At 47.1% G+C, this 144,179-nt stretch overlaps 2 pseudogenes; both read left to right on the forward strand.

Moving 5' to 3' along the window:
- Positions 1-28,258: 28,258 nt before the first annotated feature.
- On the forward strand, positions 28,259-29,251 carry LOC149343413 (uncharacterized; annotated as a pseudogene).
- Positions 29,252-33,711: 4,460 nt separating this feature from the next.
- On the forward strand, positions 33,712-94,922 carry LOC149343414 (uncharacterized; annotated as a pseudogene).
- The last annotated feature ends 49,257 nt before the right edge of the window (positions 94,923-144,179 follow it).

The raw sequence follows: 144,179 nt of genomic DNA on the forward strand, positions 1-144,179 counted from the left end.
ACCAGAGATGACATGAATGGTCCTGAGGACCGCTTCAGGCAATGTTCGACTCGCCGAACGGTTCAAGCCTCACGACTATTCCTCAGCGAGACATCAGAAGGAAAATTCCCCAGAGGCCAGAAGTACACTGCTATAGTGTCTAGAGCCAGTGGAGATAAAGCGGATAAGACAAAGCCTGAAGCTTTGACCTTGATAGACGCTTACAGGGCACTAAACAACACAACTGATGCGATTGAAACTGGTGACTGGCACGACGTAGACAGCAAGCGCGTCGACCTAATGATTGTTCCAGTTGGGACCAATGCCCTGTTGAGGGCTGACGTTTTCCCACATGCGCAGTATTCTCCCGCACCGTACTGCTTTTTCACATTTCTATTAAGATCAGCAAATTTAACCTCCATCGACTCGTGTACTTCGCTCATTTGGTTCACTGTTACCATAATTGCTTTGGGATTTATGCTTGCGCTATGTTTGCACGTCCGCTGGCGCTTTTCGTTCAGACACGTGCAGCGCCAAACTGTGTAGGGTCTGCTCGCGGGCAAGTCAAATCTCGCGCCGCTCACCGCGGGTAGCCTCGGACCCCTTCTTCCCGAGTGGGGGGGCGGGGGGAGCGAGGCTCGGAGAAAGCCTTTATAAGGCGAGACCGGGAAGGCTCGCGCTCTCTCGCTCTTGGACCAGCCCTGCCAAAAGGACCACCTGACCCAGCTGCCACGACGACGACCGGCCCCCCTGATGTGAGAATAAACCGTTTGTACAAAGTCCTGCCTCGAGTGACTGCCTGTGCGTCCCCGCGCAGAGGAATTGCCCACAAATAATGGCGCCCAACGTGGGGCCCGAACCAACGACCCTGAGATTAAGAGTCTCATGCTCTACCGACTGAGCTAGCCGGGCCATTATTTGTGGGCAATTCCTCTGCGCGGGGACGCACAGGCAGTCACTCGAGGCAGGACTTTGTACAAACGGTTTATTCTCACATCAGGGGGGCCGGTCGTCGTCGTGGCAGCTGGGTCAGGTGGTCCTTTTGGCAGGGCTGGTCCAAGAGCGAGAGAGCGCGAGCCTTCCCGGTCTCGCCTTATAAAGGCTTTCTCCCAGCCTCGCTCCCCCCGCCCCCCCACTCGGGAAGAAGGGGTCCGAGGCTACCCGCGGTGAGCGGCGCGAGATTTGACTTGCCCGCGAGCAGACCCTACAACTGTTCACAACTTTTCCTTTTTTTCGTCTCCACTTTTCTTGCGAAAGGCCTGCCCTCTTCACTGGGAAATGCCCCATGTTTTCGTGGTTTGGCCATAGCTGCGTGGATCCTTGGCATGATGGCGTTAGGAAATTACGTTCAGTCCACTATCACCGCCATTCGCAGCACGACTACAACAGTGAAAGGTATCAACTCTTTCACGCAGATGAACCTGGACATTAACAGTGGTCGCGTACGTCCATGCCTCAGCAAGCACTGGCAGATGTTCGCTGTGAACTGGCACAGCTCACTTTATGTTCGAGACCTCGTTATGTTTTTGAGGTGGAAGGAACAATGTGGCAACAGATACCTTATCAAGACCGAGATCTCCCAGTGCTACCAGCGAACTAGGGATAGAACGCACGTAACCCTTTCAATCTGCCCTGACGACGAAGTAGCCGTCGCTTCGCAGTGGGGCCTCGTACTGGGTGAGGTTTCCATGACGATGATGCAAGTTCCTGCAGTGCACGCTCTCAACCCGCTCAGGTAAGCAGATTGTCCATAATAACACCCTCTATTTAGAATTGATACCACTGTTGCCGCTCACTAGAACCATACAGTAAGTCGTTCTTAAGAAGGGAAGCGTGATGCTGAGAGCCACCTCGGTCCAGCTTTGCGCCTCCTGGACATGCACATATATATGTTAATTACCTATAGCCCTTCTATAACGACGTATTCTACCGATAAAGGAAAAATCCTGTGACATTACTTGTTGGGCATTACATTTAATACATCCGTAGTTTAACGTGTAGCTTCGACGCAAATATCTGAAGCGCATTTATTACTCTCGAGCGGTCCCTTTGCATAGCGTACTTAGACATGGCATAAATGACTCATTACAGAGTTGTGCCAAATATATTCCTGTAAGCGTGACCTTAAACGACGTGCTAGCCGTGGAAGAGCACATGCCTAACTTAAAACTTAGCGTCTACGGAAAGCAGCCTTTGCCGCCTGAGGTATCGAAGAACAAGCAGGGCATCAGTTTTAACGCGGCAGCGTTAAAGGCCCCGTTCAACAGAAAATCGCGTCCCGGCATTGTGAGTGAAAGAAGGGGATGTGGCTCAACTCAGCCGACGTAGTGAAAGGTGTGTTAAGCATTGTTAGACCTGGTTTAGCTTTCGTTCATCTTTATTGTAACAAGACTTCAGCGACAACCAATCGTTTTGCGCGAGAGCGAATCGCGTGACGAATCACGTGCGACAAGTGAAAGAGCGAGCGTCCAGAACAGCGGTCGGTGCAGCGTCGCACGTGACTGCCAAGCGCAAGAGCGAATCACGTGACGCATCACATGCCACAACTGGGGAGCAGGAGCGGCCGAGCAGTAACGAGGGCAGCGGCGGACGTGAATGCCACACGAGTAGCCAAAATGAAGATCGAGGCACCTGCCATGCGCAGTTTTGCACATGATGTGTGCCTGTCGTTAGTGGTCATATCTAAAAGGCAGATTGCCTTAAGACACAGCATGGGAAGATTAGAGCTTTTCGCTTTAAAATCGCTCGGATGGCTCCGGCGGGAGGTCCCCAGAGAGCAACGTACGAGGCAGGCGGATCACCTGCGACAGGCGTCTTTGCGGCGTCATCAAAACTTTCGTATCGGATAGTGAGTAGACTATTCCTTGTGGCAGGCGGCGCACTTAAACTGCAATGAAAAGGTATGTTTTGAATCCCGGCGATCTGTTGGTCGGCGCTGACTGACTGGAGTAAATATAACGACGAAAAATGTGCAATTATCATAGAGATAAATTTATACATGCATCAGAGAAGCATAAAATGAAAGTATTTGCGGACTTTTGCCAGTTTCTTTACTGCGAAATGGTTTGTCAGTTAGTTAGTTATATTGATTTTAATGGCGCAAAAGAAACTGAGGCTATGATGCGCCAAACACAAGGTTAGAGGTTTTGTTAAAGGTGAAGCTTTCTATACTTAGAGTTTGTTTAAAATGCTGGCTTCCTTGAGAAACCTAAAAATACATGAGATGTCAACCAGTGCTCGATCACCTAAAAGTAACATGGGGTGTAATGGGATGCTTTCCCTGTAAAATGTTGTAAAATATTTCTTTCTTGGTTCTTCTAGTTTTATACATGGAATTAAAATGTGGTTCACAGTGAGTTCAGCACCACACATTTCACAGAGAGGTTTGTTTTGTTTGGTTAGCAGAAAGTTGTGCGTGAGGTGGGTGTGTCCAATGCGGAGCCGACATAAAATAACTTCAGTAAAACGTTCTTGATGCCTACATGATTGCCATTCCCCTAAAATGGGCTTAACAGAATGTAATTTGTTGTTTGCGTGCTCTTCCCATGCTGCCTGCCACTTATTTCTGAGTTTACTGTAGATAAACTTTAAACAATCCCTGTGCGGTATGTTCACTTGCTTTATTTGGCCATTCCGGGCTTGTGCGGCGCATACATCTGCTTTCTCATTACCTACAATTTCAACAAGGCTAGGAACCCAGCAGAATTTAATGTTATGCTTTTGTTTTGTGATTTTAACTATGTTATGTATGATGTTTCCCATTATGGGTTCAGTAGCATTCCTGGAGTGCAGTGCTTTGAGCATACTGAGGAAATCGTTGTAAATGATGCTATTTTTGATGTTCTCTCTTACTATTTTTTCTACAGCTACGAAGATGGCATAACACTCAGCAGTAAAAACTGATGCGCATTCTGGTAGTCACATTATCTGTTTATTTTTTTCTTGGATTACTGCACTTCCACCATGAATTTCCGTTTTTCAGCCATCGGTATAAAATTCAATGTAGGTGTCATACTTTTCTTGTAGTGCAAAGAATTCTTGTAATATGTACTCGTTTGGCGTTTGCTTTTTGTCTAAATGTGTCCTTGTGAAGTCATATACTGAAGGCAGGCTGTACCATGGTAGCAAATATTCATTCCTCTGTGCAATATTCGGTAGGGCATCTAACACTCTTAGCTCTTCGCATTTATCTTCAAAGCGCAGTAGTAATGGCCTGATAGAATGTGGTTTGTTGATGAATAATCTTTTAGATGCACACTTGGTGACAATTGAATGGCAGGGATGTTTCGCAAGAGAACGGATTTTTAAGACATATGTGCATGTAAGAGCTGTTCTTCGATCCTCAAGAGCGGCTTCATTAGTTTCATCGTAAAGGCTAACTACTGGTGATGTTCTGTATGCTCCAGAAGATAGGCGCAGACAAAGATTATGAATGGGGTATAATCTTTTTAAGTAGGATGCTCTTGCCGAGCCATATACTATGCACCCGTAGTCCAGCTTGGAGCGCACCAGAGAGCGATATATTTGTAAAAGGCTTGCTCTATCGGACCCCCACCGCTTTCGGGAGAGCACTTTTAAGACATTGAGGGCTTGAGAAGCTTTCTTTTTAAGGTTGTTAATGTGTGGTAGAAATGTGAGTTTCTTGTCGAAAGTTAGGCCTAAAAATTTGTGTTTTTGTTTAATTGGGAGCGCAGTGTGATTCAGGTATAGATTGGGATCGACCTGTAGGCCTCGTCACAATGTAAAGAGAACAGCTACTGTTTTTTGAGGAGAAAATTTAAATCTATTTCTGTCTGCCCAAGCACCTAGTTTATTTAGTGCGATTTGTATTTGTCTCTCACAGGTTGATATGCTGGAGGATGTGCATGCTATTTGAAGGTCATCTACATAAACAGAATGCATTATGGACTTGGGTATTGCTTTAGCTAAGGAATTCATTTTTACTATGAAGAGTGTCGTGCTTAGAATACACCCCTGGGGTACGCCGTTCTCTTGGGTGAAAGTCATGGAGAGAGTTGCTCCTAGGCGGACTCGGAATGTGCGGTTAGCCAGGAAGTCATTCAAGCAGTTCAACATTCTGCCGCGGATACCTAGCTCCGCTAGGTCACGGAGGACGCCGAATTTTCACGTGGCATTGTAGGCCTTCTCCAAGTCGAAGAAGACTCCAATACAGTGCTGCTTGTGGATGAACGCTTCCCGGATGGTGTTTTCTAGGCGGACAAGGTGATCTGTGGTCGACCATGCGTTCTTAAACCCACATTGGTGTGTATCTAATAGTTGCCGAGATTCAAGTATGAAGGTCAATCTAATGTTTATTACACTTTCGAAAGATTTAGCAATGCAGCTCGTGAGGGCTATTGGTCTGTAACTGCTAGGACTTGTTGGTGGTTTTCCGGGTTTGAGAAAAGGTATTATGACTGCTTTTTTCCACTCGTCAGGTATATTTCCAGTTATCCAGATTTTATTCAATAATTTTAACAGTGCCTCTACAGCAGCCTCGGAGAGATGTGCAAGCATAGCGTAATGCATGTTGTCTGGTCCTGGTGCTGTCTTTTTTCTAGAAGATAATAGCTTATTTAATTCTTGTAGTGTGAGAGGCTGGTTGTAATTCTCATGTATACCTGCTCCGGATGGGAATTTTTGTTTTTCAGCTATTGCTTTGTGTTTCTGAAATGTGTTTGTGTAGATGGATGAGCTTGAGATCTCAGCAAAATGCTCGCCCAATATGTTGGCCTGTTCTTCTAAAGATGTTTGTGTCCCGGGTGCTGTCAAGAGAGGAAGTGTGAAAGGGGTATGGTGACCAGTAAATTTACGAACTTTTCCCACATTTTCTTTGATGTTGTTGAGCTGTTTATTGAGGAGACATATTTCTGCCAAGAGGTTTTTTCTGCATTTCTTCGCACATACCGCGCTCTGGCTTTTGCCTTCTTAAAGGTAAGTAAGTTCTCTGCAGTGGGATATCGACGCAGAGCGCTCCAGGCTTTGTTTTGTTGTTTTTTTGCTAATGTGCATTCTTTTGTCCACCACACTTTGTGTTTCCTTTGTGCAAGTCCTGTTGTTTGTGGTATAGCGAGTGTTGCGGCCGATATTAGCCATTCAGTAAGCTTCTCATTAATTTCATCTGTGCTAAGGTGGTCACAAAATTCCTTTTCCAGAGTGGCAGTTTTTGTAAAAAGTGACCAGTCGTCGAGCTGAAATTTCCAGCGCCGTGGCCTTGTGGGGATGATTGGAGTGGACGATGAGAGCCTGATGACGGTAGGCAAGGGATCGCTGCCCATGGGGTCATTTAAAACATCCCATTTAAAATCGTAAAAAAGTAATGGTGGTGTGAAAGCTAAATCGAGAGAGCTCATTTTTGCTGAGCTTGGACAGCAATATGCGGCTTTTCCCGTATTTAAAAGACAGACATTATTCGAAAGTATAAAATATTCTTTGTTTGGCCTCTAGAGTCACAGCGTTCGCTTCCCCAAAACGGAGAGTGAGCGTTAAAATCGCCAACTACCAGAAATGGCTCCGGCAGTTCATCGATCAGGCCTTCTAGATCTTTGCATGTTAATGTGATGTGGGGGGGAAGATATACAGAACATATTGTTATGGTTTTGTAGCTGATGACGCTAACCGCAACCGCCTCAAGTTTTGTTTTCAGTTTGATTTCTTGAGCTGGGACGCCGCTTTGGATGATGATTGCGACGCCTCCCGAGAGTCTATTTGCATGTTCGCGATCACGCCTAAAAGTTGTATAATGTTTTAAGATATTTGAATGTTGTGAACCAAGATTGGTCTCCTGGAGACATAGAGCTAGAGGCATCACTGACCCTAGAATATGTGTTATATCACTGTAGTTCCTCAACATTCCTCTACAGTTCCATTGAACCACAAATGTCATGTTTTTTTTTTTTTGTGGGAATGGAACGGAAGAAATTTACTGTTCTGGGCCCGTTCTTCTTCTGGGTTCTATCTTTTCTTCGCTCGAGAGAGCCGGTCCGCCACTGCAAAGCGGGCGGGTTGTATCCATCACCTCACCAGAGGTGCTAGAGGACCGCGAAGCCGCGGATCTGTTGGTGTCGGGCCTCCCCCGACGGGGGGAAGTCCTGCGGGGTGCCGACCCGTGAGCCGGCGCTCCCTGCTTTGGAGATGGCAGAGCAGCGTTCGCTGCCCCTGCCTGGGGCGCGGATGGCCCTGCCATAGGCTCGGTGGAAGTGGCCTGGGCAGATGCCGGAGTGCAGTGTGTGCGCCGCCCCTGCGCACCACATCAGCAAAGTTTGTTTTTGTGGAAAAGTTGAAGCTGTTCTTTGCGTAAAGCAGTCGTCGCGCTTCCTTAAACGTGATATCCTGTTTTGTTTTCATTGTAACGATTTCTTTTTCATTTTTCCACGAGGGACATGACCTCGAATAGGCGGGATGATCGCCTTCACAGTTTGCGCAGCGAGGTGCTGCTCCTTCACAGTTGTCGGAAGCGTGTTCTTTTCATGCACATTTAGCGCAAGTTTCGCGGCCACGGCAGCTTTGAGACCACTGACCGTACCTTTGACATTTGAAGCACCTGCGTGGATTTGGGATGTAATGCCTGACATTTATTTTGAGGTAGCCAGCTTCTATTGATTCGGGGAGTGTGCTTGAGTTGAAAGTCAGTACTAGGTGCTTTGTAGGTATCTCTTTGTTGTCTTTTCATATTTGGTTACGGTAAACACTTATGACATTCTGTTCTCTGAGGCCTTCAAGCATCTCTTCCTCGGTGAGGTGAATGAAATCTGCTTCGGATATCACACCACGGACGGTGTTCAGAGATCGGTGTGCTGTAACTTATACAGGGATTTCCCCGATGGACACTAGGCTGGAAAGTTTTGAGTATTGGGCAGTGTCTCTGAGTTCAAGGAGCAGGTCTCCACTAGGCATTTTAGACAGTTTGTACCCGGGACCCAAGGCCTCAGTTAGACTTTTTGCAACTAAGAATGGGGACATGGTTCTTTCGGTTTTTTCAGTTTGTTCACTATGAAGAACGTTTCGGTTTTTCGAAAAACTCTGCAGTTGCCTCGTTCCGCCCTCTTTTATGAGGGCGATCTGGTTTGCAAAAGGGGGGAGCCATGAAAAATATCTGTTGTTCGGCTGTGGTGCCAGCCACCCACCATGGAGCCCAACGAGGGGACGGGACAGGAACTTACGAGCAAGTCCTGCCCACGCCAGCTGTACACCTCAACCATAACCCAATATGACGCAACTCAGGTTAGTTGGCCACACAAGGTTAACCCTAGCCGCCAGGAAAAAAGGAAGATCTAAGAAGTAAAGAGGAGACAGGATAGCTGTAAGAAAGAGATAGGAAAGTGGAAGATGGAGGGGAGGACAGGAAAAGGCGACTGCCGATTTCCCCCGGTCCGGTCAGGCTGGAGGTGCCGTCTACAGGAAGCTGGGGCCAAAGTGGTGTGTTGCCTCCGCCGAGGGGCCTTAAGGGTCCAAACGCTCGGCATCGGCTCAACCACCAGGATCTCCTTTTCCCCGGACACGGCGATGCCACGCACGGCTAACCGCGGATGCTCGGGTCCGTGGTGACGCATGCTCACCATCATCCCCCTGCGGGGATGTCCGTGCGGATGCTCGGGATACCCCGTGGTGTCGCCACTCACAAACGTCCGCATGCTGCAGACGCCCCCCTGCGGGGGTACTGCGAAATGGTTCAATGCGCCTGGTTGGTACATAGCAGCTGGCAGGTGTTAAACTGCCAAAATTAAAGCAATTGCATTCCCTTTATGTACTGTCAAAGGCACCCTTTAGTGCACACCTTAGGTTTGGTTTATGGGGTTTAACGTCCCAAAGCCACTCAGGCTATGAGAGACACCGTAGTGAAGGGCTCCAGGAATTTCGACCACCTGGGGTTCTTTAATGCGCGCTGACATCGAACAGCGCACGGCCCTCTAAAATTTCTCCTCCCAAGAAATTCCGCTGGCGTGGCCGGGATCGAACCCGCGTCTTCTGGGTCAGCAGCCGAGCACCATAACCACTAAGCCACCGCGGCGGCAGTGCACACCTTAGGCCCACCAACAAGTTCTATTTGTTGACGAGTGACATACTAACAGCTTTCCAGTACATGCGCAGAAAAGTAGTTTGGGTAGGACAGCCAGACCTACTTTTTCTTTTTTCGAACTTGGGCAGTAGAACAGGGCTGTAGATTTAGAAAAAAAGCGAAAGTCATGCTTGAAAAAAAAACCACTTTAAAAATACGTATATAACCATCAGCCCTGACGGCAAACTTTGTATTGGCAATTCTCCCGGTCACGCTACAGCGTCGTGGATATATTATAGTCTGCAGATTTTCCGTAACTTATGTTGTGACTCCACTATATATTGAGGAAAGCTGGATTGAGGCACCCAGGAGGTACGGCTGCTTAGCCCCCCACGCGGCAGCTTGAAGCAGCGGAGAAGCGAGTGCCCGGCAGCCTAATGAGAGTGTTCAGACAAACGGGGAAAGACTACAGGAGACGCTAGTCCAACACTCTAAGCAACACAATTGTGCTTGAGCCAGTGCATCACCACTCATCACGTGAGCTATCAGCGGACCAAGCGCAGGAACTGCCTCGGATGCCACGACATTGTTCCATATAAGAAGCATTAAGGAGGCATTGCAGAACGGTTGCATGCTCCTGGTATCCTCAGAGAGCGGTCACCTCACCGACGCGGACCAAGTTGCTGCTGCTAGCGTTGTAATGCGAGGTGATGAAGTTATGCCAAGTGATGAAAACGGTGCGAGGTCAGGCTTTTCTATTGTTGCGCTCCAAAGAACAGCTTTCACAGCTGCTCTGTTCGAGTGCATTCTGGCTTTCTTGACAGCATTCTTTTGCTGATCTGCGCATGCCCTCTTGGCTCTCGAGCATCGGAGCACCATAGTCTCCAGTCAGCAGGTAAAACTTAGAGTTACTGAAACTGTTGTTCGATTTCTCAGAATTTCACATCTCTTTGGCGCGCTCCGTAGTTACAGTACGTTCAAACAGGATTGTTAAGCGAGGTAATTAATATTGTTGCGTTCTGTTGTTATTCTACTACGAACATTAAGGAAGGGACACATGCGCCTGCAGGTACCCCCACCGTCGTCTCGTCATGGCCGTCGTGGAAGCTGGACTCGCTGTACCCCACCGGAGACGGCCGCCGACAACAATAGGCAGCCTCGAGAGAAATGAAACAGAACCGCTGCATTTGTACATCGCAGTGTACCTGCTGGGCTGTGCTGTGTCTTGTCCGGTTTTTGTTGGCGAGCTCATGACACAGTCACGTCTCAGTCTGAACCTACTGAGACGGCCCCAGATGTTGTTCGACAAGATAAAAAAATTACCCACGCTGATGTTAATTTTCCGCTGATGACAATGAAAGGAAAATAATTTATTGACGACAACACTGCCGAGGTCAGTGAAGAGGTTTTAGCGTCAATGATATTGCCACCGTGGCACCGCTCGAAAAATAGGCGTGGAATGTGGAGATTTGTTCGATTGCATTATGTGAAGTGAGCTTATGCTTAATATATTTTATTTTTAGCTCTGGCTTCACCATTATAAAGTTGCATCTTCTGAATGCAACATTGCAGGCAACTTGCGATCACACAAACCATCTGGAGGCAGTCTTACAGTATTTGTTTCAAAATGTATGCAATAAGCTGTCCTTTCGAGTGATGAATACAACAAAAGAATAATAGCTCCCCATCTAAAGCTCCCGTTTAGTCCTTGTATTCCATATTTGTCATTGGGACGCAAAAGTTCACAACAGCTCGATATATCGAACCTCTAGTGAACACCATTCGTTACTTCGCGCTGAGTTTGTCAAGTTGTAACGGTGCCCAAAAGTACAGTATAGTTTCGATGCTGAAAACTGAAGTTTTCCTGCTTGGCAATCTCCTTACTGCACAGGCTTCACTGCTAGTGCGCTCGGCTTAAAAGGTTCGACCTGTAGTGCATTTTCCGTTTTTAGAACATTCTCGGATTTTTAAAACTCGTTTGCTGTGTGCGTAATATACTTGACGATATCGGGTCGCGTTCGTTTCAGAAGGCGAAACGGCTGAGAAAGTAAACGCAAGTAACTTGCGTCTACCAGAAGGCATATGTACACCGCGGGCCAGGCACCCTCGAATTCACCAGTAGTCAGCTATGTCATTTGAGGAACTGTGGCCCCTGTGTGTTTACTCTGTACGAAGCCAGCCAAAACGGGTACTCACGATTATATCGCCGCTGCGCGCCGTATTTTCCAGCTGTGCGTGCCCCCTCATGCACCTTAAAACGAAACTATATATTCGATAACAGTCTCCTCATGTGATCTGCGCCATTATTCCTGAGATACTAAGTTCATGGGCTCTGAAGCCTTCCGGGCTGCAGAAGACATTGGCATGCGTTGGCAAGGCTGATATGGGCGCTATTTTTAAGCATTTCGTGCTCATGGCGGGCGCTTGGTGGACCTGTTAGTCTCCGGTAACGCTCTGCGGCGGCACACTAAACATCGGCTTTATTTTCGTTATCATAGAAAGTGCATATGAACCCACTGGCATGCGACAGTTACAAGTATAGTTAGCTACCTTTTTAGGAAAGGAACGGCTATAAGAAACAATTCAGAGGATTATTTAACTTCATTTAAATGAGGTTCAAGTGGAAGTTATTTTGCAAAATATAGATACTGAAGAATAGGAGTCGCGCAGGATGGACGCTGAAGGGCAAGGCTTTGTCAAGACGTTTCGGACGCGGTAGGGAATGCGTTCCCTGAAGCGAAGGAGTATTCCGGTCAGCTTCCGGACAGCAGCCGGGCGCCGTAACCACTGAGCCACCGCGGCGGGGTGTTTTTATATTGAGACCTCAACCGCTGTGTGAGGGAAGGCAGGAAGGTGGGAGCATAAGGAAGGAAGGGCGGAAGAAAGAAAGATGCAACAAAGGAAAGAAAGAAAGAAGGAAAGAGAGAAGGACAGAAAGAAAGAAGAAAAAGAACAAAGAAAGAGAGCAAGGAAGAAAAAAAGAAAAAAGGAAGAAAGGAAGACAGAAGGAATTAAAAAAGGAAAGGAAGAAAAAAAGAAAGAAGGGAAGAAAGGAAGAAATGAAGAAAGAAAGAAAGAAAGAAAAAGAGGGAAAAAGAAAGAAAGAAGGAAAGAGAGAAAGAAAGAAAGAAAGAAAGAAAGAAGGAAAGAAAGGAAGAAAGGAAGAAAGGAAGGAAGGAAGCAAGGTGAACTGTAGTAGGAGGCGTCGGAATAATTTCAACCACCTGGTGATCATAAATTGCACTGACACCGGACAGCACAAGGGCGCCTTTAGTCTTTCGCCTGCATTGAAAAACACATACGTGTTCGAGACACCGATCGCTGAATGCGTATACGTAAAGATTAAGAGAAGGTAGGAGCCCGCAGGACGAAAATCACTTTGGAACATTTTTTTACTTTTCCAAATTCACTGCTTTCTGACATTCGCTTCAAATATTGCACTTTTCCTAAGTAGCCAGAATAACCGCTTACATGTGGCGGCCATTGTTTAGAATTCAGAACCGCCCTGTACCAGCTACGTTGCGAGTGGCGTATTTTTTATGGTTATCACACACAGACACGCGCAAAGGCAAACACACCAGTTTGAATTAAACAATGACTGCGGTGTGCCTGCGCCCATTCTGAGGGCCATCTATCCCGTACACACATGACATGACATGAAATGCGCGCTAGAAATTGCAGTAAATAGATTTAATAACAATAACAATGGTTTGTTTTCTCACTCTCATCACAACACAGAGCATTAGTCAATGCAGGAGTACTGCTGTGCTTGTCCTTGGCACCGACACCGTACAGAATGCATGTCCTTGCACCATAAATTGTTCCAACAAACAATTGTTCCGGGTAACTCATTTTATCCTTAGAGAGTTTTATTTCATAAGCCTGCGGGATATGTCGGTGTGGTCCGTGCTGTTGCATTGTACAGCAAGGAGAAATGTAAGTGGCCGAGGTGAAATTTATAGGAGGAAAAGAAATTAATAAATTTGCCTAGTTTGTTCAGTTTTCCAACGCGGGTATATTTTGTGCAACTGATTGCTTTTACTCTCCACGAGAAGACCAGTTCTTAATTTTCTGAATCACTATTAAGGTGCCATATGCCGAGCGCCAAAAATACACTACCGAAATTTCGTTTAGTTGGCGTTTCCGTGTCTCACGATTATAAAAGGCCTCGCTGGCACTTTTAAAGCAGAGAACACCGATGCATATTGTGCATGCTAAGATTTGGAAGAATCTTACATCAATACGGCAACAATACGACGCGCGGCGAAGCTCTCGGATAATTGTGCAAGGCGAGAAAGCATTCTTGACCTGCCTTTAAAAAAACGCAGTTTTGACACTCGATAGTTGAAAGCGCAATGAGGATTGGGAACTATAAAAACCTGGTCCCGTGTTCGATGGTGGCGCACATCACTCCCAAAATATACAATGTTTGTTCAAAAAGTAGTAGGACTCTTTTTTTTACAAAATTTATTCATGAGAATAGTACAAACGATTAGAATTTTTCAAAGAAGCACCCTTCCGCACCTACACGCTGCTGCCATTGAGTTTTCCAGTTTTCGTACGCCTCCAGGAACGCCTGGACCGGAATGCTGCTCAGCTCCCTCGTCACGGAATGTTGAACCGCCTCTACCGATCCGTGATGTTGCCCCTTGAGCGTCGATTTTATTCTCGGGAATAGAAAAAAAGTCTTGCGGGGCCAAGTCAGGGCTTTAGGGTGGGGGGGGGGGGGGGCTGAGGCAGCGTTGCCGCCTTGTTGTGGGCAAAAAATTGGGGTCGTCATTCACATGATGAAGATCCTGGCGGATCGCTTTCCGGTTGGTCTTTTGCTGCCATGACAACACTCCCGTCACCAACTTCGCACACACTTGCCGCATGGCTAAGGTTTCTGCCAAGATCTCGAAAACTTGGGTTTGAGGAATCCTCAAGTCCTCAGCAATCATTCTGATACTCATCCTACGATCACTGTTCAGTAAATGGTTTACTCGCTACATATTTTCGTTGGTATCGCTTGTCGAAGGGCGTCTGAAGCGGTCGTCGTCTTCTACTCTTTCCTTACCTTCTCGGAACAGCTCGTGCCACTCAAAAAACACCTTATCTACCCATGGTAGCGTTACCGTAGGCCTCCTTATTTATGTCGTGAGTCTCTTTGCCCGTTTTACCAAGATTTACACAAAATAACACTGCGTATCGCTGATCCAATAAACGCTCCATGATTCTGCGTGACGAGATGTTTCGACAAGGGTTAACAGTACAAGCGGTCTGCTCTCTTCAACGGCCGCGAGCCGACTGCCGATTTTACCCAGAATTTCCAATATTCCCCTTCAACTATCCTGCACGCGCCGACCGCCTCTCGGCCCCAATTCGCCCAGGAAAAAAACCAGTCGTACTACTTTCAGAACAGACCCTGTAGACATGTGCCCAACAATCAAAAATATAAAAAGTGACTCTTTAATGATCGCTTTATGTTGGCCTTTTAAGTTTGTTTGTTTGTTTATTTTGGCAGAACCAGTTGGTAAGCAAAAAGAGTCAAATATAGTTTTATAATGCACTGCCATGGTCACCGAGGCGAAAGGTGCTTAGCATACGCCTGATGAGGCCTCGTCTCTCTATACATTGCACCACTTCATTTCATAATGTTCGTCCATGCAAAAAGACAACCATAAACCATTAAGAGGCAATCACTTTTACAACGCCCATGCGCTGACAATGCACATTAAGAGTCAATTTTACCAAGCCATTATACAGAATATTCAGGGTGTTTCACCTTAGATTTTACAGAATTTTTAAAAATTTGGTTTCTGAGTAGGAGGAGCGCTTTTCACAGCCTAGCAGTATCAGCGTTGTAGTACGTCAGAATACAACTAAGACTGGTAACTAGCGGACTGGTTAACTAATAATTAATAGTTAGCTTTTAAACAATTATTGTTGGGCTCCTTGAAAATGAAGAGACGTGTAGCCCACCGTAAGTAGTATCCATGTAAGTTTTCGAGTTTTTAAAACACCATAACCTTCTGCACTGTGGCCCAACAAATTTTAGCTATTTCGATGATTTAGTGCACTGGAGAGGTTCATTTGCCTGCATCTTCACGAAAGCACGCTTATTTTGGCGCCATGTGGCCAAATTTGTTGGGCCACAACATCGAGGGTAGCAGCGTTTTCGAAATTCCATCAACTGATATGGACATTACTTACGGTGGGCGTCACACCTCTCGGTAATTAAAGAGACTAACAGTAATAGTTAAAAGTTAGCTACTGAATATTTTTTAACCAGCTTCCCAGCTAGAACGTCCAAGCAGTATCTTGATGTACTCCTCCGCTGACAATGCTGTGCCAGAAAAAGCGCTATTCTAACTCAAAATTTCTATTTTTAAATGTTGTGTAAAGTGTTAGGTGAAACACCCCGCATACAGTCAAAAAGGCAAAGAGGTGAGGGGCTAAGCCCAAGTTTGAGGGCCGGTGGCGTGTTGCAGCCACATCGTTCTCTAGATAGTTTCAAAACATTCGAAATAGAAGGCAACACAGCATAGGTCACGACAAAGTTGATAAGTTTTATACAACAAAAATTACTGACGATTACGTTACTTCCTAATGCGAAATTTGAGCGCAGCAAATAAACTGTTTCACCTTTTTGATAGATTGAGGCAAAGAAATCGAGCAACACATGTATGCGCTATCACAGAATTTTTTTTATTTTTCACACGTATTCCTTTAACAAAGACTCCACTAACAGTTCTTGACAGTCATGAAGGAAGCTTTGTGGTCGGAGAAATAGACTGAATATGTTCGACTTGGTACACCAATGCTTGATTCTCAAAGACGAGATCTATACAAGTGCCTCGCGAGGTTGTCACAGCCGTGGGACGCGTTACGAGCGAGAGGAACGGGATGTTCTCCCGCATAAGTGTTAGGAAATTGCTGTTTGTCTTTATGTCAACATTAAAGTCCCCCACTACTAACACCGGTGTGGATCGATGGACGGTTAATGCGAGTTGCAGGAAGTGCACGACGTCTTTCGTGAGTGCGGTAGGGGCGAAGTAGGCAGCTACTACCAGCAAGCCGTTGGGCAACTTTGCGGCGCACAGTTCGCCAACTTCATGTGACGTGCCAAACATTTCGACTGGTATTGCAGAGAGACCTGTGCGCAAGTAGATAGCGACTCCCGCCGCTCTGTTGTGGTCTCTGCGAGCACCACAGCAGTATAGGAAATCTATGATTTCGAGAGGCTCTTCGGGATCCATCTAGGTTTCAGCAAAGCAAAGTACAGAGGAATGGCGCAGAATGTGATCGTGGTGTACGTCCTTGGCATGTGCGGCAAGGGAGCGTACGTTAAGAATGTGGTTGTGAATGATGAATCAAGTGCTGCCAGCGAATGACGCGTCCATTGGCTGTCTGCGTGTGTTACTGATGTGTGGTTAACATGTTAAGCTTCGCCTGTAAGAGTGGAACGCGACAGCGTCTTGCAACGCTGCCAGGGAGTCCACAGAACGCCATCGCCAATTCGGCTGTACGCCTTGCTGGACGCTAAATTTATTTTTTGAGGAAAGGAAATGTATCTCTCTCGCATATCTGGGTGGACACCTGCACCTCGCCGTAAGGGAAAGGGGGAAGATGGGAGTGAACGAAGACGCCGTATTAGCTAGACGCGCCTTTGTTCATTCCAAACCATTCAGCTCGCATTACGGAGTGGCTAGCGTGCTCGTATCGCACTCCGGAGACCCTGGTTCGATTCCCCAACTCGACCAATTTCGTTCTCGGTTTTATTGATTTATGCGGTCTAACTAGAAAGGTTAATTAGGCTATTTCATATTTATATTATTTATTTCTATCCATCGTGTTCTGTCATTAACCTGTCAATTGTTGGAACTGTCTAGGATGTTCGCCACAACGTATATGAAACGAGCAACGTCTTACTCAGTGGGGAAGTGCGTGGTGGTGGAGGGAACGCGGCTTCGTACTTATGTTTTTTGTTTCTTTAGACGCGCGCACTAGGCCGCGCGACTTTTTTGTGCGCCTCCTTCTTTGTGTGGGCGCCTTTGTTTTGTGGCGCCAGCGTGGCGTCGCTTCGTTGCAGGGTCGGCCACAGCGCGCGATGTTCCCCCTGCTCCAGCGCGTACGAGCGCGCCTGTTCCAACAGGCGTGCTTGGACAGAATCCAACTACCAGAAGAGGAGTTTTTGCGGCGGTGGAGCACCCGCTTCATCGCCGCCGACAGGGGTCGCGTGACGGTGCGGCTCCTGCCCTATTAAGTGTGTGACGTGCGCGTTGGTGGTATGTACCGTAGTGCGTGCTTCCCCCGCGCGTTCTGGACATTTGAGGACAATCCGGACTCTCGTGGAGTTTGTTGGTGTTTGTGTTGGTTGTCGCCTTTTGTATCTTTTTTTTCGCGACTCGTGTTATTGAGCGACGAATGTCGCTGTATTGTTCATTTGCCTGTTCGAGGGACTGTGGTCCCTTTTATGTACTTGTGGGTCCAATAAATTTCTCTTTATCTGTTTTTTTTCAGCAGCGTCTCCTTCCGCGGACGCTGTTGTCGCTGCGGCGCGCGTCTTTCTTTTCTTTTCTTCTGACCTCTTCATTCTCCTCTATATTAATTAGGCTAATTGATTAATTAAGCAATTAAGTAAACTCAGTCCAACTTAGTTGCAGCATCACTATACGATCCCTTTGATTGGTTGCATGGTTACTAGCCAAAGTACAATTGGCCCCATTTGAAATTCGCGCACTGTGACGTCACGAGCATTTCGAGCAATTGAAAAGCGCGTCTTTCTTTTCTTTTCTTCTGACCTCTTCATTCTCCTCTATATTAATTAGGCTAATTGATTAATTAAGCAATTAACTAAACTCAGTCCAACTTAGTTGCAGCATCACTATACGATCCCTTTGATTGGTTGCATGGTTACTAGCCAAAGTACAATTGGCCCCATTTGAAATTCGCGCACTGTGACGTCACGAGCATTTCGACCAATTGAAAAGCGTGACATTGGGGGCGGAGCTGGTTACGAGGCCGACGCCGACGCCGACGCCGACGCGAAACCCAGGAACGGACGCCAAAGAGCTGCGCTCTAAAATACTTTAATTTTTCTTTCATATCGATTTTATGATTTTGCGTTGCAAGCCATTCCAAGTTATTCTGTGAACAAGTTTAACACTGCGGGAACTTGGTAGCTAATTGACTTCATTCCGTAAGATGTTCTGAGCCGCTTCGTGGGTTAATTTACTTTCCTGAGGTTGATCGCATTTTATTTCTCCATATACTCGTCGCGCTAAGTGCTGGCAAAATATGTTTGTAAAGGGAAGCAGTTTGTGGTCCTAGAGAAACCCTCGCGTATGTTCACATAGAAATTTTTTCAATAGCACTAGAAAAATTTTTCATGGCATGAAGCCGTTCCATATATCCACGGAAGTTGTGCCCCATACTTATAATGTTACAGGTTTAGCACGCACCGGGGTTTATTTACAGAGGGGATCGATAGATGCAGGAAGGCGACGAAGCCTGCAAGCGTACTTCATCTCTTTCTCTTCCATTTCCTCGACTGGTCAGTCCGACCGTTAATCTTCTGCTTCTTCCGTCGATGCTCTGTGAAAGCGGGTGACATTTCCCTCCTCGCAGACGAAGCCCGTCGGTCGAGTTAAATAGAACGTTCGGGATGAAATCGTTTGAGGCAGGTTGATTGCAACACCTGAGAATTGCGTGACCGTCGAACACTAGCAGTTTGGCGTGATATAAAGTATTTAAGGTGGCTTATACACTCTAACACAACAAACGGTCCAGTGTAGTGCGAGAATATGCAGTATTGTAGCGGTAAGTAAATCATTACGCAGTAAACCGGCGCTTGATTCAATAAGACAATATGTACCTGAATTTGTTTGCGGCACCGATAGTTTTCTATATGAAGGTGCAAAAGCTGTCAATGCGTTTGCCGAGTTAAATTTTCACAGAAAAGCACGCCTAGAAATATTTCCTTGTTCACTTGTGCTATCGCTTTTCCCTAAAACTCCAACTGTAGACAAGAGTTTACTGACTTGTTTTTGGCTCGAAAAGTTATATAGTTTGTTTTATCTTTGTTAAGGACCGGCTGAGTATGGAGGGACCAATTATACAGTTGCCCAAGCCATGTATACGCATCGTTAATACGCTCGTTATGTCGGAGTCAGGAAAAAAAGTTATCGGCGTCAAGAGCATACAAAATAATATGAAGATTTCATGGTATACATACAATGCCATTAAACTATGATATAAAAAGGGGACCTAGGATTGACCCCTGTGGCGACCCACACTGTATTAACTCAGAAGTTGAAGTAAAGTTGACAATATTTCTAAACTGGCAATGGTTTTGCGAATAAATTGAAATTAAGTTATGCGCGCTTGCGCGAATGCCGTAGTTATGAAATTTATTGTATAACAAGTCATGTTTAATCGAATCAAATATCTTCTAAAGTATAAGAGTCTGCCTGCCGTGTAAACCTGATTTTCCACATTAGTCACGATTTCTTCTTTAATAGCTTCACTGATTTTTCTTTCTGTGAAGCACACACTTTTGTTTCGCTTCTATGTCTTTCTGTGGTACGAAGCGCTAAAGCCTGTTAGTAATTACGAACTCAGGAATATCCGAAAACACGCGCCATTCAGAGATAGGTCTGTAGTTTGCGACAGCACTCTCAGATCCAGCCTCATGCATTGCATAGGCCGGAGCAACTGTCGTCTTGCCTGGGAATATAGCACTCCGTAATACGCTGTTTGCAAATGTTGGAGAGGGACACGGAAAGAATGTCTGATACTGCTTTTACTGCATGGGCAGCACAGCCATCACAGCCAAAAGATGAGGAATATTTCATGCATTTTATCGCTCCTTTTTTTCCATCCGGTGTGTTTGGAGTAAACAAAACGGAGCATATCTCCCTATAACCTAGGTTTAAAAATGAATAAGCCGAGTTTTTCTGAGATGCTCCACATGTAATAAAATGACTGTTAAACTGCTTTGCGAACTATTCGCCTTATAAGTGACGCCATCGACGACCAACTCATGTTATATAGTAACTGACTTCAACAGGGTCCATGTCTTTTGAAGGCAGTTGTACACTGCAGCAAACTTGTTCGTATATTACTCTGTGCAGGCATTCTTCAACTCGCCACTTTACTATTTTTCGAAAATTTTTCTGTTATAAAAGTCTGTTGTAATTTGTGTTGATAAGAAACATATTAAACTATTCATTCCGGGCATTTATTCTTTGCATTAAGAAATCCCTCATCCAAGGATTAGGCATTTATGAGTTTTGCAATACTCTGATAGAAAATGGCTCGGAATACTGTTCACGTACTGTATTTAGGAAGGTACTGCATGCATCGTTCCTATTGTGAGCAGTTAGAATATCTTCCCAAGTGACATTACACAAAACGTCATGGAAACACGGTATGATTGTTGAATTGACAGATCTTCGCGATAAGGCAGGCTGAAGTACTTGTTTTTCTGGAGCGATGGGCATGAAGAAAATTATAGCCATGTGATCACTGACGCCTGTTGACAAAACTGCGGTGGGCGCTATATCGTCATGGGAATATGTCAGGCAAATACCAATTAATATTTCGCTGCCTGTAGATATAGGAGGGCGCATATCAACGACAATAATTAACAGGTCCATTATATTAATCCCGGGTAGTTACAAGAGCAAAGTCAGAGGAAAGTAGAATAAATGTTTAAATCCTCATGATTATAACTGGACATCGAATTGATTGTATTTGTTCATAAAGGTCTTAGAAAAAATAAAAAAATCCGATCGGATCCTGAAGGTGGTCGGTATACAATAACTGTAAAAAAGCCTTGCTATAAAGTAAGACAAATTAGGAACATAGTTCTGGCCGTGCTCTACATTGCATTTAGAGGCCACACCGACGAATATTTGACGGTTTTCAATATACATACCGGGGAAAATTTAAATGACCGGCCGGTATAACGTTGTAAATAATAAAACAGACTTACTTGTCACTACTGATTTATTGAATGCAAGAAGTGAAGATTAAGACACAAGTAACAAATTCTCAAGTGCAGATCTATCCAAAGACTGTCAATAAAACACGGACAGCGCGTCATTGAATAGCCGGGAGCATAAACACATTCTTAAAGCAAGCAGCCTTGATCACTCGTTTAATTTTTTTTTCAATGAGACGTAAGATTCATTTATCTCTTAAACTTATTCCTTGAAATTAACTTCCTCCAAATTCTTTGAAATTCTTTGAAGCGCTCGCTTGCCCAACAGCGAAGCCCCAACATCTTTAGTGGTCTGCCACAGCGAGGAGGTAAACATCATCCACGGAGAAAGTTCTTATAGCACTCAAATGCATCTGTGTCTCTCTTTCAGAAGTTTTTTTCGGGTTAGAGATGCAGGCATCAGGAGGTATACACGCATGTCAAAATCTCTTTAAAGAAACTAGTGCGTCACCACTGTAGAAAATTTAATGATGTGCTTGAATTGTGTGTTCCTTTCGAAAATGTGCCAGCGGTAATTCTTTCTTTACATAACTTGCAAACCAAAAGCAAAAATATTGGTTGCATACTGCACAACATGGTTCAGCGGAGAGTGCAGAGTTTATAAGCAACGACTGAGTCCATCGACCTTGACGCCATATCGGATATTTGTCATCTTTTATTATCATTCCCAAAATTCCCGTCTGTTGGGAATGATAATAAAAGATGACAAATATCTGATATGGCAACAAGGTCGATAGACTCTGTCATTGCTGGTAAACTCTGAACTCTGCGCTTAACCATGTTGTGCAGTATGCTGAGCGTACCCACTTGATACAGTATAATGCTTTTTTCGAGTCTCTAATGGAACAGAGAGAACAAATATTGCAAAAAAGGTTTCCTCAAGCCAAGCGGGGATAAGGAAGGTAGAGCAGGGCAAGGTGTGATTCGCCATGAAAGCCTTACAAGCGAAGCTCGATCGTGCGCTCATTCGTTCACCGGAGACTACTGCCGCATCCAGTACTTATAAGACGTGACTGTTGCGGGATGCTGCTTGTGCCCCATAGTGTGGACACCTCGCAATCTCACAGGAGTTGCCGCAAAATTCTGGTCACACCGGGTCAAATTTCGGCGGGCCTGGCACCCACTTGGTAGTCGTCCGAATGCCACTCTCTCGCACCGTCTGTCTGCATGCTTCTTTGATATGGTGCGTTACATTGTCGCCCCTGGCTGGTCCCTGGAAGTCTCCCAGTACTATTGGACTATTTCTCTATATGTCTGTTGCACGCATTGATTCGTGGCCATAATCCGTAATCATCGGTGCCAGTCGGGGCCTTTTTACACAACCCGAAGCTTTAGTTCAGTAGTCACTCATTCCTGCCCTCGGTATGGCACGTGCGTTTTGTACATCTCGGTAATTTCACAGTAGGCAGCGGTAGCCGCTGTGGAGGCAATGGACCTCCACGAGCCGTCCGCAAACACCCGGAGAGACTCGCTGTCTTCGCTTAAGCTGACTGTGCCGCGTGTGACACTACGGTGCTGATGCCGATGCGGGAGCTGGAGCAATTGCTACCCTGCACTTGGGTTTCAGCTGTCGGAGCCATTACACCACTCTTCTGTTCTCACCAACATGAAAGCTCACAACATGGGCCCAGAGTTCGTGCGGGCGTTTCAGCTGGTTGCTTCCCATGCGGAGCTGGACCCTAAATCCTTCAGCCGCCTTACCCTTTATTCTAAGGTATTGCGTCTTATATACGGATACAAGCATGCCTGTGGTGACGAGCTCTTCCTCAAATCCATCTAGTACCTTGCAGCTGAGCAACAGGATGGCCTAGCGGGTGTTGCGGTGAAATGCGAATGAATTCATGGGCCCAAAATCTTCAATCACACTCGGGCTTTACTAGACAAACTGGTGCCGCAATCTGTAGAAAACGGTTGTTCTTCAGGCAGTGACACGATTATATGAACCAGCGCGTCGCTAGTTGTCGGTCGCCTACAATCACCTACATTGAAAGCGCTGCATTATCTTCAGAAGGAACCTGCTCTTTTTGGGCATGAGCACAGCTTTCCAATTCGCCAGCACACAGCTTGGCCAGTGTCCTCAACTTCAAGCACTGGCGTGGGTGAAGTCCAGGTTTGTGACATAGGTTTTGATGTTCACTGCCCTTTCACACTATCATCCTACTTTTTGTGTTATGTTTTCGTATATATACCCTTCCGTCCTTCAATAAACCCAGTTGATAGTCAGCGCTTGTGTTGTCGTTGTCCAGCCTTTTTTGCGCTGTTCTCCAGAATGAATGCATACCAAGTCGCCCAGATCTCAGCCTTACTGAAGTCCAGAAACGCGGACAACTTTCTGACACGGAGTTTACGCTACACACGAGCATATTCACTAGTCTAGTATTTTTCAGAAATTTGAACACTGGGTATTTCTCGGTTAATCTGAAGCGAATTTGCCGGAATTCAAAAACTGTGAGGTGAACTGATCTTGAGAAAATAGCGCGGTACACCGCAAGTGGTCAATCGATAACGGCGGCCTTGATTTCACTGCCGGACGCGCCGGAAAGCACTTGGTGGTGGTGCTGTCGATAGGGAAAGCGGTCTGTTCAGCATTCGTTATTACGTGTCCTCGGGTACCTGCCACCAACCCTCGAGATCGACCGCTCACTGGTAAACTTCCTTCTGCACCTGCGTTGGAATACCTTTTTGGTCAAGAGCATTTATTCAGCGAGTATTATTCGCGTTCTCAAGCCACACTCTGGGTAATGAATAGACGCTGCAAGTTTCTGGCTTTATTTAGTTTCATGGAGTGTTTTTGTTTTACGGTTTAACCTAACACTTACGATGCATGAATCCTTTCTTCTTGGGGGGTAGGGGAGGGGGGTGGTTGGAGATAAGTTTGGAATCGTCGTGCAGTCAACAGAAACATACAATTGTACAAAATCTTTATATCAGGAGCAGTCGTCGTGCAGTTCTCTATGCATTTGCATATACTCCCTCACACAAGTCCCTCTCGCCTTATATGAAGCTAGGAGCGCGAGGTAGTGCCTTCCTTTTGTTGCTGCTCTTAGGCACTCATCACTCAAGCTGAGAAATCTTAATTTCGTAAGACATTCGTTCATGGTAGCTAAAGTCGTTTGAAAAAATTGTGTTTGGACCTATCACACGCAAGCGGAGTAAATGCGAAGCCTCCTGGCGCTATAGGCGAATGCAGTGCTGCCACTCCTAGGGATTTTTTCCTGGATCTATAGAATTTGGACATTGTTTAGGGAAAAGGGATTTTTTGTATAATCTAGGGAAATTTCATTTGCTCGGAGAGTTCTTTTTTTTCTCTCTCAAATTGAGAAGACGGTGCAAGCTTTTCGCTCTTGAGTAAGGCCTGTATAACGTGCAAGTGAAAACGCTTTGTTGCTGCGGCGCAAAGACTGTTTAGAGCCATTCGCGGAGGCTCCAGCAGTCAGAGCAGCGATATTCCAACAAGTTGCGAGTTTTTCTCCGCGCTGCGCTGCTCAATTTTCAGTCGCTTGCATGCATGTGAACCAGCCTTTACACGGACGTAGTATGGTCCCTCACGTGGCCAGTGACACCCGCTGCTGTTATTTGGCGCGCCACTGCCTTCCCTCAACATGCGCGCCCCTTCCTCACGCTGTATTTGGAGCTCGCTTTACGACGTGCAATTCCTATTTAGTAAGCATATCTCTATATTTATTTTGATAACTAGAACAGAACAAGGGAGCCATTTTTTTTATAAGGAAGCGCCGTGTTGAAAACCTTAGCTATAGTCTAACTAGGGGAATAATTCCCAATTCCCAGGCTGAGTGGTTATGGTGCCCGGCCGCTGACCCGAAAGACGAGGCTTCGATCCCGGCCTCGGTGGTCGAATTTCAATGCAGGCGAAATTCTTGAGGCCCCTATACTGTGCGATGTGAGTGGATGTTAAAGGACCCCAGATGGTGGAAAGTTCCGGAGCTTGGTTCGCTTTGAGACGTTAGACACTCCAAAATGATAGACCATAATTCCCAGTTCCACCACGGCGAACAAATTTAGTTGAGGTCACATGAGGCATTTAAAAGCTGTAAAAGTCACTGATTCATTGTTTTAAATGACTCATACTGTTACGTCAGCCACCCTCTAGAGCAATCGCAGCAAATGAACAAGCAGCTTTCATATCGTAGTTTCCGTGGACTCCTCAATCGACCTCCAGACATTTTGGACGTGGTATCCTTCAGCTGAAGTATAAAACGACGCAACATGAGGGAAAAAAATTCAGTTAATTCCACATGCGGATGCATGTTTACTAATTTTTTGCGTGCAGGGAACAAAACACAGACACGATATAAAGCCTGTAATTTGTAATTTCTAAAGAGCGCTACGACTCATGTTGTAGCTTCATTTAGAAGTTCTTCATTTTAGATCATTCATTTCCAATTTACAGCTCATTTGCTTACAAACGTCTGCTAATAGGGTAGTTGCATGATAAACTTGCTAGTGAACTATGGATAAATATATATTTTTTTCGCAGCTGGGCACTATTTGTCGTATCTAGCGAAATCAAGGGAATTTTTGGTTGCAAATTGGAAGAAGAGCGGGTCTGAAGGTTGGCAGCACTGGGGGTATGGCCACAAGATTGAAAAAATATATTCCCAGGCAGGCAGTTTCCTATCAATTGCGGGAAGGAAGGTTTTTGGAAATGCATTGTACACTCACACGCAGCTCTGCGTTTCCACTTTCCTTAAGTTCAGAATTAACGTTTAATCTCTTCTTTGACATAATTTCCTTGATTCATAGTTGCTCTTATGTCCCTCGAGTTCATGGCTAGCGTGAATGCTGGACAATCTGCGATTCCCAAATCTTGTGCATGCGTATGGTGTTCGCCTTTGTGTGTTTTGGAGATGTCACGGTCTTGTCACCACGGCATGGGGCTTGTTATGATGGCTGTAGCAAACCTCGGTGTCTTTTGTATAGCCCCGCATCAATGTCAAGACTAAGGCATATATATTGTAGTGAATTACAATGAACGCGCCTGAACTATTATGAACGCGCCTCAGGTTGCCTCGATGGCAGACGAAAAAGTTGACGACCAAGTGTGTCGGCGCGCGGCTCCAGCTCTCTGGCTGTCTAGACTGACTGTGATTTTGCTGCCGTCCGCTCAGCTGATTGGTGAAGTGTATCGCTGAGTTCACTAGTACGCGAACCCCCTTTCAATATCTCTGACCAAAGTGATATAAGATCGGAGCCATAGATACGCAATAGGGCTCTAGTCAAGTGATACGTTGCGAATACAGATGAAGTAAACAACTACAAAGTCAAATCCGCATCGTCGCCTTCAGGAGCCCTGAAAAATAAATGAGCATTGCGCTTAAATTTCGTGTTCAAGAAAAAGGACGAGCTAGCCGTTAGGCATTTTAACCTCAAACAATAACATATAATATGGTGCCGACCACTTATCGATGATGATAATGGAACGCATGCCCCGAACCGACGTAGTTAAAAGCTGTACCCTTCTATAATTTTGAATTAACGGCTTGCTCTGCGTCCAGACTCGCATAATTTGATAATTTGGGCAATCAAGGCTTACTGGAGACCTGGAAGAAGCCATATAGAAATTAGACGCGCTTCAGTTCCTCGCCGTGAAGCCAGGAATGACGCTTGAGTGACACGATCTATTAGTAAGAAAATAAAACATAATTAAACACACTTCATTTAAACAGTTGACATTGGCTGATAGTTCGAGGCGCTAATTTCTTTTTTGTGGTCGTCACTTCCGAAAGTTATGTTCTTTTGCGTAAACATTGTGGGAATGCTGGCTTCCCGCCGTTGGCTTTGCGCAGCTGTTGCCGACTTCCCGCGTTGTTTCTTCTCTTGCACTTGCTCCTGCCTCAGGTGGTGGAGATGCAGCTCAGTGACTAATAACTGTCATTTGGCCACAGCTCCGCCCCAGCTCCCCAAGGGCCTTTGTCATTGGCGCCTTTTGGCGGGAATTCGGGACCCGCTTGGGCGGCCGCGCGCCGCGCGACCGTCCGGGCGGGGCCCAGAGAGAGATCCCTCCGAGACAGCGTAAGGTGCGTACGCTACTGTTTGTCCGTGCCGGCCTTTGGCGTTCGGACCAGTGTATACTCGAGCTCGCCTGCAGGGGTCCTCTGACCTGCAGCGACTCGAGCCTGTCCAGCGGGGTCCACCGACCTCCGACAGGCGTACCTTGCGTTGATTGCCCACTCTCTCTCGCAACCGGCCCAAAGGTCGACACGAGAGAGAGATCAGAGCACTGCCGCGGGATCATTCTCCTGCAGCGGCGTGCTAGCGGCGCGCATTGCTCTAGCCGCTTCGTGAGCGCAGCGGAGCCTTGCTCCTCGCGCGCCCCCGGGACGGGGTGATGATTGAGTGTGTGTGTACCTGCTGGAGGACGAAGTGAATAAACGTCTCCTTTGTGAGCTTTTAGGCTTATTTTTTTGCGGCGAATCGCTCTCCTTCCTGCGAGGGTGGAGTGCGCCGCAGCGGTGTCCCAGGGTGTGTGTGGTGACGGCTGATCGGAGCGCTTGGCTCGCGCGAAGCCCGAACCCGCGGTGGTTGGTGGCCTATGTCCCTCACAAACAGACAACTGGTGTACAACGTGCTAAGTCGCTGGCGCTTACGCCTTTGACGGCACATTAGCCGAGCTGGTCGCCTTGACGATCACGCTTGCGCACCATGTCTACCGCCCCCAGCGGGGCACTCGGCAGCTACATGTCGGCTCCCTACGGAGCTGTAGCGTCGTTACATCCGCTGGCTGCTGTTCCTTCGAATAGCCAGACACTGTGGTTGGCCGCGGCCCCCAATGGGGTTTACGGAGACACAACCCAAAATGTCGATCACGCGGCTCTCATTGGAGCTGCATCGGGAGCACCCTGCGGTGCATCCTCTGGTCACATGCCTCAGCTGTGCAAGCTTTCCGCCCAGTGCGAAAGCATTTCGTGTCACGCTGCCTCAACCGGCAGCTTCGAACAGCAGCAGCCGTGCCCCGCGAGCAGTCAATTCTGCTCTGGGAACGGCGAGGCACTGGCTCTGTTCCCTGCGGAAACCGCGCCGCTCATCGAACTATAGGAGCATTGCCTCCCGTGTTCGTGCAGCCCGCCCAAGCCTCCACTGAGGCCGGGCCGCAGTCGCTGCTAGCCAGTGCTGCCCAGATGATCCAGTCGCTGTCAGGGGCTGTTGGGACGCTTTTGGCCGCGCCGAAAGTGTCTCAACCCGCGGTCAAGTTGCCCATGCCAACAAACCGCGGGTATGATGACCTACTCAGTGCCCGGGATTTCCTTGAGTCCCTCAGCCATTACCAGATAACTATGGGTCTCACTGAGCAGGTCGTGCTTGCACACATCATCCCCGCAGCACTGACTGACAGGGCAGCTCGGTGGCATCGGCTTTCTGGCCACCGGGCAGCGACTCTCGAGGAGTTCGGGGCAGCATTGCTGCGCGAATTTCTGCCCGCTGACTACGAGCGTAGGATGCGGCGAGAGCTGGAGCTCCGTACTCAGGTTCCGGATGAGTCGCTGCAAGAGTATGTTCGTGCGATGAAGGACCGGTTCTCAATCGCCGATCCCAAAGCCTCGAACGAGGAGCGGTCGAAAGGACGATCAGGCAGGCACATCCGATCTTTTCGACGTACCTACGCGGCGGCCGATTCCGCGATTTGGAGGAGGTGGCCGCCGCGTAAGTACGCCGAAAAGGTCGGATGTGCCTGCCTGATCGTCCTTTCGACCGCTCCTCGTTCGAGGCTCTGGGATCGGCGATTGAGAACAGGTCCTTCATTGCACGAACTAACTCTTGCAGCGACTTTGGAGGAGCTTGCCGCCGAGGCAAAGCGCATTCAAGGCGACATTCTCGCCGCGCACGCCAATCGTCCGCCACCGCCGGCAAGCGAGGCCCTTGAGCCACGCTGTGCATGGAGAGGGGCCATGCCCCTACCTGACCGGCGACCACCCCCACAACCTACCTTTCCAGCTGTTAGCGAGCAAAACGAAGCATGGGAGTTGAGCGAGCGAACTCTCGATTCCTACTAGTACGGGAGACGGGCAGCCTGCGCTGCACAGTTTTCCGAACCGCGTGCTGAGGGGCACCAAGCGCTCCAACGCACACCAGAGGGGGAAACCCGACTCGGCCGAGCCTTTGGTCGTGCATCGGGCGAACCCAGGCAAGGAGAGGCGCCATTGTCCAGCGACCAAGCTCTCGGTCATGTGCGCTGTTTCCGCTGCCAAGAGAGGGGCTTCTTAGTAAGAGAACGCACCGTAGCCAGGCCTCCTGTGAGGCAGTGAAACGGAGGCGGGGGTGGGTCATAAAGGGACGACCGGCCCAGTCTCTGCTAATTCCCTCTGCGTACAGAGCAAGCTGCCTTCCTAGTGCGCACGCGCCGTTTCTTCCGTTCACCTTTGCTGGCCGCGAATTTTCGGCGTTACTGGATACGGGAGCCAGCGCTTCCTTGTTCAGTGAAGAGGTGTTGTCACACTTGCAAAAGCACTCTGTGCGCTTCCGGGACTGCCATATGGCGTTCAACTTTGCGAAAGGCGTAGCCCGTTCGGATGGCGCCGCGAGGTTGACTGTAAGGGAGGAGAGCGTACGAGACGCATGCATTTCATCCATCTCCCAGGGCTCAGTGTGCCCATGATTCCCGGACGGGACTTTCTCCTGAAAACCGGGATCGTGGTGGACATTGCGAAGGGCGGCTATCGCGACGGACCATTTTCCCGGCTGAAGCCTTTCATCAGCCCACCGGTGTCAGTATCTGCCTGCGCAGTGAAGGCGTTCGGAGAGTGCCACGCTCAGCGGCCAGGGCCACGCCCTTGTGTCAAGCGTTCCGTCGTTCAGCCTCCTCTTACGGCCCGAGCGGCGCGGCACGACCAGGCACCACATCCGCTGGCCGCCTGTGCAGTAACATTGGATGACACACAGAAGGCTCGTTTAACAGCGCTATTGCGTCATTACGATGAGGTCTTCACAGATCAACCTGGCTGTACCACTTTAGTGAGCCACAAGATCCCCACTGGAGACGCGCTTCCTTTGAAGTGCAACCCTAGACCCGTCAACCTTGCGAAAAGGCAGGTGATTAATGGGTTGCTGGATGAGATGCTGTCGGCGGACATTATCCGTCGCTCGTCCAGAGCCTGGGCGTCTCCTGTCGTGTTGGTGCCTAAGAAAGATGGCAGCCACCGTTTGTCTCTGGATTATCGCCGTCTAAATGCGCTGACTCGCAAGTATGCCTATCCGCTCCCGACGATCAGCTCAATCGTAGGAAACCTAGCTGGGCAGTGCGCGGTACTTTTGCACGCTAGATGCCTCCAAAGGTTACCTACAGATCCAGATGGCTGACAGTGACCGTTCTAAGACCACGTTCACGTGCCACAGAGGGCTGGTTGAGTTCACTCGTATGCCCTCTGGTCCCTGCAATGGTCCTGCGACTTTTCAGAGGCTCAAGGACCGCGTCCTGGGGGAAGCGAAACGGTACCACGCCATGTGCTACCTGGACGATATCGTGATTTATTCATGAACCTTTGATGAGCACTTAGTCCACATTGCCGACGTGCTCGAGAGGGTACGGACTGCTGGGATGACCTTGAATTCTGCGAAAGCCCAAATAGCGCGGACCCGGGTTCATTTACTAAGGTTCACGCTGGGCGAGGGCTCCATTGAGCCTGATGCGGAGAAACTTCGAGCCATAATCGAAATTCCCGCGCCCAAAGACGTACGCAGCCGCCGCCATTTTCTGGGAATGGCCAATTTTTATCGGCCGTTCATCCCGTCCTCTGCCCGCGTGCAGGCCCCCTTGACCATGCTTTTGGGAAAGACTGCCGCGTGGTGATGGGGGCCCGAGCAAGAGCGATCTTTTCGCCTCCTGTATAGTGCCATTGCCGAGCAGCGCAGCTCAGGCTACCCGACGTGGACAGATAGTTCGTAGTCCAGACTGACGCGAGCGATCTGGGTTTAGGAGCAGTTCTCCTACAGGAATTCGATGGCGTACTGCAACCGCTGGCCTTTGCCAGCCACTCCTTGCTGCCCTCGGAGAGGAATTATTTTGTGACTGAGAAGGAGTGCCTCGCCATCGTGTTTGTACTGCGCAAATTCGACGTCTACCTTGACGGAACACAATTCGTGGTGCAGACAGACCACAGTCCGCTCAGTTGGCTGATGCGGCTGCCGCGCTGGGCTCTCCTTATACAGCATTACGACTTTTCGGTGCAGTATCGAAAGGGGGGCACGAACGTGGTAGGTGATGCCCTATCGCGCGCCCCACTCGCCAGCGGCGCATGACGCCGGTAAGCGGGGGGGGGGGGGGGGGGGGGCGAAACAACGGACCAGCCGCCGGGCGGCAAGTAGGGGGAGCCCGCAAATGGGTTAACCCATTCCGCTAACCAGGCAAGCAGCTTTTCGCAAAGCGGACGACAGGCAAAGCTACTCGTGAGCGCCTTGGAGGTCCCGACGCGAACGGAAATTTTGGCTGCAAACCTGAGTGGGGACGAGACCAGGCTCCCCTCTGAGATGACTGGAATCGTGTTCAGCCGGAAAGAGCTACTAAAAGCAAAGCAAAATGACCCCTTTTGTTGCGAGGTGAGCGATGGTCTCAGGGAGACGGAGCGCCGTGACGCTACTGCTATTGTAGCGGGCGCAGGGGGGAGAAGCCAGCGTGTGTCGCGGCGAGCTCCGGGAATTCATATTTGCTGGACCATGACGGGCTCGTGCTGAAGTACATAGCCACCGGTGACGAGTCGATTCATCCGTTCAAGGTGGTTATCCCCAAAAGTCTGAGAGGCGCACTGTTGCGATTCTCGCATGACGAACCACTGGGCGGTCATATGAGTGGCTCCAAAGTTTTTGCAAAACTGAGTCAATCGGTGACGTGGCCCTGCATGAAGCGTGACAATTTCCGCCATTGCCGTTCCTGCCATGTCTGTCAAGCGGTGAAGTCACGGGACGGCAAGCCGCCTGGAATCATGAAACAGATTGACACCGTGCGTCCGTGGCAGATAGCCACCTGCGATTTGATGGGACCTGTCCCCACGAGCAAGCAGGGGTTGATTTACCTGATGGTAGTCGCTTACCATTTTTCCAAATGGGGCGAGGTTTACCCCCTTCGGAAAGTGTCAGCACGAGCGGTCCTCGCTAAACTCCAAGAAGTGTTCTGTCAGTTCGGCTTTCCGGAAAGACTGATCACAGAAAATGCGTCCTGTTTCACCGCTCGGGTGTTTAACACGTGCCGTTCCCTCGGAATCGAGCACTACACCACTTCACCCTACAATCCCCAGCCCAACTTGACCGAGCAAATCAACCGAACGCTGGTGGCCCTTGCCTTGTGCTGAAAGGATTGGGCACACCATTTCAGTGAGTTCGCGCCCGCCATTCGAACAGCTCAGAATCGATCAACTAGTTTCTCTACCGCCTTCCTCAATTTAGGGAGGGAGCTGGCGAATCCGATGTCAAACGTCGTGCAGAGCCAGCTCGGGGATGCGCAGACGCGGGCAGACTGCTCTGCTTACGCGTCGACGCTTCGAGACCGACTCCTTCGGGCTCTCAACACAGCAAGGCAGAGTTTGGCGGCAGCCAGAGCCCAACAGAAGGTTCAGTATGGCCGCAAGCACCTCCGCCTGACTTTTCCGGTGGTTGATCTTGTCCTGAAGCGCAACCACGTTCTTAGCGATGCGAGCAAGGGGTTCTCAGCCTCGCTCGCTCCTAAGTCGCTTGGTCAGTACCGAGTGGTCACTGTCTGGTCTCCACTCGCGTACCTTCTGGAGGATCCCCTTACGGGAAAAAACCAGCCGTTCCCACATCGCAGACCTGAAGGCCTAAGCGTCACGGTCTGACGAGCTTGCGCTGGTATCCATTGGTATCAAAGGCAAGCGCAAAGGCACAACTGGTGCTGCGGAACGCAAGCGTACCGAGCACCGGACCAATCTGAGGCGACGGTCACCGGTGTGATTGATGCCGGACGGCGGACTTCCGCAACCGAAGGCACGCAGCCTCAGCTAGGTGGCGAGCTGTCTCGTCAGGCCCTACCCGGGTGAAGCACGGTGTGTTCCTTTTTTTTGTTGTTCTTTTTACAGCATGCACAGTTCCAGCCTTGTGTGTTTATCTATTTATTTATTTGTTTGTGTTAGTCCGCTTTTAGCCTCTTTCACTTCCTGTTTGTTTGTTCTGTTTTCTTTCCAACATTCCGGGGTGTACATAGTCAATATGACTTTGTGTTGGCGTTCAGTTTTTTTTTTACAAGGCTTGTACATAGGTAAACTTCAGCCCGCTCGTGCTTGCTCTTATCTTCTGGAAGCAATAGATTGGGTGTCGTTTGTACTGCGCGCCTTTTCTCATTTCCGTTCCGACTGTGGATGGTTGGCTCGTTAAGAAGCCGTGTCTCGCGGCGCCTGTTTTGTGCGGCCGGTGTGGAGTGGTTGGTTGGTGCGGTGTGGAGCGTGAAAAGTGTATCCTTTGACCCCAGCCACGGCGCCTTGCGACGCTTCTGATGAGCGGGCCTTTGTCGCTGATCGATGTCCGCTTCTGTGCTGGTGTTTGTGGTGAGGTGCGCGTGCCCAAGATCAAAGGCAGCGCTGATGAGGGGGGAAGAGGAGGACAGCGCCCCTTTCCTGCTGGGGTTCCCGCTGCTGCGTCGAGAAATCGTCTCAACGAGTCGAAGATGGCACCATCGCAGGAGGTAAGCGGGGCGCTGAGCGGTGGGGCGACGGCGTCACAGGCGAAGAAGAGGCGACCAAATATCCGTCGACTTCGACAGGGGCGTCCGGCACTGCCGGTTACCGGAATGGCGTCGCCGTCCAAGGCCAGTCCGGCCCCCAAAAGATGCAGCGTGGCCGTTTGGACGTGCCAGGAAGACCGGGAGCCGCCGCTGACCTTTTTCAGCGATGCCCCTTGGAAGGGCCAGCGCCGCGTAAAGACCAGGACACCACTGGACTGCGTGCCACCGCCGTTCCGCGGCCACACGGTGAGGGAACACCACCAGGCGGCAGCGGGAGCACGCCTACCAGTGCCCGACGGCGTGGGTTACTGAGACATGGGCCGGGTGGCCGTGTATTTTCCGGCGCACTGCACAGGGCGTGTGCACCGGCGCGAACTGGAGCGGCGAGCGAAGGCGGAGAAGGCGGAGCAACAGGTTGAGAGGAGCGGTGCCGTTGGAGGCCGGAGCCTGGCGGAGCTGCCGGCGGCGGGTGAACTCCAACTCCTAGACCGCGAGCTCGCGCAGCTTTGCCGCCGGCGCGCGGAGGCCAACCCGGAGTTCGCGGCGCTCTTGAGAGAATGCTGGATTTTCATGAACTCGTTGAGGACATGGGACCGCCGTCATCGACTGTAGGTCCGCCTGGTCACCCTGAAGGAAGTGAGGAACCGAACGGCCTACGAGTAGGCCGCGCCATCGAACTTTGGAACGGACTCCCTAACGTGCTGTTGCATGCACCGCGCATTGTACTGTATATATGTATATAATCTGCATGCTGTTTAGTTTCTTGAAGCGTATGCCTGTGTTTGTTTGTTTGCCTTGTTTTACTTTGTTTGTGTGTGTGTTCGTGTTTTTTTTATGGCTGCAACTTAAGTGTTGCTAATTTTGTTTTGTGTATTGATTTCCTTATTTTCCGCGTGCTTTCGCCGACGGGTAGAAGGGAATTTAAGGAAAGGGGATGTGGGAATCCTGGCTTCCCGCCGTTGCCTTTGCGCGGCAGTTGCCGGCTTCCCACGTTGTTTCTCCTCTTTCCCTTGCTCCCGCCTCAGGCGATGGAGAGGCGGCTAAGTGACTAATCACTGTCATTTGGCCACAGCTCCGCCCCGGCTCCCCAAGTGCCTTTGCCATTGGCGCCTTTTGGCGGGAATTCGGGACCCGCTTTAGCGGCCGCGCGCCGCGCGACCGTCCGAGCGGGGCCCAGAGAGAGATCCCTCCGAGACAGCGTAAGGTGCGTACGCCTGCTTGTCCGTTCCTCCCTTTGCCGTTCGGACCAGTGCATACTCGAGCTCGCCAGCACGGGTCCTCTGACCTGTAGCGGCTCGAGCCTGTATAGCGGGGTCCAGCGACCTCCGACAGGCGCACCTTGCGTTGATTGCCCACTCTCTCTCCAACCGGCCCAACGGTCGACACAAGAGAGAGATCACAGCACTGCCGCGGGCACATTCTCCTGCAGCGGCGTGCTATCGGCGCGCATTGCTCTGGTCGCTTCGTGCGCGCAGCGGAGCCTTGCTCCTCGCGCGACCCAGGACGGGGTGGCGGTTGAATGTGTGTGTACCAGCTGGAGGACGACGTGAATAAACGTCTCCTTTGTGAACTTGGAGGCCTATTTCTTTGCGGTGAATCGCTCTCCTCCCTGAGGAGGTTGCGTGCGCCGCAGCGGTGTCCCAGGGAGTGTGTGGTGACTGCTGATCGGGGCCATTGGCTCGCGCGAAGCCCGAACCCGCGGTTGTTGGTGACCTGTGCCCACTCAGAAACCCACAACATGGCGATCGTACATTTATTATACTGACTCCGCTTTGGTTCGCTTAGTGACGGTCACTGTGGAGTCTTCACTTTTGCTTTCGATATAACTTCATACGTTATAGCGCCCTTCCTCATTGCCGATGAATGTGTTCGGCTGTTTTCAGTGGCACGCCGCATGCAGCGTTTATAATAAGCGAGTAATTACTCATTGGCATCCACCCAAGCGCAGCCATACGGCTACAAAGGAAAGCTATACAGCTTTCTCTGAAACTTCGTAGTTAAAGAAAAATTCGTCCTGGTCCGGGGTTCGAACCCGGGACCACCGCTACACCGGAGCAGTCGCTCTACCAATTGAGCTAACCGGGACGGCAAGTTTATGGTAGGGCCAGAGGGAATTGATCAGTAACTCGAAGTGGGAAGTGTGTTGGTCAAATGTTTAGGGGAATCCCCCAAGGTGGAGTAGATTTGTAATAAGATTTGTAATTTTTCTTTAACTACGAAGTTTCAGAGAAAGCTGTATAGCTTTCCTTTGTAGCCGTATGGCTGTGCTTGGGTGGATGCCAATGAGTAATTACTCCCTTATTACAAATCTACTCCACCTTGGGGGATTCCCCTAAACATTTGACCAACAGACTTCCCACTTCGAGTTACTTATCAATTCGCTCTCGCCCTACCATAAGCTTGCCGTCCCGGTTAGCTCAATTGGTAGAGCGACTGCTCCGGTGTAGCGGTGGTCCCGGGTTCAAACCCCGGACCAGAACGAATTTTTCTTGAAGTACGAAGTTTCTCAGAAAGCTGTATCGCTTTCCTTTGTAGCCGTATGGCTGCGCTTGGGTGGAGGCCAATGAGTAATTACTCCCTTATTACAAATCTACTCCACCTAGGGGGATTCCCCTAAACATTTGACCAATGCAGCGTTTATACGTGCGCGCTTGTGACTCAGTTGTTTCCGTTCTTTTACTATAGTATTGGTACTGAACTACATTTTGAGTTACACTATTCGCAGCCGATCAGATTTTGAAACAGCGACGTTAGCGCACAACTTTTCCTTGAGAACAGCATCTTTAGCTTTATACCAGGAAAAACGCGGAGCCCAGTGGCTTTTGTGAGAAATGAATGTTTAAAATTTATGCGCCCTAGAAGAGGAGGAGGAGGAATAGGAGGAAAGGCAGGGAGGTTAGCCGAAGAAAAATCGGTTTGCTACCCTACACGGGGGAAAGGTTTTGAGGGAATAAAAAAAACGAGAAAAGAGATTAACAGAAAATTGAAGTCATGTGGAAAGTCAGCGTTCGTTAAAGTGACAACCTATCGTTCAGGCCAGAACGCAAGAAGCGGAGCAGTGCCTTGGAGGCCTTCATCGCTTTCTATTGCCGCGGCCAGTGGCCGAGAATCTTCATTTCGGTCAGTGGGCGTGGATCCAGACGCTATAGCGCATGGCTGAGAGACTGCCTTTCGGCGCTGTATGCAGGGCAGTCGCTAAGAATGTGGGATATATGCTCGTCATACCCGCGGATGGCACATGCTGGGCTATCGGCCATTCCCATTAAGTAGGAGTAGCGGTTGGTGAAAGCTGCACCAATCCACAGGCGACACAGTAGAGTTTTTTCACGTCGTGGTGGGCCGGATGGAAGTCGGAGCGTCAGATCTCGGTCCAAGGATTTTAAAGTGAGTTGGAAAATTGGCCGGAATTCGACGCCGCAACCGTGATGTCCCACGCAAGTACGCCAAGCTTGCCCGTGCGTCTGATCTCGAAAGGGGGATCAATACAATATCGCCATCCTGGGGCGATATGCTGGAAGGCCCGAGTTTTCTGAAACTCGTAATCATCCCGAGCTCTGGCGACGCCCTCAGATGAGTGAACTAATGGTAGCAAGACAAAATCCAACCCTCGTCACGCCTCCAGCTTCATTGAGTTATCTGGATATATTCCCTGCTTTATCATCACACCGGCGCCACCTCATGGGCTTTTTGGGCGGTCTGCAAAGAACGGGTCACGTGAGCCAACCGCCGGTGCACTTTTCATTTGTGTGTCGCTCCACCAAGTGCAGTGCGTGTGCAATTCGACAAACCAGGCTTGTTGAATTTTATAATGCACTTGTACACCTTTATAAGCATTTTATAATCTGCAAGATTTGGATTTAAAGCACTTTAGAGTGATTCATGCATTATTAAATTTTGCTTTTTACCGCGAGGGAAGTGCGTTTTTCATCCCATTGCTGGAACTTTCCATTTTTAGTTTTTATTTGCTGAAAAGACCTTGCAATTGACACTAGTTCTCACATGAGGTGAATGGAATGTCTGGCAAGCATGTACATAATGAGAGATAAGCTCCACAGCATCGCCTAAATCGGGCGCACTCTCTTGCTCCAAAAGAAGGCACGCACCATTCCTGACGAGTGTGATGGCTTTCCCTCTGTGCAAGCTTCCTGCACGCTTAAACCAGACAGTATTACGGTTCTGCTCTTCTAAGGGTTTTGGGGTACTTCTGTTATCTCCACTTTTATATTACAACAATTTTTGCAATAGCAAGTGAACTTTAAGCCGAAATGTTTGAACTGAAACGAAGGGTAAACTATCGTCTTGCACTTATCCCATTTTTCTCCAGAAGCAATCGGTGTAGACTTAAGTCGATATGTGTGGTTTTGACAGTTCCAGATTATTGGCACTGAATGTTGATTCCTTCCAAGACAGAAACACCAAAACATGTCAGTCCGCATGCGCATTTATTTTATATGACACTTGACGCGCAATTTTTTTTTTGCTCCTCCACGATTGCCTTTTGTAGTGTCATTCTTGTTTTGTTTGCTGGACAGAGGTTATCTGAGTACGGAGTCAGTAAATACTGCCATATTTCAATATGTTCATACGAACTGGAGGTAGCGAGAAAAAACCCTCTAATAACACTCCGTTTAAAGGGACTCATCACCGAAGTAACAAGAACAGCTTAGAAACCGCTCGAGAAATCAATATGCTGACGACTAGGTGAATGTATGTACACTTAAAACGAAAACAGGCAAAAAAAAGTATTTAACGTCACTGCGGGCGCCTTGAGTACGAAGTATTGAGCTCAAGGACAGTTTTTTTCAGGTGGATAAAACCGCTACGTACCCGAAAGCGCGAGTAGGGTGACCACTGATTCAGGGAGCCATGTATAAGCGTCTTCAACTTTTCTGTCAGTGCCAATTTACCTAATGTACGCTGGCGGTCTACGGTGCAATGCCGGTTGTCTGTTGGAATGTTGATAGCGCCCATGCGTATAGGTCTAGTACCGTGCTTCTGCCAGGAATTTGTCGACGCCAATGCATGTAGCTCACATCTCTCTGTCGCTACCTGCACACAGCTTAAAGAGCGATTATTTTGATAGTATTGCTAGTTGATGAAAAAGAAGATGTGCAATGTACAGCGCGCCAGTATGTCGAGTTTAGCCTTTTCGGCATTGGATTTTTCATTTTGGTCGTAGATAATTTTGCTCCGTGTTTTTACAATGCCCAAGGCCCCATAACGACGCAGTAAAAAATTTAAGCTGGGTGTGCAAAGATTATTTTATTTACAGGTATGGTATAAAATCGGACATCAAGGCTCAATGGGTGTAAATTCGAGAATGGGAACGTTTTGTTTACAGCGATAGACGACAAAGAATTGAACGAAAAACTTTCTTATCTCGCAGTGTGGAGACCTCCAAAGAAGCTTTTTTTTTTCTTTGTAAAGGATAGATGGATCTTGCAGTTGCCACTTGAAGCCGCAACATTACTTCTTCAGAGCCTCCTCAATTTACTATTCCAGATACTAAAATACTATCAAGAGAAAAGAGGTTAGGTCTCTGCCCTACTGAAGCCGCGACGTACAGAAGTGTAGTGTTGCAGGATATTGCACGAGATTCTGCGACGTTCGTCGAAGCTTGGTTGGTTGGTTTGTGGGGTTTAACGTCCCAAAGCGACTAAGGCTATGAGAGACGCCGTAGCGGAGGGCTTCGGAAATTTCGATCACCTGGGGTTCTTTATCGTGCACTGATATCGCACAGTACACGGGTCTCTAGAATTTCTCCTCTAAAGAAATTCTAGCCGCCGCGGCCGGGATCGATCCCGCGTCTTTTGGGTCAGCAGCCGAGCACTATAACCGCTGAGCCACCGCGGCGGCGTTCATCGAAGCTGTGTGCTTTGCATAATGGTTGCGCTAAGCTGTGCGACTATCTACCACCGCACCTTTAGACTTCAGATGTTATAAAACATTAGGAATGCTTAATGCAATGTTTTGGCTATAAGCTTCCATAAAGGGTGATGGTGTGGACAAAAATTTTGAAAAATAGAAGATAACTTGAATTGGGCAATAAGTTTTGCTTCCAACATTTCACATCACTCTTCATTCTCTTTTTCCCTAGAATTCAAGCTCCATATTACAAAAAAGCGCGATATGCTAACTGAAGTAGGAATTTGAGTGCATCATCTATCTCTCTCTCCGTACATTTCAAACGGCACCCGACGCCGATAAGGACTCCGATTTCAATCTGGTTTACAGTTTTAAAGGTATATGCTATTATTACAAAATCCTCGCACCAGATTCTTCCCGCTCTGCGCAAAGGGCTGGGGAGGGCCAACGAGCGGGTACTCCTGTGCGTGCTCATTAACACCATGCTGTTACCGGCAACTCTAAAGCATTTCGATCCTCAATTCGACGCGCGGTGCTCGCACTGTGCGGAAGTGCCTGACTCTCACCACATGATGTGGGCCTGTCAACAGATCCCATCCCTTTCCCCTATCCCATACCCAACCCGCAAGGACTGTGATGCGACCCTCTCCGGCTGCTGAACCTCGCGGCACAACGGGATTTAACGCAGCGCGCCCGGACGGCTGCAACCGCCAATGGGGTGCCTTACTAGGCATACCACCTAGTGGTTGTAAGGGCGTGACCCTTCAGGTCACGGTCCACAACACCTCTCGATATGATTATAGAAATTTTTCACCACCACCGCCTCGGAAGCCACTTTGCAAGCACATTCTGATGTGCTTTGTTTGCTGCACAATTTCGTCGTTACCAGTTGCTGTATGGTGTTTTTTGTCAATAAGTGACAAATGTTAAATTTTAGAGGGCAATAAAATGTACTTGTCGAGCTGAATCGCGCCTTTCATGACAAAAGCGACGTTGTGTCGCAGATTCCAAATGAATTGCGTATGTATTAGCTGAAATTGATTTTGTTTATGGTTTTTGGGGGTCCCAAAGCGACTCATGCTATGAGGGGCTCCGTTGTGAAGGGCACCGCAAATTTAGACCACCTGGGGCTCTTTAACTTGCACTGAATCGCACAGTACACAGGCCTTTAGAATTTCGTCTTCATCGAAATTTGATCGGCGCGGCCGGGATGGAACCTGTGTCTTCCGGGTCAGCAGCTGAGTGCCATATCCCCTGAGCCACCGCGGCGGCCGAAATTGATTTGGTGCTCTTAGTAATGCTGCCGACTGTGGAGCATGTAAGGAACAGAGAATAATAAGTTACGACAATGCTCGATAGAGGGCAAACAATTCTTGCATATTGCGATCGAACCATTGGCTGCGCTGTTGACCACAGTCGTCACCTTGCGGCACTGCGGCGCACCCAGCTCAGAGTGGACGCCCCCTGATGTCGTCTGCTAGCCAGGAGTGTTTATGAGCTCGCGTATGGCACGAATTCCTGGAGACTTGTTCGCTTCGCAGTTTCAATGCAGTTTCAAATCTAAACTGCTTTTTTCGAGAGAAATCTGAACACGCTATCATCTTACGCTGCAGTGAAGGAAATAATTGTCCGCATCGAGAGTGCCATGCTGGATGATGACTTCCTCCACCCATCTTCAACACTTCAACTTCTTTAACATGGTGCGTTTGAAACACAGTGACAATGGCGTTATGTGCCGTGTAAAAAGAAAAGAAACAGGCCGCTATGAGCCTCACAACTGAATGCAGCCGCCCAGCGGTTTCATATTCCTGCACGCAGCCATGCGTAATGCAATCCGAACAAACAATTTTGTTCCCACAACTAGATCAACTTGTTTCAGTATTCCCTTTTCGCTACGTTGATCGCTTTTGAAAGGCACATGTAAAGCGTTTCCGGCCAAGCCGACATATAACGGCGACAGATATAAAGAACACCTGCTTATTACGAACGCGTGCGATGCTACCGTCAAAATATGCGTGAGCAAAATGTCAATTCGTTTCGATACAATTAACAACTTCTGTCTCTCCACTCGGTTATAGCAAACGAGCAGGCGCCGTAAAATCTGCCTAAAATTAAGAGGCCCTCGCGGCACCACTGCAATAAACGCAAATAACAAATGGAAATGCAATAAACGGGTGGCAATGAAACAGTAAGTAACGGCCATTATAAGTATGCGCCGATTGCCTGCGATGGTTATGGTTGCCTGCGCGTTCGCCGGCTGGGCAAAGCATCCACAGAGGAAGAGGGAGCGCGGTGGCCGATAAAGGAGCATTTTCTAAATCGAAGCTACTGCCCATGGTCACGGACGAAATAAAAGTAGCGATAATAATTTTGAATGCCTTGGCGCCCACGCTGGTCACGTGTCATATGTTACTTGCCCAGTCAGCTCCATCTTTTGCGCTGCTACCACGTGCAGGAAGCGTCTAAGAGCGGACAGTGCAGCTGATACATTCTGTGCTACGAGCGCCGAGCTACTTTCGTTGCTGCACGTGCCTATGAACTATAGATGTAGCTCTCGAAACCACACGTGAATAGACGCATATCGCAACAAATCGTTGATACATAGCCGGCCAGGTGCTCCCTCTGATTTCCGCGTTCTTGCGGACAACATGGCTCAGCCACGTGCTCTGGCGGAGCCACTGAACGCCAAACACGAGCATTCCCGTACCGCTAGGAATCTGATTAATGTAACCATAATTTGCCATGAATGCTTCAATCATCATCATCGGACTGACTACATCCAATGCCGGTCAAAGGTATCCCCCATGTCTTTCCAATTAACCCTCTATTTTGCCAACTGCGGCCACCGGGCGCGCGCATACTTCTTAATCTCATCGGCCCACCTAACTTTCTGCCGTCCCCTGCTACGCTTTCGTTCTCATGGAATCCAGTCTTTTACTGTTATGGACCATCGGTTATCTTGCATTCACATTGCATACCCTGCTTAAGCCCATTTCTGTCTCTTGGTTTCCACAGGACGTCGTTAACTCGCAATTGTTCCCTCCCACTCTCGGCCCTCTTCTCGTCTCTTAACGTTACACCTCTCATTTTCCTTTCCATAGCTTGGTCGTTGCGTTTCGTTGTCCTTAAGTTGAAACCTTTTCGTTAGCTTCCACGTTTCTGTCCCATAGTTGAGTCAGGTAACGACACGTACAAACAGTGCCGCAGTGCTGTACAGACCGCCATGCGGGAGCAAAATCCAGTTCTTTTCTTTTCTTGAGGACCTGTTGACGTATCTGAATAACTCCGGCAAAGCGTTTGCAATTCTAGGTGACATGAATATAGATATGTTGATCGACGACACGTGTTCAAGGCAGCTTAACCTCTTAATAAACTCTTACGCATGTTCAAACGCTATCACTATACCCACACGTAACACCCAGCATAGTTCCACTCTGATAGACTTGTGTATCACAAATGTACATCCCCCAAACTCGTCAGCCGGCGTTATGTCTGTAGACATTAGTGACCATTTACCAATTTTTTTCTTCATACCGCACCATAATAGCATAAGTAGAAGGAGTGTTTATTATTACCGCCGCATAAATTCAAGTTCACTGGAACATTTTCGCATCCTTATTGAAAATATCAATTGGGTATCGGTAATAAATGAGTCAAACCCAAATGATGCTTGCAATAAATTTTTTAGTTATTTTATTACGTGCTACGAAAGAGCTTTCCCTGTGCAAACAACTGCTAGCCAGCATAAAAAAGTAAGGAAACCATGGATAAATGTCACACTGTACAGGAAAATACAAGAGAGGAATAAAATGTTCCATTCATTTATAAAGAGTCGCGATGCGAGTGAACTTGTTCGGTACAAGAAATTTCGCAATAAGGTTAATACGGAAATAAAAACGGCCAAACTTAAATACTATGAAGAACTATTTACGCGTATTTTTAATGATCCCAGAAAAATTTGGCATGAAGTGAGAAACTTAACTGGTAAAAATGGGCAGGAACACACGTTGAGTGTTACTCAAAATGACCATAGTCTGAATGTCAAAGATTCATTGGTAGCGCTGAATGAACATTTTATCAGTTGTGGAAATTATGTTTGCAGTCTCCATCAGCCTACTCTTTCTACTGTCCCGCCAAGTGAAAGCGTGGTAAACTCGCTTATATTGTCCCCTACCTCTCCTCATGAAGTCAGCAAAATTATTGATAAACTAAAGAATGATTCTGCCCCTGGTTTTGATGATATCAAAGCTGTCCCCATCAAACATGTATCCGACATTATTTCACCAGTCTTAACTCACATTATCAATTGTATGCTTGAGACGGGAATATTTCCCGAAAGCCTTAAGATAGCTAGAGTATGTCCTATTCATAAAGGTGGGAATGATAGTTCAGTAAATAACTTCAGGCCCATATCTGTCCTTCCAATTTTTTCAAAAGTGTTCGAAACTATCATAAATTTAAGATTAATAAGCTTCATAGATAAATACAGTATAATGAGCGATGCTCAGTACGGTTTCCAGAAGAACAAATCATGTGAACTCGCACTACTCAACGTTAAGCAAGAAATAATAAAGAACATCGAAAATCGTTTATACACAATAGGCTTATTTCTAGATCTTCGTAAAGCATTCGACTCCGTTAATCATGACATTCTTTTATGTAAACTGCAGAGGTATGGAATACGGGGGAATGCGCACAAACTCTTAGAGAGCTACATGACCAAACGGTATCAATATGTGTCTTTCAATAAACTGTCCTCGCCACGATCAGTAATTGTAAATGGTATTCCTCAAGGGTCGATACTGGGGCCTTTGTTATTTAATCTGTACATAAATGATCTTCCATTAATACCTTCTTCCCCTCGAATAGTCATGTATGCAGATGACACAAACCTATTCTTTTCAAATGCGTCACTGCCTCACTTAGAAAAAACAGTAAATGATTACTTAGACAACCTCTCTTACTGGTTGGACACAAATAAGTTACAGTTAAATGTAAGTAAAACCAAATATGTGATATTTAAACCTATAAATAAACAGTCTTTTGCAAATATTGTAATATTATTTCGCAACACACGACTGCATGAGGTGACAGTTCAAAAGTTCTTAGGCGTATGGTTTCAAAATGATATGTCCTGGAATACGCATGTGAATAAATTAGCTGCAGAGTTAGGAAAAACCGTGGGCTGTATGTATAAAATTGGTAAGCTCATTCCTTTGTGGTTGAAGAAAACATTGTATTCCTCTCTTTTCCTCTCCAAGTTATCATACTGTAGTCTAGTGTGGGGTACTACTACAGCTCATAACTATAACAAACTAACGATCCTCCAAAAAAAGGTGTTGCGAATATTTGAAAATTATCAAGGAAAACCATCTGATCTTCCAACAGACAAGCTATTTATTAAACATGAAATGCTTCCAGCTGCGCAAATATATTATTTCAAGTTATTACAATACATAAAAAACAATAAATTGTACCTCGCTGAAGCAAACTTCCAAGAATCAAAATACACCTTACGTAAACACACAAGAAGAATACCGCTCACTAGGACCAATTATGGCAGACAGATCTTACATTTCCAAGTTCCTTATTTGCTAAATTTCATAGGAGAAGAAATTAATTTCCAAAAACCGGAGTTTAAGAAATATGTCAAATGGTATTTGTTAAAAAAACCCATTTCTTTTCTTCAATAAGACATTGTTTGTATTAATTAATTTTTGGTGTAATCAAGGTGTATATATATTATCACAGTACGGTGTGCTAAGTGTCTGTAATCTATGTGTGCGTGTGTTTGCAATTACATGAGTTTTGCAGAGTGCCGAGATGTGCATCTAGCGTTTCTTTTTTCCCTTAAATTCTACTAAGTGTTGTCTAATTCCATATTTATATGTTCACTCTTATATGTTGAAATATTTATATGTTCAAATGTGTTTTTGTAATTGAGAACTGTTTCCCTGTCTATCTTTTCTTTGTGCACTGAAATGCCGAATTGTGTTACCTGGGGCAGGAGCCTCTGTCAGGCTATGAGCCTTTAGCTCCTGCTCCTTTTTTCTCTGTTGTGAGAAAATGAAATAAATAAAGAAAGAAAGAATAGTTACATCCCGGGCTTAAAATTCATTGTTGGCAGCAGGGGCCTTAGCGAGGAAAACATGGCTGCCCTCGAGAGCCTGAAAAGAGCCGCGGCTAGGTCTGCTTTGAAAAGGTAGACGTGCATAACGCAATTTTTTTTAAACAAATAGACACCACTATTGTCGCACTTGATATTTTCGGTTGTAGGGAAAGACCAGTTTCCACGAACATCACATATAACTAATAAAATCCGCTGGATCGTCAGGTTCGTTGTAAGTGGACTCGACTGTATATATTCTTTTTTTTTGTTAAACTTGAAGCCTACGTCGCATCGGTCACATCGCTGCAGCGAGAAACTTTCGCCTTGCGAAAAGTTTGACTATTCACATCGCATCTAGCACTTAAATGTAACCGCAAATTTGCATTGTGAAACTAAACTACTGTACGTCGTTGTGAGCCTAGTATGGCTGCTATCAGACTAAGTGTAAGTGCTCTCGCCCTCGCAAGCCCACCCTTCCTATCAAACGCAAATTTAGAGTCGAATATACGCAACTTGTGCGATACGCAAGTCTCTGGCGCGGATTATCTTATAGCCCTGAAAATCATACGCATTTAATTATTCCGTTTCCCGAATTGCGGGGCGCTGTGTGCTTGGCGAAGATTTATAGATCAGTATAGTTCATGAATGCTAAGTAAATATTTTCTTCGGCACATCTAAATCAATGCAGTTATCACCCCGTCCCGCCTCATTCTTTATCGCTATCTGTCGGACCCTTCCTGTCCCAACTGCCCTTGTATCTATGCGGACCTGGCCCATTGCCTCTTCTATTGCCCGGCTGCTCAGCAGTCGGGTTCCTTCCCCCCACCCTCTCTATCGATCACCACCTCGCTCGACTGGCTTGGCGCTGAAGGGGAAGCAGAACAGCGACTTCTGGCCGCCCAGGTGGTCGACATGCTTGGCCTATAAATTATGGTGGAATAAAGGTCTTTTACTACTACTTTCGGAAGAGAACAACGCTATGGAAGGCCTATATTTGGTGCCTGTTCGGAAAACATGCTCAAAATTGTGTTTTGCAAGAGACCAGAATCACTCTGCGATAACTGCAATGTTAATGAAATCTTCATTCCCTGAAAACTCATCGCATAAACCTAATCGCTATAACGCGCACTCATATGCAGTAGCTTCGAAGCTATTAATTAATAGGTCGCACTTCAGTGTGATATATATAAAAAAATGTAGAAGCTCCTAAATATTTGTGATTATGTAATATTCTTGCCAAATGGCCAAATTTAGAGTCATTTTGGAGGACCGACGTTCGTGTTTGGAACCATGCACGCAGCGTCACACGATTAACGTCAGTTACATTGGATTCAGAAGCATTCGCTTTGGTTTGGGCGAACTCACTTCGCTCGGCTGAAACATTCTGCGGCAGTGGTAGCGATGGGCTAATCACGCTCAGCATGAACATCTGTTTTTGCAGTTGGTGGCCGGCGTTCATTTTGGAATCCTCGAGAGACTATCTTCGCGGCAGATTTACATCGCCGATTTCTGGCCATAAAGCCGACGCTGCCTTTTCAAAGTACCGTCAATTCCATTGTCAGTGACGCCGCCTGGTTCCAGAGACAACAAACTAGTATTTGCTGGGGTGCTTCAGGGCCGTGTACGGTGTTTTTCAGAAAGGCTCATCACATCACCAGTAGCAGCGATAAACTAAGGAAGCTCAGTAATCGTGAACATCTGTTTTGGGAGGTTGGTGCTTCTTCCTTTACGTTAGTTTGGTAAAATGCTTCGTCATCTTGCCGTCGTTGCTACTCCAAACTGTTCGCTGTGAAATTTTTTTTTCCAGGCTTCAGTTGTATATTGGTTGCAAGTGTAGGTTGTCAGTCATTGGAGGGAAAGCTGAGATTGATAAGTTGCTAGCAGACATGCGCAGAGAACTGCGTGCAGAAATGGCAGCATTCGTTTCTGTAGCGACACTTGTGAGGAGGTCAATGAAATAGGGAGCGATGTCAAGGCCCTTTGTAAAGGAAACACAAAAACTCACGGAACAAAATCAACAGCTAAAGGTCGAAAACCGAAGGCTTGAAAAACGCTTTAATGAGATCGAGTTGTGCCATCGGGGCCATAACTTCGAAGTTAATTGTGTTCCCGAAGAACACGACGCGGCTACCATTGTAAAAAAAAAATTGGTGAAGTTGTGGACGAAACCATTCATGGCGCAGATATTGATGTCTGCCACAGAGTGCCGACAATGAATGAAAGTGATAACAATATTGTCGTCCGGTTTGTAAGTCGTGCAAAGAGGAGTGCATAGCTTGCCAAGACCAAGAAGAAGGAAATTTGCGCAGCTGACCTAGATATCAGTGATTCAAGTGTCCCTGATTGCACAAATGAACATTTCATGAGGCAAAACGAAAAACTTTTTGGCGCTACTGTTGCAAAGAAACAAGTAACATGTGTATTTGTCTGGGCAATCAGGGGCAAAACTTTTCCGCGGAAGCATGAATCACCCGATATCATCCAAGTTGCTACAGAAGATAATATTGTTCTTATTGAGTGATTGCACGACAGTTTTTGCATTATCAAAATGAATTTTTATTCCATACGCCAAACATTGATTACCTCATAAGGTATATGTTGTTTGTTTCCAGCATAGAAATATAATGAGGCATCACTAAATAATTTTATTGTTTCAGTTGAACAAACGGATCTGTGTCCCATGTACCGAGTGCATGAAGCAAACACGGCGTATGAAACGTTCGTACAAATATTCGCAGATTGCTATAATTCTTTGTTTCCGCTTCAGAAACCAAACAACCGTAATAGGAAAATAAGGAAACCGTGAACTAATAACGCCCTATAAAAAGAATAACACATAAACAAAATATTTCAGAGGTTCTTTGCCACTAAAGAGGGCAAAATTTTTCCCGTGCTCATGAAATTTCAAACCAATTAAATGCGGATATAAAGAAGTCAAAGTTGAAGTATTATGAAACCATGTTTTCAAAAATAAAAAACAATCCTATGAAAATATTTAAACATGTAAAAGCCCATACAGGAGAAAGCCTGAAATCTACTCCAGTAGAAGAGAGGTTAGTAAACAACCATGATCTCAGCGGGAAGAGTTAGCAGATGAAATCAACAAGTACTTTATTAATGCAAGAATGTGCCTTCAATCCCCAACCGAAATTAAAACTCGGGTAGGCTGCCAGGCGAACACCTATAGCGCTAAGTGCCGTTACCTTGTTGGAAATCGGCAAACAGATACAGCAATTAAAGCTAAATGAAACATGTGGTTATGATGACATCCCGGTCCCAACTACTAAATACGTATGATCTCAAATAAATCCATATTATTCTATTTAATTAACATATCTCTGTCAAATGGAACGTTTCCAGACCAGCTTACAATAGCTAAAGCGGTAAGCGTAGACAAGGAAGGAACGCTAAATGATTTCTCTAATTATAGACCACTTTCAGTGTTGCCGGTTTTTTCGAAGGTGTATGAAGAGGCTGTAAATAATAGCTTGACCATGTTACTGCTAAAGTATAATTTAATATCAGCATCTCAACTCGGGTTTCATAAAAAGGGGACACCCGAAGGGGCCCTGCTTAAAGTAAAACATTTTTTATCAAAACATTTTGAAGCAAAAATGTATACGGTTCGAAGTTTTCTTGATCTAAGGAAGGCTTTTGATTTTGTAAACCAAGAAATTTTGTTCTACAAGCTTCATAGATATGGAATTAGAGGTTCCATGACTACAGCGCAAAGAACGGGACAAGAAGGACACAGGCAGAGACACAACACAGCGCTGACTTACAACTGAAATCTTTATTATCTGCCAGCCGGAATAAGTACCTAGCAGGCGGTTCTTTGCGCTGTAGTCATGGAATATCGGAACCAACTCGCCCAGCAACTTACCTTGTGGAATTAGAGGCTTTGCTTCAGACCTCATTAAAAGCTATTATTATTAAGATGCCAGTTTATAAACGTGAACGGAAAGCGCTCTGAAAACCTAGAAATAAAACAAGGTGTACCGCAGGATTCCACAGTAGGTCTACACTTTTTGTTATGCATAAATTATATCTCAGAGGTTAAGTATAGACCTCACATAACTCTCTGCTGACAACGCTAGTTTATTTTTTACATGTAAATATAAATATACAATGAACATAGAAAAAGCACCTAACCCTCAACTTTCTCAGCTGTCTACTTGAGTGCAGGACAATAGTCTGCAACTGAATAAGCGCCAAGCAAAATCTATACTTTGCAAGCCTGCTCACAAAACTGCTACAGAAAGCATTACACTTAATTTCCGAATGGAACGCATTGATCAGGTACCAGTACAGAAATTTTAGGTGTCTGGTTTAGTGAGAATTTATCTTAGACCCCGCCTATTAATCACCTTTTGACGGTTCTCTTCCGCGCTGTGGGCTGTATGAGCCGTATAGCTCCACTTATCCCTCTCTGATTGAAAAAAAAAACTCTATATGTCAAGTTATTTTACTGACGCCTACTTTATGCAATATTAGTATGTGCCACTACCAAGACAGGAAATTATGACAGGTTTCTCTTGCTGCAAAAACACGTTCTACGTCTCTTTGAAAACTATACAAGTAGAATAACGACTGCACAAATCATGGTAAGTACATCTCACCAGACTTCTTGGACGGGAGCAGAACCGACCGCTCTCCGTGTCGCCGTTGAGCCTATCAGTCAGCACAGTCACCAGCATTGGTATATCTTTACGGATTCCAAAACAGCCCTTCAAGGCTTACAAGCTGCTTTTAGTCGGAGAAGCCATGAATAACTGGTCGCAAAAATCTGAAAACTGCATCTCTTTGCCATTAATAAAGGGCGCTATATTATCTACTAATGGCTACCAGGACGCAGCAGGCAATCACTGCGAGGACGAGGTCGCGCGAACTGCCAAGCACGACGGCGATTGTGCGTCTCCTGAGTGCGGGATCTACTTGTGCAGGAGATCACGAAAACGTCGTGGAATTCCGGCCAGTTTTCGAAATCACGCATAGAACTCTTGGACCGTGACCTGCAGCACGACCTCAAGTAACTGTGGTGCGTTGCCTGTTGCTTGTAGGTTTCACCAACCATTACTCCATTCTAACAAGTACGGCTAATAGCCCTGGATGTGCCATCTGCGGGTGCGACGAGATCACAGGCCACATTATTTATGAAAGCCCCGCATACAGTGCCGGCAGGCTGTCTCTCTGCCGTAAGCTACAGTATCTAGATCCACGCCAGCTGAAGGAGATGATCGTCGACCACTCACCACGGCGACCGTCGGCAGGGAAAGCCTCCAGGGCACTGCTCCTCTTTTTGAGTACGTCCAGCCTGCAGAAAACGCTGTGATTTTACCGCTCGCTTCCTGACTCTGCATGCTACATTTATTTCCATGTTAATCCGTTTCCTCCTCATTATATCCTCATCCCTTTCCCCCAACCCACGGAAGCAAACCCGGCTAATTCATCCAGTTAGCCTTCCTGCCTTTCCCTCTCTTATTGCTCGTCCTCCTCCGTGGAATGAACATTGAACCATCAACGCTTTGGCATTGCTGCACGGAAGCAGTCTTACACACCCGAAAATTCTGTACAAAAGCATTTTAGAGCGGGCACAAAACGATGAACGCCATTTATTCATATAATATAAGATTTCACTCTAAAAATCAATATATCTGCTGAACGCCCGACGGCAGTGTTGAATTCTTTTTCTATTAACGCTGTAGCTGTCGTCAGGAGCGTTCCCCGCAGCTTTTCTATGGCAGTGTTAACTTTTCGATGCCATGGATGGAAACCCTGCGAGAGAAATGTTTTGCGACATACGAGTAGAATGGACTATTACCTTTAATATTTCCATAAGAGCATATTACTATTTTCCAATTTTGTAAATTTGTGAAGGAGTAAGTGAAGGAGACGGTAAAACTAAGAAGGCGGAAATTGCTTAACTCTAGGTATTCATTTTTATGCTGCCCGAAGTTTGCATTATTCTGTATGGACGCCACACAATTGCGTGAAAGAGGCTACCAGTGCTGGACGATTCATTCGATCACGGTTATAAGACCATCGAAAATTGTACGAGAAATCCATAAGTCCCGCATGCTATAATACCTCTCCTATGAGTCGTCAATACCGAGACACTATTCTTGAGAGAAATAGGCACGTGAAAAAATCAATAGCATCCGGATACACCGGGGTGAAGCAGCATTTGGTACGACACCATCAAGTTGTTTCTTTCTCTCTAGGAGGATGGGAGAGTACATGCTTAGAACTGAGATGCATTATTCAGAATCTGTCTTGAAAAATATCTTTGGAACGAAATGCCTTCAGCCAGCATTACGGAAGTTGCAGCTAGGGAAAATGTAATGCAATGATTTCCCAATCTGCGATTATACCTAGAGCGTTTCGATGCAACGCCCCCATTGGAAAACGACGGTATGTTGAGCAAACGAAAAGCCTAGGCTCAAGCTTGTGATCAGTCGGCAAGTGTTTGCTGAGTAGGTATGAAGCACACAGTACGCTCATCACAAGGTGCGTGGAGAATTTATACGAAAAATGGACACGTGTTCCCTGTTATGTTGATTGAAATGTATGCTATTTCTTGCTTCCTTCTACTAGTTGCAGCTGATACGCAGGGCCCCATGCTGAGCATTATGTCAGCCTCTAAAGCATCCGCTGATCGACCAGTGCTGGTGTACAGTCCTCTTCATGCGGGGTTCCAGCATAAAAGCGTCAAAGAGCTCCCGATAGCGGTCAAATTTGTAAGTGTCTCACATGATCAAATGCAATGTGAGTTCAACGGCTTTCTGCCGCGAAAACCTATGCACTGCGGCGTGTTATTAGAAAATAGGATGACATTTAGAGATCAGACAAGAACAGTGTATATACAGTCCTCCTGGCATCACGTAGCGAAAGACACCAGATCTAAGTTACTAAACTTAATGACAAGAAAGACGCGCAATCTTTTGTTCGTTTCAGCGCAGTCGCACGAAGTCGGCCTGCTTGAGTTTCCAAAGCACCTCTGCCAAGTGGTCAGTGTGACCAGAGAAGACGTCAATGCTCCTGAGGACCGCTTCAGGCAATGTGCGACTCGCCGAACGGTTCAAGCCTCACGACTATTCCTCAGTGAGAAATCAGAAGGTAAATTCCCCAGAGGCCAGAAGTACACTGCTATAGTGTCTAGAGCCAGTGGAGATAAAGCGGATAAGACAAAGCCTGAAGCTTTGGCCTTGATAGACGCTTACAAGGCACTGAACAACACAATCGATGCGATTGAAAGTGGTGACTGGCACGACGTAGACAGCAAACGCGTCGACCTAACGATTGTTCCAGTTGGGACCAATGCCCTGTTGATGGCAGACATTTTCCCACATGCGCAGTATTCGCCCGCACCGTACTGCTTTTTCACTTTTCTATTAAGCGCAGCAAATTTAACCTTCGTCGACTCGTGTAATTCGCTCATTTGGTTCACTGTTACCATAATTGGTTTGGGATTCATGCTTGCGGTTTATTCGCTCGTCCACTGGCGCTTTTCGTTCAGACACGTGCAGCGCCCAAACTGTTCGCACCTTTTCCTTTTTTTCGTCTCCACTTTCCTTGCGAAAGGCCTGCCCTCGTCACTGGCAAATGCCCCAAGTTTTCGTGGTTTGGCCATAGCTGCGTGGATGCTTGGCATGATGGCCTTGGGAAATTACCTTCAGTCCACTATCACCGCAATTCGCAGCACCACTACAACAGTGAAAGGTATCAACTCTTTCACGCAGATGAACTCGGACATTAACAGTGGTCGCGTATGTCCATGCCTCAGCAAGCACTGGCAGATGTTCGCTGTGAACTGGCACAGCTCACTTTATTTTCAAGATCTCCTTATGTTTTTGAGGTGGAAGGAGCTATGTGGCAACAGATACCTTGTCAAGACCGAGATCTCCCAGTGCTACCAGCGAACTAGGGATAGAACACACGTGACCCTCTCAATCTGCCCTGACGACGAAGTAGCGGTCGCTTCGCAGTGGGGCATCGTACCGGGTGAGGTTTCCTTCACGACGATGCAAGTGCCTGCAGTGCACGCTCTCAACCCACTCAGGTAAGCAGATTAGCCCATAATAACACCCTCTGCTGAGAATTTATACCACTGTTGCCGCTCACTAGAACCATACAGTAAGTCATAATCGTCATGCTGACAGCCACTTCGTCCTGCTGTGTGGCGCCTGGACAAGTACATGTGTATGTTAATTAGCTATTTCCTTTCGTTAACGTCGTTTTCTACCTATAAAGGAAAAATCCTGTGACCGAAACGAAAAGTTGTACGTTACTTCTAATACATCCGTGGTTTAGCGTGTTGATTTGACGCAAATAGCTGAAGCGCATTGATTACTATCGAGTGGTCCGTTTGCATAGCGTACCTCGAAACGGCGTAACTGACTCATTACACAACAGCGCCAAACATATTCCTCTAAGTGTGAACTGAAACGAAGTGCTAGCCGTGGAACAATACATGCCTACCATAGAGATACGCCTTTACGGAAAGCAGCCTTCGCCACCTGAGCATTCTAGAGCGAACGAGGTCCCGAGAAACAAGCAGGGCATCAGTTTTAACGCGACAGCGTTAAAGGCCTCATTCACCAGAAAAACCCGTGCCGGCATTGTGAGTAGAAAAGGTGACTGTGGCTTAACTCAGCTGAACCGGGATATACATAGTGAAAGCTCTGTTAAGCATGGTTAGACCCAGTTTAGCAATGGTTTATCTTCATTGTGTCTAGACTTCTGCGACAGCCAATCGATTCAGCGACAGCAAATCACGTGATGAATAACGTGTGACAAGTGCAAGAGGGAGCAGCGGTCCAGAGAAGCGGTCGGCCTAGCGTCGCACGTGACTGCCAAGCGCAAGAGCGAATCACGTGACACATCCCATACCACAAATGGCGAGCAGGAGCGGCCGAGCAGCAGCCAGCGTAGCGGCGGACGTGATGGCCACGCGCGTAGCCAAGATCAAAATCGCTGCACCTGCCGCGCGCGATTTTGCACATGCGATGTGCTTGTCGTTAGCGGTAAAATCTAAGAGCCAGATGGCCATCAGGCTCAGCATGGGAGGACCAGAGGTTTTCGCTTTAAAATCGCAGGCATGGCTCCGGCGGGTGGTCCCGAGAGAGCAACGTAGAAGGGAAGCGGGTCACCTGGGATAGGCGATTTTGCGGCGTCATCAAAACTTCCCTAACGGATAGTAAGTAGACTTCCCATCGTGGCAGGTGGGAGTTGAAATAATGATTGGTTGTTCTGTAATAGCAACCTGGGTCGTATAAGGCCTACAGATGAGCGCACCTGCCATCGCAGCGCATTGTGTGTGTTCTGTGTGGCTTCTTTCTCGTCCGTTGTCTCCGAGCGCTGTTTCAAAAGAGTGCTGGGCATCGTTTTACTGCTTGCAGCTTGCTGCCTGTTCGCTTTGGGAGGACTCCTATATAGAGACTCCGAGCGTTTGTCCAGCGAGCAATGCGTCGCGCCCAACAGACGATGGCGTTCTGTGGACTCCCTGGCAGTGCTGCAACACGCTGTCGCTTTCCACTCTTGAAAACAAAGCTTAAGCGTCCTCCAATTTTTTTTCTTTCACTGTCGGGGTCGCAGTTCTAGCTGTAAACAAGAGCCAATGCACAAATAGAGCAACCCACTATCAGAGCCATCTAATATGTAAAGTGCTTCTTGTACAATCTTCGCACAAACACACATTTGCATTAAAGAGGTGAATGTTTCGAATCCCGGCGTGCTGTCGGTCAGGGCTGACTGACTTTAGTTGATATAGCGACGAAAAATGTGCACTAATCGTACAGAAAAATTCATACAGGCATCAAAGTTGGATAAAACTCTATGATTTGCATACTTTCCCGAATGTTGTTTTTCTGTGAAAGGGTTTAATACGCCTGGTCGTTCGATAGCAGCTAGCAGGTGTTATACTACACAGAATAAAGCAATTGCATTCCCATTATGTACTGACAAAGGCGCACATTAGCGCACCAACAATTTCTATTTGTTGATGAGTGACATTCTAACACCTTTCCCGTACATCCGCAGAAAAAGGTAATTTATGCAGAAACAGCCCGACCTACATTTTGTTCTTTTCAACTTGGGCAGTAGAACAGAGCAGTAGATTTAGAAACAAATGGAAGCATGCTTGCAAAACCCACTTTAAAAATACCAATAGAACCATCCCTTCTGATTGAAACCTTGTATTGGCAATGCATCCAGTCACGCTACAGCGTTCTGGATATATTATAGTCACCGGATTTTCCGTAACTTGTCTAGTGACGCTACTATATATTGAGGAAAGCGGGATTGAGGCACCCTAGGATAAATGGCGGCCCAGCACCCCACGCGGCAGCTTGAATGGGCGGAGAAGCGAGTGCGCTGCAGCCTAAGGAGAGAGTCACAGAGGCACAGAAAGATTACAGCAGACGCTAGTACGACAGTTTAAACAATACGCTTGGCGGTGGCACTGCATCTGCACATCATCACGTAAGCTATCACCGGACCAGGCGCTGGAACTGCTTAGGATGCCTCGATGTCGCTCCCTATACGAAGCTGTATGCAGGCACTTAAGATAGGTTGCATGTTCGTGGTAATGTCAGAGAGCGGTCACGTCATCGAAGCGGACCAGGTTGGTGCTGCTAGCGTTGTAATGCAACGTGACGACGTTATGCCAGGTGATTAAAATGGTACGACGTCATGTTTCTCTATTGTTGGGCTCTGGTGAACAGCTTGCACAGCTGCTCTGTTCGAGTACATTCTGGATTTCTTGGCAGCATCCTTTTGCTGATCCCAAAATACCATCTTGGTTCTCGAGCATACCAATTAGTTACCGTACATTCACAGTGGTTTGTTGCGCGTGCCCATTAATACTGTTGCCTTCTGTTGTTGGTTTATTACAAACATTAAGTAAGGGACACATGCACCTCCAGGTACCACCACCGTCGTCTCGTTATGGCCGTCATGGAAGCTGGACTCGCTGTACCCCACCGGAGACGGCCGGCGACAACAACAGGCAGCCTGGACAGCAAAGAAACGGAACCGCTTCACTTGTACATTGCGGTGTACCTGCTGGGCTGCGCTGTGTCTTGTGCGGCTTTTGTTGGGGAGCTCATGGCACAGTCACGTCTCAGTCTGCACCTGTTGAGGCGGCCCAAGATACTACTCGACAACATATAAAAATTGTCCACGCTCATGGTAATTTTGCCGCTCATGACGATGATGGAAAATAATTTATTCGCGAAAACACTGGTAAAGTCACGGAAGAGGTTTTAGAGTCAATGATATTGCCACGGTGCCACCGCTCGAAAAAGGGGCGCGGAATGTGCAGATATGTTCGATTGCGTAATGTTAAGTGAGCTTATGCTTAATATATTCTATTTTCAGCAATGGCTTCACCAATGTGCTACACGTACACGGTCGTATCTGTGTATACAAAAGTGGCTTATAACAAAATGATGTTTACCAAAAATAACAACTCCCCACCTGAAGCTCTCTTGAAGCCATTGTATACGATATTAATCTCCGGGTAGCAAAATATCACAAACGCTGTATAAACCGAACCTCCAGTGAACAGCGTTAGCTACTTCGCGCAGGGTACGTCAATTTGGAACGCTGCCCAAAAGTACAGTATAGTTTCGATGCGGGAAACTGAAGTTTTCCTGTTTGTCACTCTTCTTGCTGCACAGGCCCCACTGCGAGTGCGGTCTGCTCTCCAGATTCGACCTGCAGTGTAGTTTCCGCTTTTGCAGCGTGCTCTCAATTTTAAAAACCTTTTCGCAGTGTGCGTAGTGTGCTTGAAAATATATGGGTCTCACTAGTTTCACAAGGCGAAGTGACTGAGAGAGTAAACGCAAATAATTTGCGTTGACCAGAAGGCAGTATGTACACAGGGAACACGGCTTTCTCGAATTCGCCACAAGTCAGTTCTGTCACGTGAACAACTGTGACCCCTGTGCTTGTACGGATGTACAGCGCCAACCACAACGGGTGCACACGATCACATAGCCGCTGTGCGCCCTCTTTTACAGCTGTCCGTAAGGCCTTCAGCATCTTGAGTACGAAACTAGATATTCTAAACGAGACTCCTCATGTCAGCTATGGCATTAATCCTCAGATACCAAGTTTCTACGCTTTGAAGCCCTCCGGGCTGCAGAAGACATGGACACGCGTTGTCAGGGCTAATATAGCCCGTATTTGAACGCATTTCGGGCTCACGGCGGGCGCTTGGTGCACCTGTTGAAGTCTCCCATAGCACTATTTTGCGGCACACTAAACGTCGGCTTTGTGGTTCTTCCTATACAAAGTGCGTGTGAGTCGACTGGCGTGCGGCAGTAACAAGTGTGGTTGGGAACCGCTATAAGGAAGCAAAGGGTATAAGAAACAATTCACAGGCTCATTTAACTTCGTTATTATGAGGTTAAAGTGGATATTATTTCGCACAATATAGGTATTATATATAGAAGTCGGGCTGGATGGACGCTGAAGGGAAAGCGTTTCTTCAAGGCGTTCCAGTAGCGGCAGGGATTGCGTTCCCTGAACCGAAGGAGTGTCCCGGTCCGCTTTGTAATCTAGTCCATACCCCCGTGACATCTGCCCCGTTCGCCCATGTGCTGGTACAGCGAAAGGACGCAGCCGATCCCTCCATAGCGGTATGCGAAATGATGTGTTTCGGAACAACTGACCCTAGCATGCAGGTTGGAGCCCCATGATCGCACTAACTTCGTTTTCCTGCATTTTGGTCTGCCTCCCGAAACTGAAAATTGAAGATCACCAGCGGCCGCAGCGGCTGCATTTCGATGGAGGCGAAACGCAATATGCGGCCGCGTGCTGTGCGGTGCCAGTTCACGTTACAGATCCCCAGGTCGTCGAAATTATTCTGGAGCCGTCCACTACGACACCTCTTTCTTCCTTTATTCTTTCATTCCCTCCTTTATCCTTACCCTAACAGCGCGGTTCGAGTGTCCACCGAGATATTAGTCAGTGCGCCACTTCTTTGCATAAAAACATCTAAAGCCAATTTTCAAGGCGCAGTAAATGTGTCATTTCATGGTGGAGACTTCAACCGCTCCGCAAGGGAAGGGAGGAATGTGGGAACGTCAGAAGACGACGAAATAAAGGGAGGGAGAAAGAAAGAAAGAATGAAAGAAAGAAACAAAGGGAGAAAAACAGAAAGGAAGAAAGAGGGAAATAAAGAGAGACAGAAGGAAATAAAGAAAGAAGGAAGGAAAAAGAGCGAATAAAAGAAAGGAAGATATGATGAAAGAAAGGAAAATAGAAAGATGAAAAGAAAAGAACAAAGAATGAAAACAAGACAGAAAGAAAGGAATAAAGATGAACCGTAGTACGAGGGCTCCGGAATAATTTCAACCACCTGGTGACCTTTAAATTGCGATGATATAGGACAGCACACAGGCGCCTTTTGTGTTTCGCCTCCATCGAAAGGCACATGAGAGTTCGTTTGACGCACCGATCGCTGAACACATATATGTAAAGGTTAAGAGAAGGTAGGAGCCCTCAGGAGGTAAATCACTTTGGAACACTTTTGGCTTTTCCAAATTCACTGATTCCTGACTTTCGCTTTCAATATTCCACTTTTCACAACTAGCCAGCATCAGCGCTTGCAAGTAGTGGTTATTGTTCAGAATTTCGTGGCCCTTTGTACCAACTATGTTGTTGGGAGTGACGTATTTTACTGGTTATCCCACAAATGCACACACAAAGAAAAACACACCAGTTTGAATTAAAGAATGACTGAGGTGTGTTCGCGCCCCTTCCGAAGGGTATCCGTCCAGTACACACATGGCATGAAACACGCGCTCGAAAGAGCAGTAAATAATAATAATAACGATAACAATGGTTTGTTCTCTCACTTTCATCACAACACACAGCATTAATCAACGCTCGTGTATTGCTGTGCTAGTCTTTGGCACCGGCACCGTCGCTCCTGTCGTTCCTGCACAACACATGTCGTTCCTGCACAATACATTCCTCTGACAAAGTCATTTGCATTATTATTCCGGGTGTGTCTTTTTATCTTTAGGGCACTTTATTTTATAAACCATGGTGAATACGTCGGTTTGGTCTGTGCTGGTGGATTGTACAGGAAGGAGAATATATGTAGGAGTAATAAGTAATTACGTACGAATATTTACATAAATTAACAAATCAACTTAATATGCTTAGTTTTGCAATGTAAGAATATATTGCGCAATTGATATCTTTCACCCACCAAGACGACACCTGTTTGAATTGTAAGGTATTGTAATAAATAAATAAATAAATTGTCTGAGTCATCGTTACTCAGACTTCAAAAATGAACTTTTGAAAGTTCTTTTACTTGGCGTTCCCGTGTCTTACTTTTATAAAAGGCGTCGCTCTTACTTTTACAGTGGAGAACACAGATTCATGTTGCGTGTTCGAAGATCAACACCTGAACAATACTGCACGCGGCGAAGCTATTGGATAAATGGACAACGCAAGAAAGCAATCGTGACGTGCCTCTTGAAAAACACATTTTTCATGCTCGATAGTTCGAACCAGAACTAGGATATGGAATGTTAAAAACCGGCTCTTGTGTTCGATGCTGCACATCACTCCCATAGATTAGTCTTGAGCCTTAAAACCGAAAATATACAAAAACTACTGGTCGATTTTTGCTCTATTATATTTTCCTTTTAATTTTTGGCTCTTAAGTTTCTTTGCTTATTTGTTTATTCTGATAGCACCGGTTCTTGAAGAGCAAGAGTCATAGATAGCTTACAAGGTACTGCTATGGTTGCCGAGGGAAAAGAAGTTTAGCCTACAGTTGACAAGGCATCCGCTTTACACATTGCACCATTAGACATTCTAACTGTCGTTCACGTGATAGAAAACAAACCATAAGGAGGCAATCATGTTTGCAACGCAGATAGGCTGAACCAGCAATGCACATTGAAAGCCAATTCGACACATCATATACAGGGTGTTTCACCAAAGATTTTACAAATTTTTTAACAGTAGCCTTTCTGAGTTGGAAGAGTGCTTTTTTCGGCATAGCATCGTGAACGGTGTAGAACATGAGAACTGTGGGGATTTTAAAGGGGAGATAAACACGTATTCCCCATTTAACCGCGGCTGACAGAGTTCGAAGCCGCGCGGACCCCACCCCGTTCTCGCGAGCGCTACCGATCGCACGGCGACCACGGCGGGCCTTGCTCTGTCGGAACAAAAGAACGACACACTGGCTGACACAAACAAGGCATTTATTGCTATAACAACAATAACGCCAGCTAGCAACAAAATTCACTGAGGAATCGAGGACGTCCGACTCACCAGCACGGTTACGAGCGAATGTTCGCCCATGGTAGGGCAGGGGAAAAGCTCCCAGGCCGGACGGGACGGGGTAGCGGGAGCGTGTTCCGACCACGACGCACCCGCGGCGAAGAGCGGAGCGGCCCGCGAAACGTCCGCGTGCTTCCCGGTTCCAAGGAGCAGAGAGCCCGTCGCTCCCCGCGAGCGCGCAGCAAAATGCCATCCGTGGCGCTGTTGTCGCTGCGATGCGAGCGCCCTTCCCTGTTAGTTAAAGTAACCAAACTGAGAAGAGTGCGTTTCGGGGGAGCTAACTACAGTTGGAGTGCATTGCGGCAAAGCGAACCACAGGGGACGAACGAGTGCGTCCGCACAGAACACAGCTAAGACGTGCTAACTAGCGGGATGGTTAGCTAATAATGAATCGGTAACTTTTTAACTACTACCGCCAGGCCCCTTAATTATGAAGAGGCATGTAGCCCACCGTCAGTAATATCAATATCAGTTTTTAAAATTTCGGAAACGCTCCTACCTTCTGCACAATGGCCCAGCATATTTCGGTTATTTCGATGAGTAACGTGCATTGGAGACGTTGCTTTGCCTGCAAGCTTCTCGAAAGTGTATGCATTTTGTTCAAAGTGGCCAAATTTGTAGGGCCACAGCGCCGAGGGTAACCGCGTTTTCGAAATTCTAATAAATGATATGGGTATTACTTACGGTGGGCGTAATGCCTCTATATAATTAAAAAGAGTAACACTAATAGTCCCAAGTTAGCTAATCAATATTATTTAATCAGCCTGCTAAGCTGTATCTTGATGTAATTCTCCGCTATGAAGAAAAAAGCGCTCTTCTAACTCAAAACTTCCATTGTAAAAAGATGTGTAAACTGTTAGGTGAAGTACCCTGCATAGAGTCTCAAAGGCAAAGAGCAGAAGGGCTCAGTCCAAGATAGGCAGCCGCCCTGTTGCAGCCGGATCGTTCTCTGGATTGTTTCAAAACATTCGAAATAGAAGGCAACACAGCATACATCACGGCAAAGTTGATATGTTGTAAGCAGCAATTCCTGTTTATTATATCTGTTCATTGACTTTGCATTGCAAGCCATTCAGAGTTATTCCGGAAACAAGTTTAATACTGCGGGAACTTGGTAGTTAATTGTCTTCATTTCGTAAGATGTTCTGAGCCGCTTCGCGGTGTAAGTTACTTCCCCACACCGGAAATCGCAAGGTTCGTATTTACCGACAAATCCCGGTTGATAGCAATTCATTTCTCCATTTATTTGTAGCACTAAGTGTAGGCGAAATAAGTTTCTAAAGATGAGCAGTTTGTGGCCATAGAGGAACCCTTGCGGATATTCGCCTACAGATAACTTTTGACTCAACGGAATTGCTTTTTTTGGCATGGTATGAAAGCGTTCACTAATACCTTTCGAAGTTGTGCCCCATGCTAATATGCAGTATTGTAGCGATGAGTAAACCACTGCGCAGTACAACTGCCGCTTGAACCACGTGGACAATATGTCTGAATTTGTTTAGTGCACCCAGAGTTTTCGATATGAAGGGTCAAATGCGGACATTGCGTTGTGTCGAATTAATATTTTCATGAAAAACCCCGCCAAGAAATTTTTTGCTTATACACTTGTGCTATACTTTTTTTCCTAAAATTTTACTGTCTTGCTTTTGGCTCGAAATTTACACAGTTTGTTTTATCTGAGTTAACGGCTTACTGTTTTTGGGATAACCGTCTGTACAGTGTCCCAAGCCACGTATCTGCATCGGCTAATATGCTCGTTATGTATGAGCAATGAAAAAAATAATGGCGTCATCAGCGTATAAATAATATGACGAGTTCGGGGTATACATACAACGTCGGAGGACCAAAGATTCACTCTTGTGGCACAGCATAATATATTAGCTCAGAAGTTTATATAAAGTTCCCAGTGTTTATAAAGAGGCGACGGATTCGCGCATCTAGGTTATGAATGCTTCGGTGAATGGTTTAGTCATTAAATTCATTCTAGAATATTTCATTTATAATCGAAGAAAATTATCTTCTAAAATCAAAGAGTATGCCTGCGACATAGTGATTTTCTATATTGGTTACGACTTCTTTAATATGCAGTAACGCAGATTCCACTGATTTTGCTTTCTGTTAACAATACTGCTGTTTCGCTACTCTGAGTTTCTGTGATATGGAGCTATGAAATTCGTTATTCATTGTACACTGAGGAATCTTGGAAAACACGGGTAATACAGAGATAGGTCTGTTGTTTGCGAGAGCACTCTTTGATCCGCCCTTATCTATTCCATAGGCGGAAGCAATTTTAATCTTGCCCGGGGAATATACCACTCCGCATTACACTGCTGCAAATGTTCTAGAGGGGCACGGAAACAATGTCTGATACTGTTTTCACTGTACAGACAGCAGTGCCGTCATACACACATACAGTGGAAATTCTTTTTTTTTCACTACTTCAATTTCACCTGGTGGGATTGGAGACAACAAAACAGCACCTCTCTCACTATAGCCGCTGAGGCTTCAAACCCCAACTCCCTTTCTTACACTAGAGTTATAAATGATCAAGTCGAGTTTTTCAGGGATGCTCCACAAGCAAAAGAGTAATAGTTAAACAGCTTTGCCAATGATTCGCCTTTACAATCACGCTATTCACGACTGACTCATGTGGTATAGTTCCACTTTTCTGAGCAAAAATGACTTGAACACGGTCAATGTCTTTTGTAGGCAGCTGTACACTGGAGTAAACTTGTACGTATAATACTGTGCGGCCTTTCTTCAGCTAGGCAATTCGCTTTTTTGAAATTTTTTGCGTTTTAAAAGTTTGTTTTAGTTTGAAGCCATAATCATCATACTGAAAGTTCATTCCGGCATTTATCTTATACAATACGTCATCAGTAATTCAATTTCAGAAAGATATATGCATCGTTCCTATTGTCAGCAGATAGAACATCTTCCCAAGTGGCATTACACAAAAGGTCATGGAAAGGTGTTATGCCTGCTGCATTGACAGATCTTCGCGATAGTGTCGGCTGAAGAACCAGCTTTTCCGGGGCGAAGGGTATCAAGAAAAATATTCGCATGTGATCACTGATGTCTGTTGAACTCCGGACTGCGCATTATCGTCATGGGAACTTGTCGGGCAAGAATCAATTAAGGTTTGGCTGTCTGCGGTTATACGATTGCACATATCACTGAAATTTATTAACAGGTCGAGTATATAAATTCCTGGAAGTCACCAGAACAGAAATCAGAGGGAAGTAGAATAATGTTGGAATCCCTCATGATTGCTAGTGGACATTGAAAGGATTGTATTAGTCCACAAAGGTCTTCGAAAAAAATGAAAAATAGACGATGGTTCTGAAGGTGACCACTGCTATGAAGGCTTGCTATAAAGTAAGATAACTTAGGAACATAATTCCCCTCTTGCTCTACAATCCACTTGCAGGCCACACCGACGTATATCTGGCGGTTTTGAAAATACGTACCGGCGAAAACTTAAATGACCGCGTGATATAACATTTTAAATAATACAACAGATTTACCTGTCATTATTGATTTATTCCCCGCAAGAAGCAGTGAAAATTCTGACGCAAGTAAATAATTCTCAAAAGCATGTCTATCCAAAGGGTGTCGGTAAAACTGAATTCGTAGAAACACTCGATTGCCCCAAAGGCGAAGTAGCCCCAACAATTTAGTGCACTATTATTTCGAGCACATAAACATTATGCGCAGAAAAAATTTTATAGCCCTGGTAAATCGTCAAAATATGTACTTAAACGCCATTGTCTATCTTTCAGAATTTTTACTACATTACAGCTGCATGTATTAGTAGGTATACACGCACGCCAAAATCCGCTGAAAGGAAATACTGTTTGAATATTCTACAAAAATTTAATGCGGAGCTTCAAGTGTGTCTTCTTTTCGGAAATATGCCAGCGGTAATTCTTTTTTCTGATGACTTGCAAACCAAAAGCAAAAAATATTGGTTGTATGAAATGTGTTGAGAATGACAATAAAATATGACAAATATCTGTTACGGCATCAAGGTGCATGGAACTCTGTCGTTGTTGGGAAACTCTGCACGCGGCGCTGAACCATGTTGCGCAGTATGCTAAGCATACCCATTTAATACAGAACAATGCCTTTTTCAAGTCTCTAATGAACATAGAGAAAAAAATTATTGAGAAAAATGCTTTCCTGATGCCACACGGGGGCAAGGAATGCGGGGCTAGGTGTGATTCGCCATCGAAGCCTCACAAGCGAAGCTCGAGCGTGCGCTGTCTCTTACAACGCGTATTGCAGCTGCATTTAGCGCTTATAAGACGTGACTTTTGCGGGACGGCGCTTGCCCCACATTGAGTGAAGTACAGCCTTGAACTGACTGCCGCACACGGCGGAAAGTACTAGGAGGATGGTGGTGCTGTCGATAGCCAAAGTGGTCCGCTTCGCATTCGTTATTACGTGTCTTCGAGTGCCTGCCACCAACCCTCGAGTTCGACCGCTGACTGCATAAAGCTCCTTCTGCAGCTGCGCTAGAATGTCTTTTTATTGAAGAACATTTAAAATGTAGCCTTTCACGTGCCGAAGCCGGAGTCTGCGCAAGGAATTGACGTTGCAAATTTCGCCTTTTATTTAGCTCGGTGGAGTGTTTTTTTTTACGGCCCAGCGTAACACTTTCCATGCACAATTTATTATTTGTTTTTTTGGGGTGAATAAATTCAAGATGGTTCTTTCCTTTCTTCGGAGAGGCATAGGCCTCTCCAAACGTGGTTCTTCGGCGGTCAGGAAGGAGGTGACGGCCTGTGATGCAGATGATGAAGACGAGACGAGGAAATTTATCTAGAGAAATTTACATGAATGTACAAGGGCGAAACTTAATGTTAAAGAAGCAAAGTCACACAGACACATTGAGCAAACTGCAACTAATAGGAATTGATCTCGCACAGAGAAAACACTCAACAAGACCTTGATTATCGACCGAAGGTTTCGGTTGAAGCCTAGGTACTTGTAGATGTACGTTCCAAGCACGGAGTCTCTAGCTATACTAGACAATGCTAAGAGTAGGACTAGGACTGGTGTCCGATGATTTTGCTTCAATTTTCATATGCTTCAGAAATAAAGAAGTTAGGGCGGTCATGTTTCAAGCCCGGCCCTAGACTTCGTTACCAATGAAATTTCTATCTACAACAGCAACAGCCCCTGTAGGTAGGCCACAAACTTGAACACAGATCTTGGCAAAACGGAAATCAAAGAAACATATAAATAAAACATCTAGGACACCCTCTCCACGCGGGACTCCTCGCCCCCTCCGCGTGTTGCTCATAGAAAGGATGTTCTAATAAAAGTGTCACATCACCACCCTTACCACTCTTGCCGCCGCAGCTTCGTGTCGCTTCTCGAAGTTCTTCTAGCTAAACGACCGTTCGAGTTATTTGCTGACTTATTGCGGAAGCTTCAGCCGCACGGCGCTTCGGTGCTGGCGGGAATGCGAGCAAACGAAAGGGCCCTTCGCGGAACTTTTAGCAGGTTCCCATGTTTCCGCGAAAGTGGTACGCGGATCCACCGGCAAGCGTTGTTGGTGCCCCGGCGGGCGCCCGCGGTCATCAGTGCTATAGTCGGTTGTCGTAGCTACGCTGCTAAGCCGGCACTGACTTCCTGGTTTTTGCGTATCTTTGCGAGGGACGCGCGGGAGGGATTCTCGGGGTTTTACTCAGAAATTTTCGTTGATCGAAGGCGCGCAGTGGCCTCACGTTACTATAAACAAAAAGAAAAAAAACTAATTAGGCCATAATGAAGCGCGGTCCTAGGGGGGGCGGGGGGGGTGGCTGGGGGGGATCAGTTTGGAATCATCGTGCACTCAAATGAAACATACAATCTAAGTTAATCTTTTTATTGCTGGAGCAGTCGTCGTGCAGTTCTCCCCGCATTTGTATATACTCCCTCCCACAAATTCCTCTTGCCCTAAGCCCCACGCCGGCGGACACTTCCCAGGCGAACACGTGATGCACCTGCGCGCCCAGCACGCGCCGCGACGGGCGTCGCAAAGTGGCATGCACCTCCATGCTCCTGATGCTGGCTCGCTCCCCCTCGCGAGCCGTCTGAGAAAATGTCAAGCCGTGAAAAAAAGGTGTTTGGGGAGCTACAAGGATTCCAAGAAAACTTGGGGGAATCTGAAAGAACTTCAAGCCACGAAGAAGAGAGTCCCCGAGAGCCCCGCGGTCCTCCCTTTGTTGTGAACCGGACCCCGCTTCCGACGCGTGCGAGAGAGCCCGTGCGCAGACGCCGATATCTGACATGCACAGATATCTGCGACCCGCTAACGCCTGCTCGCGCGTCGCGCCTCGCACATGCGCAGGCAGGCTCCAGCGTACGCCCGCGCGCGTTGGCGCTTCGCCCGTACGCCTAGGATGTGCCCATCCAGGTGGGGCTTTAGGTGAAGCTACGAGTGGGAGGTAGTGCCATCCTTGCGTGCGCTGCTCTTAAGCACTCATCACTCAAGCTGAGAAATCTTAATGCCGCAAGCCTTGCGCTAGAGGTAGCTACTCTGGTTTGAAGAAATTGTGTTGGAACCTACTGCACGCAAGCGGAGTAACTGCGAAGCCTCCTGGCGCTATTCGCGATTGGCCACAAGAGTGAAGCAATATTTTCCCATGCACGCAGTTTCATATCAATTATGGGAAGGAAGGTTTTCGCAAATGCATTGTAATCTCTCGCATAGCTCTGCTTTTCCATTTCTCTTCAGAGCAAAATGAATTTTTGACCGGTTCTTTGACATAATTTCATTGTTTTATAGTTGCTCTGATGTGCCTCGAGTTCATGGCTAGCTTGAATGCTGGACAATATGCGATGCACAAACATTTTGCATGCGTGTGGTGCTCGCCTATGCCTGTTTTGGAGATGTCACGGTTCGTCACCGCTACATGGGGCCTTGTTGTGATGGATCTAGGACACCTCGCTGACTTTTGTATAGCCCTGCAGCAATCTTAAGACCAAGGTATATATAGTACTGACGAACGTGATATAAGATCGGAGCCATAGATACGCTGTACAGCCCTAGTGGAGTGATACGGTGCGAATAGAGGTGGATTAAACAACGACAAACTCAACTCCACATCGTCGCCTTCTAGAGCCCTCAACAATAAATGAGCATTGCACTTCAACTGCGCGTTTAAGAAAAAGATAGAGCCAGCCATTTGGTACTTAGCTTCGAAAGTAACTTATAATAAGCTGCCGCTCACCTCTCGGTGATGATTATGGAACGCATGTTCCGAAACGACTTAGTTAAAAGCTTTACTGTTTTATTATTTTGAATTAACCGCTTGGAATGCGTACGCACTCGCATAACATGAGTAATCAAAGTTTACTGGAGACCTGCAGGAAGCTATATCAGAAAGTATTCATGCTTCAGCTCGTCGTCGTGATGGCGGGAAGGACGCTTGAGTAACACGAAGCATTAGTAACCAAATAAAACATAATTAAGAACATTTCACTAAAATGCTTGACCTTGGCTTATCGTTCGGATCCCTGTAATCAAGTGAAAAATGGCGCGACTTTCATCCTGTCATCAGTTGCGAAAGTTATTTTCTTTTCCGTAAACATGAACATAGTGCAGTTCATATGCCACTCCGCTCGGGTTCACCTAGTGAGGGCAACTGTGGCGTCTTCCCTTTTGCTTTAGATGTAAATTCACACGTTTTGGCGCCCTACGTCAGCGCCGAAAGTGTTCGGCTGTTTTCAGTGGCAAGCCACAAGCATCGACTATACGTATGCCCTTATAACTTAGTTGTTTCGGTTCTTTTACGACACTAACTATGCGCAAGTCAGTTCTGAGCTACAATATTCGCCGCCGATTGGATTTTGAAACCGCAATGTTACCGCTTGGCTTTTAATTGAGAACAGCATATATAATATAAAATATTCTTATGAGTTATTGACTTTCTAGGGACCTATAACCGGAACGTTTTCTTCCGATATAGCCCATGTTTGTGCGACACATTTCCAAATCGCGTAACAGACCACGTTATCTCCGCGTGTCTGACCTTCCCACTGGTACAGCCGTGATCGATGACGGTCGCTTTCAATACAGGCTTCCTATATGGACCTCTTCCAAACGAGGTTCCTCACACTGCGATGAAATTATATTGATTTTTATGTGCAGCTTGCGGCCCAGCAACCTTAGGCTCTTTGCCATTTAACAGTCTTTTTTTGTTTCCTGATGTTCGTTCGAGACTACCAGTTTGGGATGTCTCGTCATGACCATGACTCATTATGCAGAACGGTGACATTTTGCATAGTACACTGCTCATCGTTATAGTGCTCCGCACAATTTTATTCAGATCCAGATATTTTCGCAATAGGAACAGACTATGCGGCGGAAACCACTCGGAGGTAGAAAAAACAACAACCTGAGCTTCGGAACAACAAAGACATGATGGGACACTGCTAATATTCAGAGCCGCCCTGGAAGCGGTCATGTCGGCGTTACTTTCCAAAGTACTCTAGTGTCAGAAGCCAATAAAAATGTTCGAACGTTCCTAGCTCCGCAGTCAGCAAGTGTTTGACGAGTAGGTATGAAGCACAGAGTATGCTCCTCCCAAGGTCCGAGGAGAATTTATACGAAAAATGAGCACGTGTTGTCTGTTATGTTGATTGAAATGTATGCTATTTCTTGCTTCCTTCTAGTAGTGGCAGCTGATACGCAGGGCCCCATGCTGAACATTATCTCAGCCTCTAAAGCATCCACTGATCGACCAGTGTTGGTGTACAGTCCTGTTCATGCGGGGTTCTTGTACAAAAGCTTCAAAGAGCTCCCGATAGCGGTCAAATTTGTAAGTGTCTCACATGATCAAATGCAATGTGAGTTCAATGGTTTTGTGCCGCAGAAACCTATTCACTGCGGCGTGTCATTCAAAAATCAGATGACATTTAGACATCAGGCAAGAACAGTGTATATACACTCCTCCTGGCATCACGTAGCGAAAGACACCAGATCTAAGTTACTAAACTTAATGACAAGAAAGACGCGCAATCTTTTGTTCGTTTCAGCGCAGTCGCACGAAGTCGGCCTGCTTGAGTTTCCAAAGCACCTCTGCCAAGTGGTCAGTGTGACCAGAGAAGACATCAATGCTCCTGAGGACCGCTTCAGGCAATGTGCGACTCGCCGAACGGTTCAAGCCTCACGACTATTCCTCAGCGAGACATCAGAAGGAAAATTCCCCAGAGGCCAGAAGTACACTGCCATACTGTCTACAGCCCGTGGAGATAAAGCGGATAAGACAAAGCCTGAAGCTTTGGCCTTGATAGACGCTTACAGGGCACTAAACAACACAATTGATGCGATTGAAACTGGTGACTGGCACGACGTAGACAGCAAGCGCGTCGACCTAATGATTGTTCCAGTTGGGACCAATGCTCTGTTGAGGGCTGACGTTTTCCCACATGCGCAGTATTCTCCCGCACCGTACTGCTTTTTCACATTTCCATTAAGGGCAGCAAATTTAGCCTCCATCGATTCGAGTACTTCTCTCATTTGGTTCACTGTTACCATAATTGCTTTGGGATTTATGCTTGCGCTATGTTTGCACGTCCGCTGGCGCTTTTCGTTCAGACACGTGCAGCGCCCAAACTGTTCACAGCTTTTCCTTTTTTTCGTCTCCACTTTTCTTGCGAAAGGCCTTCCCTCGTCACTGGCAAAAGCCCCAAGTTTTCGTGGTTTGGCCATAGGTGCGTGGATCCTTGGCATGATGGCGTTAGGAAATTACCTTCAGTCCACTATCACCGCCATTCGCAGCACCACTACAACAGTGAAAGGTATCAACTCTTTCACGCAGATGAACTTGGATATTAACAGTGGTCGCGTATGTCCATGCCTCAGCAAGCACTGGCAGATGTTCGCTGTGAACTGGCACAGCTCACTTTATGTTCGAGATCTCGTTATGTTTTTGAGGTGGAAGGAACAATGTGGCAACAGATACCTTATCAAGACCGAGATCTCCCAGTGCTACCAGCGTACTAGGGATAGAACGCACGTAACCCTTTCAATCTGCCCTGACGACGAAGTAGCCGTCGCTTCGCAGTGGGGCCTCGTACTGGGTGAGGTTTCCATGACGATGATGCAAGTTCCTGCAGTGCACGCTCTCAACCCGCTCAGGTAAGCAGATTGTCCATAATAACACCCTCTATTTAGAATTGATACCACTGTTGCCGCTCACTAGAACCATACAGTAAGTCGTTCTTAAGAAGGGAAGCGTGATGCTGAGAGCCGCCTCGGTCCAGCTGTGCGCCTCCTGGACATGCACTTATATATGTTAATTACCTATAGCCCTTCTATAAAGACGTATTCTACCGATAAAGGAAAAATCCTGTGACATTACTTGTTGGGCATTACTTTTAATACATCCGTAGTTTAACGTGTAGCTTCGACGCAAATATCTGAAGCGCATTTATTACTCTCGAGCGGTCCCTTTGCATAGCGTACTTAGACATGGCATAAATGACTCATTACAGAGTTGTGCCAAATATATTCCTGTAAGCGTGACCTTAAACGACGTGCTAGCCGTGGAAGAGCACATGCCTAACTTAAAACTTAGCGTCTACGGAAAGCAGCCTTTGCCGCCTGAGGTATCGAAGAACAAGCAGGGCAGCAGTTTTAACGCGGCAGCGTTAAAGGCCCCGTTCAACAGGAAATCGCGTGCCGGCATTGTGAGTGAAAGAAGGGGATGTGGCTCAACTCAGCTGATCCAGGATGTACGTAGTGAAAGGTGTGTTAAGCATTGTTAGACCTGGTTTAGCTTTGGTTCATCTTTATTGTAACAAGACTTCAGCGACAGCGAATCGTTTTGCGCGAGAGCGAATCGCGTGACGAATCACGTGCGACAAGTGAAAGAGCGAGCGTCCAGAACAGCGGTCGGTGCAGCGTCGCACGTGACTGCCAAGCGCAAGAGCGAATCACGTGACACATCACATGCCACAACTGGGGAGCAGGAGCAGCCGAGCAGTAACGAGGGCAGCGGCGGACGTGAATGCCACACGCGTAGCCAAAATGAAGATCGAGGCACCTGCCATGCGCAGTTTTGCACATGAGGTGTGCCTGTCGTTAGTGGTCATATCTAAAAGGCAGATTGCCTTAAGGCTCAGCATGGGAAGATTAGAGCTTTTCGCTTTAAAATCGCTCGGATGGCTCCGGCGGGAGGTCCCCAGAGAGCAACGTACGAGGCAGGCGGATCACCTGGGACAGGCGTCTTTGCGGCGTCATCAAAACTTTCGTATCGGATAGTGAGTAGAGTATTCCTTGTGGCAGGCGGCGCACTTAAACTGCAATGAAAAGGTATGTTTTGAATCCCGGCGATCTTTTGTTGTCGGCGCTGACTGCCTGGAGTAAATATAACGACGAAAAATGTGCAATTATCATAGAGATAAATTTATACATGCATCAGAGAAGCATAAAATGAAAGTATTTGCGGACTTTTTCCAGTTTCTTTACTTCGAAATGGTTAGTTAGTTAGTTAGTTAGTTATATTGATTTTAATGGCGCAAAAGCAACTGAGGCTATGATGCGCCAAACACAAGGTTAGAGGTTTTGTTAAAGGTGAAGCTTTCTATACTTAGAGTTTGTTTAAAATGCTGGCTTCCTTGAGAAACCTAAAAATACATGAGATGTCAACCAGTGCTCGATCACCTAAAAGTAACATGGGGTGTAATGGGATGCTTTCCCTGTAAAATGTTGTAAAATATTTCTTTCTTGGTTCTTCTAGTTTTATACATGGAATTAAAATGTGGTTCACTGTGAGTTCAGCACCACACATTTCACAGAGAGGTTTGTTTTGTTTGGTTAGTAGAAAGTTGTGCGTGAGGTGGGTGTCTCCAATGCGGAGCCGACATAAAATAACTTCGGTAAAACGTTCTTGATGCCTACATGATTGCCATTCCCCTAAAATGGGCTTAACAGAATGTAATTTGTTGTTTGCGTGCTCTTCCCATGCTGCCTGCCACTTATTTCTGAGTTTACTGTAGATAAACTTTAAACAATCCCTGTGCGGTATGTTCACTTTCTTTATTTGGCCATTCCGGGCTTGTGCGGCACATACATCTGCTTTCTCATTACCTACAATTCCAACATGGCTAGGAACCCAGCAGAATTTAATGTTATGCTTTTGTTTTGTGATTTTAACTATGTTATGTATGATGTTTCCTATTATGGGTTCAGTAGCATTCCTGGAGTGCAGTGCTTTGAGCATACTGATGGAATCGTTGTAAATGATGCTATTTTTGATGTTCCCTCTTACTATTTTTTCTACAGCTACGAAGATGGCATAACACTCAGCAGTAAAAACTGATGCGCATTCTGGTAGTCACATTATCTGTTTATTTTTTGCTTGGATTACTGCACTTCCACCATGAATTTCCGTTTTTCAGCCATCGGTATAAAATTCAATGTAGGTGTCATACTTTTCTTGTAGTGCAAAGAATTCTTGTAATATGTACCCGTTTGGCGTTTGCTTTTTGTCTAAATGTGTCATTGTGAAGTCACATACTGAAGGCAGGCTGTACCATGGTAGCAAATATTCATTCCTCTGTGCAATATTCGGTAGGGCATCTAACACTCTTAGCTCTTCGCATTTATCTTCAAAGCGCAGTAGTAATGGCCTGATAGAATGTGGTTTGTTGATGAATAATCTTTTAGATGCACACTTGGTGACAATTGAATGGCAGATATGTTTCGCAAGAGAACGGATTTTTAAGACATATGTGCATGTAAGAGCGATTCTTCGATCCTCAAGAGCGGCTTCATTAGTTTCATCATAAAGGCTAACTACTGGTGATGTTCTGTATGCTCCAGAAGATAGGCGCAGACCAAGATTATGAATGGGGTCTAATCTTTTTAAGTAGGATGCTCTTGCCGAGCCATATACTATGCACCCGTATTCCAGCTTGGAGAGCACCAGAGAGCGATATATTTGTAAAAGGCTTGCTCTATCGGACCCCCACCGCTTTCGTGAGAGCACTTTTAAGACATTGAGGGCTTGAGAAGCTTTCTTTTTAAGGTTGTTAATGTGTGGTAGAAATGTGAGTTTCTTGTCGAAAGTTAGGCCTAAAAATTTGTGTTCTTGTTTAATTGGGAGCGCAGTGTGATTCAGGTATAGATTGGGATCGACCTGTAGGCCTCGTCGCAATGAAAAGAGAACAGCTACTGTTTTTTGAGGAGAAAATTTAAATCTATTTCTGTCTGCCCAAGCACCTAGTTTATTTAGTGCGATTTGTATTTGTCTCTCACAGGTTGATATGCTGGAGGATGTGCATGCTATTTGTAGGTCATCTACATAAACTGAATACATTATGGACTTGGGTATTGCTTTAGCTAAGGAATTCATTTTTACTATGAAGAGTGTCGTGCTTAGAATACACCCCTGGGGTACGCCGTTCTCTTGGGTGAAAGTCATGGAGATAGTTGCTCCTAGGCGGACTCGGAATGTGCGGTTAGCCAGGAAGTCATTCAAGCAGTTCAACATTCTGCCGCGGATACCTAGCTCCGCTAGGTCACGGAGGACGCCGAATTTTCACGTGGCATTGTAGGCCTTCTTCAAGTCGAAGAAGACCCCAATACAGTGCTGCTTGTGGATGAACGCTTCCCGGATGGTGTTTTCTAGGCGGACAAGGTGATCTGTGGTCGACCATGCGTTCTTAAACCCACATTGGTGTGTATCTAATAGTTGCCGAGATTCAAGTATGAAGGTCAATCTAATGTTTATTACACTTTCGAAAGATTTAGCAATGCACCTCGTGAGGGCTATTGATCTGTAACTGCTAGGAGTTGGTGGTTTTCCGGGTTTGAGAAAAGGTATTATGACTGCTTTTTTCCACTCGTCAGGTATATTTCCAGTTATCCAGATTTTATTCAATAATTTTAACAGTGCCTCTACAGCAGCCTCGGAGAGATGTGCAAGCATAGCGTAATGCACGTTGTCTGGTCCTGGTGCTGTCTTTTTTCTAGAAGATAATGTCTTTTTTCTAAGGTGGTCACAAAATTCCTTTTCCAGAGTGGCAGTTTTTGTAAAAAGTGACCATTCGGCGAGCTGAATTTTCCAGCGCCGTGGCCTTGTGGGGATGATTGGAGTGGACGATGAGAGCCTGATGACGGTAGGCAAGGGATCGCTGCCCATGCGGTCATTAAAAACATCCCATTTAAAATCGGAAAAATGTAATGGTGGTGTGAAAGCTAAATCGAGAGAGCTCATTTTTGCTGAGCTTGGACAGCAATATGTGGCTTTTCCCGTATTTAAAAGACAGACATTATTCGAAAGTATAAAATATTCTTTGTTTGGCCTCTAGAGTCACAGCGTTCGCTTCCCCAAAACGGAGAGTGAGCGTTAAAATCGCCAACTACCAGAAATGGCTCCGGCAGTTCATCGATCAGGCCTTCTAGATCTTGGCATGTTAATGTGATGTGGGAGGGAAGATATACAGAACATATTGTTATGGTTTTGTAGCTGATGACGCTAACCGCAACCGCCTCAAGTTTTGTTTTCAGTTTGATTTCTTGAGCTGGGACGCCGCTTTGGATGATGATTGCGACGCCTCCCGAGAGTCTATTTGCATGTTCGCGATCACGCCTAAAAGTTTATAATGTTTTAAGATATTTGAATGTTGTGAACCAAGATTGGTCTCCTGGAGACATAGAGCTAGAGGCATCACTGACCCTAGAATATGTGTTATATCACTGTAGTTCCTCAACATTCCTCTACAGTTCCATTGAACCACAAATGTGATGTTTTTTTTTTTTGTGGGAATGGAACGGAAGAAATTTACTGTTCTGGGCCCGTTCTTCTTCTGGGTTCTATCTTTTCTTCGCTCGAGAGAGCCGGTCCGCCACTGCAAAGCGGGCGGAGTGGGAGTTGTATCCATCACCTCACCAGAGGTGCTGGAGGACCGCGAAGCCGCGGATGTGTTGGTGTCGGGCCTCCCCCGACGGGGGGAAGTCCTGCGGGGTGCCGACCCGTGAGCCGGCGCTCCCTGCTTTGGAGATGGCAGAGCAGCGTTCGTTGCCCCTGCCTGGGGCGCGGATGGCCCTGCCATAGGCTCGGTGGAAGTGGCCTGGGCAGATGCCGGAGTGCTATGTGGTGCGCCGCCCCTGCGCACCACATCAGCAAAGTTTGTTTTTGTGGAAAAGTTGAAGCTGTTCTTTGCGTACAGCAGTCGTCGCGCTTCCTTAAATGTGATATCCTGTTTTGTTTTCATTGTAACGATTTCTTTTTCATTTTTCCACGAGGGACATGACCTCGAATAGGCGGGATGATCGCCTTCACAGTTTGCGCACCGAGGTGCTGCTCCTTCACAGTTGTCGGAAGCGTGTTCTTTTCATGCACATTTAGCGCAAGTTTCGCGGCCACGGCAGCTTTGAGACCCATGACCGTACCTTTGACATTTGAAGCACCTGCGTAGAATTGGGATGTAATGCCTGACATTTATTTTGAGGTAGCCAGCTTCTATTGATTCGGGGAGTGTGCTTGAGTTGAAAGTCAGTACTAGGTGCTTTGTAGGTATCTCTTTGTTGTCTTTTCTTATTATGATACGATACACACTTATGACATTCTGTTCTCTGAGGCCTTCAAGCATCTCTTCCTCGGTGAGGTGAATGAAATCTGCTTCGTATATCACACCACGGACGGTGTTCAGAGATCGGTGTGCTGTAACTGATACAGGGATTTCCCCGATGGACACTAGGCTGGAAAGTTTTGAGTATTGGGCAGTGTCTCTGAGTTCAAGGAGCAGGTCACCACTAGGCATTTTAGACAGTTTGTACCCGGGACCCAAGGCCTCAGTTAGACTTTTTGCAACTAAGAATGGGGACATGGTTCTTTCGGTTTTTTCAGTTTGTTCACTATGAAGAACGTTTCGGTTTTTCGAAAAACTCTGCAGTTGCCTCGTTCCGCCCTCTTTTATGAGGGCGATCTGGTTTGCAAAAGGGGGGAGCCATGAAAAATATGTGTTGTTCGGCCGTGGTGCCAGCCACCCACCATGGAGCCCAACGAGGGGACGGGACAGGAACTTACGAGCAAGTCCTGCCCACGCCAGCTGTACACCTCAACCATAACCCAATATGACGCAACTCAGGTTAGTTGGCCACACAAGGTTAACCCTAGCCGCCAGGAAAAAAGGAAGATCTAAGAAGTAAAGAGGAGACAGGAGAGCTGTAAGAAAGAGATAGGAAAGTGGAAGATGGAGGGGAGGACAGGAAAAGGCGACTGCCGATTTCCCCCTGTCCGGTCAGGCTGGAGGTGCCGTCTACAGGAAGCTGGGGCCAAAGTGGTGTGTTGCCTCCGCCGAGGGGCCTTAAGGGTCCAAACGCTCGGCATCGGCTCAACCACCAGGATCTCCTTTTCCCCGGACACGGCGATGCCACGCACGGCTAAGCGCGGTGCTCGGGTCCGTGGTGACGCATGCTCACCATCATCCCCCTGCGGGGATGTCCCTGCGGATGCTCGGGATACCCCGTGGTGTCGCCACTCACCAACGTCCGCATGCTGAAGACGCCCCCCTGCGGGGGTACTGCGAAATGGTTCAATGCGCCTGGTTGGTACATAGCAGCTGGCAGGTGTTAAACTGCCAAAATTAAAGCAATTGCATTCCCTTTATGTACTGACAAAGGCACACTTTAGTGCACACCTTAGGTTTGGTTTATGGGGTTTAACGTCCCAAAGCCACTCAGCCTATGAGAGACACCGTAGTGAAGGGCTCCAGGAATTTCGACCACCTGGGGTTCTTTAATGCGCGCTGACATCGAACAGCACACGGCCCTCTAAAATTTCTCCTCCCAAGAAATTCCGCTGGCGTGGCCGGGATCGAACCCGCGTCTTCTGGGTCAGCAGCCGAGCACCATAACCACTGAGCCACCGCGGCGGCAGTGCACACCTTAGCCCCACCAACAAGTTCTATTTGTTGACGAGTGACATACTAACAGCTTTCCAGTACATGCGTAGAAAAGTAGTTTGGGTAGGACAGCCAGACCTACTTTTTCTTTTTTCGAACTTGGGCAGTAGAACAGGGCTGTAGATTTAAAAAAAAAGCGAAAGTCATGCTTGAAAAAAATCCACTTTAAAAATACGTATATAACCATCAGCCCTGATGGCAAACTTTGTATTGGCAATTCTCCCGGTCACGCTACAGCGTCGTGGATATATTATAGTCTGCAGATTTTCCGTAACTTATGTTGTGACTCCACTATATATTGAGGAAAGCTGGATTGAGGCACCCAGGAGGTACGGCTGCTTAGCCCCCCACGCGGCAGCTTGAAGCAGCGGAGAAGCGAGTGTCCGGCAGCCTAATGAGAGTGTTCAGACAAACGGGGAAAGACTACAGGAGACGCTAGTCCAACACTCTAAGCAACACGATTGTGCTTGAGCCAGTGCATCACCACTCATCACGTGAGCTATCAGCGGACCAAGCGCAGGAACTGCCTCGGATGCCACGACATTGTTCCATATAAGAAGCATTAAGGAGGCATTGCAGAACGGTTGCATGCTCCTGGTATCCTCAGAGAGCGGTCACCTCACCGACGCGGACCAAGTTGGTGCTGCTAGCGTTGTAATGCGAGGTGACGAAGTTATGCCAAGTGATGAAAACGGTGCGAGGTCAGGCTTTTCTATTGTTGCGCTCCAAAGAACAGCTTTCACAGCTGCTCTGTTCGAGTGCATTCTGGCTTTCTTGGCAGCATTCTTTCGCTGATCTGCGCATGCCCTCTTGGCTCTCGAGCATCGGAGCACCATAGTCTCCAGTCAGCAGGTAAAACTTAGAGTTACTGAAACTGTTGTTCGATTTCTCAGAATTTCACATCTCTTTGGCGCGCTCCGTAGTTACAGTACATTCAAACAGGATTGTTAAGCGAGGTAATTAATATTGTTGCGTTCTGTTGTTATTCTACTACGAACATTAAGGAAGGGACACATGCGCCTGCAGGTACCCCCACCGTCGTCTCGTCATGGCCGTCGTGGAAGCTGGACTCGCTGTACCCCACCGGAGACGGCCGCCGACAACAACAGGCAGCCTCGAAAGAAATGAAACAGAACCGCTGCATTTGTACATCGCAGTGTACCTGCTGGGCTGTGCTGTGTCTTGTCCGGTTTTTGTTGGCGAGCTCATGACACAGTCACGTCTCAGTCTGAACCTACTGAGACGGCCCCAGATGTTGTTCGACAAGATATAAAAATTACCCACGCTGATGTTAATTTTCCGCTGATGACAATGAAAGGAAAATAATTTATTGACGACAACACTGCCGAGGTCAGTGAAGAGGTTTTAGCGTCAATGATATTGCCACCGTGGCACCGCTCGAAAAATAGGCGTAGAATATGGAGATTTGTTCGATTGCATTATGTGAAGTGAGCTTATGCTTAATATATTTTATTTTTAGCTCTGGCTTCACCATTATAAAGTTGCATCTTCTGAATGCAACATTGCAGGCAACTTGCGATCACACAAACCATCTGGAGGCAGTCTTACAGTACTTGTTTCAAAATGTATGCAATAAGCTGTCCTCTCGAGTGATGAATACAACAAAATAATAATAGCTCCCCATCTAAAGCTCCCGTGTAGTCCTTCTAATCCATATTTGTCATTGGGACGCAAAAGTTCACAACAGCTGGATATACCGAACCTCTAGTGAACACCATTCGTTACTTCGCGCTGAGTTTGTCAAGTTGTAACGGTGCCCAAAAGTACAGTATAGTTTCGATGCTGAAAACTGAAGTTTTCCTACTTGGCAATCTCCTTACTGCACAGGCTTCACTTCTAGTGCTCTCGGCTTAAAAGGTAAGACCTGTAGTGCATTTTCCGTTTTTAGAACATTCTCAGATTTTTAAAACTCGTTTGCTGTGTGCGTAATATACTTGACGATATCGGGTCGCGCTCGTTTCAGAAGGCGAAACGGCTGAGAAAGTAAACGCAAGTAACTTGCGTCTACCAGAAGGCATATGTACACCGCGAGCCAGGCACCCTCGAATTCACCAGTAGTCAGCTATGTCATTTGAGGAACTGTGGCCCCTGTGTGTTTACTCTATACGAAGGCAGCCAAAACGGGTACTCACGATTATATCGCCGCTGCGCGCCGTATTTTCCAGCTGTGCGTTCCCCCTCATGCACCTTAAAAACGAAACTATATATTCGATAACAGTCTCCTCATGTCATCTGCGCCATTATTCCTGAGATACTAAGTTCATGGGCTCTGAAGCCTTCCGGGCTGCAGAAGACATTGGCATGCGTTGGCAAGGCTGATATGGGCGCTATTTGTAAGCATTTCGGGCTCATGGCGGGCGCTTGGTGGACCTGTTAGTCTCCGGTAACGCTCTGCGGTGGCACACTAAACATCGGCTTTATTTTCGTTATCATAGAAAGTGCATATGAGCCCACTGGCATGCGACAGTTACAAGTATAGTTAGGTACCTTTTTAGGAAAGGAACGGCTATAAGAAACAATTCAGAGGATTATTTAACTTCATTTAAATGAGGTTCAAGTGGAAGCTATTTTGCAAAATATAGATACTGAAGAATAGGAGTCGCGCAGGATGGACGCTGAAGGGCAAGGCTTTGTCAAGACGTTTCGGACGCGGTAGGGAATGCGTTCCCTGAAGCGAAGGAGTATTCCGGTCAGCTTCCGGACAGCAGCCGGGCGCCGTAACCACTGAGCCACCGCGGCGGGGTGTTTTTATATTGAGACCTCAACCGCTCCGTGAGGGAAGGCAGGAAGGTGGGAGCATAAGGAAGAAAGGACGGAAGAAAAAAAGATGCAACAAAGGAAAGAAAGAAGGAAAGAGAGAAGGACAGAAAGAAAGAAGAAAAAGAACAAAGAAAGAGAGCAAGGAAGAAAAAAAGAAAAAAGGAAGAAAGGAAGACAGAAGGAATTAAAAAAGGAAAGGAAGAAAAAATCAAAGGAGGGAAGAAAGGAAGAAAGAAAGAAAGAAAGAAAGAGAAAGAGGGAGAAAGAAAGAAAGAAGGAAAGAGAGAAAGAAAGAAAGAAAGAAGGAAAGAAAGGAAGAAAGGAAGAAAGGAAGGAAGGAAGCAAGGTGAACTGTAGTAGGAGGGCGTCGGAATAATTTCAACCACCTGGTGATCATAAATTGCACTGACACCGGACAGCACAAGGGCGCCTTTTGTGTTTCGCCTGCATTGAAAAACACATACGTGTTCGAGACACCGATCGCCGAATGCGTATACGTAAAGATTAAGAGAAGGTAGGAGTCTGCAGGACGAAAATCACTTTGGAACATTTTTTTACTTTTCCAAATTCACTGCTTTCTGACATTCCCTTCAAATATTGCACTTTTCCTAAGTAGCCAGAATAACCGCTTACATGTGGCGGCCATTGTTTAGAATTCAGAACCGCCCTGTACCAGCTACGTTGCGAGTGGCGTATTTTTTATGGTTATCACACACAGACACGCGCAAAGGCAAACACACCAGTTTGAATTAAACAATGACTGCGGTGTGCCTGCGCCTATTCTGAGGGCCATCTATCCCGTACACACATGACATGACATGAAATGCGCGCTAAAAATTGCAGTAAATAGATTTAATAACAATAACAATGGTTTGTTTTCTCACTCTCATCACAACACAGTGCATTAGTCAATGCAGGAGTACTGCTGTGCTTGTCCTTGGCACCGGCACCGTACAGAATGCATGTTCTTGCACCATAAATTGTTCCAACAAAAGTCATTTGCTTCAATATTCCGGGTAACTCATTTTATCCTTAGAGAGTTTTATTTCATAAGCCTGCGGGATATGTCGGTGTGGTCCGTGCTGTTGCATTGTACAGCAAGGTGAATGTAAAAGGCCGAGGTCAAATGTATATTAGGAAAAGAAATTAATAAATTTGCCTAGTTTGTTTAGTTTTCCAACGCGGGTATATTTTTGCGCAACTGATTGCTTCCACTCTCCACGAGAAGACCAGTTTTTAATTTTCTGAATCACTATTAAGGTGCCATATGCCGAGCGCCAAAAATACACTTCCGAAATTTCGTTTAGTTGGCGTTTCCGTGTCTCACGATTATAAAAGGCCTCGCTGGCACTTTTAAAGCAGAGAACACCGATGCATCTTGTGCATGCTAAGATTTGGAAGAATCTTACATCAATACGGCAACAATACGACGCGCGGCGAAGCTCTCGGATAATTGTGCAAGGCGAGAAAGCATTCTTGACCTGCCTTTCAAAAAACGCAGTTTTGACACTCCATAGTTGAAAGCGCAATGAGGATTGGGAAATATAAAAACCTGGTCCCGTGTTCGATGGTGGCGCACATCACTCCCAAAATATACAACGTTTGTTCTAAAAGTAGTAGGACTCTTTTTTTTTACAAAATTTATTCATGAGAATAGTACAAACGATTACAATTTTTCAAAGAAGCACCCTTCCGCACCTACACGCTGCTGCCATTGAGTTTTCCAGTTTTCGTACGCCTCCAGGAACGCCTGGACCGGAATGCTGTTCAGCTCCCTCGTCACGGAATGTTGAACCGCCTCTACCGATCCGTGATGTTGCCCCTTGAGCGTCGATTTTATTCTCGGGAATAGAAAAAAAGTCTTGCGGGGCCAAGTCAGGGCTTTAGAGGGGGGGGGGGGGGCTGAGGCAGCGTTTCCGCCTTGTTGTGGGCAAAAAATTGGGGTCGTCATTCACATGATGAAGATCCTGGCGGATCGCTTTCCGGTAGGTCTTTTGCTGCCATGACAACATTCCCGTCACCAACTTCGCGCACACTTTCCGCATGGCTAAGGTTTCTGCCAAGATCTCGAAAACTTGGGTTTGAGGAATCCTCAAGTCCTCAGCAATCATTCTGATACTCATCCTACGATCACTGTTCAGTAAATGGTTTACTCGCTACATATTTTCGTTGGTATCGCTTGTCGAAGGGCGTTCGGAGCGGTCGTCGTCTTCTACTCTTTCCTTACCTTCTCGGAACAGCTCGTGCCACTCAAGAAACACCTTATCTACCAATGGTAGCGTTATCGTAGGTCTCCTTATTTATGTCGTGAGTCTCTTTGCCCGTTTTACCAAGATTTACACAAAATAACACCGCGTATCGCTGATCCAATAAACGCTCCATGATTCTGCGTGACGAGATGTTTCGACAAGGGTTAACAGTACAAGCGGTCTGCTCTCTTCAACGGCCGCGAGCCGACTGCCGATTTTACCCAGAATTTCCAATATTCCCCTTCAACTATACTGCACGCGCCGACCGCTCTCGGCCCCAATTCGCCCAGGAAAAAAACCAGTCGTACTACTTTCAGAACAGACCCTGTAGACATGTGCCCAACAATCAAAAATATAAAAAGTGACTCTTTAATGTTCGCTTTATATTGGCCTCTTAAGTTTGTTTGTTTGTTTGTTTATTTTGGCAGAACCAGTTGGTAAGCAGCAAGAGTCAAATATAGTTTTATAATGCACTGCCATGGTCACCGAGGCGAAAGGTGTTTAGCATACGCCTGATGAGGCCTCGTCTCTCTATACATTGCACCACTGCATATTCTAATGGTCGTTCATGCAAAAAGACAACCATAAACCATTAAGAGGCAATCACTTTTACAACTTTACCAATCCATTATACAGAATATTCAGGGTGTTTCACCTTAGATTTTACAGAATTTTTAAAAATTTGGTTTCTGAGTAGGAGGAGCGCTTTTTTTCAGCCTAGCAGTATCAGCGTTGTAGTACGTGAGAATACAACTAAGACGGGTAACTAGCGGACTGGTTAACTAATAATTAATAGTTAGCTTTTAAACAATTATTGTTGGGCTCCTTGAAAATGAAGAGACGTGTAGCCCACCGTAAGTAGTATCCATGTAAGTTTTTCGAGTTTTTAAAACACCATTACCTTCTGCACTGTGGCCCAACAAATTTTAGCTATTTCGATTATTTACGTGCACTGGAGAGGTTCATTTGCCTGCATTTTCAAGAAAGCACGCTTATTTTGGCGCCATGTGGCCAAATGTGTTGGGCCAGAGCACCGAGGGTAGCAGCGTTTTCGAAATTCCATCAACTGATATGGACATTACTTACGGTGGGCCTCACACCAGCTTGCTAGCTAGAACGTCCAAGCAGTATCTTGATGTACTACTCCGCTGACAATGCTGTGCCAGAAAAAGCGCCATTCTAACTCAAAATTTCTATTTTTAAATGTTGTGTAAAATGTTAGGTGAAAACACCCCGCATACAGTCAAAAAGGCAAAGAGGTGAGGGGCTAAGCCCAAGTTTGAGGGCCGGTGGCGTGTTGCAGCCACATCGTTCTCTAGATAGTTTCAAAACATTCGAAATAGAAGGCAACACAGCATAGGTCACGACAAAGTTGATAAGTTTTATACAACAAAAATACTTTAATTTTTCTTTCATATCGATTTCATGATTTTGCGTTGCAAGCCATTCCAAGTTATTCTGTGAACAAGTTTAACACTGCGGGAACTTGGTAGTTAATTGACTTCATTCGGTAAGATGTTCTGAGCCGCTTCGTGGGTTAATTTACTTTCCTGAGGTTGATCGCATTTTATTTCTCCATATACTCGTCGCGCTAAGTGCTAGCAAATTATGTTTGTAAAGGGAAGCAGTTTGTGGTCCTAGAGAAACCCTCGCGTATGTTCACATACAAATTTTTTCAATAGCGCTAGAAAAACTTTTCATGGTATGAAGCCGTTCCCTATATCCACGGAAGTTGTGCCCCATACTTATAATGTTACAGGTTTAGCACGCACGGGGGTTTATTTACAGAGGGGATCGATAGATGCAGGAAGGCGACGAAGCCTGCAAGCGTAGTTCAGCTCTTTCTCTTCCATTTCCTCGACTGGTCAGTCCGACCGTTAATCTTCTGGTTCTTCCGTCGATGCTCTGTGAAAGCGGGTGACATTTCCCTCCTCGCAGACGAAGCCCGTCGGTCGAAATAAATAGAACGTTCGGGATGAAATCGTTTGAGGCAGGTTGATTGCAACACCTGAGACTTGCGTGACCGTCGAACACTAGCAGTTTGGCGTGATATAAAGTATTTAAGGTGGCTTATACACTCTAACACAACAAACGGTCCAGTGTAGTGCGAGAATATGCAGTATTGTAGCGGTAAGTAAATCATTACGCAGTAAACCGGCGCTTGATTCAATAAGACAATATGTACCTGAATTCGTTTACGGCACCGATAGTTTTCTATATGAAGGTGCAAAAGCTGTCAATGCGTTTCCCGAGTTAAATTTTCACAGAAAAGCACGCCTAGAAATATTTCCTTGTTCACTTGTGCTATCGCTTTTCCCTAAAACTCCAACTGTAGACAAGAGTTTACTGACTTGTTTTTGGCTCGAAAAGTTATATAGTTTGTTTTATCTTTGTTAAGGACCGGCTGAGTATGGAGGGACCAATTATACAGTTGCCCAAGCCATGTATATGCATCGTTAATACGCTCGTTATGTCGGAGTCATGAAAAAAGTTATCGGCGTCAAGAGCATACAAAATAGTATGAAGATGTCATGGTATGCATACAATGCCATTAAACTATGATATAAAAAGGGGACCTAGGATTGACCCCTGTGGCGACCCACACTGTATTAACTCAGAAGTTGAAGTAAAGTCAATATTTCTAAACTGGCAATGGTTTTGCGAATAAATTGAAATTAAGTTATGCGCGCTTGCGCGAATGCCGTAGTTATGAAATTTATTATATAACAAGTCATGTTTAATAGAATCAAATATCTTCTAAAGTCTAAGAGTCTGCCTGCCGTGTAAACCTGATTTTCCACATTAGTCACGATTTCTTCTTTAATAGCTTCACTGATTTTTCTTTCTGTGAAGCACACACTTTTGTTTAGCTTCTATGGCTTTCTGTGGTACGCAGCGCTAAAGCCTGTTATTAATTACGAATTCAGGAATATCCTAAAACACCCGCCATTCAGATATAGGTCTGTAGTTTGCGACAGCACTCTCAGGTCCAGCCTCATGCATTGCATAGGCCGGAGCAGCTGTCGTCTTGCCTGGGAATATAGCACTCCGTAATACGCTGTTTGCAAATGTTGGAGAGGGACATGGAAAGAATGTCTGATACTGTTTCACTGCATGGGCAGCAGAGTCATCACATCCAAAAGATGAGGAATTTTTCGTGCATTTTATCGCTCCTTTTTTTCCATCTCGTGTGTTTGGAGTAAACAAAACGGAGCATATCTCACTATAACCTAGGTTTGAAAATGAATAAGCCGAGTTTTTCTGAGATGCTCCACATGTAATGAAATGACTGTTAAACTGCTTTGCGAACTATTCGCCTTTATAAGTGACGCCATCGACGACCAACTCATGTTATATAGTAACTGACTTCAACAGGGTCCATGTCTTTTGAAGGCAGTTGTACACTGCAGCAAACTTGTTCGTATATTACTCTGTGCAGGCTTTCTTCAACTCGCCACTTCACTTTTTTTCGCAAATTTTTCTGTTATAAAAGTCTGTTGTAATTTGTGTTGATAAGAAACATATTAAACTATTCATTCCGCGCATTTATTCTTTGCATTAAGAAATCCCTAGTCCAAGGATTAGGCATTTATGAGTTTTGCAATACTCTGATAGAAAATGGCTCGGAATACTGTTCACGTACTGTATTTAGGAAGGTACTGCATGCATCGTTCCTATTGTGAGCAGTTAGAATATCTTCCCAAGTGACATTACACAAAACGTCATGGAAACACGGTATGATTGTTGAATTGACAGATCTTCGCGATAAGGCAGGCTGAAGTACTTGTTTTTCTGGATCGATGGGCATGAAGAAAATTATAGCCATGTGATCACTGACGCCTGTTGACAAAACTGCGGTGGGCGCTATATCGTCATGGGAACATGTCAGGCAAGAACCAATTAATATTTCGCTGCCTGTAGATATAGGAGGCCGCATATCAACAAGAATAATTAACAGGTCCATTATATTAATCCCCGGTAGTTACAAGAGCAAAGTCAGAGGAAAGTAGAATAAATGTTTAAATTATCATGATTATAACTGGACATCGAATTGATTGTATTTGTTCATAAAGGTCTTAGAAAAAATAAAAAAATCCGATCGGATCCTGAAGGTGGTCGGTATACAATAACTGTAAAAAAGCCTTGCTATAAAGTAAGACAAATTAGGAACATAATTCTGGCCGTCCTCTACATTGCATTTAGAGGCCACACCGACGAATATTTGATGGTTTTCAATATACATACCGGGGAAAATTCAAATGACCGGCCGGTATAACGTTGTAAATAATAAAACAGACTTACTTGTCACTACTGATTTATTGAATGCAAGAAGTGAAGATTAAGACACAAGTAACAAATTCTCAAGTGCAGATCTATCCAAAGACTGTCAATAAAACGCGGACAGCGCGTCATTGAATAGCCGGGAGCATAAACACATCCTTAAAGCAAGCAGCCTTGATCACTCGTTTAATTTCTTTTTATCAATGAGACGTAAGATTCATCATCTCTTAAACTTATTCCTTGAAACTAACTTCCTCCAAATTCTTTGAAATTCTTTGAAGCGCTCGCTTGCCCAACAGCGAAGCCCCAACACCTTTAGTGGTCTGCCACAGCGAGGAGGTAAACATCATCCACGGAGAAAGTTCTTATAGCACTCAAATACATCTGTGTCTCTCTTTTAGAAGTTTTTTTCGGGTTAGAGATGCAGGCATCAGGAGGTATACACGCATGTCAAAATCTCTTTAAAGAAACTAGTGCGTCACCACTGTAGAAAATTTAATGATGTGCTTGAATTGTGTGTTCCTTTCGGAAATGTGCCAGCGGTAATTCTTTCTTTACATAACTTGCAAACCAAAAGCAAAAATATTGGTTGCATACTGCACAACATGGTTCAGCGGAGAGTGCAGAGTTTATAAGCAACGACTGAGTCCATCGACCTTGATGCCATATCGGATATTTGTCATCTTTTATTATCATTCCCAAAATTCCCGTCTGTTGGGAATGGTAATAAAAGATGACAAATATCTGATATGGCAACTAGGTCGATGGACTCTGTCATTGCTGGTAAACTCTGCACTCTGCGCTTAACCATGTTGTGCAGTATGCTGAGCATACCCACTTGATACAGTATAATGCTTTTTTCGAGTCTCTAATGGAACAGAGAGAACAAATATTGAAAAAAAGGTTTCCTCAAGCCAAGCGGGGATAAGGAAGGTAGAGCAGGGCAAGGTGTGATTCGCCATGAAAGCCTTACAAGCGAAGTTCGATCGTGCGCTGATTCGTTCACCGGAGACTACTGCCGCATCCAGTACTTATAAGACGTGACTGTTGCGGGATGCTGCATGTGCCCCGTAGTGTGGACACCTCGCAATCTCACAGGAGTTGCCGCAAAATTCTGGTCACACCTGGTCAAATTTGGGCGGGCCTGGCACCCACTTGGTAGTCGTCCGAATGCCACTCTCTCGCACCGTCTGTCTGCATGCTTCTTTGATATGGTGCGTTAGATTGTCGCCCCTGGCTGGTCCCTGGAAGTCTCCCAGTACTGCTGGACTATTTCTCTATATGTCTGTTGCACGCATTGATTCGTGGCCATAATCCGTAATCATCGGTGCCAGTCGGGGCCTTTTTACTCAACCCGAAGCTTTAGTTCAGTAGTCACTCATTCCTGCCCTCGGTATGGCACGTGCGTTTTGTACGTCTCGGTAATTTCACAGTAGGCAGCGGTAGCCGCTGTGGAGGCAATGGATCTCCACGAGCCGTCCGCAAACACCCGGAGAGACTCGCTGTCTTCGCTTAAGCTGACTGTGCCGCGTGTGACACTACGGTGCTGATGCCGATGCGGGAGCTGGAGCAATTGCTACCCTGCACTTGGGTTTCAGCTGTCGGAGCCATTACACCACTCTTCTGTTCTCACCAACATGAAAGCTCACAACATGGGCCCAGAGTTCGTGCGGGCGTTTCAGCTGGTTGCTTCCCATGCGGAGCTGCACCCTAAATCCTTCAGCCGCCTTACCCTTTATTCTAAGGTATTGCGTCTTATCTACGGATACAAGCATGCCTGTGGTGACGAGCTCTTCCTCAAATCCATCTAGTACCTTGCAGCTGAGCAACAGGATGGCCTAGCGGGTGTTGCGGTGAAATGCGAATGAATTCATGGGCCCAAAATCTTCAATCACACTCGGGCTTTACTAGACAAACTGGTGCCGCAATCTGTAGAAAACGGTTGTTCTTCAGCCAGTGACACGATTATATGAACCAGCGCGTCGCTAGTTGTCGGTCGCCTACAATCACCAACATTGAAAGCGCTGCATTATCTTCAGAAGGAACCTGTTCTTTTTGGGCATGAGCACAGCTTTCCAATTCGCCAGCACACAGCTCGGCCAGTGTCCTCAACTTCAAGCACTGGCGTGGGTGAAGTCCAGGTTTGTGACATAGGTTTTGATGTTCACTGCCCTTTCACACTATAATCCTACTTTTTGTGTTATGTTTTCGTATATATACCCTTCCATCCTTCAATAAACCCAGTTGATAGTCAGCGCTTGTGTTGTCGTTGTCCAGCCTTTTTTGCGCTGTTCTCCAGAATGAATGCATACCAACTCGCCCAGATCTCAGCCTTACTGAAGTCCAGAAACGCGGACAACTTTCTGACACGGAGTTTACGCTACACACGAGCATATTCACTAGTCTAGTATTTTTCAGAAATTTGAACACTGGGTATTTCTCGGTTAATCTGAAGCGAATTTGCCGGAACTCAAAAACTGTGAGGTGAACTGATCTTGAGAAAATAGCGCGGTACACCGCAAGTGGTCAATCGATAAGGGCGGCCTTGATTTCACTGCCGGGCGCGCCGGAAAGCACTTGGTGGTGGTGCTGTCGATAGGGAAAGCGGTCTGTTCAGCATTCGTTATTACGTGTCCTCGGGTACCTGCCACCAACCCTCGAGATCGACCGCTCAATGGTAAACTTCCTTCTGCACCTGCGTTGGAATACCTTTTTGGTCAAGAACATTTATTCAGCGAGTATTATTCACGTTCTCAAGCCACACTCTGGGTAATGAATAGACGCTGCAAGTTTCTGGCTTTATTTAGTTTCATGGAGTGTTTTTGTTTTACGGTTTAACCTAACACTTACGATGCATGAATCCTTTCTTCTTGGGGGGTAGGGGAGGGGGGTGGTTGGAGATAAGTTTGGAATCGTCGTGCAGTCAACAGAAACATACAATTGTACAAAATCTTTATATCAGGAGCAGTCGTCGTGCAGTTCTCTATGCATTTGCATATACTCCCTCACACAAGTCCCTCTCGCCTTATATGAAGCTAGGAGCGCGAGGTAGTGCCTTCCTTTTGTTGCTGCTCTTAGGCACTCATCACTCAAGCTGAGAAATCTTAATTTCGTAAGACATTCGCTCATGGTAGCTAAAGTCGTTTGAAAAAATTGTGTTTCGACCTATCACACGCAAGCGGAGTAAATGCGAAGCCTCCTGGCGCTATAGGCGAATGCAGTGCTGCCACTCCTAGGGATTTTTTCCTGGATCTATAGAATTTGGACATTGTTTAGGGAAAAGAGATTTTTTGTATAATCTAGGGAAATTTCATTTGCTCGGAGAGTTCTTTTTTTTCTCTCTCAAATTGAGAAGACGGTGCAAGCTTTTCGCGCTTGAGTAAGGCCTGTATAACGTGCAAGTGAAAACGCTTTGTTGCTGCGGCGCAAAGACTGTTTAGAGCCATTCGCGGAGGCTCCAGCAGTCAGAGCGGCGATATTCCAACAAGTTGCGAGTTTTTCGCCGCGCTGCGCTGCTCAATTTTCAGTCGCTTGCATGCATGTGAACCAACCTTTACACGGACGTAGTATGGTCCCTCACGTGGCCAGTGGCACCCGCTGCTGTGATTTGGCGCGCCACTGCCCTCCCTCAACATGCGCGCCCCTTCCTCACGCTGTATTTGGAGCTCGCTTTACGACGTGAAATTCCTATTTAGTAAGCATATCTCTATGTTTATTTTGATAACTAGAACAGAACAAGGGAGCCATTTTTTTATAAGGAAGCGCCGTGTTGAAAACCTTAGCTGTAGTCTAACTAGGGGAATAATTCCCAATTCCCAGGCTGAGTGGTTATGATGCCCGGCCGCTGACCCGAAAGACGAGGCTTCGATCCCGGCCTCGGTGGTCGAATTTCGATGCAGGCGAAATTCTTGAGGCCCCTATACTGTGCGATGTGTGTGGACGTTAAAGGACCCCAGATGGTGGAAAGTTCCGGAACTTGGTTCGCTTTGAGACGTTAGACACTCCAAAATGATAGACCATAATTCCCAGTTCCACCACGGCGTACAAATTTAGTTGAGGTCACATGAGGCACTCAAAAGCTGTAAAAATCACTGATTCATTGTTTTAAATGACTCAGACTGTTACGTCAGCCACCCTCTAGAGCAATCGCAGCAAATGAACAAGCAGCTTTCGTATCGTAGTTTCCGTGGACTCCTCAAGCGACCTGCAGGCATTTTGGACGTGGTATCCTTCGGCTGAAGTATAAAACGACACAACAAGAGGGAAAAAATTTCAGTTAATTCCACATGCGGATGCATGTTTACTAATTTTTTGCGTGGAGGGAAAAAAACACAGACACGATATATATCTGTAATTTGTAATTTCTAAAGAGCGCTACGATTTATGTTGTAGCTTCATTTAGAAGTTCTTCATTTTAGATCATTCATTTCCAATTTACAGCTCATTTGCTTACAAACGTCTGCTAATAGGGTAGTTGCTTGATAAAATTGCTACTGAACTATCGATAAATATATATTTTTTTCGCAGCTGGGCACTATTTGTCGTATCTAGGGAAATCAAGGGAATTTTTGGTTGCAAATTGGGGCAAGAGCGGGTCTGAAGGTTGGCAGCACTGGGGGTATGGCCACAAGATTGAAACAATATATTCCCAGGCAGGCAGTTTCCTATCAATTGCGGGAAGGAAGGTCTTTGGAAATGCATTGTACACTCACACGCAGCTCTGCGTTTCCACTTTCCTTAAGTTCAGAATTAACGTTTAATCTCTTCTTTGACATAATTTCCTTGATTCATAGTTGCTCTTATGTCTCTCGAGTTCATGGCTAGCGTGAATGCTGCACAATCCGCGATTCCCAAACCTTGTGCATGCGTATGGTGCTCGCCTTTGTGTGTTTTGGAGATGTCACGGATCGATGATGATAATGGAACGCATGCCCCGAACTAACGTAGTCAAAAGCTGTACCCTTCTATAATTTTGAATTCATGGCTTGCTATGCGTCCAGACTCGCATAATTTGATAATTTGGGCAATCAAGGCTTACTGGAGGCCTGGAAGAAGCCATATAGAAATTAATCGCGCTTCAGTTCCTCGCCGTGAAGCCAGGAATGACGCTTGAGTGACACGATCTATTAGTAAGAAAATAAAACATAATTAAACACACTTCATTTAAACAGTTGACATTGGCTGATAGTTCGAGGCGCTAATTTCTTTTTTGTGGTCATCACTTCCGAAAGTTATGTTCTTTTGCGTAAACATTGTGGGTATGCTGGCTTCCCGCCGTTGGCTTTGCGCAGCTGTTCCCGGCTTCCCGCGTTGTTTCATCTCTTGCACTTGCTCCTGCCTCAGGTGGTGGAGATGCAGCTCAGTGACTAACAACTGTCATTTGGCCACAGCTCCGCCCCAGCTCCCCAAGGGCCTTTGCCATTGGCGCCTTTTGGCGGGAATTCGGGACCCGCTTGGGCGGCCGCGCGCCGCGCGACCGTCCGGGTGGGGCCCAGAGAGAGATCCCTCCGAGACAGCGTAAGGTGCGTACGCTACTGTTTGTCCGTGCCAGCCTTTGGCGTTCGGACCAGTGTATACTCGAGCTCGCCTGCAGGGGTCCTCTGACCTGCAGCGACTCGAGCCTGTCCAGCGGGGTCCACCGACCTCCGACAGGCGTACCTTGCGTTGATTGCCCACTCTCTCTCGCAACCGGCCCAACGGTCGACACGAGAGAGAGATCAGAGCATTGCCGCGGGATCATTCTCCTGCAGCGGCGTGCTAGCGGCGCGCATTGCTCTAGCCGCTTCGTGAGCGCAGCTGAGCCTTGCTCCTCGCGCGCCCCCGGGACGGGGTGATGATTGAGTTTGTGTGTACCTGCTGGAGGACGACGTGAATAAACGTCTCCTTTGTGAGCTTTTAGGCTTATTTTTTGCGGCGAATCGCTCTCCTTCCTGCGAGGGTGGAGTGCGCCGCAGCGGTGTCCCAGGGTGTGTGTGGTGACGGCTGATCGGAGCGCTTGGCTCGTGCGAAGCCCGAACCCGCGGTGGTTGGTGGCCTATGTCCCCTCACAAACAGACAACTGGCGTACAACGTGCTAAGTCACTGGCGCTTACGCCTTTGACGGCACATTAGCCGAGCTGGTCGAATTGACGATCACGCCTGCGCACCATGTCTACCGCCCCCAGCGGGGCACTCGGCAGCTACATGTCGGCTCCCTACGGAGCTGTAGCGTCGTTTGATCCGCTGGCTGCTGTTCCTTCGAATAGCCAGACACCGTGGTTGGCCGCGGCCCCCAATGGGGTTTACGGCGACACAACCCAAAATGTCGATCACGCGGCTCTCATTGGAGCTGCATCGGGAGCACCCTGCGGTGCATCCTCTGGTCACATCCCTAGCTGTGCAAGCTTTCCGCCCAGTGCAAAAGCATTTCGTGTCACGCTGCCTCAACCGGCAGCTTCGAACAGCAGCAGCCGTGCCCCGCGAGCAGTCAATTCTGCTCTGGGAACGGCGAGGCACTGGCTCGGTTCCCTGCGGAAACCGCGCCGCTCATCGAACTATAGGAGCATTGCCTCCCGTGTTCGTGCAGCCCGCCCAAGCCTCCACTGAGGCCGGGCCGCAGTCGCTGCTAGCCAGTGCTGGCCAGATGATCCAGTCGCTGTGAGGGGCTGTTGGGACGCTTTTGGCCGCGCCGAAAGTGTCTCACCCCGCGGTCAAGTTGCCCATGCCAACAAACCGCGGGCATGATGACCTACTCAGTGCCCGGGATTTCCTTGAGTCCCTCAGCCATTACCAGATAACTATGGGTCTCACTGAGCAGGTCGTGCTTGCACACATCATCCCCGCAGCACTGACTGACAGGGCAGCTCGGTGGCATCGGCTTTCTGGCCACCGGGCAGCGACTCTCGAGGAGTTCGGGGCAGCATTGCTGCGCGAATTTCTGCCCGCTGACTACGAGCGTAGGATGCGGTGAGAGCTGGAGCTCCGTACTCAGGTTCCGGATGAGTCGCTGCAAGAGTATGTTCGTGCGATGAAGGACCGGTTCTCAATCGCCGATCCCAAAGCCTCGAACGAGGAGCGGTCGAAAGGACGATCACGCAGGCACATTTGACCTTTTCGACGTACCTACGCGGCGGCCGATTCCGCGATTTGGAGGAGGTGGCCGCCGCGTAGGTACGCCGAAAAGGTCGGATGTGCCTGCCTGATCTTCCTTTCGACCGCTCCTCGTTCGAGGCTCTGGGATCGGTGATTGAGAACAGGTCCTTCATCGCACGAACTAACTCTTGCAGCGACTTTGGAGGAGCTTGCCGCCGAGGCAAAGCGCATTCAAGGCGACATTCTCGCCGCGCACGCCTATCGTCCGCCACCGCCGGCAAGCGAGGCCCTTGAGCCACGCTGTGCATGGAGAGGGGCCGTGCCCCTACCTGACCGGCGACCACCCCCACAACCTTCCTTTCCAGCTGCTAGCGAGCAAAACGAAGCATGGGAGTTGAGCGAGCGAACTCTCCATCCCTACCCGTACGGGAGACGGGCAGCCTGCGCTGCAGTTTTCCGAACCGCGTGCTGAGGGGCACCAAGCGCTCGAACGCACACCGGAGGGGGAAACCCGACTCGGCCGAGCCTTTGGTCGCGCATCGGGCGAACCCAGGCAAGGAGAGGCGCCATTGTCCAGCGACCAAGCTCTCGGTCATGTGCGCTGTTTCCGCTGCCAAGAGAGGGGCTACTTAGTAAGAGAACGCACCGTAGCCAGGCCTCCTGTGAGGCAGTGAAACGGAGGCGGGGGTGGGTCATAAAGGGACGACCGGCCCAGTCTCTGCTAATTCCCTCTGCGTACAGAGCAAGCTGCCTTCCTAGTGCGCACGCGCCGTTTCTTCCGCTCACCTTTGCTGGCAGCGAATTTTCGGCGTTACTGGATACGGGAGCCAGCGCTTCCTTGTTCAGTGAAGAGGTGTTGTCACACTTGCAAAAGCACTCTGTGCGCTTCCGGGACTGCCATATGGCGTTCAACTTTTCGAAAGGCGTAGCCCGTTCGGATGGCGCCGCGAGGTTGACTGTAAGGGAGGAGAGCGTACGAGACGCATGCATTTCATCCATCTTCCAGGGCTCAGTGTGCCCATGATTCCCGGACGGGACTTTCTCCTGAAAACCGGAAACCGGGATTGTGGTGGACATTGCGAATGGCGGCTATCGCGATGGACCATTTTCCCGGCTGAAGCCTTTCATCAGCCCACCGGTGTCAGTATCTGCCTGCGCAGTGAAGGCGTTCGGAGAGTGCCACGCTCAGCGGCCAGGGCCACGCCCTTGTGTCAAGCGTTCCGTCGTTCAGCCTCCCCTTACGGCCCGAGCGGCGCGGCACGACCAGGCACCACATCCGCTGGCCGCCTGTGCAGTAACATTGGATGACACACAGAAGGCTCGTTTAACAGCGCTATTGCGTCATTACGATGAGGTCTTCACGGATCAACCTGGCTGTACCACTTTAATGAGCCACAAGATCCCCACTGGAGACGCGCTTCCTTTGAAGTGCAACCCTAGACCCGTCAACCTTGCGAAAAGGCAGGTGATTAATGGGTTGCTGGATGAGATGCTGTCGGCGGACATTATCCGTCGCTCGTCCAGAGCCTGGGCGTCTCCTGTTGTGTTGGTGCCTAAGAAAGATGGCAGCCACCGTTTGTCTCTGGATTATCGCCGTCTAAATGCGCTGACTCGCAAGGATGCCTATCCGCTACCGACGATCAGCTCAATCGTAGGAAACCTAGCTGGGCAGTGCGCGGTACTTTTGCACGCTAGATGCCTCCAAAGGTTACCTACAGATCCAGATGGCTGACAGTGACCGTTTAAGACCGCGTTCACGTGCCACAAAGGGCTGTTTGAGTTCACTCGTATGCCCTCTGGTCCCTGCAATGGTTCTGCGACTTTTCAGAGGCTCAAGGACCGCGTCCTGGGGGAAGCGAAACGGTACCACGCCATGTGCTACCTGGACGATATCGTGATTTATTCATGAACCTTTGATGAGCACTTAGTCCACATTGCCGACGTGCTCGAGAGGGTACGGGCTGCTGGGATGACCTTGAATTCTGCGAAAGCCCAAATAGCGCGGACCCGGGCTCATTTACTAAGGTTCACGCTGGGCGAGGGCTCCATTGAGCCTGATGCGGAGAAACTTCGAGCCATAATCGAAATTCCCGCGCCCAAAGACGTACGCAGCCGCCGCCGTTTTCTGGGAATGGCCAATTTTTATCGGCCGTTCATCCCGTCCTGTTCCCGCGTGCAGGCCCCCTTGACCATGCTTTTGGGAAAGACTGCCGCGTGGTGATGGGGGCCCGAGCAAGAGCGATCTTTTCGCCTCCTGTATAGTGCCATTGCCGAGACAGCGCAGCTCAGGCTACCCGACCTGGACAGATAGTTCGTAGTCCAGACTGACGCGAGCGATCTGGGTTTAGGAGCAGTTCTCCTACAGGAATTCGATGGCGTACTGCAACCGCTGGCCTTTGCCAGCCACTCCTTGCTGCCCTCGGAGATGAATTATTTTGTGACTGAGAAGGAGTGCCTCGCCATCGTGTTGTACTGCGCAAATTCGACGTCTACCTTGACGGAACGCAATTCGTGGTGCAGACAGACCACAGTCCGCTCAGTTGGCTGATGCGGCTGCTGCGCTGGGCTCTCCTTATACAGCATTACGACTTTTCGGTGCAGTATCGAAAGGGGGGCAAGAACGTGGTAGGTGATGCCCTATCGCGCGCCCCACTCGCCAGCGGCGCATGACGCCGGTAAGCGGGGAGGGGGGGCGAAACAACGGACCAGCCGCCGGGCGGCAAGTAGGGGGAGCCCGCAAATCGGTTAACCCATTCCGCTAACCAGGCAAGCAGCTTTTCGCAAAGCGGACGACAGGCAAAGCTCCTCGTGAGCGCCTCGGAGGTCCCGACGCGAACGGAAATTTTGGCTGCAAACCTGAGTGGGGACGAGACCAGGCTCCCCTCTGAGATGACTGGAATCGTGTTCAGCCGGAAAGAGCTACTAAAAGCAAAGCAAAATGACCCCTTTTGTTGCGAGGTGAGCGATGGTCTTAGGGAGACGGAGCGCCGTGACGCTACTGCTATTGTAGCGGGCGCAGGGGGGAGAAGCCAGCGTGTGTCGCGGCGAGCTCCGGGAATTCATATTTGCTGGACAATGATGGGCTCGTGCTGAAGTACATAGCCACCGGTGACGAGTCGATTCATCTGTTCAAGGTGGTTATCCCCAAAAGTCTGAGAGGCGCACTGTTGCGATTCTCGCATGACGAACCACTGGGCGGTCATATGAGTGGCTCCAAAGTTTTTGCAAAACTGAGTCAATCGGTGACGTGGCCCTGCATGAAGCGTGATAATTTCCGCCATTGCCGTTCCTGCCATGTCTGTCAAGCGGTGAAGTCACGGGACGGCAAGCCGCCTGGAATCATGAAACAGATTGACACCGTGCGTCCGTGGCAGATAGCCACCTGCGATTTGATGGGACCTGTCCCCACGAGCAAGCAGGGGTTGATTTAGCTGATGGTAGTCGCTGACCATTTTTCCAAATGGGGCGAGGTTTACCCCCTTCGGAAAGTGTCAGCACGAGCGGTCCTCGCTAAACTCGAAGAAGTGTTCTGTCAGTTCGGCTTTCCGGAAAGACTGATCACAGACAATGCGTCCTGTTTCACCGCTCGGGTGTTTAACACGTGCCGTTCCCTCGGAATCGAGCACCACACCACTTCACCCTACAATCCCCAGGCCAACTTGACCGAGCGAATCAACCGAACGCTGGCGGCCCTTGCCTTGTGCTGAAAGGATTGGGCACACCATTTGAGTGAGTTCGCGTCCGCCATTCGAACAACTCAGAATCGCTCAACTAGTTTCTCTACCGCCTTCCTCAATTTAGGGAGGGAGCTGGCGAATCCGATGTCAAACGTCGTGCAGAGCCAGCTCGGGGATGCGCAGACGCGGGCAGACTGCTCTGCTTACGCGTCGACGCTTCGAGACCGACTTCTTCGGGCTCTCAACACAGCAAGGCAGAGTTTGGCGGCAGCCAGAGCCCAACAGAAGGTTCAGTATGGCTGCAAGCACCACCGCCTGACTTTTCCGGTGGTTGATCTTGTCCTGAAGCGCAACCACGTTCTTAGCGATGCGAGCAAGGGGTTCTCAGCCTCGCTCGCTCCTATGTCGCTTGGTCAGTTCCGAGTGGTCACTGTCTGGTCTCCACTCGCGTACCTTCTGGAGGATCCCCTTACGGGAAAAAACCAGCCGTTCCCACATCGCAGACCTGAAGGCCTAAGCGTCACGGTCTGACGAGCTTGCGCCGGTATCCATTGGTATCAAAGGCAGGCGCAAAGGCACAACTGGTGCTGCGGAACGCAAGCGTACCGAGCACCGGACCAATCTGAGGCGACGGTCACCGGTGTGATTGATGCCGGACGGCGGACTTCCGCAACCGAAGGCACGCAGCCTCAGCTAGATGGCGAGCTGTCTCGTCAGGCCCTACCCGGTTGAAGCACGGTGTGTTCCTTTTTTTTGTTGTTCTTTTTACAGCATGCACAGTTCCAGCCTTGTGTGTTTATCTATTTATTTATTTGTTTGTGTTAGTCCGCTTTTAGCCTCTTTCACTTCCTGTTTGTTTGTTCTGTTTTCTTTCCAACATTCCGGGGTGTACATAGTCAATATGACTTTGTGTTGGCGTTCAGTTTTTTTTTTTACCAGGCTTGTACATAGGTAAACTTCAGCCCGCTCGTGCTTGCTCTTATCTTCTGGAAGCAATAGATTGGGTGTCGTTTGTACTGCGCGCCTTTTCTCATTTCCGTTCCGACTGTGGATGGTTGGCTCGTTAAGAAGCCGTGTCTCGCGGCGCCTGTTTTGTGCGGCCGGTGTGGAGTGGTTGGTTGGTGCGGTGTGGAGCGTGAAAAGTGTATCCTTTGACCCCAGCCACGGCGCCTTGCGACGCTTCTGATGAGCGGGCCTTTGTCGCTGATCGATGTCCGCTTCTGTGCTGGTGTTTGTCTGTGGTGAGGTGCGCGTGCCCAAGATCAAAGGCAGCGCTGATGAGTGGGGAAGAGGAGGACAGCGCCCCTTTCCTGCTGGGGTTCCCGCTGCTGCGTCGAGAAATCGTCTCAACGAGTCGAAGATGGCACCATCGCAGGAGGTAAGCGGGGCGCTGAGCGGTGGGGCGACGGCGTCACAGGCGAAGAAGAGGCGACCAAATATCCGTCGACTTCGACAGGGGCGTCCGGCACTGCCGGTTACCGGAATGGCGTCGCCGTCCAAGGCCAGTCCGGCCCCCAAAAGATGCAGCCTGGCCGTATGGACGTGCCAGGAAGACCGGGAGCCGCCGCTGACCTTTTTCAGCGATGCCCCTTGGAAAGGCCAGCGCCGCGTAAAGACCAGGACACGTGCCACCTGCGTGCACCCTGCGTGCGTGCAAAGATCTGGACTGCGTGCCACCGCCGTTCCGCGGCCACACGGTGAGGGAACACCACCAGGCGGCAGCGGGAGCACGCCTACCAGTGCCCGACGGCGTGGGTTACTGCGACATGGGCCGGGTGGCCGTGTATTTTCCGGCGCACTGCACAGGGCGTGTGCACCGGCGCGAACTGGAGCCGCGAGCGAAGGCGGAGAAGGCGGAGCAACAGGTTGAGAGGAGCGCTGCCGTTGGAGGCCGGAGCCTGGCGGAGCTGCCGGCGGCGGGTGAACTCCAACTCCTAGACCGCGACCTCGCGCAGCTTTGCCGCCGGCGCCCGGAGGCCAACCCGGAGTTTGCGGCGCTCTTGAGTGCCGGATTGCCGGCGCCTGGCGGCAGCCGGTCAAGCGCGTCGCCAGTATCTGCCACTATGGGCGAGGAACTATCGGGCGGCGGGTACTCTTCGGGGTCGTCGAGCGGAGCCGACATATTGATGCTGGATTTTCATGAACTCGTTGAGGACATGGGACCGCCGTCATCGACTGTAGCTCCGCCTGGTCACCCTGAAGGAAGTGAGGGACCGAACGGCCGACGAGTAGGCCGCGCCATCGAACTTTGGAACGGACTGCCTAACGTGCTGTTGCATGCACCGCGCATTGTACTGTATATATGTATATAATCTGCATGCTGTTTATTTCTAGAAGCGTATGCCTGTGTTTGTTTGCCTTGTTTTACTTTGTTTGTGTGTGTATTCGTGTTTTTTTTATGGCTGGAACTGAAGTGTTGCTAATTTTGTTTTGTGTATTGATTTCCTTATTTTGCGCGTGCTTTCGCCGACGGGTAGAAGGGAATTTAAGGAAAGGGGATGTGGGAATCCTGGCTTCCCGCCGTTGCCTTTGCGCGGCAGTTGCCGGCTTCCCGCGTTGTTTCTCCTCTTTCCCTTGCTCCCGCCTCAGGCGATGGAGAGGCGGCTAAGTGACTAATCACTGTCATTTGGCCACAGCTCCGCCCCGGCTCCCCAAGTGCCATTGGCGCCTTTTGGCGGGAATTCGGGACCCGCTTGAGCGGCCGCGCTCCGCGCCACCGTCCGAGCGGGGCCCAGAGAGAGATCCCTCCGAGACAGCGTAAGGTGCGTACGCCTGCTTGTCCCTTCCTCCCTTTGCCGTTCGGACCAGTGCATACTCGAGCTCGCCAGCAAGGGTCCTCTGACCTGTAGCGGCTCGAGCCGTACAGCGGGGTCCAGCGACCTCCGACAGGCGCACCTTCCGTTGATTGCCCACTCTCTCTCCAACCGGCCCAACGGTCGACACAAGAGAGAGATCACAGCACTGCCGCGGGCACATTCTCCTGCAGCGGCGTGCTATCGGCGCGCATTGCTCTGGTCGCTTTGTGCGCGCAGCGGGCCTTGCTCCTAGCGCGACCCAGGACGGGGTGGCGGTTGAGTGTGTGTGTACCAGCTGGAGGACGACGTGAATAAACGTCTCCTTTGTGAACTTGGAGGCCTATTTCTTTGCGGTGAATCGCTCTCCTCCCTGAGGAGGTTGAGTGCGCCGCAGCGGTGTCCCAGGGAGTGTGTGGTGACTGCTGATCGGGGCCCTTGGCTCGCGCGAAGCCCGAACCCGCGGTTGTTGGTGACCTGTGCCCACTCAGAAACCCACAACATGGCGATCGTACACTTATTATACTGACTCCGCTTTGGTTCGCTTAGTGGCGGTCACTGTGGAGTCTTCACTTTTGCTTTCGATATAACTTCATACGTTATAGCGCCCTTCCTCATTGCCGATGAATGTGTTCGGCTGTTTTCAGTGGCACGCCGCATGCAGCGTTTATAATAAGGGAGTAATTACTGATTGGCATCCACCCAAGCGCAGCCATACGGCTACAAAGGAAAGCTATACAGCTTTCTATGAAACTTCGTAGTTAAAGAAAAATTCGTCCTGGTCCGGGGTTCGAACCCGGGACCACCGCTACACCGGAGCAGTCGCTCTACCAATTGAGCTAACCGGGACGGCAAGCTTATGGTAGGGCCAGAGCGAATTGATCAGTAACTCGAAGTGGGAAGTGTGTTGGTCAAATGTTTAGGGGAATCCCCCAAGGTGGAGTAGATTTGTAATAAGATTTCTAATTTTTCTTTAACTACGAAGTTTCAGAGAAAGCTGTATAGCTTTCCTTTGTAGCCGTATGGCTGCGCTTGGGTGGATGCCAATGAGTAATTACTCCCTTATTACAAATCTACTCCACCTTGGGGGATTCCCCTAAACATTTGACCAACACACTTCCCACTTCGAGTTACTGATCAATTCGCTCTCGCCCTACCATAAGCTTGCCGTCCCGGTTAGCTCAATTGGTAGAGAGACTGCTCCGGTGTAGCGGTGGTCCCGGGTTCGAACCCCGGACCAGGACGAATTTTTCTTTAACTACGAAGTTTCAGAGAAAGCTGTATAGCTTTCCTTTGTAGCCGTATGGCTGCGCTTGGGTGGATGCCAATGAGTAATTCCTCCCTTAGTACAAATCTACTCCACCTTGGGGGATTTCCCTAAACATTTGACCAACACACTTCCCACTTCGAGTTACTGATCAATTCGCACTCGTCCTACCATAAGCTTGCCGTCCCGGTTAGCTCAATTGGTAGAGCGACTGCTCCGGTGTAGCGGTGGTCCCGGGTTCGAACCCCGGACCAGGACGAATTTTATTTTAACTACAAAGTTTCAGAGTAAGCTTTATAGCTTTTCTTTGTAGCCGTATGGCTGCGCTTGGGTGGATGCCAATGAGTAATTACTCCCTTAGTACAAATCTACTCCACCTTGGGGGATTCCCCTAAACATTTGACCAACACACTTCCCACTTCGAGTTACTGATCAATTCGCTCTCGCCCTACGATAAGCTTGCCGTCCCGGTTAGCTCAATTGGTAGAGCGACTGCTCCGGTGTAGCGGTGGTCCCGGGTTCGAACACCGGACGAGGACGAATTTTATTTTAACTACAAAGTTTCAGAAAAAGCTGTATAGCTTTCCTTTGTAGCCGTATGGCAGCGCTTAGGCGGATGCCAATGAGTAATTGCTCCCATATTACAGATCTACTCCACCTTGGGGGATTCCCCTAAACATTTGACCAACACACTTCCCACTTCGAGTTACTGATAAATTCGCACTCGTCCTACCATAAGCTTGCCGTCCCGGTTAGCTCAATTGGTAGAGCGACTGCTCCGGTGTAGCGGTGGTCCCGGGTTCGAACCCCGGACCAGGACGAATTTTTCTTTAACTACGAAGTTTCATAGAAAGCTGTATAGCTTTCCTTTGTAGCCGTATGGCTGCGCTTGGGTGGATGCCAATGAGTAATTACTGCCTTATTACAAATCTACTCCACCTAGGGGGATTCCCCTAAACATTTGACCAATGCAGCGTTTATACGTGCGCGTTTGTGACTCAGTTGTTTCCGTTCTTTTACTATAGTATTGGTATTGAAGTACATTTTGAGTTACACTATTCGCAGCCGATCAGATTTTGAAACAGCGACGTTAGCGCACAACTTTTCCTTGAGAACAGCCTTGAGAACAGCATCTTTAGCTTTATACCAGGAAAAACGCGGAGCCCAGAGGCTTTTGTGAGAAATGAATGTTTAAAATTTATGCGCCCTAGAGGAGGAGGAGGAGGAATAGGAGGAAAGGCAGGGAGGTTAGCCGAAGAAAAATCGGTTTGCTACCCTACACGGGGGAAAGGGTTTGAGGGAATAGAAAAAAAACGAGAAAAGAGATTAGCAGAGAATTGAAGTCATGTGGAAAGTCAGCGTTCGTTAAAGTCACAACCTATCGTTCAGGCCAGAACGCAAGAAGCGGAGCAGTGCCTTGGAGGCCTTCATCGCTTTCTATTGCCGCGGCAATAGAAAGCGCCCACTGAAAACGCCCACTGACCGAAATATTCATTTCGGTCAGTGGGCGTGGATCCAGACGCTATAGCGCATGGCTGAGAGACTGCCTTTCGGCGCTGTATGCAGGGCAGTCGCAAAGAATATGGGATATATGCTCGTCATACCCGCGGATGGCACATGCAGGGCTATCGGCCATTCCGATTAAGTAGGAGTAGTGGTTGGTGAAAGCTGCACCAATCCACAGGCGACACAGTAGAGTTTCTTCACGTCGTGGTGGGCCGGATGGAAGTCGGCGCGTCAGATCTCGGTCCAAGGATTTTAAAGTGAGTTGGAAAATTGGCCGGAATTCGACGCCGCAAACGTGATGTCCCACGCAAGTGCGCCAAGCTTGCCCGTGCGTCTGATCTCGAAAGGGGGATCAATACAATATCGCCGTCATGGGGCGCTATACTGGAAGGCCCGAGTTTTCTGAAACTTGGAATCATCCCGAGCTCTGGCGACGCCCTCAGATGAGTGAACTAATGGTAGCAAGACAAAATCCAACCCTCGTCACGCCTCCAGCTTCATTGAGTTATCTGGATATATTCCCTGCTTTGTCATCACACCGGCGCCACCTCATGGTCTTCTTGGGCGGTCTGCAAAGAACGGGTCACGTGAGCCAACCGCCGGTGCACTTTTCATTTGTGTGTCGCTCCACCAAGTGCATTGCGTGTGCAATTCGACAAACCAGGCTTGTTGAATTTTATAATCCACTTTTACACCTTTATAAGCATTTTATAATGTGCAAGATTTGGATTTAAAGCACTTTAGAGTGATTCATGCATTATTAAATTTTGCTTTTTACCGCGAGGGAAGTGCGTTTTTCATCCCACTGTTGGAACTTTCCATTTTTAGTTTTTATTTGCTGAAAAGACCTTGCAATTGACACTAGTTTTCACATGAGGTGAATGGAATGTCTGGCAAGCATGTACATAATGAGAGATAAGCTCCACAGCATCGCCTAAATCGGGCGCACTCTCTTGCTCCAAAAGAAGGCACGCACCATTCCTGACGAGTGTGATGGCTTTCCCTCTGTGCAAGCTTCCTGCACGCTTAAACCAGACAGTATTATGGTTCTGCTCTTCTAAGGGTTTTGGGGCACTTCTGTTATCTCCACTTTTATATTACAACAATTTTTGCAATAGCAAGTGAATTTTAAGCCGAAATATTTGAACTGAAACGAAGGGTAAACTATCGTCTTGCACTTATCCCATTTTTCTCCAGAAGCAATCGGTGTAGACTTAAGTCGATATGTGTGGTTTTGACAGTTCCAGATTATGGGCACTGAATGTTGATTCCTTCCAAGACAGAAACATCAAAACATGTCAGTCCGCATGCGCATTTATTTTATATGACACTTGAAGCGCAATTTTTTTTTTTTTTTTGCTCCTACACGAGTGCCTTTTGTAGTGTCATTCTTGTTTTGTTTGCTGGACAGAGGTTATCTGAGTACGGAGTCAGTAAATACTGCCATATTTCAATATGTTCATACGAACTGGAGGTAGCGAGAAAAAACCCTCTAAAAATACTCCGTTTAAAGGGACTCATCACCGAAGTAACAAGAACAGCTTAGAAACCGCTCGAGAAATCAATATGCTTACGACTAGGTGAATGTATGTACACTTAAAACGAAAACAGGCAAAAAAAAGTATTTAACGTCACTGCGGGCGCCTTGAGTACTAAGTATTGAGCTCAAGGACAGTTTTTTTCAGGTGGATAAAACCGCTACGTACCCGAAAGCGCGAGTAGGGTGACCACTGATTCAGGGAGCCATGTATAAGCTTCTTCAACTTTTCTGTCAGTGCCAATTTACCTAATGTACTCTGGCGGTCTACGGTGCAATGCCGGTTGTCTGTTGGAATGTTGATAGCGCCCATACGTATAGGTCTAGTACCGTGCTTCTGCCAGGAATTTGTCGACGCCAATGCATGTAGCTCACATCTCTCTGTCGCTACCTCCACATAGCTTAAAGAGCGATTATTTTGATAGTATTGCTAGTTGATGAAAAAGAAGACGTGCAATGTACAGCGCGCCAGTATGTCGAGTTTATCCTTTTCGGCATTGGATTTTTCATTTTGGTCGTAGATAATTTTGCTCCGTGTTTTTACAATGCCCAAGGCCCCATAACGACGCAGTAAAAAGTTTAAGCTCGGTGTGCAAAGATTATTTTATTTACAGGTATGGTATAAAATCGGACGTCAAGGCTCAATGGGTGTAAATTCGAGAATGGGAACGTTTTGTTTACAGCGATAGACGACAAAGAATTGAACGAAAAACTTTCTTATCTCGCAGTGTGGAGACCTCCAAAGAAGCTTTTTTTTTTTCTTTGTAAAGGATAGATGGATCTTGCAGTTGCCACTTGAAGCCGCAACATTACTTCTACAGAGTCTCCTCAATTTACTATTCCAGATACTAAAATACTATCAAGATAAAAGAGGTAAGGTCTCTGCCCTACTGAAGCCGCGACGTACAGAAGTGTAGTGTTGCAGGATATTGCACGAGATTCTGCGACGTTCATCGAAGCTTGGTTGGTTGGTTTGTGGGGTTTAACGTCCCAAAGCGACTAAGATTATGAGAGACGCCGTAGTGGAGGGCTCCGGAAATTTCGATCACCTGGGGTTCTTTATCGTGCACTGATATCGCACAGTACACGGGTCTCTAGAATTTCTCCTCTAAAGAAATTCTAGCCGCCGCGCCCGGGATCGATCCCGCGTCTTTTGGGTCAGCAGCCGAGCACTATAACCGCTGAGCCACCGCGGCGGCGTTCATCGAAGCTGTGTGCTTTGCATAATGCTTGCGCTAAGCTGTGCGACTATCTAACACCGCACCTTTAGACATCATATGTTATACAACATTAGGAATGCTTAATGCAATGTTTTGGCTATAAACTTCCATTAAAGGGTGATGGTGTGGGCAAAAATTTTGAAAAATAGAAGATAACTTGAAATGGGCAATAAGTTTTGCTGCCAACATTTCACATCACTCTTCATTCTCTTTTTTCCTAGAATTCAAGCTCCATATTACAAAAAAACGCGATATGCTAACTGAAGTAGGAATTTGAGTGCATCATCTATCTCTCCGTACATTTCAAACGGCACCCGACGCCGATAAGGACTCCGATTTCAATCTGGTTTACACTTTTAAAGATATATGCTATTATTACAAAATCCTCGCACCAGATTCTTCCCGCTCTGCGCAAAGGGCTGGGGAAGGCCTACGAGCGGGTACTCCTGTGCGTGCTCATTAACACCATGCTGTTACCGGCAACTCTAAAGCATTTCGATCCTCAATTCGACGCGCGGTGCTCGCACTGTGCGGAAGTGCCTGACTCTCACCACATGATGTGGGCCTGTCAACAGATCCCATCCCTCCCCCCTATCCCAAACCCCACCCGAAAGGACTGGGATGCGACACTGTCCGGCTGCTGAACCTCGCGTCACAACGGGCTTTAACGCAGCGCGCCCGGACGGCTGCAACCGCCAATGGGGTGCCTTACTAGGCATACCACCTAGTGGTTGTAAGGGCGTGACCCTTCAGGTCACGGTCCACAACACCTCTCGATATGATTATAGAAATTTTTCACCATCACCGCCTCGGAAGCCACTTTGCAAGCACATTCTGATGTGCTTTGTTTGCTGCACAATTTCGTCGTTTTTTGTCAATAAGTGACAAATGTTAAATTTTAGAGGGCAATAAAATGTACTTGTCGAGCTGAATCGCGCCTTTCATGACAAAAGCGACGTTGTGCCGCAGATTCCAAATGAATTGCGTATGTATTAACTGAAATTGATTTTGTTTATGGTTTTTGGGGGTTCCAAAGCGACTCATGCTTGTGAAGGGCACCGCAAATTTAGACCACCTGGGGCTCTTTAACTTGCACTGAATCGCACAGTACACAGGCCTTTAGAATTTCGAAATTTGATCGGCGCGGCCGGGATGGAACCTGTGTCTTCCGGGTCAGCAGCTGAGTGCCATATCCGCTGAGCCAACGCGGCGGCCGAAATTGATTTGGTGCTCTTAGTAATGCTGCCAGATGTGGAGCATGTAAGGAACAGAGAATAATAAGTTACGACAATGCTCGATAGAGGGCAAACAATTCTTGCATCTTGCGATCGAACCATTGGCTGCGCTGTTGACAACAGTCGTCACCTTGCGGCACTGCGGCGCACCGAGCTCAGAGTGGACGCCCGCTGATGTCGTCTGCTAGCCAGGAGTGTTTATGAGCTCGCGTATGGCACGAATTCCTGGAGACTTGTTCGCTTCGCAGTTTCAATGCGGTTTCAATTCTACACTGCTTTTTTCGAGAGAAATCTGAACACGCTATCATCTTACGCTGCAGTGAAGGAAATAATTGTCGGCATCGAGAGTGCCATGCTGGATGATGACTTCCTCCACCCATCTTCAGCACTTCAACTTCTTTAACATGGTGCGTTTGAAACACAGTGACAATGGCGTTATGTGCCGTGTAAAAAGAAAAGAAACAGGCCGCTCTCAGCCTCACAACTGAATGCAGCCGCCCAGCGGTTTCATATTCCTGCACGCAGACATGCGTAATGCAGTCCGAACAAACAATTTTGTTCCCACAACTAGATCAACTTGTTTCAGTATTCCCTTCTCGCTACGTTGATCGCTTTTGAAAGGCACATGTAAAGTGTTTCCGGCCAAGCCGACATATAACGGCGACAGATATAAAGAACACCTGCTTATTACGAACGCGTGCGATGCTACCGTCAAAATATGCGTCAGCAAAATGTCAATTTGTTTCGATACAATTAACAACTTCTGTCTCTCCACTCGGTTATAGCAAACGAGCAGGCGCCGTAAAATCTGCCTAAAATTAAGAGGCCCTCGCGGCACCACTGCAATAAACGCAAATAACAAATGCAAATGCAATAAACGGGTGGCAATGAAGCAGTAAGTAACGGCCATTGTAAGTATGCGCCGATTGCCTGCGATGGTTATGGTTGCCTGCGCGTTCGCCGGCTGGGCAAAGCATCCACAGAGGAAGAGGGAGCGCGGTGGCCGATAAAGGAGCATTTTCTAAATCTAAGCTACTGCCCATGGTCACGGACGAAATAAAAGTAGCGATAAAAATTTTGAATGCCTTGGCGCCCACGCTGGTCACGTGTCATATGTTACTTGCCCAGTCAGCTCCATCTTTTGCGCTGCTACCACGTGCAGGAAGCGTCTAAGAGCGGACAGTGCAGCTGATACATTCTGTGCTACGAGCGCCGAGCTACTTTCGTTGCTGCATGTGCCTATGAACTATAGATGTAGCTCTCGAAACCACACGTGAATAGACGCATATCGCCACAAATCGTTGATGCATAGCCGGCCAGGTGCTCCCTCTGGTTTCCGCGTTCTTGCGGACAACATGGCTCAGCCACGTGCTCTGGCGGAGCCACTGAACGCCAAACACGAGCATTCCCGTACCGCTAGGAATCTGATTAATGTGACCATAATTTGCCATGAATGTTTCAAACATCATCATCGGACTGACTACATCCAATGCCGGTCAAAGGTATCCCCCATGTCTTTCCAATTAACCCTCTATTTTGCCAACTGCGGCCACCGGGCGCGCGCATACTTCTTAATCTCATCGGCCCACCTAACTTTCTGCCGTCCCCTGCTACGCTTTCGTTCTCATGGAATCCAGTCTTTTACAGTTATGGACCATCGGTTATCTTGCATTCACATTGCATACCCTGCTTAAGCCCATTTCTGTCTCTTGGTTTCGACAGGACGTCGTTAACTCGCAATTGTTCCCTCCCACTCTCGGCCCTCTTCTCGTCTCTTAACGTTACACCTCTCATTTTCCTTTCCATAGCTTGGTCGTTGCGTTTCGTTGTCCTGAAGTTGAAACCTTTTCGTTAGCTTCCACGTTTCTGTCCCATAGTTGAGTCAGGTAACGACACGTACAAACAGAATAGTTACATCCCGGGCTTAAAACTCATTGTTGGCAGCAGGGGCCTTAGCGAGGAAAACATGGCTGCCCTCGAGAGCCTGAAGAGCCGCGGCCAGGTCTGCTTTGAAAGGTAGACGTGCATAACGCATTTTTTTTTAAACAAATAGGCACCACTATTGTCGCACTTGATATTTTCGGTTGTAGGGAAAGACCAGTTTCCACGAACATCACATATAACTAATAAAATCCGCTGGATCGTCAGGTTCGTTGTACGTGGACTCGACTGTATATATTCTTTTTTTCTGTTAAACTTGAAGCCTACGTCGCATCGGTCACATCGCTGCAGCGAGAAACTTTCGCCTTGCGAAAAGTTTGACTATTCACATCGCATCTAGCACTTAAATGTAACCGCAAATTTGCATTGTGAAACTAAACTACTGTACGTCGTTGTGAGCCTAGTATGGCTGCTATCAGACTAAGTGTAAGTGCTCTCGCCCTCGCAAGCCCACCCTTCCTATCAAACGCAAATTTAGAGTCGAATATACACAACTTGTGCGATACGCAAGTCTCTGGCGCGGATTATCTTATAGCCCTGAAAATCATACGCATTTAACTATTCCGTTTCCCGAATTGCGGGGCGCTGTGTGCTTGGCGAAGATTTATAGATCAGTATAGTTCATGAATGCTAAGTAAATATTTTCTTCGGCACATCCAAATCAATGCAGTTATCACCCCGTCCCGCCTCATTCTTTATCGCTATCTGTCGGACCCTTCCTGTCCCAACTGCCCTTGTATCTATGCGGACCTGGCCCATTGCCTCTTCTATTGCCCGGCTGCTCAGCAGTCGGGTTCCTTCCCCCCACCCTCTCTATCGATCACCACCTCGCTCGACTGGCTTGGCGCTGAAGGGGAAGCAGAACAGCGACTTCTGGCCGCCCAGGTGGTCGACATGCTTGGCCTATAAATTATGGTGGAATAAAGGTCTTTTACTACTACTTTCGGAAGAGAACAACGCTATGGAAGGCCTATATTTGGTGCCTGTTCGGAAAACATGCTCAAAATTGTGTTTTGCAAGAGACCAGAATCATTCTGCGATAACTGCAATGTTAATGAAATCTTCATTCCCTGAAAACTCATCGCATAAACCTAATCGCTATAACGCGCTTTCATATGCAGTAGCTTCGAAGCTATTAATTAATAGGCCGCACTTCAGTGTGATATATATAAATAAATGTAGAAGCTCCTAAATATTTGTGATTATGTAATATTCTTGCCATATGGCCAAATTTAGAGTCATTTTGGAGGACCGACGTTCGTGTTTGGAACCATGCACGCAGCGTCACACGATTAACGTCAGTTACATTGGATTCAGAAGCATTCGCTTTGGTTTGGGCGAACTCACTTCGCTCGGCTGAAACATTCTGCGGCAGTGGTAGCGATGGGCTAATCACGCTCAGCATGAACATCTGTTTTTGCAGTTGGTGGCCGGCGTTCATTTTGGAATCCTCGAGAGACTATCTTCGCGGCAGATTTACATCGCCGATTTCTGGCCATAAAGCCGACGCTGCCTTTTCAAAGTACCGTCAATTCCAATGTCAGTGACGCCGCCTGGTTCCAGAGACAACAAACTAGTATTTGCTGGGGTGCTTCAGGGCCGTGTACGGTGTTTTTCAGAAAGGCTCATCACATCACCAGTAGCAGCGATAAACTAAGGAAGCTCAGTAATCGTGAACATCTGTTTTGGGAGGTTGGTGCTTCTTCCTTTACGGTAGTTTGGTAAAATGCTTCGTCATCTTGCCGTCGTTGCTACTCCAAACTGTTCGCTGTGAAATTTTTTTTTCCAGGCTTCAGTTGTATATTGGTTGCAAGTGTAGGTTGTCAGTCATTGGAGGGAAAGCTGAGATTGATAAGTTGCTAGCAGACATGCGCAGAGAACTGCGTGCAGAAATGGCAGCATTCGTTTCTGTAGCGACACTTGTGAGGAGGTCAATGAAATAGGGAGCGATGTCAAGGCCCTTTGTAAAGGAAACACAAATACTCACGGAACAAAATCAACAGCTAAAGGTCGAAAACCGAAGGCTTGAAAAACGCTTTAATGAGATCGAGTTGTGCCATCGGGGCCTTAACTTGGAAGTTAATTGTGTTCCCGAAGAACACGACGCGGCTACCATTGTAAAAAAAATTGGTGAAGTTGTGGACGAAACCATTCATGGCGCAGATATTGATGTCTGCCACAGAGTGACGGCAATGAATGAAAGTGATAACAATATTGTCGTCCGGTTTGTAAGTCGTGCAAAGAGGAGTGCATAGCTTGTCAAGACCAAGAAGAAGGAAATTTGCGCAGCTGACCTAGATATCAGTGATTCAAGTGTCCCTGATTGCACAAATGAACATTTCATGAGGCAAAACGAAAAACTTTTTGGCGCTACTGTTGCAAAGAAACAAGTAACATGTGTATTTGTCTGGGCAATCAGGGGCAGAACTTTTCCACGGAAGCAAAAATCACCCGATATCATCCAAGTTGCTACAGAAGATAATATTGTTCTTATTGAGTGATTGCACGACAGTTTTTGCGTTATCAAAATGAATTTTTATTTCATACGCCAAACATTGATTACCTCATAAGGTATATGTTGTTTGTTTCCAGCATAGAAATATAATGAGGCATCACTAAATAATTTTATTGTTTCAGTTGAACAAACGGATCTGTGTCCCATGTACCGAGTGCATGAAGCAAACACGGCGTATGAAACGTTCGTACAAATATTCGCAGATTGCTCTAATTCTTTGTTTCCGCTTCACAAACCAAACAACCGTAATAGGAAAATAAGGAAACCGTGAACTAATAACGCCCTATAAAAAGAATAACACATAAACAAAATATTTCAGAGGTTCCTTGCCACTAAAGAGGGCAACATTTTTCCCGTGCTCATGAAATTTCAAACCAATTAAATGCGGATATAAAGAAGTCAAAGTTGAAGTATTATGAAACCATGTTTTCAAAAATAAAAAACAATCCTATGAAAATATTTAAACATGTAAAAGCCCATACAGGAGAAGGCCTGAAATCTACTCCAGTAGAAGAGAGGTTAGTAAACAACCATGATCTCAGCGGGAAGAGTTAGCAGATGAAATCAACAAGTACTTTATTAATGCAAGAATGTGCCTTCAATCCCCAACCGAAATTAAAACTCGGGTAGGCTGCCAGGCGAACTCCTATAGCGTTAAGTGCCGTTACCTTGTTGGAAATCGGCAAACAGATACGGCAATTAAAGCTAAATGAAACATGTGGTTATGATGACATCCCGGTCCCAACTACTAAATACGTATGATCTCAAATAAATCCATATTATTCTATTTAATTAACATATCTCTGTCAAATGGAACGTTTCCAGACCAGCTTACAATAGCTAAAGCGGTAAGTGTAGACAAGGAAGGAACGCTAAATGATTTCTCTAATTATAGACCACTTTCAGTGTTGCCGGTTTTTTCGAAGGTGTATGAAGAGGCTGTAAATAATAGCTTGACCATGTTCCTGCTAAAGTATAATTTAATATCAGCTTCTCAACTCGGGTTTCATAAAAAGGGGACACCCGAAGGGGCCCTGCTTAAAGTAAAACATTTTTTATCAAAACATTTTGAAGCAAAAATGTATACGGTTCGAAGTTTTCTTGATCTAAGGAAGGCTTTTGATTTTGTAAACCAAGAAATTTTGTTCTACAAGCTTCATAGATATGGAATTAGAGGTTCCATGACTACAGCGCAAAGAACGGGACAAGAAGGACACAGGCAGAGACACAACACAGCGCTGACTTACAACTGAAATCTTTATTATCTGCCAGCCGGAATAAGTACCTAGCAGGCGGTTCTTTGCGCTGTAGTCATGGAATATCGGAACCAACTCGCCCAGCAACTTACCTTGTGGAATTAGAGGCTTTGCTTCAGACCTCATTAAAAGCTATTATTATTAAGATGTCAGTTTATAAACCTGAACGGAAAGCGCTCTGAAAACCTAGAAATAAAACAAGGTGTACCGCAGGATTCCACAGTAGGTCTACACTTTTTGTTATGCATAAATTATATCTCAGAGGTTAAGTATAGACCTCACATAACTCTCTGCTGACGACGCTAGTTTATTTTTTACATGTAAATATAAATATACAATGAACATAGAAAAAGCACCTAACCCTCAACTTTCTCAGCTGTCTACTTGAGTGCAGGACAATAGTCTGCAACTGAATAAGCGCCAAGCAAAATCTATACTTTGCAAGCCTGCTCACAAAACTGCTACAGAAAGCATTACACTTAATTTCCGAATGGAACGCATTGATCAGGTACCAGTACAGAAATTTTAGGTGTCTGGTTTAGTGAGAATTTATCTTATACCCCGCCTATTAATCACCTTTTGACGGTTCTCTTCCGCGCTGTGGGCTGTATGAGCCGTATAGCTCCACTTATCCCTCTCTGATTGAAAAAAAAAAAAAACTCTATATGTCAAGTTATTTTACTGACGCCTACTTTATGCAATATTAGTATGGGCCACTACCAAGACAGGAAATTATTACAGGTTTCTCTTGCTGCAAAAACACGTTCTACGTCTCTTTGAAAACTATACAGGTAGAATAACGACTGCACAAATCATGGTAAGTACATCTCACCAGACTTCTTGGACGGGAGCAGACCCGACCGCTCTCCGTGTCGCCGTTGAGCCTATCAGTCAGCACAGTCACCAGCATTGGTATATTTTTGCGGATTCCAAAACAGCCCTTCAAGGCTTACAAGCTGCTTTCAGTCGGAGAAGCCATGAATAACTGGTCGCAAAAATCTGAAAACTGCATCTCTTTGCCATTAATGAAGGGCGCTATATTATCTACTAATGGCTACCAGGACGCAGCAGGCAATCACTGCGAGGACGAGGTCGCGCGAACTGCCAAGCACGATGGCGATTGTGCGTCTCCTGAGTGCGGGATCTACTTATGCAGGAGATCACGCAAACGTCGTGGAATTCCGGGCAGTTTTCGAAATCACGCATAGAACTCTTGGACCGTGACCTGCAGCACGACCTCAAGTAACTGTGGTGCGTTGCCTGTTGCTTGTAGGTTTCACCAACCATTACTCCATTCTAACAGGTATGGCTAAGAGCCCTGGATGTGCCATCTGCGGGTGCGACGAGATCACAGGCCACATTATTTATGAAAGCCCCGCATACAGTGCCGGCAGGCTGTCTCTCTGCCGTAAGCTACAGTATCTAGATCCACGCCAGCTGAAGGAGATGATCATCGACCACTCACCACGGCGACCGTCGGCAGGGAAAGCCTCCAGGGCACTGCTCCTCTTCTTGAGTACGTCCAGCCTGCAGAAAACGCTGTGATTTTACCGCTCGCTTCCTGACTCTGCATGCTACATTTATTTCCATGTTAATCCGTTTCCTCCTCATTATATCCTCATCCCTTTCCCCCAACCCACGGTAGCAAACCCGGCTAATTCATCCAGTTAGCCTTCCTGCCTTTCCCTCTCTTATTGCTCGTCCTCCTCCGTGGAATGAACATTGAACCATCAACGCTTTGGCATTGCTGCACGGAAGCAGTCTTACACACCCAAAAATTTTGTACAAAAGCATTTTAGAGCGGGCACAAAACGATGAACGCCATTTATTCATATAATATAAGATTTCACTCTAAAAATCAATATATCTGCTGAACGCCCGACGGCAGTGTTGAATTCTTTTTCTATTAACGCTGTAGCTGTCGTCAGGAGCGTTCCCCACAGCTTTTCTATGGCAGTGTTAACTTTTCGATGCCATGGATGGAAACCCTGCGAGAGAAATGTTTTGCGACATACGAGTAGAATGGACCATTACCTTTAATATTTCCATAAGAGCATATTACTATTTTCCAATTTTGTAAATTTGTGAAGGAATAAGTGAAGGAGACGGTAAAACTAAGAAGGCGGAAATTGCTTAACTCTAGGTATTCATTTTTATGCTGCCCGAAGTTTGCATTATTCTGTATGGATGCCACACAATTGCGTGAAAGAGGCTACCAGTGCTGGACGATTCATTCGATCACGGTTATAAGACCATCGAAAATTGTACGAGAAATCCATAAGTCCCGCATGCTATAATACCTCTCCTATGAGTCGTCAATACCGAGACACTATTCTTGAGAGAAATAGGCACGTGAAAAAATCAATAGCATCCGGATACACCGAGGTGAAGCAGCATTTGGTACGACACCATCAAGTTGTTTCTTTCTCTGTAGGAGGATGGGAGAGTACATGCTTAGAACTGAGATACATTATTCAGAATCTGTCTTGAAAAATATCTTTGGAACGAAATGCCTTCAGCCAGCATTACGGAAGTTGCAGCTAGGGAAAATGTAATGCAATGAGTTCCCAATCTGCGATTATACCTAGAGCGTTTCGATGCAACGCCCCCATTGGAAAACGACGGTATGTTGAGCAAACGAAAAGCCTAGGCTCTAGCTTGTGATCAGCCGGCAAGTGTTTGCTGAGTAGGTATGAAGCACACAGTACGCTCATCACAAGGTGCGTGGAGAATTTATACGAAAAATGGACACGTGTTCCCTGTTATGTTGATTGAAATGTATGCTATTTCTTGCTTCCTTCTACTAGTTGCAGCTGATACGCAGGGCCCCATGCTGAGCATTATGTCAGCCTCTAAAGCATCCGCTGATCGACCAGTGCTGGTGTACAGTCCTCTTCATGCGGGGTTCCAGCATAAAAGCGTCAAAGAGCTCCCGATAGCGGTCAAATTTGTAAGTGTCTCACATGATCAAATGCAATGTGAGTTCAACGGCTTTCTGCCGCGAAAACCTATGCACTGCGGCGTGTCATTAGAGAATAGGATGACATTTAGAGATCAGACAAGAACAGTGTATATACAGTCCTCCTGGCATCACGTAGCGAAAGACACCAGATCTAAGTTACAAAATTTAATGACAAGAGAGACGCGCAATCTTTTGTTCGTTTCAGCGCAGTCGCACGAAGTCGGCCTGCTTGAGTTTCCAAAACACCTCTGCCAAGTGGTCAGTGTGACCAGAGAAGACATCAATGCTCCTGAGGACCGCTTCAGGCAATGTGCGACTCGCCGAACGGTTCAAGCCTCACGACTATTCCTCAGGGAGAAATCAGAAGGAAAATTCCCCAGAGGCCAGAAGTACACAGCTATAGTGTCTAGAGCCAGTGGAGATAAAGCGGATAAGACAAAGCCTGAAGCTTTGGCCTTGATAGACGCTTACAGGGCACTGAACAACACAATTGATGCGATTGAAAGTGGTGACTGGCACGACGTAGGCAGCAAGCGCGTCGACCTAATGATTGTTCCAGTTGGGACCAATGCCCTGTTGATGGCAGACATTTTCCCACATGCGCAGTATTCGCCCGCACCGTACTGCTTTTTCACTTTTCTATTAAGCGCAGCAAATTTAACCTTCGTCGACTCGTGTAATTCGCTCATTTGGTTCACTGTTACCATAATTGGTTTGGGATTCATGCTTGCGGTTTATTCGCTCGTCCACTGGCGCTTTTCGTTCAGACACGTGCAGCGCCCAAACTGTTCGCACCTTTTCCTTTTTTTCGTCTCCACTTTCCTTGCGAAAGGCCTGCCCTCGTCACTGGCAAATGCCCCAAGTTTTCGTGGTTTGGCCATAGCTGCGTGGATGCTTGGCATGATGGCCTTAGGAAATTACGTTCAGTCCACTATCACCGCCATTCGCAGAACCACTACAACAGTGAAAGGTATCAACTCTATCAGCTGAACCTGGATATACATAGTGAAAGCCCTGTTAAGCATGGTTAGACCAGCTTATAGCTTTGGTTCATCTTCATTGTGTCTAGACTTCTGCGACAGCCAATCGATTCAGCGATAGCAAATCACGTGATGAATCACGTGTGACAAGTGCAAGATCAACGTTGTGCAAGACGGAGCAGTGGTCCAGAGAAGCGGTCGGCCTATAATAGCGTCGCACGTAACTGCCAAGCGCAAGAGCGAATCACGTGACACATTTCATACCACAAATGGCGAGCAGGAGCGGCCGAGCAGCAGCCAGCGAAGCGGAGGACGTGATTGCCACGCGCGTAGCCAAGATCAAAATCGCTGCACCTGCCACGCGCGATTTTGCACATGCGATTTGCTTGTCGGTAGCGGTAAAATTTAAGAGCCAGATGGCCATCAGGCTCAGCATCGAAGGACCGCAGGTTTTCGCTTTAAAATCGCAGGCATGGCTCCGGCGGGTGGTCCCAAGAGAGCAACGTAGAATGGAAGCGGGTCACCTGGGATAGGCGATATTGCGGCGTCATCAAAACTTCCCTAACGTATAGTAAGTAGACTTCCCATCGTGGCAGGTTGGAGTTGAAATAAGGATTTTTCGATCTGTAATAGCAACCTGGGTCGTATAAGGCCTACAGATGAGCGCGCCTGCCATCGCAGCGCATTGTGTGTGTTCTGTGCGGCTTCTTTCTCGTCCGTTGTCTCCGAGCGCTGTTTCAAAAGAGTGCTGGGCATCGTTTTACTGCTTGCAGCTCGCTGCCTGTTCGCTTTCAGAGGACTCCTACATAGAGACTACGAGCGTTTGTCCAGCGAGCAATGCGTCGCGCCCAACAGACGATGGCGTTCTGTGGACTCCCTGGCAGTGCTGCAAAACGCTGTCGCGTTCCACTCTTGAAAACAAAGCTTAAGCGTCCTCCAATTTTTTTTCTTCCACTGTCGGGGTTGCAGTTCTAGCTGTAAACAAGAGCCAATGCACAAATAGAGCAGCCCACTATCAGAGCCATCTAATATGTAAAAGTGCTTCTTGTACAATCTTTGCACAAACACACCTTTGCATTAAAGAGGTGAATGTTTCGAATCCCGGCGTGCTGTCGGTCAGGGCTGACTGACTTTAGTAGATGTAGCGACGAAAAATGAGCACTAATTGTACAGAAAAATTCATACAGGCATCAAAGAAGGATAAAACTCTATGATTTGCATACTTTCCCGAAAGTTGTTTTCCTATGAAAGGGTTTAATACGCCTGGCCGTTCGATAGCAGCTAGCAGGTGTTATACTACACAGAATAAAGCAATTGCATTCCCATTATGTACTGACAAAGGCGCACATTAGCGCACCAACAATTTATATTTGTTGACGAGTGACATTCTAACACCTTTCCCGTACATCCGCAGAAAAAGGTACTTTATGCAGAACATCCCGACCTACTTTTTGTTCTTTTCAACTTGGGCAGTAGAACAGAGCAGTAGATTTAGAAACAAATGGAAGCATGCTTGCAAAACCCACTTTAAAAATACCAATAGAACCATCCGTCCTGATTGAAACCTTGTATTGGCAATGCATCCAGTCACGCTACAGCGTCCTGGATATATAATAGTCACAGGATTTTCCGTAACTTATCTAGTGACTCTACTATATATTGAGGAAACCTGGATTGAGGCACCCTAGGATACATGGCGGCCCAGCCCCCCACGCGGCAGCTTGAATGGGCGGAGAAGCGAGTGCGCTGCAGCCTAAGGAGAGTGTCACAGAGGCACAGAAAGATTACAGCAGACGCTAGTCCGACAGTTTAAAGAATACGCTTGGCGGTGGCACTGCATCAGCACATCATCACGTAAGCTATCACCGGACCAGGCGCTGGAACTGCTTCGGATGCCTCGATATCGCTCCCTATACGAAGCTGTATGCAGGCACTTAAGATAGGTTGCATGTTCGTGGTAACGTCAGAGAGCGGTCACGTCACCGAAGCGGACCAGGTTGGTGCTGCTAGCGTTGTAATGCAACGTGACAACATTATGCCAGGTGATTAAAATGGTACGACGTCATGTTTCTCCATTGTTGGGCTCCGATGAACAGCTTGCACAGCTGCCCTGTTCGAGTACATTCTGGAGTTCTTGGCAGCATCCTTTTGCTGATCCCAACATACCATCTTGGTTCTCGAGCATACCAATTAGTTACTGTACATTCACAGTGGGTTCTTGCGCGTGGCCAATAATACTGTTGCCTTCTGTTGTTGGTTTATTACAAACATTAAGTAAGGGACACATGCACCTCCAGGTACCACCACCGTCGTCCCGTTATGGCCGTCATGGAAGCTGGACTCGCTGTACCCCACCGGAGACGGCCGGCGACAACAACAGGCAGCCTGGGCAGGAAAGAAACGGAACCGCTGCACTTGTACATTGCGGTGTACCTGCTGGGCTGCGCTGTGTCTTGTGCGGCTTTTGTTGGCGAGCTCATGGCACAGTCACGTCTCAGTCTGCACCTGTTGAGGCGGCCCAAGATACTGCTCGACAACATATAAAAATTGCCCACGCTCATGGTAATTTTCCCGCTCATGACGATGATGGAAAATAATTTATTCGCGACAACACTGGTGAGGTCACGGAAGAGGTTTTAGAGTCAATGATATTGCCACGGTGGCACCGCTCGAAAAAGGGGCGCGGAATGTGCAGATATGTTCGATTGCGTAATGTTAAGTGAGCTTATGCTTAATATATTCTATTTTCAGCAATGGCTTCACCAATGTGCTACACGGACACGGTCGTATCTCTCTATACAAAAGTGGCTTATAACAAAATGATGTTTACAAAAAATAACAACTCCCCATCTGAAGCTCCCTTGAAGCCATTGTATACGATATTTGTCTCCGGGTAGCAAAATATCACAACAGCTGTATAAACCGAACCTCCAGTGAACACCATTAGCTACTTCGCGCTGGGTATGCCAATTCGGAACGGTGCTCAAAAGTACAGTGTAGTTTCGATGCGGGAAACTGAAGTTTTCCTCTTTGTCAATCTTTTTACTGCACAGGCCACACTGCGAGTGCGGTCTGCTCTCCAGGTTCGACCTGCAGTGTAGTTTCCGTTTTTGCAGCGTGCTCTCAATTTTAAAACCCTTTCGCAGTGTGCGTAGTGTGCTTGAAAATATATGTGTCTCACTGGTTTCACAAGGCGAAGTGACTGAGAGAGTAAACGCAAATAATTTGCGTTGACCAGAAAGCAGTACGTACACAGGGAACACGGCTTTCTCGAATTCGCCACAAGGCAGTTCTGTCACGTGAACAACTGTGGCCCCTGTGCTTGTACGGATGTACATCGCCAACCACAACGGGTGCACACGATCACATAGCCGCTGTGCGCCCTCTTTTCCAGCTGTCCGTAAGGCCTTCAGCATCTTGAATACGAAACTAGATATTCTAAACGAGCCTCCTCATGTCAGCTATGGCATTAATCCTCAGATACCTAGTTTCTACGCTTTGAAGTCCTCCGGGCTGCAGAAGACATTGACACGCGTTGGCAGGGCTGATATAGCCCGTATTTGAACGCATTTCGGGCTCACGGCGGGCGCTTGGTGCACCCGTTGCTGTCTCTCATAGCACTATTTGGCGGCACACTAAACTTCGGCTTTGGGTTCCTTACTATACAAAGTGCATGTGAGTCGACTGGCATGCGGCAGTTACAAGTGTGGTTGTGAACCGCTATAAGAAAGCAACGGGTATAAAAACAATTCACAGGCTCATTTAACTTCGTTATTATGAGGTTCAAGTGGATATTACTTTGCACAATATAGGTATTGATGAAGAGAAGTCGGGCGGGATGGACGCTGAAGGGAAAGCGTTTCTTCAAGACGTTCCGGTTCCGGTAGGGATTGCGTTCCCTGATGCGAAGGAGTATCCCGATGCGCTTTGTAATCTAGCCTCCCCCCCCCCCCACCCCCCGTGGCATGGTCCCCGTTCAGGCGCTTTGTGAGCGTTCGCCCATGTGTTGGTACAGCGAAACGACCCTGCCCATCCCTCCATAGCGGTATGCGAAATGATGTGTTTCGGAACAACTGACCCTAGCATGCAGGTTGGAGCCCCATGATCGCACTAATTCCGTTTTCCTGCATTTTGTTCTGCCTCCCGAAACTGAAAATTGAATATCACCAGCGGCCGCAGCGGCTGCATTTCGATGGAGGCGAAACGCAATATGCGGCCGCATGCAGTGCGATGCCAGTTCGCGTTACAGATCCCCAGGTCGTCGAAATTACTATGGAGCCGTCTACCACGACACTTCTTTCTTCCTTTGTTATTTCATTCCCTCCTTTATCCTTACAATAACGGCGCGGCTCGAGTGCCCACCGAAATATTAGTTAGTGCGCCACGTCCGTGCATAAAAAAAATCTAAATCCAATTTTCAAGGCGCAGTAAATGTGTCATTTCTTGGTGGAGACTTCAACCGCTCCCCAAGGGAAGGGAGGAATGTGGAAATGTCAGAAGACGACGAAATAAAGGGAGGGAGAAAGACAGAAAGAATTAAAGAAACAAAGAGCGAAAGAAAGAAAGGAAGAAAGAAGTAAAGAAAGAAAGAGAGAAAGAGGGAAATAAAGAAAGAAAGAAGGAAGGAAAAAAAGGCGAATGGAAGAAAGGATGAAAGAAAAAAAATAGAAACATAGAAAGAAAGGAACAAAGAATGAAAGGAAGACAGAAAGAAAGGAATAAAGATAAACCTAGTAGGATGGCTCCGGAATAACTTCAACCACCTGGTGATCTTTAAATCGCGGTGACATAGACCAGCACAGAGGCGCCTTTTGTGTTTCGCCTCCATCGAAACGCACATGGCAGTTCGTTTGACGCACCGATCGCTGAACACATATATGTAAAGGTTAAGGGAAGGTAGGAGCCCTCAGGAGGTAAATCACTTCGGAACACTTTTTGCTTTTCCAAATTCACTGATTCCTGTCTTTCGCTTTCAATATTCCACTTTTCCTAACTAGCCAGCATCAGCGCTTGCGAGTATTGGTTATTGTTCAGAACTTAGTGGTCCTTTCTACCTGCTATGTTTCGAGTGGCGTATTTTACTGCTTACCATACACATGCACGCACAAAGAAAAACACCAGTTTGAATTAAAGAATGACTGAGGTGTGCTTGCACCCATTCCGAGGGGTATCCGTACAGTACACACATGACATGAAAGACGCGCTCAAAAGAGCAGTAAAGAATAATAATAACGATAACAATGGTTTGTTCTCTCACTTCCATCACAACGCAGAGCATTATTCAACGCTCGTGTATTGCTGTGCCTGTCTTTGGCACCGGAACCGTACACAATGCACGTTCCTGCACAATAGGTACATTCCTCTAACATAGTCATTTGCTTTATTATTCCGGGTGACTCTTTTTATCTTTAGGGCACTTTATTTTATAAACTGTGGTGGATATGTCGGTGTGGTGTGTGCTGGTGGATTGTACAGGAAGGAGAAATTATGTAGGAGTGATACGTAATTATGGAAGAATATGTACATCAATTAACAAATCAACTTAATATGTTTAGTTTTGCAACGTAAGAATATATAGCGCAGCTGATGGCTTTCCCCTTCCAAGACAAGGCCGGGTTTGAATTGTCTGAGTCATCGTCATGGTCTCAAATGTCGAACACCAAAAAGGCACTTGTCAATTTTTTTTTTATTGGCGTTCCCATGTCTTACTTTTATAAAAGGCGTCGCTCGTACTTTTAAAGCGGAGAACACAGATGCATGTTACGGGTTCAAAGATTTAAAAGAATTTACATCAACACTTCAACAATACGACACGCGGCCAAGCTTTTGGATAAATGTACAACGCAAGAAAGCAATCGTCACGTGCCTGATGAAAAACGCATTTTTGATGCTCGATAGTTGAGACCAAAACCAGGATTTGGAATTTTAAAAACATGCTCTTGTGTTCGATGCTGCACATCACTCCCACAGATTAGTCTTGCCCCTTAAAACCGAAAGTATACAAAAATTACTGTTTAATTTTTGCTCTATTTTATTTTCCTCTTAGTTTTTGCCTCTTAAGTTTGTTTGTTTATTTGTTTATTTTGATAGAACCAGTACTTAAAGAGCAAGAGTCATATATAGCTTACAAGATAATGCCATGGTCGCCGAGCAAAGATGTTTAGCCTACAGTTGACAAGATATCCGCTTTATACTTTGCACCACTATATACTCTAACGGTCGTTCATGCGATAGACAACAAACCGATAAGAGGCAATCAATTTTACAACAAACACAGGCCGAATCAACAGTGCACATTGAAAGCCCAACTCACCAGTCCATTGTAGAGCATATACAGGGTGTTTCACCCAAGATTTTACAAGTTTTGAAAAATAGGCTTTCTGAGTTGGAAGACTGCTTTTCTGGGCATAGCATCGTGAGTGGTGTAGTATATCGGAACACATTTAAGACGTGGTAACCAGCATGTTGGCTAATTAATAATCAATAGACAACTTTTTAAGTACTACCGTTAGGCTCCTTAATTATGGAGAGGCATGTAGCTAACCGCAAGTAATATCGATTCCAGTTTTTAGAATTTCGAAAATGCTGTTGCCTTTTGCACAATGGTCAAGCAAATTTCTGGCTATTTTGACGAGAAACGTGCATTGGAGACGTTGCTTTGCCTGCAGGCGTCTCGAAAGTGTATGCATTTAGGTTCAAAGTGGCGAAATTTGTAGGGCCACAGCGCCGAGGGTAACCGCGTTATCGAACTTGTAATTACTGATATGGGTATTAGTTACGGTGGACCCAACGCATCTCAATAATTAAAGAGAGTAACACTAATAGTTCAAAGTTAGCTAGTCAGTATTATTTAATCAGCCTGCTAGCTAGCACGTCTAAGCTGTAGCTTGATGTACTACTCCGCTATGCCGAAAAAAGCGCTCTTCTAACTCAAAACTTCCATTTTAAAAAGATGTGTAAACTGTTGGGTGAAGCACCCTGCATAGTCTCAAAGGCAAAGAGCAGAAGGGCTCAGTCCAAGATAGACAGCCGGCCTGTTGCAGCCGGATCGTTCTCTGGATTGTTTCAAAACATTCGAAATAGAAGGCAACAGAGCATACATCACGGCAAAGTTGATATGTTGTAAGCAGCAATTCCTGTTTATTATATCTGTTCATTGACTTCGCATTGCAAACTATTCAAATTTATTCCGGAAACAAGTTTAACACTGCGGGAACTTGGTAGTTAATTATCTTCATTCTGTAAGATGTTCTGAGCCCCTTCGCGGTGTAAGTTACTTTCATTACACTGAAAATCGCAAGGTTCGTATTTACCGACGAATCCCGGTTGAACGCAATACATTTCTCCATTTACTCGTAGCGCTAAGTGTAGGCGAAATATGTTTCGAAAGATGAGAAGTTTGTGGCCATAGAGGAACCCTTGCGGATATTCGCCTACAGATCACTTTTGACTGAACCGAATTGCTTTTTTTGGCATGGTATGAAGGCGTTCACTATTACCTTTCGAAGTTGTGGCCCGTGCTAATATGCAGTATTGTACCGTTGATTAAATCACTGCGCAGTACAACTGTCGCTTGTACCGCGTGAAAAATATGTCTGAATTTGTTTAGTGCACCCAGAGTTTTCGATATGAAGGTGCAAATGCGGACATTGTGTTGTGTCGAATTAAGATTTTCATGAAGAAGCACGCCTAGAAATTCTTGATTATACACTTGTGCTGTAGTTTTTTTTCCTAAAATTTCAACTATAGACAAGAGTTTACTGTCTTGCTTTTGGCTCGAAATTTACATAGTTTGTTTTATCTGAGTTAGCGGCTAACTGATTGTGGGATAACCGTTTGTACAGTCTCCCAAGCCCCGTATCTGCATCGGTTAATACGCTCGTTATGTATGAGCTATGAAAAAAACAGTGGCGTCATCAGCGTATCAAATAATTTGACGAGTTCGTGGTATACATGCAACGTCAGATGACCCAAGAATGACCCTTGTTGCAGAGCATAATGTATTAGCTCGGAAGTTTATATAAAGTTTTCATTGTTTATAAACCGGCGGCGGATTCGCGCATCTAAGTTATGAGTGCTTCGGTGAATGCTTTAGTCATGAAATTCATTGTATAATATGTCACCTAAATTCTAATCAAATTATGTTCTAAAATCAAAGTATGCCTGCCACATCGTGATTTTCTATATTAGTTACGATTTCTTCTTTAATATGTAGTAACGGAGTTTCCACTGATTTTGCTTTCTGTTAACGATACTGCTGTTTCGCTATTATGTGTGTCTGTGGTACGGAGCTATTAAATCCGTTATTTATTGTGCACTCAGGAATCTTCCAAAACACACGTAATACAGAGATAGGTCTGTTGTTTGCGAGAGCAGTCTTTCATCCGCCCTTATGCATTGCATAGGCGGAAGCAATTTTCATCTTGCCCGGGGAATATACCACTCCGCATTTCGCTGTTTCAAATATTCTAGAGGAGCACAGAAACAATGTCTGATACTGCTTTTACTGTACAGACAGCAGCGTCATCATACACACATGAAGAGGTAATACATTTTTTTTCACTACTTCAATTTCACCTGGTGTGGTTGGAGACAACAAAACAGCACCTCTCTCACTACAGCCGCTGAGGCATCAAACCCCAACTCTCTTTCTTACACTAGATTTATAAATGATCAAGTCGAGTTTTTCAGGGATGCTCCACACGCAAAAGAGTAATAGTTAAACAGCTTTGACAATGATTCGCCTTTACAATCACGCCATCCACGACTGACTCATGTGGGATAGTGCCACTTTTCTGAGGAAAAATTACTTGAACACGGTCAATGTCTTTTGCAGGCAGTTGTACACTGGAGCAAACTTCTACTTATAATACTCTGTGCGGCCTTTCTTCAACTAGGCACTTCGCTTTTTCGCAATTTTTGCATCATAAAAGTTTGTTGCAGTTTGAGGTCATAAACAACATACTGAAAAGTTCATTCTGGCATTTATCCTATATAATACGTCAACAGTAATCCAAGGTCAGAAAGATATATGCATCGTTCCTATTGTCAGCAGATAGAACATCTTCCCAAGTGACATTACACAAAAGGTCATGGAAACGTGTTATGCCTGCTGCATTGACAGATCTTCGCTATTACGGCGGCCGAGGAACCAGCTTTTGCAGGGCGAAGGGTATGAAGAAAAATATTCGCATGTGATCACTGATGTCTGTTGAACTCCGGAGTGCGCATTATCGTCATGGGAACTTGTCGGGCAAGAATCAATTAAGGTTTGGTTGTCTGCGGTTGTACGAGCGCGCATATCACTGAAATTAATTAACAGGTCGAGTATATAAATTCCTGGAAGTCACCAGAACAGCAATCACAGGGAAGTAGATTAATGTTGAAATCCCCCACGATTACTACTGGACATGGAAAGGATTGTATTAGTCCACAAAGGTCTTCCAAAAAATGAAAAAATACAGACGATGGCTCTCAAGGTGGCCGGTATACAACTACTGCAATGAAGGCTTGCTAAAATTTGAGGTCAATTAGGAACATAATTTCCGTCTTGCTCTACGATCCACTTGCAGGCCACACGGACGTATATTTGGCGGTTTTGTCAAAACGTACTGGCCAAAACTTAAATGACCGCCTGATATAACATTGTAAATAATGTAACAGAGTTACCTATCATTATTGATTTATTCTCCGCAAGAAGCAGTGAAAATTCTGATGCAAGTTAATAGTTCTCAAAAGCATGTTTATCCAAACAGTGTCGGCAAAACTGAATTCGTAAAAGACTCGCTTGCCCCAAAGGCGAAGCAGCCCCAACAACTTTAGTGCACTATTTCTTCGAGGACATAAACATTATGCACAGAGAAATTTTTTATAGCGCTGGTAAATCTTCGAACTATGTACTCAAATACCATTGTCTATCTTTCAGAATTTTTACTAGGTTACAGCTACAGGCATCAGGAGGTATACACGCACGTCAAAAACCGCTCAAAGCAAATATTGCTTCAATATGCTACAAAAATTTAATGCGGTGCTTCGTTGTGTTTTCCTGTCGCAAATGTGCCAGCGGTAATTATTTTTTTTTGATGACTTGCAAACCAACAGCAAAAAATATTGGTTGTATGTGATGTGTTGAGAATGACAATAAAAGATGACAAACATCCGATACGGCATCACGGTCAATGGGACTGTGTCGTTGTTGGTAAACTCTTCACGCTGCGCTGAACCATGTTGCGCAGTATGCTCAGCATATCCTTTTAATACAGAACAATGCCTTTTTCAAGTGTCTAATTGAACAGAGAGAAAAAATTATTGAGAAAAAAGCTTTCCTGATGCCAAATGGGGGTCAGGAATGCGGGCAAGTGTGATTCGCCATCGAAGCCTCACAAACGAAATTCAAGCGTGCGTTCTCTCTTTCTACGCCTATTGCAGCTGCATCCAGTGCTTATAAGACGTGACTGTTGCGGGATGGTGCTTGCCCCTCATTGTGTGAAGTCAGCCTTGAACTGACTGCCGCGCACACCGGAAAACACTAGGAGGAGGATGGTGCTGTCGATAGCCAAAGTGGTCCGTTTCGCATTCGTTATTACGTGTCCTCGAGTGCCTGCTACCAACCCTCGATTTCGACCGCTGACTGCATAAAGCTCCTTCTGCAGCAGCGCTAGAATGCCTTTTTATTGAAGAACATTTAAATTGTAGCCTTCCACGTGCCGAAGCCGCTGTCTGGGAAAGGAATTGACGTTGAAAATTTCGGCTTGTACTTAGCTTGCTGGAGTGTTTATTTTACGGTCTGGCGTAAGACTTTCGATGCAAAAATTATTATTTCTTCTTTTCGGGGGAGTAAATTCAAAATGGTTCTATCCTTTCTTCGGAGAGGCATACGCCTTTACGAACATGGTTCTTCGGCGGTGATGAAGAAGGCGACGTTGAATGATGCAGATTTTCAAGTCAAGACAAGGAAATATATGTACAGAAATTTAAATGAATGTACAAGGGCAAAACTTAAGGCTACAGACGCAAAGTCACACAGACAAATTGAGTCAATTGCAACTAAAAGGAATTCATATCACACAGAGAAAACACTGCACCTGACCTTGCTTATCGACCGAATGTTTTGGTTAAAGCCTAGGTACTTGCAGATGTACGTTCCAAGCACGGAGTCTCTAGCTATACTAGACAAGGCTAAGAGTAGGACTAGGACTGGTGTCCGATGATTTTGCTTCAATTTTCATATGCTTCACAAATAAAGAAGTTAGGGCAGTCATGTTTCAAGGCCGGCCCTAGACTTCGCTAACCAATGAAATTTCTATATACAACAGCAACAGCCCCAGTAGGTAGGCCACAAACTTGAACACAGAGCTTGGCAAAACGGAAATCAAAGAAACATATAAATAAAACATCTAGGACACCCTCTACACGCGGGACTCCTCGCCCCCTCCGCGTGTGCTCATAGAAAGGATGTTCTAATAAAAGTGTCACACCACCACCCTTACCACTCTTGCCGCCGCAGCTTCGTGTCGCTTCTCGAAGTTCTTCTAGCTAAACGACAGGGCGAGTTATTTGCTGACTTATTGCGGAAGCGTCAGCCCCACGTCGCTTCGATTCTGGCGGGAATGCCAGCAAACGAAAGGGCCCTTCTCGGAACTCTTAGCAGGTCTTACCAGTTTGGGTTGTCTCGTTATGTCCATGACTCATTATGCAGAACGGTGACATTTTGCATAGCACACTGCTCATCGTTATGGTGCTCCGTACAATTTTCTTTAGAGCCAGAAATTTTCGAATGGGAGCAGACTAGGCAGCGGAAACCACTCGGAGGTAGAAAAAAAAAGTACTTGAGCATCGGAACAGCAAAGACATGGTGGAACGCTGCTAATATTCACAGCCGCCCTGAAAGAGGCTAAGTCGGCGTTACATTCCAAACTACTGCAGTGTCAGAAGCCAATAAAAATGTTCTAACGTTTCTAGTCTCCGCAGCTTCGACTTCGTGCTAGTGGCACTGAGGGCTCAAATCACCGCAGGAATCTCGAATAATCGAGAGATGCCATTTAATTTCAGAGGAGATGAGATATAGTTGTTCTGAACGCATAAATCTGTTTAGACGACAGATTTTGCACCGAGGAGGGCGAGCCGGCGATGATAATCAACATAACCGCCAAAATAGTAGAAACCTTCAACAGTCGTCCCCATACGTTAGAAGAGATCGACCTAAGTTTCTCTCTCGACCCAAACCGCTTTCCGTTCACAAATTGAAGGCTCATTTTTTGAAGGCACCTGCCTCATTTTCCGTTGACATACTTCACCGCTCACCCAAAATTCACCCCGCTCACATTGTGATCGCAACCGATATTAGAGTATTCTATGACAACACCTCTCATACTCCATAATTGACTCCATCCAAACTCTATGCCTCCCGCACCGCTTTTCTTCCCTCATTCCTGCTCTCTTAGGCAAGCAAGCCTTAAGGTTCGCATTCACAGGAAACCCCTTGGCTACTTTCTTGCCAAAGAGGAATTTCCCAGCGCTCAAATCTTGCACCAGCAATATTTGAAATGGTCCTTATTCTCTTTACACGCGCCGTTGAGAATGTACCCTCTGTACGGGCTCTTGAGTACGCCGATGAGACCACCGTCTGGTTTTGCCACAAAGACGATTCCATGAACCGGCGACCAACCACCATGCACTGCCTGACTTGGCATATCACCCTCCTCCTCTTGTTCCGCCCCTATCACCTAGGAAGTCATGTTGCATTTGAGGGGATAAAAAATCTGTTTGCCCAAATCGCCTGCTTTTAAATTTACCGTAGATAATCGCCCGAACACTGGAGTAGAAACGGTTCTGATTAGTTTTCTTGATAAATTTAGGCCCAGGAACCCTACGCTAACAGCCATGCGTAAATCAGTTCACGTAACGTGATCTCATTCGCTGCAGAGGTATGCTTTTTATATTCGCACTTGCTCGTACGGCTCGTAATATACTGACGACGATAGGACACCTGGAAAACTTTCAGCGTTTTGCCCGCCGACATTCTGTCTGTCTCCAATCTATTATTGATTAGTTTATGCAGGCCATAAAATATCTCATAAACAGTCTCTATACCACCATCGTTTAAAGTCACTTTCCCCCTGACGGTTGCTTACAATGGACCCACAGTTGACCCTCCAGTATAAGCCTCGGCCCTATCTGAAACGTGCATAAATTACACCGATGTATCACACAGAGCATAGCGGTGAGTTAACCGCTTTCTCCACAGCCTCCCAGCTTCATCTTAAGTTGTGCGCACCCCTGTGGCAGTCGAACTTCAAGCGATTTACAACTGCATAGCTTCTACTCCGCATTTTTCCACATTTAATTCAATTCATCTTTACACCGACTTCCGTTCAGCCCCAAAACAGCTTGAGGCCCTCTGTCCCCGCTTCCAAATAAGACAATTCATTCATCTGTCCAGCATTCATTACCCGTGTCATATCCGCATATGCTGCATTATATTACATTCTCATGAGCCTGATAACTTTCATGATAATTCTGCAACACACCTTGAGACACCAGACGTCTCGACACCTTTACCACTCCCCCACATCCGCTTACTATTTCCTGCGTGTTCACGCCATGTCCAAAATACTCTAACTCAGCAGAAAGAGATATACGTAGCCGTATTCGTACACTAGCGACTCTGAATACACCTATTCGCCATAGGTGCCGTAAAAACAGCCTATCAACGGCTGACAAGAACGCTCCCCCCCCCCCCCCCCCCCGTAATGCTTCACTCCACCACAGTAATGTGGGACTGTTGTTGTTGAAATGTCCTGCAAATGCTTATCTTTACAAACGCTTCCGCACGGAGGCGGGCTTGCGTTGGAACCTCGTAGATAGAATGAACACAGGCCTCAACTTCTAACGCCCTTACAAGAATTTCTTTATAGAGTTCGTAGAGTGCATGTAGACTTTTGTCCTTGAAGTGAACATCCCTTCCATACACAAATCCTATAGACTACACTGTAGACAACTACAGATATATGGCCATTCACTTTTAGTGAGTTTTGTTTATGGGCAGCCTATTAACAAACACCTACAAAAGTCAAATAGACACAGCTCTATGTACAAGTTCTAGACGATCTCTATATATGGCCGTACGCTTGTTTTTGATTTGTGCATGCGGAGAGCCTACAGAACGAAGTTTACGGGTCCAGAAGACGTAGGTCTGTAGACCCTCTATGAACAATCCATAGATTAATATTTCCTTTCATTTCATATATTCAATACATAAGGGCCCGTCCGCATTACATAAGGCTGGGGCAAGGACAGCGTGCTACAACATATTTATACCAGCTTAACAATAACCAAATTATTAGAGCAAAGGAAAGAAACAAAGCCAAAAATCAAGAGATCAGACAGTAGCACAGGGTCAGATTATTTGGTAAGGCCAAAAACATCACGTAAAACACAGGTGAATCGCTAGTTTAGTGCGAAAAATTGCTCGATGAGTGCATCAAGCAATATAATCAGGCAGGGCATTCCATCGGCCTATTGTATCTGGAAAGAGTGAATCATTAATCGCTGATGTTCGCACGTTCATGAGATCTATTGGATGACGATGGTCTGGTGGAGGGGTTATTTTGATGGCGGCTGTAGCAAAGGACGCCTGTTAATATGATGGCAGAAAAAGGAACGAAGGAGGGATAGGCGTGATACGATCCGACGTGATTGGAGACTTTGGATGGAAATGGCTCGTTTTAGTGCAGTGACGCCAGTACCACGCGAGTACTTTGACATGATAAACCGCGTAGATTAGTTTTGACCGGCTTCTAATTCATTTGTAAGGTATGTTTGTGAAGGGTGCGAGATGGAGGAAGCTCATTCGAACTTGAAGCGTACTTATGTCTGATAAGCCAGTTTTCTTATTTTAGGGGGTGCTGATTTTAGGTTCGGCCGTAGATAGCCAAGAGTGCTTCATGGCCTGAGACCATATTGAATAAATATTAGTGAACCATGATAAGGATGATGTTCAGGTGAACGCCAAAGTATTTGTAAAAGGAAGTTCGGGCGGAGGGAGTCGAATTAGTATGGTATGTGCAGTTAATAGAGGCTTGTATGCCATGGAAACGACGAATATCATCCAGCGACCACGCCGTATGAAGACGTCGCGCCAACTACGCCGACGCTGCATGCAATAACCTTCAATAAAGCGGAGAGTTAAACTAGTTTGTATATACTGCTCGAAAAAACCAGCGCTGAGACGAGGAACAAAGAAAGAAGAAGACAACAGGACCGGGGCTTACTATCAATTCAAAGTTTGTTAGAAAAAACACGCAAAATATACTCATTCGACACTGAAGAGCGCATGGCAACACGAAAGCCATAGTGATACGTCATTCACCTGAATCTAGATACATTAGTTCACAGTCATGAACTGTTTGTTATACAGGTGGTTCGCATATACGAGTCAACGTTTTTGTGAATATGAAACGCTTCACTGATGCCCCTTGTTAGTTTATCGTTGTGTTTGTGCAGTATCTTAGTTTCATTAAAAATGGGGGCATATGACTTTTCAGAAGAATCAGTGGGTTATTCCGGTGAGAGTTCGTGTAATGTAAGGCTAGATTTGATGGCGGAGCCCCTTTTAAAAAAGTGTTGTGGTCTTGTAGGCTCGTGTTCAAGCACCTTCCTCTTTGACCTATATACGTCTTCCGGCATGGGAACCGCACTTCACACACAACCGCTTCAGCACAAGGGACAAACCTCAGGTCATGCTTAATCTGGCACCCTTTTTTGTTTTTCTTCATTTCTTTTCCTCTTCCGTGGCCCTTCTATCTACAATGGCGCACAATTTACCGAGCTTGTTTGTGCACAAAAGAGAACAACAATGACAAATCTGTTGCCTACTTGCTTCAAACGGTGCGACGTTTGGTGAATGTGCGGTAGAACAACAAATTTCTTTTTTTCCTTTTTGAAGGTTCCTGTAGTTCTTGCCTTTCCTGTGGTTCCTTGCTGAAGGAGTTGGGTATGAAGAGCCGGTCACATGCGGGAAGAAATATAGATGTCAAACAGGAAGGTGCATGAATACCCGCCTTCGAGACCACAACACTTCTCTGAAAGGGGCGCCATCCTCAAATCTAGCTTTACATTACAGGAACTGTCCCCACAATAACCAACCTGATTCTTCTGAAAAATCATGTACCCCCCTTTTTAATGAAACTAAGATCCTGTACAAATACAAAGATAAACTAACAAGGAAAATAAGTGAAGCGTTCATATTCACAAATACATTGACTAGCGTGTAAGCACTCCCTCTGTAACAGTGCAGGACTGTGAACAAATGTATCTAGATTCAGGTGAATGATGTATAACTATTGCTTTGGCGTTGCCGTGCGCTCTTGGTTGTCGAAGGAGTATATTTTGCGTGTTTTTTCTAATAAAATTTCAGTTGATAATCAGCGCCGGTCCTGTTCTCTTCTTCTGTCTTTGTCCCTCGTCTCAGTGCTGTTTTTTTCCAGCATACAATAACCTCTTCCACGATGCGAAACGCCTTCAAAACGGCGCCGCCATCCAGGAAAGCTTTGACCACACACCGCATCCGCGATTCACATACTCGACGAAGCCGTGACCCGTCGCCGAGGACGACGTGCAACGTAAAAGCCAGGACATCCGAATTAGAAGTGATTATCGACGGCTGGAAACTTACCGCTCTAATGGAGACAGAAGTCGATTACTGGGTGAATGGAACATTCGCTGCGCAGCAGAGGAAATCAACGACCGCTTGATACGACCCAGAAATTCGCAGCGCAGAGGGCCATCTCATTACGCCATTAGGATATGTACAGCGTCAGTGACAGTCAAGGCACATATCTCTCCGGCGACATTCGTTGTGATGCGGCAATGGTCCCGCTAAGTGATCTTGGGTATATATTTATGTAAGGAGCATCAGGCGCTCATCGACCTGCGATACAAGCTGATCACGCTATCGACTGACGAGGCCGACCAATTCGATAAGAACTCCGACAAATCACGTTGCCCTTAGTGTCCTGGAGGACAAGTGAAAGCCCCACCTCGCTCAAGCGTCAATGTCGCCATAGGCGCCACGGAAGCCAATACAATGAAGCCATCATCGAGGGGATTACGCAGTTGCTTTTAGACCAAGGAATCCGCATCGCAAGAGGCACCACACATTTCCGCAATGGCCAAGGTGAAGTTTTGCTGACTAACTTCAGCGAAGAATACCGGCACCTTAACATAGGAACGACGATTGCTTTCTTAGACGAAATAACCGGCGTACGAATGTCCGTCTCCCTCTTCGACCCATCCACAGAAGATTCGCCTGACCAAGAGAACTCGCCCACTTTCTCCTTGGACCGAGCCATGCCCCAGAACAAACAAGACCAGATCTGCAATCTCCTTCGCAGCTACAGCGAGTGTTTCTGGTTAACGCCGACGGTCTGACAAGTGCCGACAGCGAAGCATCGCATTATAACCAACCAGTATGTCCGAGCTCTCCGCCAAAGCCCCTGGGGTGTGTCACCGCGAGAACGATAAGCCATACAGAACTAAGTGGAAGAAAAGCGTCACGACGACGGCATCCATCCTTCAAAGAACCCCTGGGAGCACCGGTTGTTCTAGTGAGAAAGCACGACGCCGCACTTCGATTCTGCGTTGACTATCACCGCTCGAACATAACAAAGAAGGACGTCTGCCAAGGCGGTGACACACTATTCCGGCTCCGCAACGCCAACTGTTCAACATCGATGGACCTCCAGAGCAGCTAATGGAAAATTGAGGCCGATGAAAGACATCGCGAGAAGGCCGCATTCATCAACCCGAACGGCCTCTTGGAGTTCAAGCTGATGATATTTGGTCTCTGCTCCGCACTAGCGACGTTTCAGAGAGTAATGTATACAGTTCTGGCAGGCCTGAAGTGGCACATTTGTCTGGAATATTTAGATGAAGTCATTGTCTTTGCCTCGAACCTTGAAGAGCACTCAAAAAGGCTTCGAACTGTAGTAGAGGCAATGAAATCGTCTGGCCTAACCTTGAAAATAGAGAAATACCACTTTGCCTATGAAGAGCTCTCTTTCTAGGACACATCGTTAGGAAGGTGGGAGTACGCCCAGATCCGCGGAAAAACAGCTGCTATTGCACTATTTCCACCACCGGCCGATAAGAAAGCTGTGCGCAGCTTCCTCGGACTGTGTGCGTATTACCGACAATTTGTCAAGCATTTTTCGCGCATCGCCGAGCCTCTGGCCCACCTGACAAAGGTATACATACCATTTACATGGTAAGCGCCACAAATAGGAGCCTTCAAGGAACTTCAGCGTAGTTTACAATCCCCCCCTATCCTCGCGCACTTTGATGAAAACTCCGAGACTGAAATTCATATCGACGGAAGTAGTGTGCGCCTAGGCGCTGTCCTCGTTCTGAAAACTGACAGAGTAGAGAAAGTCATCGCATACGCTAGCCGTTCCTTTCCCAAAGCCGAGGCTAATTATTCGACAGCCCAGAACGAGTACCTTGCCATCATCTGGGCTACGTCGAAATTTCGCTCCTACCTGTACGGACGACAATTCAGTTTGGTCAGTGATCACCACGCGCTTTGCTGGCTTGCCAGTTTTAAGGAACCCTCCGGCCGCCTCGCTCGATGGAGCGTGCGCTTCCAGGAGCTCGACGTCACCGTCGTTTCACAGTACGGACGCAAGCGCTCTGACGCCGACTGCCTGTTACGAGCCTCTGTACATACACAGCCACCGGACGACAGTGAGGACGCCGTCCAGAGACCCATCAGCTCATGCTCTTTTGCACAGCAGCAACGCACGGACTCCTGCCTAAAACGCCTCACCGAGTACTTGAAAGGGAAGGTTTCTTCTTACCCTCCTTATCCAAGTGAGGACTGAATTCGTTCATACTGAGTGATTCCCACATGAATAAGATCTATGCAGCGAACAAGCAGCTTACCTACTCGTTGTACCGGCAAGTCTGCGCGATGTTAGACGACGAGCAGACAGCTGGACATCTCGGGATTTCTCGCACCATCCACCACATTCTAGACAGTTATTACTGGCCCCATTTCCTGATGACGCGCATTATGTGAAAACCAGTAGATTGTCAGCGAAGTAAGACCCCTTCCACCCGACCAGCAGAATTTCTGAACCCCATTAAATCCTCCTCGAGGCCCTTTCAGGTGGGCGGCATGGACTTGTTTGGCGATTTTTTGAACTCAACGTCTGGAAATAAGTGGATCATCACAGTGACAGCTACCTGACCCGCTACGCCGAGACAAAGGCCCTACGGAATGGAACAGCAGACGAAGTCACCAATTTTTTCCTCAACTGCATTTTTCTTCGAAACGGCGCTCAAGGCCTGCTCATCACGGACATAGGTACAGCACTCACGGTGGAACTGACGTGAGCCATCCTGCGTTACAGCAAAGGAGCCACGGGAAGATAAATGCGTACCATCCGCTGGCTAACGGACTAACCGAGCGCCTTAATAGAACTATCGCCGATATGCTTTCCATCTGTGTCGATGCCTAACACAAGACCTGGTACGCTTCTTCACCTACAACACCGCAGAGCAGGAGACCCCCAAGATGACGCCTTTTAGGCTCCTCCATGGCAGAGAGGCCACGACCACGTTAGACGGCATGCAGCCCAACGTTACCGAAGAAGTTAACGTCGACGTCGCCGCCTACCTTCAATGCGCAGAAGCAGGAAGACTTCCGCAATCATGGTTGAGAGACCAGCAGCGGACCGATGCTAGACGCTGAATAACCTACGAAGACGCAACGCGCAATACAAGCCAAAAGACCGAGTGTGGATTTGGGCGCGCATCTACCGCCGCGCATTGACATAAAGATTTTGCGCCACTATTCTTGCCCGTACAAGCTTCTGCTTCGGCTACGTGAACTGGACTATGAAGTCGTTCCTGACGAAGTGACTGAATCTCTGCGATGCCGCGCACGACCCGAAGTTGTCCTTGTCGTCCGTCTAAAGCCCTCCTATGCGCGCTGAAGGACACTGTGTTTCCACACTTGGTGTTTATTTAAAAAAAAATCTGTTTTGTTTGTGTCCAGTCGCCTTATGTTTTAAAGCTTCGGTTGTATGCTTCTCTGAGAGGGGAGTATTGCTGCGAATCTGTGCAATGTTTTTTGTTTATTCTTTAAAGCTGCAGCCACGCCACTTTATCAATTTGTTTACGATGCAAGAAGCGGGCAGACTCCTGTCCACCCACGCGAACTCACCTTTACACCGACCGAAAGGAAGCTAACCCATACACTGGGAAAACATGTTAATTTAGGGACACGAAAAAAATGAACATGGCAAGAAATGTAATACAACTTACTAATCATTGTCCTTAATAGCGCTTGAACTCTGACAGAAAGCCATTAGCGAAGAACGTTTTGCTGCTAAGCAGCTTCGCGCGCCCACGCTAGTATAGCATTCATGCACAATGAAAAGGAAGTTGACGGCTCACACTGCCGGTTTTTGTCCTCCTCGGTGGTGGGTAGAGCTCGAATTTCATGGTGGAGCCGCTGCCTCCGGCGACCTGTGACTTGACTGCTGCCTGCGTTGGTCGCGGTGACCATCTCCACTCTTCACTATTTGCAGGCGCCACAATCATCACCTCTGTGGTCGCCCTGGAACCGCACATTCGCACGGTGCCCGTTCCTATAGCGGATACGAACCAGCAGCCCCTAGGCCCGCTTCCGCCTGTAATTTGTTCCGGCGCTTTAAGTTGACGAGACCCCGCTACGTTCAGTGGCAACTACGGCCAAGACGTCGAGGACTGGTCGTCATTGTATGAACGGGTGAGCCGGCGCACCAAGCAGGATGACGCACTCAGCTTAACAACGTCATGCTCTGACTGAGGTTTCCAATCTGTGTTGACGGAACCACGAGTCGGACAACACATGGCCTTCGTTCAAGACTTCCCTTGCTGACGAACTCGGCCATACTGTCGTTCCCACACCTCATATTGAGCAACGTCAACGCTCGCGAGCGCACTAGGCATAATTGCGCTTCACAACTTACGTCGAGGACGTCGTGGACAGTTGCAAAGGCATCATGGCGCAGGAATATAAGATTCGGCACGTCCTGAAGGGCAGGATGAGACCTTCAACCTTCTTATCGCTAGGAGGGAGACAGAACAAACTTTTACGAAGCAAATAGAAAGAATGAGCCGGCGCAAATAGTGAGTACCGGCACCTTCTTGGTCCGCGTCTCTAGTCCGAGATGCCTCTTTGCGAGCCTGGTGTGCGAGGGCAGCTTATGCCGTCACAGTCGAGCACTCGAGGAGGAACGTCTCACAATCCTCTTTAGAGGTGGAGGCAAGTGGAGAATGTGATGATAGGCCCACACTATATGTGGTAGATAATAGCTCCTCACAGTGTAGACAGAAAAAATTAAATTTTAGTCAAAGCGACCAGCAATGCAGGGACACCAGTATGTGTTCGTCTGTAGCTCTCGCAGAATCCGTACGTCTTCCTTCGACAGCCCCTTGTGGAAGGAAATGGCGGTGCCTGTCTTTGAAGCAGTCAAAGATTTTTTTCAAGCTGCAGAATCGGTCGGCTAGGCTCGCTAAGACTCGCTACGAGTCCGGCTGCTACTAAGACGGTCTGCGAACTCTGCCACAGGTTTGACCAGCTACACAAGCGGCGTGTTTTGGTTTGCCACCCGACTGAAGCGTTCCTCCTCTCCTATCCCTGCCCCGCTGCCGTTTGCTGAGGCCGCCCTCACTCATCCTGCCCCCGCCGCTGCTCCGCTGAATTATCCCGACGCCTTCGCTCCGTACCACATTCTGGCAGCGCCTCATACCTGTGCCGAAGCCGTGGCTCACCCAGCCCCCTTCCCTGTATCCTTCGCCCCTGGTGCGCTCGCCACACACTTCTGCTAGACCTGCGCCGCAGACTGCAGCTCCACGGCGCACATCGGAAAACCGCTTTGCTTGCTGCATACAGGGACACGCCTCACGCTTTTGCGGACGCCGCATGCCGCTGTCCGTGCCTGCACCACGTGCGATGCCCTATTCGGTACCTCAGTTCTGAGTTCCGCCTAGGCTGCCTCCAGAGTATTCTCATCTTCACTCCATCCTGTCCCTCTATTAACCTTCACCTCCTTCCCGGTACATTTCACCCATGCACCGCCGCCACCCTCTGCCGAGCCAGGAAACTAACCACGGCAGTTCCTGAGACTTAACTGCGTAGGCGCCCGAACTGCAAATTCCCCTTTTCCACACGAATTTTATTGTCGTTTTCGTTGAAGGTGTTTCGGCGCTTGCCCGCGTAGACACTGGTGCCGCCATATCTGTTATTAGTCAAAAAGAGACGCTCTCTCCTCAAAGTGATGCGCCTTTTACTGGCCTCTCGCTGCGTGCAGTGCTCGCCTAGCGCAAGCCTTGCTTTTAAGAATATGTGGTCGCCTAAGCCAGCAGTACACTTCTCCAACTACTCCATTACTGAAAAATAGTATTTGGCAATCGCCTTCGATGACAAAGTTCAGCCCTTACCTATACAGCCACACCTTCGACGTCGTTACAGACCACTATGCCTTTTCCTGACTCCCTTCTCTTAAGTATCCGTCGCGCCTTCTCGGCCACTGTGCGCGATTTTTTAAGAATATGGCATCCGTGTCATGTACCTTTCGTACCGCAAGCACACTGGCACCAACGCGCTGTCGGTCGCAGGGCCGTCGCTTGCTGTTGCTGCTCCCCCCCCCCCCTTATCCTCCACTGATTACCCGCACCATCTCGGATATGCACTGCCCGCAGCAATTGAGATCCTCGGATTTCTTCCTTGCTCAACATCCTCTGCGCGCCAGCCTCTGCGACACATCCTCGGGGCCTCAACCGCAAAGTTTTCCATTTCTTCATCAGAGATGTTGTTCTTCAGCACCGCGACTAAAATTCTGACGGCGAAAAATGGCTTCTTGTCATCTCATGCCATCTCCGCTCCGAAGTCTGAGCCTCTCATCACGCTGACTCGCAATGCGCTCTTGTTGGCGTCCTGACAACCTATAATCAGCTTCATCAGCGCTGCTGCTGGGTTGGTATGTATAATTTTGTCCGTCGCTACCTTCGCTCGTCCCCCGCCAGTCAGCACACAAAGGCATCACCTTGTCGCTTGGCCGGCCCCCTGCAGCCTTTACCATGCCCTCCTCGCCCCTTTGACCACACCGGCATCTACCTTGACAGCCCTCTTCCTTGCACCTCTGCCGGTTACCGATGGGTAACCATCGCCGTCGATCACCTAACGCTTTATGCGGACACTGCCACACTTCCCCCGTCGACGTCCCGTGATTACGCAGTTTTAGCTGAGCGTTTTTACGGCCAGCGGAGCGGAGCGGGTGAGCTGATACACCAGCGGGGACGCGCGCGAGAAAAGAGTTTTAGCCGAGCGGATCGCCCGTCTTCTCGAGCGGACTAGAGTCGAATTGCTCTGCTGCTCCACCTATTGGTCACAATTTGAGTTAGAGTGAAAAGAATATCAATTAAGCCAGGTAATAATGCGCTGAAACTATTTAGTAAATGTAGATTCTGTGTTTCTAGTCAATTATTTGGTAAGTGTTGCGTTTTAGGTGTACAAAATAGGCTGCCATGTTGAACACCCGTACGCGCCCGCGTGCTCTTATGCAAGCTCGCACGCTGCCTATCGCTCAGCTGGAGAGGGCTTCCCAGCGGGCGTAAGCTTCGCTCCGTCAAAACGCTGGCCGGGCCAACGCCGTGCCCATGCGCAGTGGTGTCTGCGCTCGACCGCTCCTCTCCGCTGGCCGCAAAAACGCTCAGATAAAACTGTCTATTATCTAACCCGTTAGACGGAGACAGCCACACATCCCGCGGCGGCGGCCCGTGACATCGCTTACTTTATCCTCCACCACTTCGTCCTCCGTCACGGCGCACCTCGGTATCTCCTGGGAAACATTATTCTCGTGTCTTTGTCTCAGAGGTAGTTCAAGCGCTTCTCTCAGCATGCACAGCCCTTCAAGGCCTCATACAGCGGTTCAGTTCCGCAGTTAGGTGTTATGCTCGCAATGTACATTAAGTCATACCATTCCAACTGGTGCAGCGATGGCGTAGATGTAGAGCATCCGCCTCGCGTGCAAGAGGACCGGGGTTGGAATCCCGGTGCCACGCAATTCTCCACCGGATTAAAAAAAAAACTCCGCGTGTCGATGGAATTGCATACCCAGGCTTAGAGTGCGGCCTGATTTCGGTGAACAGAACCGACAACGCACTTCCTCACCAGAACAGGATTTGGCCACCCTGGTGTAGTACGTGGCCATAACCTTCTATGAACAAACCAATTAACCCTCGGCCCTCAGTCCCCAGCAGCTGCGGAGCAACTGACCAAGGCGGCGGTCAGATCTGTGACGCAGCGGAGGGTGCTAAGAATCTCTGGCTCCGGACAGGCCGCCATTGGAAACTGAACCTGGCAACGTTTAACGCAAGAACATTATCAAGTGAGGCTAGCTTAGCAGTGCTGTTGGAGGAATTAGCCGGTATTAAATGGGATGTCATAGGGCTTAGTGAGGTTAGGAGGAAAGATGAGGCGTATACAGTACTAAAGGGCGGGCATGTACTTTGCTATCGTGGAATAGCAGATAGGCGAGAACTAGGTGTGGGATTCCTCATTAATCAGGATATAGCTGGCAACATCGAGGAGTTTTAAAGTATTAACGAGAGAGTGGCAGCTATCGTAATTAGGCTTAATAAGAGGTACAAGCTGAAGGTGGTGCAGGCCTACGCGCCTACATCAAGCCATGATGACCAGATAGTTGAAAGCTTCTATGAGGATGTGAAATCGGCAATGACCAAAGTAAAACCACACTACACTGTACTGATGGGCGACTTTAATGCAAAGGTAGGTAAAAAGCAGGCTGGAGACAAGGCGGTAGGTGACTATGGCATAGGTTCTAGGAACAGTAGGGGAGAGTTATTAGTAGAGTTCGCAGATAGAAATAATTTACGGATTATGAATACCTTCTTCCCCAAACGAGCAAACAGGAAGTGGACGTGGAAGAGCCCCATTGGTGAGACTAAAAATGAAATAGACATCATACTGTGTGCGCACCCTGGCGTCGTAGAGGATGTGGAGGTCCTCGGTAAGGTCCATTGTAGCGACCACAGAATGGTAAGGTCTCCTGTTAGCTTAGATTTGAAGAGGGAACGGAGGAAACTGGTGAACAGAAAGGCTATTAACGAGTTAGCATTAAGAGGGAAAGTAGAGGAATTCAGAATGTCGCTGCAAAACAGATTTTCCGCTTTAACTCAAGAAGACGACCGTAGTGTTGAAACAATGAATGATAATCTTCCAGCTATCGTTACAGAGTGCGCTGCAGAAGTAGGTGGTAGGATTGTTCGACAGGATACCAGCAAGCTATCTCAGGAGACTAAAGATCTGATTAAGAAACGTCAAAGCATGAGGACGTCTAACTCCACAGACAGGATAGAACTAGCAGAGCTATCGAAGTTAATAAATAAGCGCAAGGTAGCCGACATAAGAAAGTTTAACATGGAGAAAATCGAGCATGCTCTAAGGAACGGAGATAGCCTAAAATCAGTGAGGAGAAAACTGGGCATAGGTAAAAACCAGATGTATGCGCTAAAAGACAAGCAGGGCAATGTCATCAGCAATATGGACAAGATAGTTGAATTAGCCGAAGAGTTCTACAAATATCTATACAGTAGCGAATCTAATCATCAAGTTACTGAGGGAGGCAGTCGAGCACAGCAATGGGACATCCTGCCAGTAACGAAGGAGGAAGTAAAGAAAGCCTTAGGAGCAATGCAGAGAGGGAAAGCAGCTGGTGAGGATGAGGTGACAGCAGATTTGTTGAAGGACGGAGGAGAGATTGTGCTACAAAAACTAGCCACCCTGTATACGCAATGCCTTGTGACCTCGAGAGTACCAGAAGCTTGGAAGAACGCTAACATTATCTTAATTCATAAGAAAGGAGACGTCAAGGACTTGAAGAATTACAGACCAATCAGCTTATTGTCCGTTGCCTACAAGGTATTTACTAAGGTAATCGCTAATAGAGTCAGGACAACCTTGGACTTTAGTCAACCAAATGATCAGGCAGGCTTTCGTAAAGGATACTCGACAATAGATCACATTCACACTATCAATCAGGTGATAGAGAAATGCGCAGAATATAACCAGCCCCTATATATAGCCTTCATTGATTACGAGAAAGCATTTGACTCAGTGGAAACTTCAGCTGTCATGCAGGCATTGCGGAATCAGGGTGTAGAAGAGTGCTATGTGAAAATATTGGAAGATATTTATAACGATTGCACAGCTACTATAGTTCTCCATAAAGTCAGCAATAAAATTCCAATACGGAAAGGTGTCAGGCAGGAAGACACGATCTCGCCAATGCTCTTCACTGCGTGCTTACAGGAGGTATTCCGGGGACTGGAATGGGAACAGTTGGGGATAAGAGTTAATGGAGAATACCTGAGTAATTTGCGATTCGCTGATGACATTGCCTTGCTAAGTCAATCAGGACAAGAACTGCAAAGCATGATCAATCAGTTAGACAGGCAGAGCAGAACGGTGGGGCTAAGAATTAACATGCAGAAAACCAAAGTAATGTTCAACAGCCTAGCAAGGGAACAGCAGTTCGCCATTGGTAGCGAGGTGCTGGAAGTAGTAAGAGAATATGTCTACTTAGGGCAGGTAGTGACCGCAGATCCGGATCATGAGAGGGAAATAACTAGAAGAATAAGAATGGGGTGGAGTGCATATGGCAGGTTCTTTCAGATCATGAATGGTAGCTTACCAATATCCCTCAAGAGAAAAGTATACAACAGCTGTATCCTACCGGTACTCACCTATGGGGCAGAAACGTGGAGGCTAACGAAGAGGGTTCAGCTTAAGTTAAGAACAACGCAGCGAGCTATGGAAAGGAAAATGATAGGTGTAACGTTAAGAGATCGAAAGCGGGCGAAGTGGGTGAGGGAACAAACGCGGGTTAATGACATCTTAGTTGAAGTCAAGAGGAAGAAATGGGCTTGGGCAGGGCATGTAATGCGAAGGCAGGATAACCGCTGGTCCTTAAGGGTAACGGAGTGGATTCCAAGAGAA

The sequence above is a fragment of the Amblyomma mixtum genome, chromosome 5 (assembly GCF_055824585.1).
Source record: "Amblyomma mixtum isolate Tamu chromosome 5, ASM5582458v1, whole genome shotgun sequence".
Classification (NCBI taxonomy): Eukaryota; Metazoa; Arthropoda; class Arachnida; order Ixodida; family Ixodidae; genus Amblyomma; species Amblyomma mixtum.